The 108,874-nt window shown below is 31.6% G+C and overlaps 7 protein-coding genes and 1 pseudogene across 10 annotated transcripts; 3 read left to right on the top strand and 5 right to left on the bottom strand.

The window, feature by feature from the left end:
• Positions 1-16,117: 16,117 nt before the first annotated feature.
• LOC111274274 (uncharacterized) lies at positions 16,118-26,143 on the bottom strand. Its single transcript, XM_089755724.1, has 6 exons — positions 25,929-26,143; positions 25,678-25,754; positions 25,511-25,547; positions 16,800-16,967; positions 16,437-16,558; positions 16,118-16,330 (listed from the first exon to the last, which is right to left on the bottom strand). The coding sequence occupies exons 1-6, from the start codon at positions 26,083-26,085 to the stop codon at positions 16,118-16,120; spliced, it is 774 nt and encodes a 257-aa protein (XP_089611850.1). The 5' UTR covers positions 26,086-26,143.
• A 10,025-nt stretch (positions 26,144-36,168) lies between these two features.
• LOC111284154 (L-ascorbate oxidase homolog) lies at positions 36,169-43,413 on the bottom strand (annotated as a pseudogene). The gene is made up of 9 exons (XR_016334021.1): positions 43,249-43,413; positions 42,773-42,928; positions 42,481-42,590; positions 40,971-41,242; positions 40,756-40,858; positions 40,301-40,637; positions 39,828-40,182; positions 39,671-39,749; positions 36,169-39,555 (listed from the first exon to the last, which is right to left on the bottom strand). The product of XR_016334021.1 is annotated as an L-ascorbate oxidase homolog (transcript).
• A 4,358-nt stretch (positions 43,414-47,771) lies between these two features.
• LOC149511350 (zinc finger BED domain-containing protein RICESLEEPER 2-like) lies at positions 47,772-49,388 on the top strand. Its single transcript, XM_089755157.1, has 2 exons — positions 47,772-48,401; positions 48,513-49,388. Exons 1-2 carry the CDS (start codon positions 47,772-47,774, stop codon positions 49,386-49,388), a joined length of 1,506 nt encoding a protein of 501 aa, XP_089611283.1.
• Positions 49,389-51,700: 2,312 nt separating this feature from the next.
• LOC111275206 (glucan endo-1,3-beta-glucosidase 1-like) lies at positions 51,701-56,051 on the bottom strand. The gene is made up of 5 exons (XM_089755593.1): positions 55,731-56,051; positions 55,432-55,657; positions 54,010-55,320; positions 52,335-52,362; positions 51,701-52,175 (listed from the first exon to the last, which is right to left on the bottom strand). Exons 2-5 carry the CDS (start codon positions 55,499-55,501, stop codon positions 52,016-52,018), a joined length of 1,569 nt encoding a protein of 522 aa, XP_089611719.1. The 5' UTR covers positions 55,502-55,657; positions 55,731-56,051; the 3' UTR covers positions 51,701-52,015.
• A 17,614-nt stretch (positions 56,052-73,665) lies between these two features.
• Positions 73,666-75,886, bottom strand: LOC111275205 (5'-adenylylsulfate reductase 2, chloroplastic-like). Its single transcript, XM_022860386.2, has 5 exons — positions 75,712-75,886; positions 75,476-75,619; positions 75,257-75,383; positions 74,246-75,059; positions 73,666-74,157 (listed from the first exon to the last, which is right to left on the bottom strand). Exons 1-5 carry the CDS (start codon positions 75,797-75,799, stop codon positions 73,927-73,929), a joined length of 1,404 nt encoding a protein of 467 aa, XP_022716121.1. The 5' UTR covers positions 75,800-75,886; the 3' UTR covers positions 73,666-73,926.
• Positions 75,887-78,391: 2,505 nt separating this feature from the next.
• On the top strand, positions 78,392-81,611 carry LOC111275204 (lactoylglutathione lyase GLX1-like). Its single transcript, XM_022860384.2, has 9 exons — positions 78,392-78,434; positions 78,712-78,848; positions 78,949-79,073; positions 79,377-79,441; positions 79,519-79,731; positions 80,012-80,059; positions 80,169-80,276; positions 80,398-80,550; positions 81,312-81,611. The coding sequence occupies exons 2-9, from the start codon at positions 78,733-78,735 to the stop codon at positions 81,351-81,353; spliced, it is 870 nt and encodes a 289-aa protein (XP_022716119.1). The 5' UTR covers positions 78,392-78,434; positions 78,712-78,732; the 3' UTR covers positions 81,354-81,611.
• Positions 81,612-91,847: 10,236 nt separating this feature from the next.
• Positions 91,848-97,669, bottom strand: LOC111275203 (arogenate dehydratase/prephenate dehydratase 1, chloroplastic). 3 transcript variants are annotated; one of them, XM_089755381.1, is made up of 12 exons: positions 97,434-97,665; positions 96,627-96,894; positions 95,243-95,310; positions 95,073-95,165; positions 94,790-94,990; positions 94,481-94,561; positions 94,275-94,370; positions 93,726-93,803; positions 93,553-93,642; positions 93,389-93,456; positions 93,008-93,089; positions 91,848-92,353 (listed from the first exon to the last, which is right to left on the bottom strand). In XM_089755381.1, exons 1-12 carry the CDS (start codon positions 97,542-97,544, stop codon positions 92,297-92,299), a joined length of 1,293 nt encoding a protein of 430 aa, XP_089611507.1. In that variant the 5' UTR covers positions 97,545-97,665; the 3' UTR covers positions 91,848-92,296. The 3 variants fall into 3 exon arrangements, with proteins under 3 accessions (XP_089611507.1, XP_022716118.1, XP_089611508.1); XM_089755382.1 differs by having other exon boundaries at positions 92,273-92,391; positions 97,434-97,669; XM_022860383.2 differs by lacking the exon at positions 97,434-97,665 and having other exon boundaries at positions 96,627-97,290.
• Positions 97,670-103,729: 6,060 nt separating this feature from the next.
• LOC111275200 (uncharacterized) lies at positions 103,730-106,345 on the top strand. Its single transcript, XM_022860380.2, has 2 exons — positions 103,730-105,142; positions 105,755-106,345. The coding sequence occupies exons 1-2, from the start codon at positions 103,730-103,732 to the stop codon at positions 106,130-106,132; spliced, it is 1,791 nt and encodes a 596-aa protein (XP_022716115.1). The 3' UTR covers positions 106,133-106,345.
• Positions 106,346-108,874: the final 2,529 nt, after the last annotated feature.

Genomic DNA, 108,874 nt, shown 5'->3' with positions numbered 1-108,874 from the left:
TATCAATAAAATGAATTTATCATTATCCTTGTCTTATCTGATTGTATTGCTCTTGATTATTATAGTGTTGATCGATAATATAATCTGAAGATTACTATTTACAGGATTTGGCCATCTATTTGTTTGCAAAAATTTACTAAGATAAAAACAAAGGAATTGGCTAAGTCGTTCAAGTAAACTATTCAGTTATTACTTAGCATAATAATCTAGCCAAGTTCAAACCTTTTTCAAATATGTTGATATTGTAGATGCTAGTGTTTAGCAAAGAATAAGTTAATAGAGCGGACATTGAGTAGTGAGATTAAATTTCAAGGACTCGTGCAACTTAAACCAAAATGTATGATCAATATGGTAGAATTCGCATGTAGTGAGTCAAGTTATTTCATAAAATATAACAAAGTAATGTAAATTAGTACTGTGAACTAAGCTTTTCTTCATTAGGAAGATAGAATTTTAGATTTAATAGTGAAGCCTATTGGCTAACCTTAAATATTGCAAGAAGAATAAATAAGTAAAGGTGAGTATTGCCTTAGAATACTTAGATGTGATAATGAAAATAAATAACTTGTTAAAAATAACAAGGTGTACATTATTGTGAAACAGTTGATTTGCTATTTGAATTTTAGCGTGTCGGCCTTAGTTTAGCTAAATTAGTGTGATGTTGATTATGGTGAAATAGAAGGATGATGCATAGGGTGTAATAGAAATGCTATCGGGAAAGCCTTAATGTAATAAGTAGAGATGCCAGAGGCATATTGGGTGTGATGGCATAGAGCTTTAACGCAAGAGATGAACGTGCTAAGGGCACATTAGGCATGTTGACACAGAGCTTTAACATAAAAGATGAAGGTGCCAGGGATATGTTAAGCATATTGATGTGGGCCTTAATGTAATAAAAGATAAATGTGCCAAGGGCAAATTGGACGTGTCGGTAGGAAATAAGATTTATGTTAACCTATATGTCTTAACGCAATAAAAAAGGTGCTAAGGGTAGTTGAAAGTGTTGGTGCGAGATCTTAACACAAGAAATGAAGGTGGCAAAAGCACGTTGGGCATGTCTATAGGAAGTGGGATCTATGTTAGCTTATATGCAATAAGAGAGGTGCCAAGGGCACGTTAGGCTTGTCGGTAGGAAGTGGGATCTATATTAACCCATATACCTTAACGTAACAAAAAATGACGCACAAGGTACGTTGAGCATGTTGATAAAAAGTGAGGACTGTGTTAACTTATATGCCTTAGTGCAACAGAAAAATGGAGCGCGGGGGGCGTTGTAAGCTATAATTTTGAGAAAAGCAATAGCATGCCATCCATCTTCGTTAAGATATTTTCTTATAGAAAATTATTATAATGCCTACTTAATTAATTAATTAATAGTTGATATGTATCCAAATTTACTATAATAATCTCATCTTCCATAATTAGCCAAAGTTACTATAATGCTATCCTATCATAATTACGAAAATAACCCTCATAACATAATTGATCAAAATTACTATAATGCCTTTCCAACCATAATTACGAAAATGCTTTTCTATCTTAATTGGCTTAATTACTATATATCCCTCTTACCATAATTACGAGAATACTATTCGTACCATAATTGGTCGAAATTACTATAATACTCTTATTAAATTATATATTAAATTTTAACAAGATATAAAATTAACTACATATGAAATTACTTAAATACCTTTGCCATTACTTCATGAAAATTTAACATGTGACATTTTATGAAAATTATTATAATACTCTTATTAAATTACATTTTAAATTAATTACATAAGACTTAATTACATATTAAATTACTATAGATAATAAATATATTTTTTATAAAAAATAAATATATTAAAAATAAAATTTGAAAAAAATTTATTAGCCCTAATATCAAGGGGCAAAAAGCTATTGTTATTAATAAAACTAACCATTGGCTAAGAAAAAAAAAGTAAGTAGTAACACTTAAAAAAATGAAAGGTTAAAATTAAACAAACAATAAGTTGGAAACAATATTGATTTTCAATATAAATATTGCAAATTGATGTAGATAATAAAATGAAGTGCGAAAGTGATGAGTGGTATCTTTGTGGGGATATCATCGATTATGTTCATGTTTGGTGGCCTAATTGACTAATTATTGAAAACTAAAATAAAAAACTTAACAAAAGAAGTGATGCATGTAATGTTATATTTATCACATATTAGTAAACTAACAAAGTCATTATATATCGGATTATATTAATTAATATTGATTAATGGGTAATTACTCTAGTACCTTGTTGTAATATACCCAAATAGTAGTATGATTATTATTAAGTCTGATCTCGATTCAATTTTGTATTTAGACCCATAATGAGATAGGTCAATTTTGACCAAAATGTTAGAGGAGATCCTACTCTCATTTTTATATATATGAAGCAAACCTATTGAGTTTCATAACTTTCGTTTTAAGATCGAAAAGCTTATAAGGTCAACACCATTCTGTGGACTGTAGATTAAATGGGATTGAGCTTTTACTCATATTTAGGTCAGTTTTAGTTTCTATTAAGTTGTATTAGTAACCTCGTGAGTTTTTAGGTTGAATCCAATAGTTGACATTAGAGCCATACTCATTGTGAAGGTCACTAACCACTTCTATTTAATGTGATACCACCATTAAAGCTTCAAATGAAGCTTTTAATTTTTTGAGCTTTTAGATTCATGCTATTTTTGGCATTTTTGGGCTTCAAATTCTTGTTTTATTGTTGTGGACTTTGAAAGTGGTTGAAATTTGGTTCTTTTGGTATAAAATCATGCGAAAATGGCAAGTTTTGAATGAATCAGGTCAGGTTGGGTAAAAAAAAAAACAAGATAGTTAGGCAAAAGAATAAGCTATACGCACTCGACAGTATGCGTGAATTGTTGTCATACAACGCCTACTCGCTTGTTTAGTGCATGCCACATGCTATAAAAGCCTTTATGGCATGCGTGGTACACATGCCAGATGCACCTCAATGAGCATGTGACTTCCAAAAAAAAAAAAAAAGTCGAGAGAAATGAGAAAAGGAAGTATGACGAAAATTGTATTTTGTCCCCTATTGTTTTTAGGCCATTCTAATTTAGGCCAATTTCATTTTTCTTTTTTCCATGTTAGGTCCTATTTTCCTTTTTTTAGATAATTTTTTTCTAGGCAATTCAAGATTAGGTTATTTGGCAAAAATTAAGGGATTTTTCGTTATTGTTGGACCAATTTAATTTTTCCCACTATGTTGGGCTATTTTTCCCTTTCAGGCTATTTTCTTTTGGGCCATTTAGAATTAGACCATTTAGTGAAAATTAAAGAGTTTTTTTTTTTATTACTGTTTGGCTATTTTGTTTAGGCCAAATTTAATAATTAAATTTTGGTGGGCCATTAATTTAATTAATTTGGGCTATTTTGTTAATTAATTTGGACCAAATAAACTTGTTAGATTTTTTACCATATTAAATTAAATTGAGGTCGATTTAATTTTAATTCTATTCAGGTCTAGGCCATTCTGTTGGAAATAAAATTTTAATTAAAATTTTGGTTATTTTGTTTTAAATAAATTTTGTTAAAATTAAATATTATGCCTAATTTGATTGATTTTGGCCATTTTGTTAATTATTTTTGTAAAATATTTTGAGTCCAAAATTAATGGCTCTATTCTATAATTTCAACCTAATGATAAAAGAATTATTTGGGTATTCTAATTAGCTTAATTTCAATAATTAAAATTTACCTATTTTGTTAATAATTCATTTAATTTTGTAAAAGCCCATTTAATTAATAAAATTACCTTATTATTTGAATATTTATAGTAAATCATATTACTTAGTTTTGTCAAACTTAATTTTCAATATATGCTTTAGTTATTGCATATTTTTGTTATAGTTAAATTTGGTCTGACAATTTTGGTGAATATTTTTAAATTACACAAATCACTAATCACATTGATTAGAGCTTGCCTATCGTGAGAGTGACCATGAAGATTTTTTAGATTATTCTGGTAATTTATTTTGAACAATAATAAGGCAAATCGCTTGTGACAGTTGTAACATCTACTGAGGTCTTTTAAGGTAGTAAGACTTTCCCTATTGGATTGATTATTACCTTAACGGATGCTCGAGAAAGAAAGGATTTTAGTTAGGGTATAATGTGATTTAGCTACCTTATAATAGTAAGTCATTCTAGGGTTATATCCAATCAGTTTTGTACTATCCTTTATTGTATATTTCAAAAAAAATTTTGAATTTTGGAATTTAATAGAATAACCATTCTAGCATGATTTTGTTTACATGTATAATATTATTTTGGGTTATTTTATAAAACCTCTAATCTCGGTTTCATCTCTACAATTATCATTTAATAGAATATTTCATATGAACGATATGAATCACTATTTACGATTTTGGGTGTAATAAATTCAAATAGCCTAAAGAGTTGATCATCTTCAATGCCCATTTAGGTGATAAGCCTACATTATTGAGCTCAATTAAAGACAAAAGAATAGTGTGCTTCATAAAGACACTCTAATTAGAATTGTCTGATGCCATATAGGTATATACCATCAAAAAGCATATCATATAAAGTGTTCTATATACGGATAATTAAGGATGCTATTAGAGTCAATTTGAAAAGTTCCATATGGTTAAGATATTAAACCACATATTTTCATTCGCCACTAATATATTGGATAAAGTGTATGGTTTCCATGAAAACATTTCAAAAATGACCAATGTTGAAATACAAAACCAGCTTCTAATGTAATAGATTTATGGATAGCTTCCTTCTAGGGGTGACAATGTGGAATCTGCCCATAAAGTACAAAAAAAAGCATATATGATTTAAATATCGTGAGTGTTGTAACCATCTAAAAAGAAAAGATATCATAAGCTTACAATTTCATTTTATCCTCTAGATGATATGAGTTAGCATTACTGCTAAACAAAATATTATTAAGAAAGGTTCCATTAAAGGTCATTTAAGAAAAATAATTATATAAACCCTACTTCCCATTTTAGTTTCACGAACGCCTCTAAATCATGAAATCAAAAGATTTTGGAATGTGTGCCACTTTTGGTATAAATCAAGTACACGTGAGCAATTTATGAAGTTTTCTAGATTAAAAAAATGAAATAAGGCATTTTGTTAGCCTTTTTATTTGGAAGCAAGGTATTTTGTTAGCCTTTTTTGTTTGAATCCAATTTAGATACTATGTCTTTTGGTTTTTTGTGGTTAGATACCAATACTAGTATTGTTAAGCTAAATCAAATAATTCACAAGCAATCGAAAATGAAAACAAGTGAGGATATTTACGAATACAGGCAATCCTATTTGGTTGTGCAGTTTGTAAATGATGTGGTCATTGGTTTTAATCTTGGTAGAAAAAATAAAAAGTCTACCATGTTGTGGCATAAAGGTTAGGGACATTCTGAATTTGGGACACAAGTAGATTGCATTAAGAGAAATGTCACTACTAATATACAATTGTAATTAGCAGATGTAGAGAAGTTTAGGAACTGACTTGTAAATTGATCTATACCAATAATTATGAATCACTTTCATTTACTATTTTCAATGGATACAAGTTCATTTTCATCTTTATTAAAGACCATTTGGGTTTCAATCATATGAAGTGACAACTTTGTCCATGTAGAAGCTTTAAAGTTTTTTAAAATCCATTGTTAAAGTTTTCAAAAATACAAAATTATGGTAATGAGGTCAGACATAGTTTTTGAATATTGTTGTTAATATGATGAAACTAGGTAGAATCCTAAACTATTTAATCTGGTCTTTTGGAGGATTTTGGTGTTGATTCTTAATATATTATGCTTGGAATATCGAAAGGGAATAAAGTTACAGTAAAAGGCAACAGCCCAATTCTAAACTTGGTGTGGTATATGTGTGGTATTCCACATTTTTTTATTTCATATAGAATAAAGCCTTTAATACTGTAACATTTAGTTTAAATCAAGTCCAAGAAAAAAAGTTCTTAAGATTATTGTAAATTGTGGTCAAACAAGAAGCCGATTTCTAAGCCACTTTTAAAGCTTGGGGTTAAGATTCAAATCTATGGGCACAAAATCATAATTAAGAAAACTTGATTAGAAAGCTATCAGCAATATTATGTTAGTTGTTGCACTAGCTTCAGAGATTCTAGACTTGTCACTTATTGTGAAATACTAGAATCATCAAGTTTGACTATGTAATCTATCTAGAATATAGCTTAAAATAATGGAGTACTAGCTTTTGAACTCTAAAAAGGTCATTCTAATGGAAATGTGTTGTTATTATACCAGTCCTATGTGTAATTTAGTTATTGATGAAAAATGCCACAAGGCGATTGAAACAATAATAGATCTTAATAATCTCATTTTTGAACTTGTATCGAAACTTATAGAGGAATAGTATAGTGTTTATATGTCATTTGATTCTATTACGTTTTATGAAGCTTTTGACGATCCTAACTTTTTGAGTTGGATATTTGCCAAGTAGTATGAGATTGCATCTTTGTTGTATAATTATATGTGAGATCATAGTGTATGACCACATCATTGTAGTCCAATTCATTAATGATGGATTTATAAGGTCGAAAAGGTACTTCATATGCTGGATAGAAACCTTTAAAGCCAATTCGATGATTTAAAGCTTTAAATAGACAGGAGGAGTTGGGTGTAAGGAATCATTATATTCTATTTTTACAATTGATTCTTTTGTAAGCTTTACAGCATTTGTGGCTCATTCAGTTAGGAGCTACATCAGTTAGATGTTAAGATTAGATATCTAAACTGAGGTAATTGAAGGTTTTGTGGTTTTCTGTAACATAACATTCAGTTTATAAACTTAAGAAATCCATTTGTGGACTCAAAAGGCATCTAATTTGTGATATCTGAAGTTGATGAGATTGTCACTTCAAGAAAAATATTTAGTGATCAATGTATATGTCTAGAGGTTAGTGAGAGCAGTGTATTTTGGGTGCTCTATATTTTGATAGTGTAAAATCAACAGCCATAGACATTGACCTATTGTTTGAAACATTACATGTTGTTATGTTATTTTAGGTGAAAAATCTAAGTAAAGCTTCCATTTTAGTTTAAGGATTGAGATTTTTCATGATAACTATAAAAGTATATTCGATTTGTCTCAAAAACCTGAACCTAGTATGTGTTTGTTTAATAGATTTGATGTGCACTATTGTTTTCCTAGTAAGGCACCTATTGAGAAAAAAGTGACGTATTGTTAAATCTCAAAGTCCTTATGTTGTTAAATGAAAGAGCTCATGTCGAATATCAAAACACCTTAATTGTGGGCAGCTTGATATTGTGCTCAATTATGCACACATTCTGATGTTGCGTATGTTGTATGTGTATTTCAAAGACATTTGAGTAATTTTGTACATAGACATCGGTAATCCAATATTTTGATATAGTCAGATAATTAATCTTGATTTTGTATGCTATCGGGAGTCAATTTAGGTAGTTTGGCTAAATGAGCTATTTCTGGGAAAATGTGAAATGAACATTTATAGCATCCTTGATTATGACGGAGAAGCATATGGCATCTGGTAGAGCTATATGTTTGATTGTTGACTGTAGAATCTTATCTTAAGGTTGGATTCTGGCTTTCCATTCTGAAGGCACTGGAGATGTTTTATGGTAAATTTACAATAGTGGCTTTCTCTCAAATATTAGGAGTTCCTCACACTCTATATATATATATATATATCATCATTCAATATATTAGAAATAAACTAATGGAATCCATTATTGGTGTAAATAGTAGAGCACATAATCTATAGAGCTAATTCTGGTGTAACCACTAGCTAATTTTGGCTACTAAAGTGTCTTAACGATTAGACATTTATTCAAAGCTTGTAGAGCTTTTTGCTATATTGAGTTAGAGGGAGCTTTGTGTAATTGAAATTAGTTGCAACTATGATAGATAGATTTTTGTTTGCCATACGTATACTTCGTTTATACGCATTCTATTGAGTGTGGTATTCTATTGAATGAGACATTCAGGTTTTGTCTTATGTGCTTTTTAAAAGCAACTCATCATTCAATTTAGATGCAAATGACCTAATGAAAATGGATATTTATTATGTTTTCATATTATTTCCATTTCACACATCATACTACTACTTTTAAAGCCTTTATGAGTTTATGTCTATGTATTCTATTAGTACAGTACATTCTAGTGACTCATAAATGCTTGTTGTTGTTCTGTTGTTGTGCCATTAAAATATTCAAAAGTATACGTACATGTGTCCTTTTAAAATAGTGCATTTTGAAGCTTATGAATACCTTCAGGTTGCAGAAAGGATGCAAGTCCACACATTGGTACATTATTGGTACAATGTATTCTGGGACTTATAGATGGTTATTTGTTGTATAATGGTTTAGGTATATACTTATATTGACATTTTTTGTTTATGGCCATTTTGTTGATTTAGAATTAGGTTTAATGACTAGTGTTGTTAAAGTTGGAAATTGTTGTATTTATTTTATATCGGTGGATGAACAATCATTATATACTGGATTATATTAATTAATATCAATTAATGATTAATTATTGAAATATCATGTTATAATATACCCAAATAGTAGTATGAATATTGTTAAATATGATCCTTATTTAATTCTGTATTTGAATCCATAATAGGATGAAACAATTTTTATTAACATAATAACGAAGGTCCTTGCTCTTACCTCTATACATGAGATTAGCCCATTGAATTTCATATCTTTCGTTTTAAAAGGCAGAGAACAACTCTCTCTTTTTGTACTTTGTAGGCCTCCAATCGAATCCCGAAGGCAGGGATTGGAAAGTTTGTGAGATCGGCATCCTTTCGTGGACCATGGAACAAAAGGGATTGAACTCTCACCCACATTTAATTTAGTTTTAATTTTTGTTAAGTTGTGTCGATGACCCTGCGAGCTTCTGAACTGAATCCAACATGCTAGCTAACATGTGTCCTCTTTTGTTTGAGAAATATTACGTTGTACTCAAATTTCTATCCCGAAATTAAATTAAATGCTTGTGAGAGAGATTGGGTAAGAAAAAAAAAAAAAAACTCTAATTCCATGTTTTTACTCGTAATACTTTCTCACGCCCTCTCTTTTTAACTTGACCATGCGCGGATAGAAGGGTTTAATCTAGTCTAGAACCGTCACATCCGGAAGCTCGACTTGTTGTATTAATGTTTTGCCGCAAATATTGAGGATAGTAGTCAACCCGATCGACCTCACCTGCACTTTCCTTATCTTTATTTTTATTGAGCCGTTGAATTGGGTGCTCTTACTACTAACTATTATCCTTTGTCTTTAATTTTTTGCACCATGCATTTAAAAGTTAGATTCATGAGAAAGACAGACAAACCTGTGGTGCAGGGGGAGCTAAAGAAAGATTCCCACTTGTTTCACTGCTAAAAATAGGCTTTGCCTTGCGCATGACTTGAATTGGTCATGCATGTGATCATCCGAGTAAAATCAATGCCGCCAATAATTATTATAAAGCTGAAATCAATAACCATATATATATATATATAAATTTTAAAAATATTAAAAGTGGTTAACGTAAATATTTTTATAAAATTTTAAATTAATAAATTTATTTTTAAATATATAATTTTTATTAATTTATTTAAATTTAATTGAAATCAACAAGATTAAAATACAATTTATGTGAAATTAAACTATTTTAAAATTTAAATTTCTAAAATTTAAATTTTAAAAATATTAAAAGTGGTTCACCAAAATATTCTTAATAAATTGTTTATAAATTTTAATTTAAATGAATTTTTTTTATTATTAGACTTATTTTTTATAATGACAATAAAAATAAAAATAATTGATTAAAAATAAAATTTTAATTTAAAAAATGTAAAAAATTATTGATTAAAGTGTAATAGTAAATTTTTTTTTATAAAATTTAATTTAAATGAATTTTTTTATTATTAGACTATATATATATATATATATATATATATATTGCAATTTACATCCTCTGTTCATGACTAACTATGGTGAAATGTTGCTTTGTAATGTATTTATCTAGATTTTGAGTTTGAAATGTTACAATACCTACTCTAAAAATTCCTTCAGCGCATACTATTACCATACTAGCTACCAAAAAAAAAAAAAGGCATATCAAATTTCCTTGAATATTGGACATTTTCAACCTTGCATATATAATTCATGTCATACATAGGGGATTTTCATCTACCTCAGCTAACATCCATGTGATTTCCTTAAGACGTTGCGTTGATCAATTTTAATAATATTGTTGAACAATTTCTATAACAGATCAAACTTATGAGTGATGGAGCCGTTGATCATTTCCCCTCCATTTTTGTTTTTTGTTTTTCCTTTCTTAATTCTGTGGCGACCAATTTTCCCTCTATTTAGAATCATAAAAATTAAGATATACAATTGGTGATGATCTAAAGAAGTATTGAATTAGAATACTTGTAGACATTAAATGGTTATTATAGTAAATAAAAGCATACTTGTATTTATTAAAATAGTTTAATAAGTATTTTGATGATAGTAATATAATTAAATTAATTAATAAAATTTATGTTCTCAGTATTCAGAATATATGCATGCATAAAATTAATTAATTACTAAAACTTATGTTCTCATTGTTATATTTAATGTGTGTTACGTAAAGTTACCAAGTGAGTGATAATGATCAATAATAAAAAGAAAAGATTACTATTTATTTAGTACATTTTTATTAAATTTAGGCTTGCAAATTACAATTACATAGAAGGGGCAAGTACTGCTTCTGCAATATCAAGAGAAGATTAGCAAATGAATAGTACGAAGTTACTTCGATCTTAAGCAACAGCATCGTCGGAGACACAGATTTTGAACTCATGGTATTCCACTTCCACCTCCAAATCCTCCACCATATCCTTGGCCATATCCACCACCATGTGAGCCGCCCCCGCCACCACCTCCGCCTTCACCTCCACCGCCACCAAACCCTCCGTTTCCTCCAGACCCAAACCCAGATCCACCCCCAAAACCATATCCAGCACCCCCATTGCCTCCCCCACCCCCACCACCACCTCCGCCTCCACCTCCACCACCACCACCACCACCAAACCCTTCGTTTCCTCCAAACCCAAACCCAGATCCACTCCCAAAACCATATCCAGCACCCCCATTGCCACCCCCACCCCCACCTCCACCACCACCACCACCACCACCTCCTCCACCACCTAAGCCCCCACCAGCACCAGTCCAACCTAGTCCACCACCATAAAAAGGGAAAGAAGGGAAGAATGCTTTCTTCTCACCAAGTGCATGTACTTCCTTTTCACTCACTATTAGCTTCCTAGCATCGGTACAGGCACAAACAAGAAAACCAACAAGCACTAAAATGGAAACCCTGGCACTCATCTTTTACACTAGAATATTTGCTATAAATATTTCATAATGTGTGATGAGAAATGGGACTCAGAATGAGAGAAGATTTATATAGGCGTCTGAGAAGTAAAAATGAGGTGATAAATTGGCAGTGAGTATGCTGAAAAGGTTACATCCTATCATCTATAATCCGTACTCAGGCATGCAGTTAATGGAGCCAGCCGCCTCTAGTGAAATGAGACCCCTTAAGTGACCACTTCATGGGAAATGACTTAACTAAGTTTTGATTTTGGTCATTTGATCATTGATCGGATAATTGAATTTGTTAGCGTCGAACTTTGATTTGAGTTGAGAGTAAGGATTCTGAAATCATTCAAAAGAAAGAAAATGATTAATAGTAAAGGTAAATAGTATTTTTTATGTTTGTATTTTAATATTTAAGTGAAAAGTCAGAATAAAAAAATCGAAAAGAGATAAAAATGGAAAAGCAAAGAAAATAACTAGATGGATAAATAATAGCTAGATGGTTAAGAAACGGTTAAGAGGAAAGGTATATGATGTTTTTTATGTTTAAACTCTAATACTCAAATCAAAGGTCAAAACAAGAAAAGTCGAAAAGAGATGAAGATAGGAAAGTGAATGAAATAATTATATGGATAGTTAATATTTAGATAGTTCTATTTATAGTATCATAATGTATAGATTTATAAATTTATAATTTGATTTGATTTTAGGAGTCTATTAATTTTTTTGTTAAGGTGTGATTGGTCATTTAAGTAAATTTATTTTTTTTAAAGAGAAATGTCAAGCTTAATTTAGGTATCTTTAAAAAATAAATTTTGTATTTACAAAATCAAAACTAGATTTGAGAGTACGGTTAAATGTGAGGAATGTTATAATACCCTCATAATGTCATTAAATGATGGTACAAATTTAATTTCATATTATTCAAGACTTAAAATATTTTTAAATTTTTACCAAGTAAATTTAATTATTGAAAATTAATCTTAAAATTACTCTAATCATTTGGTAGTGATTTAAGATAATTTTCTCACCTCAATAGTATTAATAAAAACTCGTGTTCCATTTTAAAAAGACTCTATTGTCGGATTTATTAACATATTTTGTAAAAAATTATTTTTTAAAAGTAAATAATAAAATCCTTCAATCATTTGGTAAGATTTTATATCAATGCATATCTTCCAATCATTTGATGAGATTTTTATTTGAAAACCTTGAAATTTTCTTTTGAAAAAAAAGTTATTAAATCATCTAATAATTTGATAAGATTTAATAAAAATTTGAATCTTTCAATCATTTGGTTGGATTGAAATATTATTTTTTGAAAATTCATTATGAAATTCTCCAATTGTTTGATAGAATTTATAATTCAAGATTTAAATCCTCCAATCATTTAGTAAAAATCATGAATTTATTATAAAAATTTATTTTAAATATGCATAAAAGAAGAAAGAGAAACAACTAACTAACATAAATAAATATACAAATAAAAAAGAAAAAAATAGAAATTACATTGTCTTCTTCTTTATTTTTTTTACAAAACAGCCTGTGACTTTGTTGGCATCCCTCGCCTGTGGTGATTGTCTTTCTTTATTGTTTAAATGAAAATTAAACAGAAACCTAAAACATATATACCTAAACTCTAAAAAATTTTGCTATAAAAATTTTTTGTTGAATGATTCCCTTTTGTGTTTCATCTCAACTCATTGCCCCAATACATAACTTCTACGAGAAAATTCTAATTATCTAAACCTAAAACACCAGAGAAAACTAAAAAAAAAAAACTCTTAATTTTTTTTGCTTTTCTTTTTTTGGACTATTTCTCGCTTGATTTTTTTTTATTGATTATTCATTGTATCTAATTGATCCTAATGGAGTCTTTTTATATGCTTCTAATCCAAATCACAATATGATAAGGTTTTCTTGGTTTCAATCTCTTAATCAAAGTCAAATTTAGATTTTTAATCCAAGTTTACCTCAAATCAATACATTCCCTTTTTCAATTAGAACATTAGACTTCAAACCGAATCAAACTTTTCCCTTTTTTTTTAAATCATAAATCAATTAATTAATAAAATAAATAATCCTAAACTAAACAAAATACTAAAATGCTAAAATTAAATTAAAAAATATCTTGGACTAAATAAAATGTCTACATATAGGCGAAAGGTAAAAGGTTTATGAGGTAAAATAATGATGTAGTCGAGTTTATGTGACATTGTATATGTCAGGTTGACCTAAAAATTGAAAATGCCCCTGGTTGTCTACTGACAGTCCTTAATGGAAGAGAAGACCAATTTGCCCAAAAATAAAAAATACCCCTAACATTCTGTCCTTTCATCGAACAGTTTGAATATCAAACTAATAGGTGCTTGATTTAGTCCTTTAGGCACATGTGTTTGTTAGTTTGACCTTGAGTTTTTTAGTCTGGATTTTGAAAATTTATGCTTTGAAAGTGACCTCGCGTTGTCGAGGTTGAATGCTCTTAAAGTTAATGTTAAGACAGGTGTGAGAGGTGTATGATCGATTGTAGGGTGTTAAGTATGGCCTTGGCTATTCTGGAGTGTACCAACTTGATGTGTGATCAAAGTTATCAAGTTTGATCTTGAGCATGGGTTTCAAATTATATGTTTAACTAGTTCATTTTAAGGTTGCCAAGGTGAGTGACTTTGTGCTGAAACGGTCCAAGATTAGGCTAAACAAGCTTATGAGTAACTACTAACATGGCTTATGTGTTTGACGTGGTGCGTACCGACGTGAGACTTATGTTTTTTCTTAGTGTTGGAGTTTGACTTTCAGGCCTAATACAAGGTTGACCTGGCGATTGGTTTGTTTGGCAAGTCCAACTTAGGTTTTGTGACTGATCTAACCGATTTGAATAGGTGAAATGATTTATTTACCTCATTACTATTTGAAAATCACATTTAATAAGAGGAGAGATATTTGAGCAGTAAAACTCAAAGCTAGGAAGGCAAAAAATCATCCTCGATAACCATTCGGACACATGGCATAATTTGGAACGTTCATTTAATCTCAATGTTGGCTATATAAAAGGCCTCTTAAGGTTTTCATTTTTTACGTTGTTGTCTTTTTGCTTTAGAACCAACATGCTTTTACCAAATTTAAAAATCTTACTTTTTTTCAATTGATCTTATTTTCTTGTTTTTTACTTCGATATGTTTCTTTTTATTTCTTTCTTTATAATGTGTTTTAGTGCAAGTTCTAGGGACTTGGGAAGTTACAAAGTAGTTCCAAATGTAAAGAAGAATGATAAAAAAGTAAAAAAAATAATCAAATGTATAGATAATACCTAAATGACTATTTATAGGCAAAATATAAAAAATTTATGGGATTAAATAATGATATAATCGAGTTAATATAATATTATAATTATTAGGTTACCTAACATATCACATCAATCCAAAAATAATAAATTTTCCTAACTATCTAGTCACAATCCCTTAAAAAAGTAAAAATCTAATTAACCCTTAAAACTAAAAAATAACCTTAATAGAATCTAAAATTAGAATCAAACAATTTGCCCTTTTCTTACTTTAACGATGAAGAAGTTCCTTCATCCAACTTTCTTTTAGCAGTCTTATCAATATGATTGGCCTCCCTTCGAGGTTCTAACAGTTGTTTCCAGGATGATTATTTTCTACTCCGGCAACTCAATAGTAATTGCTTGAAGTGGGCTTGGCCTAAAAAAAATTAATTAATTAATGATGAAAGTTAAGTTGTCCTGTTTCAGTAACAACAGCCTGGCCCGTAACATTAAATCAGCAGCCCCATCCCCATCATCCTCCTCTTTCTCCTTTGTATCAAAATTTTCGGTGGTAAAACTAAAACTCCTCCATTGAATTATATTAGTTGGTGGTTCTAAAGAATTGAGGACGAGAATAAAAGTCTAGGCATGATATGAGTCTAGGCATGATATAGTATTAAATGAAAAAAAAAAAACCAAAATTTGGTATACCCTCGACAGTGGATTGCGTTCTCTTTGCATCATCATCAGTGGCAAATCCTTTCAAGTTTCAACAATCGACACATTTGGTTTTATTGCAGTCGTTTCGATCAGAAATTATTACTCTCTAGATATAGAAATTTCTCTCCATTTCTGATGACTTTATTTTTCTTGATAGGAGAGGAAATAATTGTAATTAGAACTTAAAATTTGTTTTCAAATGCCACCTCTTTATTGGCTTAAATGAAGTTCGCTTAAAATGGCCTTCATTTTTAATCATCTGTTTGTAATTAATGATCCAAAACGATAACAAGGTTAAATATTTTATGTGCATAGACGAGACGAGACGAAAGGTCCTTTTTCTTTTAGGTGAATGTGTTTTGCGAATGCTTGTCCGTCAAATTTTCTATTGAATCAATGATGAATGGAAAATTGAATCAATGACCCAAATGTTGAAATTACGTACAGACAACAAAAAGGTTCCCGCTTAAGAACAGCGGTCCCCCTCCCTCGTTTTGTAGTGTCGCCAAGCCACAGGGCAACTGGCACACGTGAATCAAGCCTGGATAATCACCCTATGCAATGACCCTTTGGTGACCGTTCGTCATAATTGGAGATCGACGTAGCAATAATGTTAAGGGTTGTCTTGTGGGGTTGGTTAGCATACGTCGCCTCTTTAGAAATCTACCCAATATACCAGTGTAAAAAAGAAAAGCTTTTTGGTATTCCATACTGGTTATGTACTTTATGCGCATAATTTTAAGCAAGAGTGAGTTCTAGAGAGACATCATTTACACCTAGGATCTCAGCTTGGCTCAGCCCTAACATTGGCTGGGAAACTTTTGAATTCAGCGATAGGCAAATTGAACAATCAGATATTCTCTCAGTTGCCTGATGATCAGCTATGTCAATCAATCTTTGATGGTTGCACTTCCAACCTACACCACCATTTAGCCCTTGTTCATTGCTTTCCTGTAAGATCAACATGAAGGCATAACAAAACTCTAATTAGATCAATTTGCATTATAAAGAAATTAAGTTTTTGGTGTCTTATAAACAGAGAAAGAGCGATCATTACTGGGGTAATGCAACTTTTGAGTAGATCCTTGAAGATGATATATGAGTTTGATCTCTGCTGGTCAGATCCTTTATTTGTGATTTCTACGTATGACAACTTGTTACTCACTTTGTTTCCATTCCTGCAGATATTGGGTAGGAAGGAATAACAAAACTTATTTTTTATACAAGAAAGGAAATACTCTCGTTTTTCTCAGTTATATGCTTGGCTTCTATCTAAGAACTACGTTTAGCTCTTATTGTTATTATTATACTACTCTACATATTATAATTTTATGAATTTATTAATTTCACATTAATTGATATTCTAACACAATTAATAATACTGTAGAACGAGCAAATATTATAGCAACACTGGATATGTACCGGTGTGCATGAAGGATGGTATTTGAAGCCATCCCTTGGATTCCGAAGCCTAGATTTTGGAAGGAATTACGATTAAGGGGTCCCATATACTTAAGCTGATGATTTTGTTGGCAGTTGATCATCGGATCCGATACCCTTGCATTTCTCTTTGCTGCAATGGCTGCTTCTGTATACAGAACCAAACATATGTGCATGGCATCGAGCATTAGTAAGGATTTAACCTTAATTTCAAACTATTAGTTTTTGACAAGTGCATGACGTACGTATAATTTTTGTCTCTAAAAATTATAATTTAATAAATATTTTTTAGATATTTGATAATAAAGATAAATACTAATAATTTAATTTTGATTTTAGTATAATATAAATTAAATTTGATAATTTTTTATATAACTTTGATTTGGATAGCATTTGATATGTTTCGATAGCCTTTGTTAAGAGTTTGAAAATTTTTATAAAAATTTTGGTAACCTTCGTTATTAGTTTAGTAACTTATAATATAATTTTTATAATTATTAATACAATTTTGATAATATTTGATAAAATTTTGGTAATTTCTTGATGTAATTTAGTAACTTTTCATATAATTTTGATAATTTATGATATAATTTTTGTAATCATTAATAAAATTTATGTTATCATATATTTAATAATAAATTCCCACGACAAAGGGTGGCTCCTATTCTAATATAAAATAATTTTCTTTTTATATAATAAGATTATTAATGCTTCATTCAAATTTAAAATTTTTTTATTAATTTTTTATTGAATAAGTTTGTGGTACATCCTAACCTCTCAAGATGAAAGTTCAAACTTCATTTCTCATAATAACCAAGATTCAATCCTTGACAACTTAAAGTATAAAAAAATTGTCAATGATTGATAATTAATTTATTATTGATTTACTATCATGTTATCAGGGATTTATTATTAATTTATTAATGATTTATTATTAAATTATTAATAATTTACTATTAAATTATTATTGATTTACTATTAATTTATAAATAATTTGGTATAAAGTTATTAATTATAAGCTAATTTACTACAAATTTATCACTAATTTACAAGTAAATTATCACTAATTTATAAATAATTATTAGTGATTTATTGATAAGTTATTAATAATTTATTATTAAATTATCAATTATTTACTATTATGTTATTATGAATTTACTACTATATTATTATTTATTTACTACAAAATTATCACAAATTTATTACTAAATTATTTATGATTCACTACTAATTTATATTAACTTATCTATGATTTATTGTTAAGTTTTCACTGATTAACTATTAACTTATCAATTTACTATTAAATTATCAATCATTTACTATTATGTTATTATGAATTTACTACTATATTATTATTTATTTACCACTTAATTTTTTATTATTTACTACAAAATTATCACAAAATTATTACTAAATTATTCATGATTCACTACTAATTTATATTAACTTATCTATGATTTATTGTTAAGTTTACACTGGCTAACTATTAACTTATCAATGATTTATTGTTAAGTTACTTTTAAGTTTTAATGATTAACTCCTAAATTATCATTGATTTATTACTAAGTTATTTGTGATTTACTATTAAGTTTATCAATTAATTACTATTAAACTAAAATTGATTTACTATAAAGTTATCACTAATTTACTATTAAGTTGTTATTGATTTATTACCAAGTATCAACGATTAACTACTAAGCTATCACTTATTTTTTTATTAAACTATGCTTGATTTACTAATATATTGTTTTGTATTTACAACTATAAAATATGAATTTTAAAATGTCCATTAACAATATACGAGATAATTTTATTGTTATATAATAAAATTATTACTTTATTAATTTTTTATTAAATAGGTTAATGATAGGCTTTATCCTAATCCTCAAGATTAAAGTTCCACCTTCGTTTTTAGGAGAAACCAAGGTTCAATTCTTGGTAACTTCAAGTATAAAAAATTATCAATAATTGACAATTAAGTTATCATTGATTTACTATTATATTATGTGATAAAACTACTATGTTATCAATAATTTACTACTAATTTATGAATGATTGACCATTAAATTATGAATGATTTACCATTGTTGATAATTTATTACTAAGTTATTGATGATTTTTTCTAAAATTATAACTGATTTACTACTAATTTATTGATGATATACCAGAAATTTATTAATGATTAACTAATTTTTTACTAAATTATTAATAAGTTATAATTAAGTTATTATTAATTTACTACTATACTATTAGTGATTTACTATTAAATTATCAATTTACTACTAAGTTATCAATAATTAATTTGCTATTAAATTATCCATGACTCATTGTCAAATTATCAGTAATTTATATTAAATTATCTATGATTTACTATTAAGCTATCATTGATTAATTATTAAGTTATCAATAATTTACTACTAAATTATAATGATTTACTTTTAAGTTTTCAATAATTAAAAACTAAATTATCAATTATTTATTACTAAGTTAACATTAATTTACCCTTAAGTTATTTATGATTTACTACTATATCAATTAATTACTATTAAATCAAAACTGATTTACTATTAAATTATCACTAATTTACTATTAAGTTATTATTGATTTATTACTAAATTATCAATAATTAACTATTAAGTTAACACTTATTTTTTTAATAAATTGTCCTTAATTTACTACTTTATTTTTATGCATCTACAACTATATCATAATTGATTTACTATTAAGTTATTATATTAATTCTATGTTGTTTTACTGAATAAGTATGAATTATGATATTTATTTCAAATAAAATATTTAAGCTTTTTCTCTACACCAATATAGCAATAACTTATCAGTAAATGAATAACTATAAATTCATTTATCTAAATTAACATTTTTGTAATTGAATTCCAAAATTCTCAAAAGAAGATATATCATTTAATCTATGCAAGACTTGGGCATAAGAATTTTCTTCTAGAATTATCATTATTATTTCTGTAACTTTTGCACTTAAATTTTTATTATGTTATGTTTTTATTTTATTTTGAAATTTATTATCGATATCATAAAAATATAACTAAAAATAATATGATTAATTAATTCAAACTTGAAATAATTCAAAATTTAAATTGAATATACATAAAATTTTATTCATTTTAAATTTTAATTTAATTAAAAATTAATATAATACACATAATTCTAAAAATAAACTAACTTAACTTAGTTTCAATTTATTTTAAAAAGTAAACAACTTAGTTGTTATTTAAAATCTGAAATAATTAAACATAACCAAAATTTGAATTAAAATATTAACACAATTAGAATATAATTTTTTTTTCATTTTTTGTGATAATTTAATAATATTTCTAAACTAAAATTAATTATAAGTAATTAAGTATACCTATTTGTTCTTTAGATGTAGGATGATTTGAATCTAACTTTTTTTTAAAAAAAAAAGCATGCACCATTGATTGAGTCAAACTTGCTAAGGTGCATAAGTACTAAATAATTTAGTATTTTATGAATAGAAGTAAATAATAAAACTTAACTCTACATACTTGATTGCTGACCTTAACTCTAAAACCATACTAGAAATTATGAAAAGTTAAAATTCAAAATAATTAAAATACTAAATAAAAAATTAAATAAAGATTTATCAAATCAATTTGGCTAATGAATGCTAATAAATAACTTTTAAGTTTAGCTAATTTATAATTTATGATAATATTTTTTTATTCAATGCAATTGTGATAATTAATTTAATGAATTTTAATACTTTGGAACAAATATTACATAATATGGTAACTTTAAAAATTTTGATATAACAGTGAATTTTTTCAATTGATATAATGGAGAAATAAATGAGCATGCAACGTTTCTCCTAATAAAAGAGTATCATATTAATTCTAAAAAATTTAAAATCAATATATTTGTATATTATTCATTTAAATATCATATAGCATTAACCTTATTTGTCATATGGAGAAAATAAAATTATGCACAACCAATTAATCTTTCTTCTTATTTTTACTTAGGATAATTTTTCATCGGTGTTTCCATCAATTAAATGTTATTATAAATTCCACCAATTGAAAGCTTAATTTTTCTTTTATTTGAAAATTTTCTTATACATAAATTTTATTATATAAAATTTTAAAATACATAATTTTAAACATTAAAATTAAAAAAATAATTTCATAACTTTGTTACTTGTCATGTTTTTTTAAAGGAAATTCCAATTCTTAGAATAATAAGCTCATCATATAACACCTATATAATTTATAATAATTTCATATTTAGTATTAATAACATAAATTTTCATGGCATAAACACATTCAAAGATAATTTTAATGAATTTAGTCACACTTTAAATGAATTCACCAAAAACAATTAATCTTACTCCACTTGATAATTCTCTACTTAGAATAACTCACGTTAGTACGTTTAACTACCTGGATAATAAAAAAAGCGAGTAGTTTAATACAATTGAGAAAGATTAAATCATCTTGATATAAAAATTAATCAAGGTAAAAAATTCTTATAATAATTTGGTCTTGAGCTAAGAGTAGCCTACCACCTCTTAAATCATTTAATTCTACATATTGTAAGTCTAATTGAAGTGTTCAATAAATCACATAGGGCTAATTATTTGTGAAGAGTTTGCAATTGATTTACATTTGATTTTATATTTGTTTTTATTCGTGGGAATAATAATTATAAATTTCAAAAGAAAAATATAAAAAAATTAATTATAGAGGTTAGATTAAACTATAAGAATGATAACTATTAAATAATTATTTTAAGAGATTAAAAGAATTTAATTATGTTATCAATGATCGAATAATTAACTCGTAAAACATACAAATAGTAAAATTATTAACATACGTATATAGTTAGCTAATCAATTAAAAAAATTGAAAAGCAAAAATATAAAAAATATATATATATTCTCAAATGACTTAATTATGATTATCTTTATGAATTTATTTATTAATATAAATATAAACTAGACTGTGCAACTACTTTCACAACAATAAAGAAACAAACTTCATGTAATTGTTTTATTGCTATATACACTTGCAAGTTTTGATATCATTCTATTTGTATTTTTATGTGATTTGAAAATTATATTTTGCATCATAAGATGAGTCTAATTAAAAAGAAAAACCATTTAAGTTAAATTTTATTTTAATTTTGATGCAAGATCTTTATCAAACCTAGCTCCAAAAGATATGAATTAAAACATATTATTAGAAAATCCATTGTATTTTCAAAATTCAATAACTTTTTCAGTTTGAGATGTAACATATATATATATATATAATTGTTCTGGAACAGAAGTGATAGCTAACTTGATTGGTTTGACAATAAAATGAAAGAGGCTCGTATTGGAATTTTTTCCGCCATAGTAGTTACAACAGTGAATATTTTTCGACCGATATAATGGAAAAAACAAATAAGTATACAATGTTTATCATAACAAATAAGTTTCATATTAATCCTAAAGAAATTCAAAATAATATATTTATATATTTTTTATTAAAATATCATAAAACATTAATCTTATTTTTCATATAAAAAAGATAAAATTATGCATAACCAGTCAATCTTTCATTTTTTTTGGCTTAAGATTATCCTCCATTACTGCTTTATCGATTGAATGTAATTGTATGTCCTACTAATTAAATGCTTAATTTTTTTTGTTATTTGAAAGAACCATTGCAAATAATTTTTTATTACATATAAATATTAAAAATATAATTTTAAAAATTAAAATAAATAAAATAAATTCCTAACCTTGGTATGTTGTCATATTTTCATTTTAAGGAAATTCTAATCCTCAAAATGACAAACTTGTTGTGTAACTCTTATATAATTTACAATAATTTTTTTTAAAGTATTGACAATATAAATTTTCATAAATGAATATAATTTTGGTATAAGCACATTTAAAATATTGTTCAAATAAATTTTATCTCACCTTCAAAGAATTCACCTAGAATAATTAATCTTTCTTCACTTGCTAATTCTTTGCTTAAAATAATTTAAACTAGGTCATTTAGCTACTTGGATGACAAAAAAAGCAAACAATTTAATACAATTGAGAAAGATTCAATAATTTTGAGATAAAAATTAATTATATATACGCATATTAACATAAAAGTTTAGAGAAAATTAAATCACTAGAGTTTCACTAATAAATAATTTTGATGGTAATTTGGCAGGACTTAAACCTGAACTACTAGTATATAACCCTTTAAATTATTTAATTTTACAGATAAAAAATTCAATTGAAGTTGTTCAAAGTATTTAATGAAATTTGTGCTAAAAGAAACAATAATGAATTCACATTCGATATCATTACAATATTTGTACGTTTAATAGATTAAAAGTCAACATTATTAAAAAATGATATATATGATATTATTAAAATTGAAAGGATTGAAAATTTAAAAATGAATGGAAGATGAAAAGGAAAATATACAGCTGAGAAGTCGCAAACTGTATCACAAGTTAGCATCCTACAGAATGTAGGAGGTGTTAGCGTTTCTTGTTTATATAAATATAAGTACTTGTTTAATTCTAAAATAGATAATTTTTTATAATAATTCTTAATCGTGAAAATCATATTTTGTATTCAATAGGAGTCTAATGTAATAAAAGAGGTTTAATGATAAAAAAATTATTTAAATTAAAATTCATATATATATATATATTAAGAATATTGTAGTCAATCATTTTTAATATTTTTTATTTGAAATTAAAAATTTCATTAAGGGTACTTTTGTTGATTATTTTTAATATTTTTGGAGTTTATACTTTTATATATAGAGATAGATAGATAAATGATATACTAATTATAATATACATTAAAAAGAAAAGGATTAAATATAAAAATGTTCATATATTATATATTTTTTGTGAGTTTGATATTTAAAAAAATAAAATTTTCAATTTGATACTCTAACTTTTATTCTGTCATTCATTTGGTACATGAAACTAATGTTGTTAGTCAACTTATTGATATAATATGAAAATCTAATAAAATATTGACACATATTAAAAAATTTGATCAATGACACATCATTAATTACCTTATCAGCATTAAACATTTTTTAAAAAATTCACAAAAATTCAAAAAAATTTCTAAAATAATTTTAAAATTTTTTCAAAAAATCTGAAATATTTTTTAAAAAATTATAAAAATTAAAAACTGAAATTTTTAAAAATTTTTAAAAAATTTTGAAAATTAAAAAATTTTAAAAAATCTCAAAATTTTACTAAAAATTTCAAAAAATTTTGAAAAATTCATAAAAATGAAAAGTTTAATAAAATTAAATTTTCTTAAAATTAAAAAAAAAAAGATTCACTAGAAGTTAAAAAATTGAAAATATAAAAATATAAATTCTTTTGAAAGAATCTAAAATTTTTTTAAAAATAGCGAAAACATTTTTGTTAAAATTATGAAAATTTTTCTTTTTTTTATCTGACAATTTTAATTTTTAAATTTTTATGAATTTTTTAGTTTTTTTTATTTTTCCAAAATTTTTTATATTTTTATAATTTTTATTGAATATTTCAAATATTTTAAAATTTTATAAAATTTTGAAAGTTTATAAGAATTCTTTTTATAAATTTTCAGTTTTTTTTAATAAAAAATTAGATTTTTTTAATGTTCAAAACTTTTCAAAAAATTTTAGATTTTTTATTTTTTGAATTTTTTTGGTGAGAAATTTTTATTTTTATTAAAATTTTGAGATTTTTTTGAAAATTTTAAGTTTTCATTTTTTTTTTTTAATTTTTTAGAATTTTGAAAAAAATTTTTAATGTTGATTTTACAATTAATAATGTGACGTTAACTAGATTTTTTTCAACATACATCAATATTTTATTAAATGTTTATGTCATTTAACAAAAGTGAATAATGAAATAAAAGTTCAAGTATTAAACTGACAAAAAATTATGATATCGAGATTATATTTATATTTAACCCAAAAGAAAGTTCTACAACGTTACAAACGAGATATTGGCAACTGGAGTTAGAAGATTTATTACATGAGATAATCCTCAAGGCGTTGTGGTAATATTGTTACATTATATAGACTAAGAATTTCTTCATATATATAGTGATGCACAATCAAATGTAATAATATAATTTTTTAGTTAAAGTTTTATGATATTATTATCTTGACTTGTTTAAAAAAAAATTTTGGTATTTAAAATTATCAAAATTTAAATTTTAATTATTATCAATAGATCGACAACATAATTTAAAATTATTAATTCATTGCTGGTACTTAATTAAAACATATGACTTTTTTATTTCATAATCATGAGCACCCATTTCCTCGTGCTAGCCATTAAGATTGTACTCCAAAATAAGACAACCTTTTCGTTTCCTTTTGTTTTGTTCTAAATCTGTTTCAGGCTTGTTAAATCAACAATTAGCTTAAATTAAAGGCTAAGCATAGATGCAGTATAAATTTTCCAGTTCTTTGATTTTCCGGTAAGGCATTGCTCACTGAAGATATGAAGTGTGATTTAAATCAATGGCAACAGGAATTTTTATTCAGTCAATTCCCACTTAAAATTTATTTCGGTTGGAAAACAAAATCAATTTTACACCAGGAAGATCCTTATATATACATATATGTCATGAATTTTGGAGATTAATAAGAGCATGCATTAATAACAGATTGTCATGTATACCTTGTATCACCTGCTCATGCTTAGTGCTTCTGTACATCTGTCCATAAAAGGTTTTTGAAACACTCACCAGTCACCAAAGATTAGAAGGTCACCATTGGAAAATACTAATTAACAAAGAGAATTTCTCAACAAATATAATGTTTTTGCAGTAGTTTGATATATCATACCTGAAGATGACTCTTTACATGAGAGATTGTAAGTCCCTTCACATCCATTATCTGCAAAACCATCTTCGGGGTAGCTCCTATATGTTTATAGTTCAAAACCATAATATTACTAAACTTTGCTATATGATCAAATTAACATGTCATGATCATGATTTTAATCTTAAAGAAAAACAGTTTAATGAATGAAAATGAAAAGGGATATGACTTGAAAGGGTTGATTGAGGTGATCTAAATATTGGAAGATGGCTTACTGTCTTCTCCACCTAAGTGCTCAACTGCATGCACAAAACATTGGTGAAGATCAGGAGTCCATCTTAGCCGAGGCATTTTTGATCTGACATAAGGCCTTGGCCGTTTCAAGCTTATTTCAGGTAGATTCCCATCCATTCGTTGCCTTGTAACTCTCATACTTGATGACGACTGTGAATAAATTAAATACTCCTTCCACTGTTGTCGAGAGAAGAAGAAGAAGATGGAGACCCCTTAAGGCAACTAACTATCTCCATCAACTCTACTTATTTGCATAGACTGGAGAGACTAAATAAGAGAAAAAAAGGTGGTCTTCGGTGAAACAAAAGGAGAATAAATACTAGTAAGAGTCACTCTGTTGCATAGAATTTGTCTTCTTCTGCAGCTTTTCTCACACTCTTTAAGATCAGTTTTGTCTATTGAAGGCTCCATTAGAAAAAGGAAAAATTAGACACGGAATTCCAGACTCAGATTGAAAGTTGAATGGGTGAAAAACTAAAACCCAAACCCAAAGGTTAAAAGGTTAAAAGGTTAAAACATTTCTACCGGAGATGATAATATCATGGTTTCAAGACATTCTTTGAGCGATGCATCCCCTGACATTCATTCCTTCTTTTTCTTTCTTTTTTCAGCTGAATAAAACAATTGCAACTGCTGACTTGAGTTATAGCCAAATTAAGCCTCAGTTCATTAATTATTATAGGAGAGTATGATTCTTAGAAGCAATTAATCTTTGTTCCAAGTAAAACTTTTATAAAGAAATTTTACCAATCTCAAATTTTGTTAACTATTTCATTATTATAGGAATATCTACAAAATTTAACAGTTAAGAGTTGCAAAGAAAATTAACCAAGCTAAAAACGTTATAACAAAAGAAATAAAAAAAAAAAAAAGGTTCACTACAAAACAAACAAAGACCTGAACATTGAAAAAGCGCCCGAAGTGAAGCATGGCATGACCTAATCATTTGCACTTCCTACAAGAAACATGTTTAATCAAAACCTCCCCCGGCCATTCCTCAAAACAAGATAGTTCCCTTTATTCCAGCCATCGTCACTTTATTTTTCTTCCCTTCAAGACCAAATCATAGACGGTTTCATATATAATAACATACCATTTTTACACTAATAATATCATATACACTCATTTGCCTATTGATGTTTGAATCACTGGGTATGTTATTAAAATTAGTGTTTTGGAAATTATGAATCGAAAAAAATTTACATACGTAATATTTTTTTAATCAAATAAGTAATAAAGTAGATAAGAATTTAAAAAATATATTATGTACACTCATTTCATATATTTATATTTGTTTCATGCATTTATTTTTTATTTTAAAATATAAATAAAATTATTAAAATTTTTATAAATTATAATAAAATTTATATATTACGTGAGTACATGAAACAAATGTATATATGACTTTTTTTTTCTTTTCACACTAATCCAATGTAGCCGATCGGCATAACACGTGTTGCCACATAAGCATTCATTGCTGACAGGGGGTTGGAGAGGATACAAATTAAATGAGACGGTTTCAAAATGGAGAATATTCCCCAGGATGGATTTGCCAGAAGCATGGACAAGTGTGGGGCGATGTCGTAAGCTTAAATAATGGTACAATTAAGGAGACTCCATCCATTTTAAAGCAGATTTTCGCTTTGCTTTATTTTACTTTTGATAAGCAAAGTTTCTTCGTTATCCGATTAGACCATAAAGAATACAACAGAGCTGCAACAGTAGCAACATAAGGAATTTAACCATCAACTAACTATGCAAACATAAAGAGTCCCTCAAACCCAGGCAATATGAAATCCCTGTTAGTCAATACTCCTAGCGAGCCAATAGGGCTTGTTGGTGTCAAACTACGATTTGAGTATATTTTTGTAAATACAAAAGAAAAAAATAGTTAAAGGCAAAAGTAATGGATGTTTTTTGCATTTACATTTTGATGTGCAAGTTAATAAGGATCAGATAAAAAAAAAAGTAAAAAAATATTAAGGAAAAAAAGATATAAGTTAGATAAACCTGACTTCATGATGCTTGAATTTCTATATTTATAGATAAGTTAAAAAGGATAAAAAAGGATAAGTAGTATAAGATCAAGCTAAAGTAGCATTGAATATGTCAAATCAACCTGACATGTCAGGTCCACATAAATGACCAAAATACTTTTAGTTGCTTGTTAAAGACTGAAGGAAGGAAAAAAACTACTATGCCTTTTTAACCATTATATGCTCCTAACACTCTATCCCTCCATCAAGCGCTCTCAGTATCAGATCGCCAAATTTGTTACTAACGTCGCCGGTGTGGGGCAAATGGTTACATATTTTGTCGGAGGTCGATGTTGCAAGGGGGTTGGCTCTGAACGATGACAAGTTTTGAATCGCAATCCGACCTAGCGATTATCTGATCTCGCGCATGTATTTCGAGATAAGTGTATAATCGATTTAAAAGTTACTGAGGGGATAATTATCTGGGGTGATCTGAGATTATAACTAGAGTTCGTATGGTCAAGGTAAGACTGGTGTTTTCTTTCAAAAATTTGGACATGAGTTTTTACTTTGAACCTTGAAAGTAAACCGAGCTCTCGATTTACTCTTGACAATTGTCCAATTTGACTGATTTAATCTAGGGTTCTTCTAGTTAGGTCGATCTGACAACATTAAATAAAAAGAGAGAGTTTAAATAAGGAGATATAAAGCAAGAAGATAAAAAATATCTACTTGTCTAATGTTCTAACATGTGGTAGAGATCATGCCATCCCTTTAGGTTGAAGCACATCTATATAAAAGGGCTGATAAGGCTTCAATTTTCCATCTTTTAATTTTTTTACTCTTAATTTAACTTAAAATTTTCGATCTCCATATCTTTCTTACCTTCAAAGTTTTTTCTACGCCTATTTCAATATGTATTTCTAACCATGTCTTCTAGTATGAGATCTGGAGGGGATGAAAGCTATAGGGTAAAGCCAAGGGAAGGTTAATAAGAGAAGTAGGATGATAACCTGATCCCCCTTGTTATTAGAGGCCACAACCTTATGAAGATAGCCTATTAGTTCAATTCAATGTCTAAGGAAGGGCAGTGATGCAATGAAAAGAATGATTGGACAAGAAGCGAATAAGTTTTGAGCACTGAAGAGCTGTGTGCTCAGATCAACTTCAAACTTTAAAATCCACATATTTTTTCTTTCTCTCAAGTCAATCCATTTTTTATGGCTAACCTTCTTTCCTTTTTAGTTATTCTCTCTTTTAGGGTTCAATATCATTCACTTTTTGCCACTTCTACTCCCCTTCAATCAATTTTTTCTTACTTTTCGTCCTCTTCTGAAGAGTCTTCACCTCGTCTTTCTTTATCTGAAATCAAGCTGCTTTTATCCACCGCTCATTCTCGAGATTTATCTCTCATTTCAAAGTTAGATTCTTTTGACGAGAAAAGTTTCGATGAGGAATAAGAGGAAAAGAATACCTTAATAAAAAAAAGTGACAAGGGAAAGACTTGTAAAGTAGGACAAACTTGCCAAAGTCTCTGAATATACTTCTTGTGACCTCGACATGATCCTTAAAGACATGATGAGTGAGCTAAAGGGCAAAGTAAATCTCAAAGACTGTCCTAACATGTGCTCAGCTCTTCACATTCAAGCTTTGGGTACCACTTTCTTTTTTCCTAAAAAAGAGTATAGTATAATAATATCAAACTCTTCAAGCTGAGTCACTGATAGACTAAAGCTGTATCGACTCTATGTATAATAGAATTAGTTTGTGGCCAATCTGAGGTTTTCACTTCATCCTTTATTCATTTCAATTTTTAATTCTTACAATTTAACCATCACTCAGCTTACCTTTAATTATGTTTAGTACATGTCTCTTTTATCATTCTTTGTCAACATTTAAATATTTTTCTTTCTCTCCGTTTATTCAAAGAATTTTTTTTCTTAAAAGGCATTTTAATGATAGCAAGTGGTTCTATATCATAGCTTGATCGAATAAAAAATCTCATTGATTACTCGAGCTCGATAAAAAATTGAAAGCTACTCTTTCTATGCCTTGAAAAATAAAAGACCAATAAAAATGATGAGCCTGAGGTTGAAGCTTGGTAAATAAGTACACCCGATTCTTTTTTGGATGCATTGGTGGCCTTTTCCATTCTTGATCTATAAAATTAGGATAAAATTTTAGATTTTATATGTAGAGGAGAACTCGTTAGCGACGCTTACAAGCTAACTTCCCCTGAAGTAATAAATAATACAAACTATTGGGGTAATTTTGAAGTTATCTCATCGAGTTTTATTTTGAGTTGACTTTTCATCTAACTATTAATTTGATTTTGCAGATATGGCTAAAGCCAGGAAAGCTTCAACATCACCCTATATCAACACTTTTCAAAGCCCAAGAGGGAAAAAAAATCCAACTCAAGGCCCATCACGTGGCAAAGACAAGGTAGTCAGCACAGTTATACCCCACGTTCCTCTAGGTCAAAAATCAAAGGTTAAGGCAAGTCAAGACCTGTTCTCCACGTCAATGATAATGCAAACCTTTTTAGCTAAACGATCATGGGTAAAAGTGTTATCCACTCATCCTGAAAACCCCGAAGCTAGGTTGCTAAAACCTAGCTTGGAAAAAATAACCATGGGGTTAGAGTTTGCTCCAACAGATGACCCTGTCTCTAACCTTGATGTTGCTAAGAAGTTCTATAAAGTCATAATTTATCTTCTTAGTGAGTATCTTCTTACCTCAGCTTGATTTCTTTTTACTATTTTTGTTTTTATTTTTTTAAGTATAAGGCCTTTCCTTGCAATATAAAAAAAGTTCTCACTTTAGCCCGTGAAAAACAATAACCGAGCCTTTCATTACACTTATTTTGCAATAAGACATATACTGACGGTTAATAAAGATACCATTGCCTTTGCTAAAGAGCATAAAAAAAGCTTAAAAGCATTGGGCAACTTAGATCGAGCCTTACTACATTCCATAAGAATAAGGCAAAGCTGAAGAGTAAAGTAAACAACCTGGTAGCGAAGTTAGAAGCCATTTCAATGGATATGCCCTCAGCCAAATCGATGAAAAAATAAGCTGAGCTAAAACTAAATGATGCTCAAATTGCAAGGCTAAAATATGAGATAAAGGCTCAAGACAAAAGGGAAAAGAAGCTACAAATCAAGGCTATAAAAGAGTATAAAGCCTTCGATAGATGTCTCCAGGTGATGGAGCTCTTCAGAAAAAATGTTTTTGCTATCTTCCAACTAGCCAAAGAAGAGATGCGATTCAAATTTTCATCTCTCAACCTTGACCTCTCTGATATTGATATCAATAATATTAGATCAAAGCTTGTTATGAATCAACTAAAAAGAAAAAAAAAAAAGGTAAAGATCAGGCCTTAGAGGAAGAGCTAAAAGCTGTCATGAAGAAAAAAAAAAGTGAAATTCGTTGAAGTTAACGTCATTCTTTCCATTGCTGTTGATGAGAACACTCCTCTTACTGCTGTTACCACTGATGAATGAATTTAATTATTTTGGTTTTTTATTTTGTAAACTTTTTTACTTTGAAGTTACGATTTTGTGAAGATCTCTCATACTCCAACTAATGTACTTGTTATGTTGGAATAGAATAGAATTTTTTTAAAAAATTTCAACTCGATTTTACTGTTGTTTCTTTCTTATTTGCATTAGTTCAAGAACATTTTACCGATCCAAAGACAAATAATTAGACTACAAACTTGCATAGTTATTTTAGATCAAATTAACGTAACTACAAATTTTAGGTCAGATTTTTTCAAATGACTTTAAATCATTTATACACAAACTTAGTGAAGATAATTCAATTCATATATTCGTGCACAAAAATACATAAAATGTGAGCTCGATTAAAATTGATCTAGTGGTATTCTATATCTTCAGGATAAAATAATATAAGTGCGAGCTCGATTTGCTCTGATCTATTAATAATCGAGTTGATTTGTATCTCACATACTTGGGGTGACAATGCCATTCACAAAATAGCACAAGTGTGAGCTCAATTTGTACCAAGTTATTGATAATAGACCTTTAGGTTGTCTGTATTTCACGTCTTCGGGGATGACATCCCCATTTAGATTTTGTAATTTATAGGTTGCATAGTAAAGATCTCTTTAACAATATACGGTCATTCCCACGTTAACTTACCATTTTGATCATCTACCCCTGAAGCTTTAACTTTTTTAAATATCAAGTCATTCTTTCTGATGTGCTTATGCCAAATCTTTTTCATTCTTTGACGAGGTCAAGGTTGGCTCTAAATGCTTCTTCATTTTTTTTTCGATGCCAGTTTAACTCTTACGTTTGGTAAGCCAATCTCAACCGATATACTACCTTTGTTTCAAAAGCCAAATGAAATGGGGTTTCACCAGTAAGAACCTTCGTGGTTGTCCTTAGGGTCCATAAAACTCCTAAAAATTCATCAATCTATTTCCCTTTTAATGTGTCGAGCCTCTTTTTCAAAGCTTCTAGTATTGTTTCATTTGCAGCTTCGATCTACCCGTTAAACTGAGGTGGGCAATTGACATGAATCTGAGGTCGATGTAAAGATTTAAACATCATTTCCTGAACCTTAGATTATCAAATTGTTTGCCATTATCTGTTATTATGGACTGAAATAGCCTGAATCTACATACTATTTTTCTACATAAACTTCTTAACTTGCACTTTTATGGTAGTGGCTAGGCCTTCGACTTTTAATCATTTTATGAAGTCATCTACCGCCATTAAGACAAATCTTCTTACTTATGGTTGGGGTGAATGGGTCGACGACATCTATTCTCCATTACATGAAAGGTCACGGACTGATGATAAGAGTGAGCTCAGTTAAAAAAAGATATTACACATAGGGAAACCTTTGACATTTGTTACATTTTTTCACCAATTCGATCATATCTCTCCTGATGATAGGGCAATAATAACCCTGTCTTAGCACTTTATAGGCCAATGGTTGAAATCTGAAGGGATTTTCACATATTATTTTTGTTGAATTTCTCATAATACGTACTCTACCTCTTTTTTATCTATACATTTTAGGTAAAATAGGCTAAAAGATCTCCTGTACAATTTTTCCTCAATCATCATATATCAAAATGCCTCTCTTGTCAGTGTGTTAGCCTAGACTCTTTCATCAGGTAATATTTTTATGGTTATGTACGTTTTAATTAGTGTTATCTAAGTTTTTTTCTCTGTAATCTATCCCATAAGCTTATCTTCGGTGCTTTTATGCACTAGTTCCTGTACTAAAACTTGGTCTAAGCTTTTGATCTTGATGCCAACTTGGACAGAAAGTCTATTATTGAATTTTTTGATCTCAATATCTTTTTCACCTCGATTTTCTTAAAGTCAGCTATTAAGACTAGTGTTTTATCGAGGTACTTTCAAATTTCATTTTCCCAAGCTTCGAACTTCTCATTTATCTGATCGACCATCAATTGGGAGTTATTATAAGTAGTTATGTATTGAACATTCAGCTCAATTATCAACCTTAAGCTAGTTATCAGAGTCTCATATTTCGTTTCATTGTTGGATGTCCTAAACTTAAATTTCAAGACATATGGGTATTGTGGCCTTTCCAGATTGATTATAATAAAGTCATTTCTTCCACTCTAGCTTGTAGCAAATCCATCGACAAATAGCTTCTAATCATATTTATCCGGGGTTTTCTCTTTTTTTTTTAACTGTCCATTCGATTGTGTTGAAGTGCGTTCTACTATGAAGTTAGCCAGCACTTATGATTTTAATGTCGATTTAGGCAAAAGATGTAAATCAAATTCACTGAGCTTCACTACCTATTTGATTAACCTTATTGATATTTCAGGCTTTTGTAAGACTTACCTTAATGGTTGATCGATCAAGACATGGATCGTATGGGCCTGAAAGTATAACCTAAGTTTTTTAGTCGAAATGACCATGACATAGGCTAGTTTCTCTATACTACTATAGTTAACTTCAAGCCCTATCAATACTTTGTTTACAAAATAGATCGATAATTTTTTTTCTATTTTTTTTGAACTAAAACCAAGCTGACAGCTTGATCTGTGCTGATCAAATATAAGTGTAATGTTTCGCTAGTCTTTAATTTAAAAGGGATAGGTGAAGAGGATAAGAACTCTTTAAGTTTGTCAAAAGCTTTTTGACATTGTTTAATCCACCTAAAGTCAGAGACATTATTGAAAATCTTGAAGAACGATAAACATCATTTTGCTGATCTGAACATGAATTGGCTAAACGTGACTATTTTGCCTGTTAGCCTTTGCACCTCTTTTATTGGGGTCAATGCCTTTATTTCTTAAATCGCCTAAACCTTATCGAGATTCAACTTTATCCCCCTTTGATTAATCATGTAACCGAGGAACTTGCCCAAAGTAACCCTAAAAGTACATTTACTCAAGTTAAGCCTCGTATTATACTTTTTCAAAATACTAAAGGTTTCTTTGAAGTCTTCCAAATGCTCGATCAAACTTTGCTCTTAATTATCATGTCATCTACATATACCTCTATATTACGATCGATCATATCTTTGAATATTTTATTGACCAATCTTTGATAAGTCGCCTTATATTTTTTAGTTTGAAAGGCATAACCTTATAACAATAAAAGTTTTTCTCAGTAATAAAGGTTGTCTTATCCTTATCTTCTTTCAATATTTTAATATGATTGTAGTCAGAATAAGCATCCATGAAGCTGAAAAAGCCATGCTCAGTACTATCATCTATCAACCGATCTATGTTAGGAAAAAAAAAAATCTTTCAAACAAGCTTGTATTCAGGTTGGTAAAGTCTACATATATTGTTCATTTTTTGTTATGCTTTTTAACCATGACCACATTGACTATCAATTCAGGATAGTAAACCTTTTGAATAGAGTTAACTTGTAATAATTTGTCGACCTCTTCCTCAATGGCTTGTTATTTTTCAAGGGCAAAAGGTTTTTTCTTTTACTAAACTAGTTTAACCTTGGGATTAATATGTAGCTTGTGAACCGTTACTTTGGTAACAATCTCGAGCATATCAAATGGTATCCAAACAAATAGGTCAGCATTATCTTTTATAAGTTGAATCAATTAATCCTTATGCTGAAGCTTAGTTTCGATCTGCATGTTTTTTTTAGTAATGTTATTTTAAAACGAAATTATCATAAAGCCCGCAACCTACTTGAGTCAATTTGTATTTGAGTCCGATCGTTGATTGATTATCTCTTTTTGTTCCATTAAGTTGGGATCATTTTCTGCTAAAACAAGTCCCGATGTGATGATTAGTATATTGAACAACTTGTTGACCGTATTAGTATGAGTGAAATATATTTTCATATAATGTTGTATTTTGATTGATGTATTAGCTCAATCCTAAGTAACATTAATTTTTAACACTAACTTAAAAGCTTGATCGTTTTTACTATTGCCTTAGAAAATTCAAAAAATAAAACAAAATTAAACTTTTTGTGAAGCTTAAAAGCGTGTTTTTCTTAGATTGGTCTTACATTATGTGCTCTCGTTGTCAATTTTTTGCTCTTTGTCAGCTTTCTGTGTAGATTCCTCTTTGTCTTCCACATCGGTATTGGTCAAGCTACCTGTTTACTTTTCGTCCTACCTTTCATCATTGTAACATAACATTATCGTGCTGTGGACTGATCTCTTTGAACTTTAACCCTTGTAAGTGTTAGGAATTTCACTTTCAAGTGAAAAACTAAGCCTATGAGCTGCATAACAGACTAGTTAGGTCGACCTAATATGATGTTGTAAGCAGATAAAATTTTTATTACCATGAACTCCACAACCGAGGTTATCGTCTTTGGCTCTATTCCCAGGGAAATCGAAAGCTTGATGGTTTCTCTTACTGGCACTTATTCATTTTCAAACCTCATTAATGTTATAGTTATTGACTTTAACTGATCTTCACCAATTTTTTGAAATAACCAAAGTACATAATGTCAGTTAAACTCCCATTGTCAAATAGGATTCGTTTGACTACATAGTTGTAAACCAAGGTTGTGATCACTATAACATCATCATATGGATGTTGGATTCCCTCTAAATTTTTTGAGTAAAACGAGATCGACTCGTCTTTCTAGTTTTTTTCTTTCTTAACCGAGGTGCCTATTACCATTACCAAGCCTGGGTTGAATTTTCTTTTTATCGAAGTAAAGTTACCTCCTATGATTATGTTAATCACCCCAATGATTGGCTTGGTATTTTCAACTCGACCCTCTTCCTAATTTAACTTTTTCTCTTGGGCATCTCTTTTTCCCTGATCTGATCTTCTCTCTCTGACCCGAGTAGGTACTTTGTGGTCATGTCTATAGTCTTTTTTAAACTGGCTTTGTCTTCTCTATTCGATAATTTTTTTCAACTAATCTCACCTAATCAGAGCTTCAAACTCATTTTTCAAGTCAACACAATCTTCTGTATTATGGTTGATGTCCCAGTAAAAGACGTATCTTTTAGTTAGATTTCATTCTATATTCTATCTCAGTGACTTAAGCTATCTGAAGTCGAAATCTCTTTCGATTTACATCAAAATGCTCTCTCATGAGGTATTCAATGTAATGTAACTTATTTCTCTACTGAAACCTCTAACCTTGTGTTATCTCCTTCTTAAGAGAGGATCATCAAATTTTTTACCTTTTTTATGATCAAAGAAGAGGGATGAGCCTTTTTCATATCGATTTGTTTTCATTGTAGCTTCAGCATTGATATATTTTTTTACTATTAGCTAGATGTCAACCAGAGTTTTAAGTAATTCCAACGACAATGTCAACTTTAAGTGGTACTCTTTATCATTGATTCCACTAATCAATACGACAACAATGATCGTTTATTCTAGGTCTTTGACTTATAGAGCTTTCGTGTTAAAACAAGTGAAAGCTTTTTAAAATTTCATTTCACCTTTGATAAATTGACATCAAGCTTAAGGTTATTTTATTAGCTCTTTGGCTACTCATGAATCGGGATAAGAATGAATAGCTGAGCTTTTTAAAAGTAGTGATCAACCTCAACTCCACACTGCTATACCAAAACCTAACTACGTCTTTCAAAGTAATGGTCAGACCCTTGCACATTAAAGTCTCGTCTGTCCCTTATATCATCATGTTAGTTCTATAAACTTTCAAATGTTCAAAAGAGTAAAAAGTACCATCATATGTCTCTAAAATTGGTATTTTAAATCCCTCGAGAGACATCTCTGTCAATCTTTTTAGTAAAAGGTGAAATCTCCAAGAACTTGAGGTCATCCTTAAATGCTACTGATTTTATTTTTAGTTCTTTCTCATTGGCTTACATCTGAACTTCTAAATCTCTATTCGATTGAAATTCATAGTCTATTTGTTTTGACTTTTAGGTCGTGACATGAGTAGAATTGTAGCTGAGGTAGTACGAGGTTGGATTGGTATACTCTTCTTTTCTGAAGGCCGAAGAAGCTTTATCCTCTTCATAGCTCGATTGTCCAACAATAATTTCTCGACCCGATGTGACTAAGTTTGGCACTTTTGAGGCTTATTGTGGGGTTATAGTTTGGAGCATTTGTTTGAAGGTTTGTATATGCTCGGTCAGAGCTTGAAATTGCTCTACGGGTGACCCCATCTATGGGTGAGCTAGACGAATAGAATGTTGACTTTAATGGGTTTTTGTTCTAGCCGGGACGACTATCTCTCATTCCTTTTAGGTTCTTTCTGGGTGACATTATTTTGTGCTCGACTTTTATGAAAAATGCTAACCCCTACCTGACGCTCCAAATGGTAGTGCCTAGCTCCAACCTAAAGTTATTCATGTAAATGTAAAAGGGAGGAATGGTTAAAGGCAAAAACATGAGGTGTTCCTTATGTTTGTACTCCAACACACAAAACAGTAAGAAACAGGTCAAAAAGAAAATGAGAAATTAAAAGAGAAAGATATGAGTGAGATAAACCTAACTTCATGGTGCTTGACTCTCCATATTTATAGGTAAGTTAAGAAAGACAAAAAAATGACAATTAGGACAAAACCACGCTGGGATGGCACTGGAGATGTCAAACTAACCTAATATGTTAGGTCGGTATAAATGTCCAAAATACTATTGGTTGTTTGCGGAAGACTGAAGGAGAAAAAACTATTATACCATTTTAATCATTATATACCCCTAACAAGGCCATACCTACTTTGGACCTAATTAATAAAAATGAAGCCTATTGATTGTAACTTGAACAATTAAATCTTGAGAGATCAATTAAATTGTTTTCAAAGACTTATTTATGCTCAACACTCATGTTCTCTTAAAAAGTAATGAAATGGACTGGGAAATCTGAAAGTTGAAAACAAAACAATTTTTTTTTGGCTTCCTGCAATTGCAAGGTTCCATGTCAATAATATATTAATCAAATACTCATCTTATTATCAAAGAAATAAGAAAATCTTTCTAGAAACACAAGAGAAAAAGAATTGACTTAAAAGCTCAAGTTGAGCTCTAACAAATAACAATATTTCCTATAATTAACTATCTAATTTTGTTCATAAATATCCTAAGCTTGCACCCTATCACCCTTTCATGGCATTATTTTAGTTTGCTAATTTAGAGAAGCTTTATATGACTGTTGAAAAGATAAACCACACTTGAAGCCTATTGAAGTACACTAGAGAGCCTATATATACATGTTGGATATTATTTGAACTCAAAAGCTTAAGCTATTAGATTTTTAGGTCCTTCATGCATATCTAAGACATCTCATTTAAATTTTTTAATGATGTGAAATTTTTTATTCACATATGAACCATATCCCAACAATTTTCCCTGTTCATTTGTGAATTTTGATCAAAAACCACTTCAACTCCTCCGTACGAATAAGTCCTATCAACATTTCCTTTAAGCCAAGTAACCTCATATTTTTAGTGCACTTCTGGATCAGGACACAACATTCAACCTGGATGCTTGAATTGTCTTAACGTTCTCTCAAGCTTACACTTTAGGTTAACTTAACACATAATCCACTTAGGTGTTCTATTTTTGCATATTATCATATATTTGCTGCATCCAAATTGAACATTTAATACCAATGTTCGAATACATGGAGTTAATGAACGCGACCAACCTTCAATCTGCCAACAATCTCTTTTAATACCGATATTCGAGTATATGGAGGTGATGGATGCGACCAACCTTCAATCTGCCAATAATCTCCAACCCTTCAATAACACCATTGGAACTCGAACCCGTGATTTTTCGAACTCGTGACTTTTTTGCTCTAATACCACTTGTTGGGAAGATTAATCATACTTAAAGCCCATTAGAGCACACTAAAAGGCTCATACATACATGTGGAACATCACTTAAGTCCAAAAGTTTAAGTTATTAGGCTCTTGAGTCCTTCATGCATATATAGAACATCTCATTCAGCTTTTTTAATGATGTAAAATTATTTACTCACATGTGAATCATATCCCAACAATGACGACCTTTGGCCCGATCCTGAAGAAGAGCATTCATTGGGATTGGCAATTCATCTCTCCATGAATTTGAAAGGGAGTAAACCCTGAGATAAAACTGCTGGCCTAAATATTGTCTGGCCCAGTTCTCAAACCTTATATTCCACATACGTACAATTTTCAGAGCCATGTAAATCGCGGTCCATGAGCTGGAATACACCTGCATTCACTCAAATGCATCAACAAATAGAGACCTAGAGATGGTGCACCTATAATCTCTACAATTGATCAGATTTCGAACACACAAATGGAAGACAACCATCTATATTGCATACCTGAGTAGTGCAGCAAGCCACTGTGTCTCTCAAATTGTAGCTTGCTCTACTAGCAGGCGTCCACTGGCCTCCATCCATCCTAGTCATCCAGCATTTTAATACATTTAGCCATTACATAGAAAAATTGAACCTAGAGCGTTAGCATTAAAAACCTTACCCTACAACAAAGAAGGAATAACCATCATTATGCCATGACTGCACAGTGTCCTCCCAGTTTTGAAATACAATCTCAACATATTCTCGGAAGTTGGCTGCATTGACAGAGGTCTGAAAGTAGGCATTATTTCCTGAAGGGGGCTAGGAGGAATGCTTCCAAGATTGAAGACTCCGGGAATTTTGAAGTAATCTGCTAGTTTTAATGAGTATCTACTGGAACATATGAAACACCATTGACAGCATACCTCTGCTTTCCATAAATATAAGGAGCAGAGTTTGCAAGCATGATAGTTTGGCTTGGAGTGATCAGTCCGTAGTGGTAGGAACCTTGAAGTCCAGTAGCTGTCAGGTTCCAACTGGTAGAAGAAAAACTATCAGGTTTCAACTGGTACAAGAAAAACTATCAGCTTGATAGCCACTTTTAAATGGTTTTAGATTATTCGCTTCTGAAAAGAATATAATAAGATAAAGTACCGTATGGATCTCGCCTGCATGACTGATGGTGCAATTTGAATTGTGGGAGCCCCAGGAACCAGGCCAGAAACTCCCTTTTCTGAATGTAGCGAAGAATGGCAATCGTTGTGAGCAGATTATGAGTGAAGCGTGAAGAGGCAACAACATAATAATCCTGCGGCACCTGATCAGCAGTGACCAAGAAAGAACATGACTACCCCAAATGGAGATCAAAAGAAGTGTTGGTGTTCTGGAGTGTATGAGATCCTTCTACTTCCATGAGTTTCATACACTCCAGTGTAAATATAAAAGCTAAGGGTAAGAGAGAATGGCCTCAACATAGAGGGATACATCCTGCCTAATAAAAAACTGAATAAAATAGTATTATGAACTAACTGATCAGATTTATGAAACAACAAATGATAGATTCAAGTAAATTTCAATGGGACGGGACAAGGAAGTTGGTTATTGTTCACCTGGATCAACCGTGAATGTGTTCCAATTCCACCCTCTGCCATTAATGAGAAGTCCATCAGGGAAGGGAAGGTTACAACCACTGTCCAAGAGACGTCTCAGTACCTTAAGAAACAAAGAGGGATTAGTCAGTATTCAGAGGAAAGAAATAAGAAAAGGCGCTGAAACAATAAGGCTCCACTATCTTACAAATGTTATGCACAAACAGAATTCTTACATAGTGATTTCTCTTATACCAGTCCCCAGCCAGTACAATGAAATCCCCTGCAGGAGTGGGAAAAGGTACTGGAATCTTAGGGCGGCTCCATATTCTGATGCCACTATATCCTCCAGCAGCCTTGTGGAATAAAAGTGATGGGAAGTAGAAAAAGCTACCAATCTGATCTTTCACTTGGAGAACGTAAGTGAAGCTTTTCCCTGGTCGAAATGGACAGTTTGTGCCAAATACTCCATCCTGCCATGAGTTCCCCCTTTGCTGCACTCCATTCCCGCAGAAGGGAAAACAGGAGATGACTGTCAAATTTCACATCAATTGCAGCATCCAAAAGCTGTTTCTGTTTATCTCATGGACATAAAAGAGAAAATGTTCTCTCTAGATTATATTAGCTGATGTTGAGAGCATCATATTATGTTCCAGCAGGCCAAATTGGCAGAAACTGGATGATTGGATTAGTCACTATCACTAATTTAACATAATTATGGAAATTAAAAATAACACATCTGGAATGATCTTATAATAAGAAAAGTTGGCAAGCTTTATTAAAGAAAGTAGCATAATTCAGAGCTTTCATCAGAACTAGGCCTAAGCCCGTGGTCTTATGCTTTCCTAAACATACTCAAGGGCACATCTTTTTTATTATTTTGATAGGCAAGGCAACCACCTGCATTAAAATATTTTACTGTAATCAGTTCGGCCATAACTAGGCAGACATTGTTAATTAATTACATTCATTCTCTAATACATTATTAAACATGAAGATCCACCAGATGTGAGATGTAGCAGGTGGCAGAAAAGTTTTTTTTTTTTTTTACTATACTCAGCCAGCTTCACAAACTGGATTATCATAATAATGGTAGTATTAGTTCCATTGAATCCTTAGAGAGCTTTTAGAAAAGTGAGATTTAATCATTTAACCATGCACGGACCATAATGTCAGAGTCTTTTTTAAGAGATTGTCCACGAAATGTGAACCAACAAAAACCAAAATGACAAAGTAGCTGAAAAAATGACCATGCCTTTTTGCCTCCACTCTCTTTAGTTCTATATATGCACTTCCATGCAAAAGGATCAAGGATAAGGCATAGGGATATCCTCACATACCAAATTACAAAAGTAACCAAATATTTCATTTTCATCAAATTCGGTCTTAGTTTATGTCGACATTAGTACTTGAAAAGCAATGGAAAATTTTCAACTGTTCAAGCATTTAACCACAGATCTAAAAATCTCAAAACTTTCCCACTATACTCTAGTTATATATGTGACACCCCAATTTCCCATCAGGATATTTTGAGAATCTGTTATCATATATAAGTTAAGATTTAATCTCAAACTTATAAGGTACCTTGTGGGACAAAACTATGAGTTTAAAACCGTGAGTTTACCTTGTTTCTTCCCTTCTTTTTTACCCTGTTCTTTCTAACCAACCAAGCGGAAGGTTAAGTAAATGTCGAACTAAAAAGTAAAAATAAACAAAAAGACAGAAAGGAATGTTAGCATAATTACCAAGAGATGAGGAATGGTTCATTTAAGTAAGTTATAAACACCGATGATCAGGTTATCATTAGTAACTGCATCGATCTGAGGCCCTGGAAACAGCCCGTTTATTAAGATTCCCTGCAACACATTTTGCCACATTCCAACCTATTACTCAAACAAAACAAATCAACTCTTCCCAAGCAAGTTGCTTTGAGAAACCAAAAATAACCAAACCCATATAAACAACATAAAAAAAAAAAAAGAAGAAAGTATACATATTCCTTCGAACAAAAAACAGAAAACAAGAAAGAAACAACTACCTGTTGCTTAAAGCCAAGAGGGTATATATCACCGTACGTGACTTTCCAAGTGATATACCGATACGGGTTTTCCCCATTGACGCCAAAAAGCAAAATGCAACCTGCGAAACAACAAAAAAGAAGCTTGCTATCTTCCAATTTCTCGTCTTTCTTTTCCTACTTAGAATACAAAAACCACTCAAAAACAGGAAAAAGAATGCTTGTTTTGCAAATGTTACAAAAAGTAAGTTCTAGAAAGTGTAATTCTTGAAGGCACCATTATTGTATCTTTTGTCTAAATCTATCTTTCCCTGTTTTTTTGGGCTTTTTATTTTGAGTATGGAGGCAAAAGCAGAGCTTTGTTTTGTTTTGTATGCAAGTGAAAGAACAGAGATTTTAGATGATTACATATTAGCTGTCAGTGGGTTCCAATTAAATGCGGTTGAATCTAGTGAAAACAGGAGGTTATGGTCCCAGATTAAACGTGGACTATTTACCATCACGTGGGTCCAGTTCATGTTGTGGGACCAGTGGTAGTCGCTCGATATTTGACGGTTTGTGATTTGGTTTAGATTTGCCCTTAAACGCCGATCAAACTTGGATGGAAACGAGTCAAGCTTGTGATATATTGTCAACAAAGACTCCCAAGCCACAAGACTCATGTCAATCTCGAATTATGATATTGATGGGTGGGATAGGACAATTTTTCATTTTTGTATTTTTATATTATATATATTTATATTTATATTTATATTCAACAAAATATTTTAAATTTATTTTTATCTTTATTTTTATGAATATTCAATAAATTTGGATAATCTTTATAACTTAAAAAAAATAAAAAACTAAAAATTTTTTAATTTTTAATTTTTATCTTATATATTTAAGTAATCTTTTATAAATATAAATTAATAATATATTTCTTAATAAAATATATTGATTTTAATTAACCTAAAATAATAAATTATATTTTTAATAAAAATTTATATACTAAATATATATAAATATATATATGTAAGGTACGTAGTAAGTATTATATTATCTATCTCCATCTACATATTTAATAAAAATTTAAAATTATATCAATTCTCATCTTTATCTTTATAATATAACAATCATTTTCATTCTCATTTGAGTAAAAAATTAAATTTTTATTGAATATGAATAAAATTAACATTTCAAAATCGTATGATAATGAATTGTATAAATTTAATATTATTATTTAACATTATCATGTCAATATAGTTTATGAAAATTAAAAGTATGATCTTGTATGGTATATAATTTTCAGTCTTTATGAATGTGTGGTGTCTAGTTCTGCATCATTTTTCGTTTGTATCGAATCACATATAATTTATTAATAATTTTTTATATTTTTTAAAAATTTTTTATTGTTTTTCAATTATTTTAAAAAGATTAATATACAAAATAAATAAGACACATAATTCATATAGTTTGACAAAACATCTATATTTATCAGTAAAATTAAAAAATTCATCAAAATAATATGTAAAAATTAACAAATACTAATATTACATCTCTAAATTTTAAAAAATAGATATCACATTATTATTTTATTTCTCATCTTCATCATACCATGATTCATGTATATTATGTATTTTATCTTATTCTAGGTTTTTCATAATCAATTTTTAAATAGTATACATTTTGTAGTTTTTTTTTTAAATTATAATTTTATCTATTAATAATTTAAATATTTTATAAGTAAATTGGTTGATACAATTTAATTTTTATAAAATGTTAATATAAAATATTAAAAAGATAAAAAAAAAAGGTTTATTATATGATAAAAGTAACATAAAATATAATTAAAAACCACCAAATTAAATTTATTTATAACATTTATCAATACAACATAATACATTAGTGGTTATGTGCCCTGCCACCCCATGTGCCCTTGATGGGTTGTGCTATATTAGTTCAATGAGCCCAAAATCTCTAATCTAACATTACACAAATATGCGAGTAATGCTTGAGATAAGTTATGATTATAGCAATAAATTATTCCAAATATGGATCATACCGTACTAAATTGTACCATATATGAACAACCCACTCTATTTGACACCTCTAAGTCAACCCCAATCAAGTTTAGCTTGAAATCACCTAATTTCATGTGCTCGAAGTTACTAACAACGGCTTCTGATCCATCTTTCGTTTACCACGGAAATAGCACGATTAAAAAAACTATGGCCAATGGAAAAAGAAAGAATCATGATTAGAAAAAGACTTTTAATGGGGCAAAGGAGATATCAGATGATAATTAGATTCTAGGCCTTTTCCTTTTTAGCAAAAGATAAAAAAGTTGATTAGATTCTATATTTTAGACATTTCTAACAAGAATAAGTGGAATGACTTACCGACCATAAAGAACTTTCATTTTTTTTTTTAATAAATTTAACAAAAATTAGATAGTATTAGATATCAGAAAATAGAATTATTTTTGTTTTTATTTTTTAAAAAAATAAAAAAAATGAGTAAAAATATATTTGATAATTGAAAACAAAGATAATTTTTAAAAAATAAAAATGAAAATAGATTGAAATATGAAAACAAAAAAAAATTTTAATTATGAAAATAAGTGATATAAATTACTTTTTATTTATTTTTTACTAATTATCACATTTAATGTTATTAATTAATATATATTATATTTATAATTAATTATCATTAATTAGGGGTGAGCATATATCGGTTCTAACCGATTTAACCGATCGAAATTATGAAATATGGTCATTTCGGTTCGGTTTAATCGGTTTTCGGTTGTAATCGATTTTAAGATCGGTTAAATTAGTTAAATCGGTCGGTTATCGGTTTTTAAAATTGATAACCGAATTAACCGATCTTATAATAACTAAGGGTAAATATGTAAATTCTTTTTAAAAAAACCTAAATTTAACTTATCTTTTTTATAACTCATCCAGTCCACCCAGCCGTTTCCCCTTTCTGCTCTTTGTTCTTCCTCTGTTGCAGCTTACTGTGTTCTTCCCTTTGCAGTTTGCTCTCTTTCAATCTCCTGCATCTTTGCCTCCCTCTTACTCTCTTGCTTGGCTACTTGCCTCATAATCTCTTGCTCCCTCTAATTTGCTACACAAGATCCACAGTTGTAGAGATCAATCTGCCCAAGACGCCATCGTAAGTTCTTAAATCTTAATAACCTTTATTTTTTCTTTTAGCGTGATGTTTAGAGCTGTATTTTTCCTGTATGTTTTAAGCTAAAGCATAACCCAAACAGCCAAACCTCAGCCCCAAGGTGTGCTCACGGTAATTTTTTTTTGCTGGTATTTTTCAGTAGCTTTTGTTGTTTACTTGTTTAGAGTGATTCGATAGATGGACACTATCTCTAACCTGGAAGGAATAGGTCTAGAACTTTTAGTGGCTTGTTTACTCCTCCAGTTGATTGACTAGGTTTTGGAACAAAAGGATCAAAAGTCAAAACCTTCTATGCCCCACGTTGGATTTACAGTATCTGTAGCAAGCTGTGAAAATACTCCTTTTAGTCGAGGAAAGCACTTTAACTTATAAAAATGAAGGGAGCAAGATTTTTAATAACAGTTTCTGCCAGTTTCGACTTGCTTTGCTAAATTACCAAAAGAAAGCAACAACTATTCAGACTAAGACGATGTGGACAGTGGACTCAAGAAAAAATAAAAGAAAATGCTATTTTCTAGCATGGAGGCCGACTGGGGAAACCAATTAATGTGTGGTGAAGCGCACCTTTCTCAGATTGATGAATTTTATCTGTTGATTTAGTTAAGTCTATTCCCCAAGCAGAATTCAAGCTCTGCAATTATAAGGATACTGTAAATACAGCTAGAGACCAGGCAACAAATGCTACTCAATCAGCTCAAGAGTCTGCTCAGCAACAGCAAAGACAGCAGCAGACTACTAGTTTTCTGCAGCAGACTGCTGGTTTCCTACGTCTACTGGTTTCCTGCAGCAGATTACTGGTTTGCTGCAGCAGACTGCTGGTTTCCTGTAGCAGATTATTGGTTTCCTGTAGCAGACTGCTAGTTTCCTATAGCAGATTGCTGATTTCTTGCGTCTGCTGGTTTTCTGCAGCAGATTACTGGTTTCCTGCAGCAGACTGCTGGTTTCCTACAGCAGACTACTGGTTTCCTTCAGCAGGTTTTTTCTTTATCTGTCATTCCCTTTCATCAATTCTTTTGCTTTTCAATAATAATAATACCTCATTTTAGGGTACATTAAATAGACAATTGATAAAGTTTACGTTATTTTGAGCTTTGGTTAGGAAACTAATGAAATAGGAATTTGTACTGTTGCAGACTGGAGAGCAAATGAAAGGCATGGCTCAAGGTGCTGTGGAAAGTGTGAAGAACACACTTGGAATGAATGAGAAGAAATGAAATCAAAGGATTGATGAGATCATTTGGTTATGAAATGAGATGCAGCTTTAATAAATGCAGATTTTGTTGCTTTTTTTTGGTAATTTAAGGATGACTGATGGTATGACAACATGGTAATGATGTGGACTAAGACGATTCAAGAATGGTCCCATAACTCACAAGCGAAAGACAGAAATAGTTTAAGTGATTTACACCTTGAAGTAGAGTGTGTAAATACTGGATGTATACATAGAGAAATAAATTTAAAACACAACTATTTGGGAATAAAGAATTTAAAGAAATCTATTGTCAGAGATCTAGCACTTTTAAGTTTTAACTTTCTTACTAGATCTAGCAACTAATTAATCTAAATTATGCTAGATACTTAAATTAAAAGTTAAAATAAATTAGCCTAAACTATGCTAGACACTTACATTGTTTGTTGATAAAATAAGCAACTAATATATAGTTTGATTAACAAACTATTTCATTATTTGAATATCCAATGTGTTCAATAATTGTGTGAATATTACTTTATTATTTTTTTATTATTTGAATATAATTTTATTTTTATTTATTATTTTAATATAATTTAATTATTTATTTTTTATTGTTTGGATATAATTTGATCACTTGCTTTTTTTTTTTTGAAGATGTCAAATGAAGTGAATGATATGATTTTGGATTCTACAACTAATCAAACACAATTGGCCTCTCAACTTCCTGCATATGATGAGGTAACAAAAAGTGCAACTGCAAATTCCAAAGTGATGAGACGAGCATCTAAGCCATGGTCAGAGGTATGGGACCACTTTACTAAATTTGTTAATGAGGAAGGTAATCGTAAAGCTAGATGTAATTATTGTGACAAAGAATTTTTTGCTGATCCTAAAAAGAATGGAACCATCGCTTTAAAGAATCACATGAATTCTTGTAAAAAGGTTCCTCGTGTTAGTGGGGATGATGGTACTCAAACAGAATTGGTGTTGCCGTCAGGAATAGTGGAATATTTAGGCACTTGGAAATTTAATCAAGATGCTGTTAGAAAAACTGTAGCTAAAATGATCATTCTGAATGAGTTGCCATTTAGATTTGTGGAGTCAGAAGGATTTAGGCATTGCATGTCAGTTGCATGTCTTAGATTTCGTGTACCATCACGATGGACAGTTACTAGGGATTGCTATCAGCTTTATATTGATGAAAAGACTCATTTGAAGCAATTCATGAAATCCTCTTTTACAAGAGTATCTCTTACCACTGATACATGGACCTCATTACAAAAGGTTAATTATATGTGTCTTACGGCTCACTTCATAGACAAAGATTGAAAACTAAACAAAAAGATATTAAATTTTTGTCCTATTTCTAGTCACAAAGGTGAAGCTATTGGTAAGGCGGTTGAAAAATATTTGCGTGATTGGGGGATTGATAAGATTTTTACTGTTACAGTTGATAATGCTAGTTCTAATGATGTTGCAATTGCATATTTGAGGAAAAAATTTAACAATGCTGGAACTAGTATTTTGGGAGGCAAATATCTTCATTTGAGATGCATTGCACATATTGTTAATCTTATTGTTTGTGATGGATTGAAGGAAATGAATGAAACAATTGCTCGTGTTAGAGGGGCAATAAGATATATGAGACAATCACCTTCTAGGTTAGCTAAGTTTAAAGAGTGTATTGTGAATGAACATATTCAAAGTAAAAGTTTATTGTGTTTGGATGTTAGCACTAGATGGAATTCTACTTATTTGATGTTGGATGCAACTCAAAAGTTTGAAAGGGCATTTGATGCATTTGATGATGTTGATCCTTATTATAGAAGTGAGCTTTTGATGGGAGATGGGGTACCCGATCAAAATGATTGGGCAATTGTTAGGAAGTTTTACCTTTTCTTGCAACAATTTTATGATCTCACCGTGAAAGTTTCAGGTAGTTCTTATGTCACATCTAATACTTTTCTTGATGATATATGTGATGTTTATTCCACTTTGCGAGAATGGCAATTAAATCCTGATGTTGAGTTGAATGCAATGGCAAAGAGAATGAAGGATAAATATGATAAGTATTGGGAAAATATAGAGAAAATGAATATGTTGGTTTATATTGCTTCTCTTCTTGATCCTTCAAAAAAGTTTCCTTTTGTTGAATATTGCTTCATGAAAATGTATTCTTCTGATGAAGCTTCATTGATGATTAAAAAAGTACAACAAGCAATAGAAGACTTATTTAATGAATACAAAAGAATGTTAGAACCTCAGTCTTAGCAAGTTGGTGAAAGTAGTCAAGTGAGCCAAATGTCACAGCCCACCGATGATGAAAGTGGAAATGGAACGACAAAAAAAAAGGAAAGCTTTAAGTCCAAGTACAAGAGGTATAGGATTGAACATGGCAAAGATGAACATAAATCAGAATTGGCTAAATATTTGAGTGAAGAGCCTGATGATGATGATAGGGATGACTTTGATGTTTTAATTTAGTGAAAACTTAATAGCCATAGGTTTCCTATCCTTTCCCATCTAGCTCGTGATGTGTTAGCAATTCCTATATCCACAGTTGCTTCTGAATCTGCTTTTAGCACTGGTGGTCGTGTGCTTGATGCATATAGGAGCTCTTTAACTCTTAAAATTATGCAAGCCTTTATTTGTGCTCAAGATTGATTACGTAGATCTTCTAATCTTGATTCATTTCAACCTGAATATGATTTGATACAGCTTGACAAAATGGATTTAGGTAATATTTTATTTATACTATCATTTATTTTTTAAGGATTATTATTTTTTATTTTTTTATTTGTTTAAAGCTTACTTTTGTTATTTTTTGTTTATATATTTTTAGATTTGTCAAAAATTGCCTTAGATCAGTAATTGATTAAAACAAAGGTGCATGGACCTTTTGAGGTAATTTCATTATTAATTTCTATGAATATTTACATTTAAAAAATATTTATTGTATTCATTGACAACTAATTAAGGTTTTAATCTCTTTAACATTTTAGGAAAAAATGAAGGATGTGCACCAAAGTTATGGGGTTCATGTATGAAGAATGCTGTTAGAACTTGGAATGTCTTTTAATTAGCTTGTTTTATGTTTTTTATGAATTTTTATATCTATTTGTCAACTGGGAGTGTTCTTGTCTTGCTTTGTGTTTTGTATGAGTTGTTAACTCAATTTGTCAACTTAAAATGTCTTTTATGTTTTGCACCAAAGTTATGAGATGCATATTTGCTTGATTTGCTTTTTAAAGTTGGCTTGTTGATCCTTGAAAACTTGTTTATGTGTTGAAATGACAATTATTATGTATTGATGGCTTTGTTGGTTATTTGATATATGTTAAAGTAATACATTTTAAAACTTATTATTTAATTTATTTTGATTAAATAAGTTTAAATGAGTATTTATTTGTCTTTTTTCTTGTAAAATATTGTAGAAATTATTAAATTCTTTAGTGATTTAGTTTGAATGGTATGTTAATTTGAGTTTTATTATATTAAATTTGTAGTTAAATAATTATTCAAAATAAGAGAAAAAATGATGAAAAATTCGGTTATTTAATCGAATTAACCGAATCAAACCGATTTTTGATCGGTTCGGTTAAATCGGTTAGTTAAAATTTTGTTGGTCGGTTCGGTTACTGATAAAATAAAATCGATTAATTCGATTATTGATTTTTTCAGACCGAATTAACCAAATTAACCGATTGCACACCCTTGTCATTAATAATAATATTTTAATATTTTATTTATTTTCTTATTTTTATATTTTTAAAAAATAATTTTTATTTTCATTTATCAAATATATTTTAAAAAAACAAGAAATAAAAAAGTATTTTCTGAAAAATAAAAATATAAAATATTTTCTTAAATCAAAGAGCCTTAGGTTTTTTATGTTTTTCTTGGTCTAGAGTTCAATAAGTGGAGTGGGTTTTTTATGTTTTTCTTGGTCTAGAGTTCAATAAGTGGAGTGGGCCAGGGGGTTAAGGGGAATACCATTTCAAAAGTTAAAAAGCTTGTCTAGTTCCCACTTTTGCCGCGTTTGGGAGTTCCAGTTTGGTTTGGTATTATATCCAGCGGCTATCTGGCCGGGCCGGAAAAAAGCTACTCACGAACTTTAATCGTGGATGGTCTCCTGTTGGAGATCCCAGTTTAATCTAATGCACCCTTTGGAGAGAAGTTATAAGATGAGTTGAGTACCGGTTAATTTTAGCCAATCAGCTGCTTTTTCATGGTGGTAAAGACTAAAGAAAAACCCTTTTCTTCTTTCTCAACAGTGAGAAGCACAAATGCATCATACTGATAGGCCTGATCCAAGGACGGGGCACAAAAGAGTATAAAGTTGTTTTCTTTGTGTGAAAAAGCTCCTAAATCATGGAGTATAAAGTATTACCATAGCGCTTTACCCTTTGTTTAAATTGACATTATGGGAATCTTGGGGTAAGCAAATCCCCGCAGGAGCAACTCCGATCGAGTTGAGAACCCTGGATGAGTTATTGGAGGCATTCTTTATAGCAACCCAAGGATTAAACTCACTTTCACCCACACAAACTGTTCAGAAATACTAAGAAATGAATACAAGTATGTTAGATTCACCCAAAAATCTCCTTTTTATTTCAACAAGGGATGGTAACAAAAAGTGCTTAAAATTGATCCCATGTCTCCTCAATGATTGCATACTGCAGAATAATCACACTTTCTGCTAAGCTTAACAATATCATTGTGTTGATTACATATATGTATATATCAACTCTCAAATAAATATCATCATCATGCTCAATCAAGACTCTGCCCGGACTCATCGGATCATTCCTTTTACCTTTAGCACAAAAGATCATCGATGAATTCAATGCAAAATAATGATACATTCTTTTTAAAAGAGACATATTTTTTTACTTTCGTCATCGAGTGGTCACAAAAGGAATGATTAACAAAATACAGAATGCTATAGTAGTTGCACTTATTTGGTTGTTGTGGAAAGTGTTGAATTTTAACCTTTCAGCTGCACCACTTGCTTCTGTCGAGTTTACAGCCGTTCTTGTCTTATTGTTTACCTTTTTACTGCAAACAGAAATTAAAAAATCTTTGTTAAGAACACTAAGCAACTTGTTTTAACTACATAATGCTTTAACAGTTTTTAAAATCTAGAAAGAAGAGATATTAAGAACAAAATGTTAAACAGCAACAATTATAAATGAGAACTAGAGTGTTATGTCTCACCTTCCAGGAAATACACAGCTCCCGTGACCTGCAAATATTCCCCACAAATTTTTTAAAGAGAAAACATGTCAGATATATATAAATAAATATATATATATAGTAGAGTACAATCAGAGCTAAGAAAAATGGAGGCAAAAAAAAAAGGGAATGAAAGACAAAAAACAAGCTGACAGACTCCATTTGGACTAGTACAACCTTCATAAGATACAACTGACAATGCAATAAAAGAAGATGATTGCTAGCATATATGCACTAAGAAAGTCATTTTCTAAGGCAATCTAAGCATGGAGATGGGCCGATGGCATAGTGAGGTAATGTTGTGCAGTGGGGGACGGGGGCTCACTACAGAAGCAGGTTCCAAACTGAAATCATTGTTCCATCCTTGAATAAGAAAATGTTATTCCACGCCCTTTTCCACCTTCCAATCACAAAAGACCCCCATGTGACTCTGTCAGGTAGAAACTATGCACCATTCTTTTTTAGAAGTGACCTTTTCCCCAATGAGCAACCCTTCATTTGTAACTTGGAAGTGCGACTATTCCCACAGCTTTACTTTCTGATAGCACGGCTTTACACTTTAAAACCTAACTATTTGTGCTTAAGCAACTTATTAGCTGTAAAGAAGAGTAAGTTGATAAATTAAACACCATTCTCCTATCAAGTTAGCCTAGGGGGTCCTTTGAACTTTGATATTAAAGGCGCTAAATCAGCAGTATAATGCTAGTGTCACAGACCTAAGGAGGAATCCTAAATCCTACATCAGACATAAAAGGAGAGTCATTGGAATATAAAAGGGTTCACACCCCCTTCCCTTTGTGAGGTGCCTTTTATAAGACAAAATCACGAGGCCAAGGAAGCCAAAGCGGACAATACTTCACAAGGATATGAACCATGGCAAAAAAGCTGATCTGGGATGCCGAATGAGTGTATGCCCGGGTCTTGGAGCCGCACGAGCCTGGAGCTTAAGTCTCGACACATGAAAAGTGGTATCAGAGCTAGCCTTAAACTATTCGACCCACGCCAAGTGCCTCGAGGGAGGTAAGCAAGATGGCCAGCCTCCGTAACGAAGGCGTCACGAGATTGGGTGGGAGAGAACATCACGGACCTAAGAAAAAATCTTGAATGCCACATCGAATATAAAAAGAAGGTAACTGGGGTATAAAAAGATTCACACCGCCTTTCCATTGTGAGACACCTTTTGTAAGACAAAACCGTGCCAAGGGGGTCAGAGTAGACAATAACTCACAAGGATATGAACCGTGACAGAAAGTGACAGAAAGACTAATCTGGGACGCCGAATGAGTGCATGCCCAAGTCTTGGAGCCGCATAAGCCTGGAGCTTAAGTCTCGACTCATGACACTAGAACTTGGCACTTGATTGACTAATTCATTGTTCTAGCCTATGGTAAATGCACAATTGTTTTGGACTAAAATGCCTAACTCTTGTGCTAAGGAACTCGATTGTTACAAAGAAAAACTCACAAACAAGACTAACACTGAGTGTCAAATATCCTCATATCCATTTTTTTCATCAAAATGGTACGAGCACAAGTTAGAGCTAAGCACTTGGATAATTAATCACTTATTATGGCTACAAGAACAAATTCAACTCCATAGGACAATATAAAACTAAAAACCTATGTTCTTTTTAAGGAATAGTTGTGGTAACACTTACTTGGGTCAGTGGTAGTTATCATAGCCACACCCTTAAAGTCACAAGACCCAGAAGCTTTCCCTTCCTTCTGATAATAGCTATCAAAGGCATAAGAAGCATGATTTTTCACGTTATTAGGCTGGTAGCAGTTCTCCCCTGGTTGAATCTCACTGCAATTCGCCTTCCCAGGACCACAAGCCCAGTCCAAAGCTGCCTGCAATGTCTTTGAGTCAACCCCATCCACTGCAATACAATAGGTCTGATTGGTTGTATCATTTGCCAAAAAGGTCCCAATTCCTGATACATGAAGCAAATACACTGGCGTCGAATTTGAATAAAACAATCCCCAATTCGCCTCAGACACTGGGGGTGACCTCAAGTCCTCATTGAACAGCTCATATAAATATACACTGGAAGTGATTTCTGGATGCAAGGGGGTTCCACTACGGTCAAAAACATGCTTAATAAGATTTGAATTATAGGTATCTGCATTATCTATAGTAGCATAAGGCTCTTTTGAGTCCCCCTTCGAAGGCCATCCACTTTCAGTAACAAGCACCACAACATCAGTAACATTTAAATTCTTCATAGAAACATATGCAGCATCAATCATAGCATCCAGCACATTCGTGTAATGCAACAAAGTATTAGGATCAACCATTTCTTTAGACGGTGTCAATGGCTTAAACAAGGAATTATCCAGGGGAACCACACCTTTATTCTCCATAAACACATAATATGGATAAAGATTCATCATTAAAGGAGACCCAGTTCTTGACAAAAACTGAAGCAAAGGTACCATAACCGAAGTCAAGCTTTGGTTAAAGAAAGCCTGAGAAGGAGGAAAGGTATCAAGAATAATAGAAGCAGCATGTGGAGTTGAAACCTTGATTTGAGTATGCAAATTTGCAGCCACTAAAGCACTGTAAAGTGACTGAATTGCAGGAAGCAGCAAAGGAGCTGAAGATGGTACGGTAGTTAAAACCTCATCTCCAACAGCAATATCGGTGATGAGCGTTTCAGGGTAGTAAGCGACGACGTTTCGACCGACCCAAGAAGCAGCCGTGGAGTTGGATGACCCTATTGCCAAAAGCTGGTTATTGGGTACACTGATAATGACCCGGATCTTCGTCTTTGCCAATGCTTTGAGCATATCTGGATTTGCATCATAAAGTCGAATGTGTGAGATTTTTTGCACTTGCAAGAATGAAACCAAGTCCGTTGCTGATAGCAGATTTGAGACATCCGTTCCTATATTAACACCCACAAACGGTTCTTTATCTTGTTGCTGATTTTGCTGCTTGATTTGTTGGACTAAAGATGACGACTTCGCTGGAAAATTTTGTAAAAGAAAAACACAAATATAAAAATTGAGTCCTTAATCCTTATTGGGTTCTTCGTATTTTAGTGAGCTACTGACTACTAGGGTTTTTCAGACATTACCTGTTGAAGGAACCGTAAAGTAGAAGAAAATTATGATGATAAGGAAAGTAGTAAATTTAGAGTTTGCCATTGAAGAGGAGCTTCAGCTTTATTTCTGCCTCCTCTGCTTCAGTCTCTGCTAGAAATCCTAACATTATCTTTGCCAGTTTTCCTTTCAATTGGTGGTCACTGGATTTATTTTCTTGTGGGATTTGTATTGGTTGTGCTTAGGATTGACTTGAGAGATCTACAGCAAGAAGAAAGAAAGCTACTAAAACATATCAAAAGCTCAACAAATTTAGGGTCTTTGGGGGGTTTACCTGGTTTTCTTAGCTTCTACAAGTAGGTATTTTTATGGTACCATAATTCAATTTCTTGCCACACATTGATTTACCACAATACCCCGACAAGTGAAATTGGATTTTTTACATGTTCCGGGATTTCTGCCCACACGGCCAAAACACTTTCTAATTCCAACCGGATGATTGTGATCATGATTTGGATGTGCTCGGCAATCATGTGATAATTTGAAGCCTGGGGGTTCTTGGTAGGATCTGCTGGGTGGGGCGGGCAACATTGTAAATTAGGGTCTGGTGAGTGAGATGGTTCTTGATTGTACAGGCTGGCATTTCCAGAGAGACGTTGCGTCACCTCGTCCTTAGCCGCTTTCAATCGTCCACGCTTCCTATTTTGCATATTTCCCTAGGGTGGAGCCCTGGGCAGTTAGCATTTAACCAGGCCAATTTTAAGTTCACTTTTCAAAATTTAAAATCACGTGCTGATTAGGACTCACTCACCTGACATCATCTCGACAAGTTTGGCTCCTATTGACCGAATCGAAAAGACTAGACACAGTTACACTTTCAAGTTCTACAGATCTATCTCGATTTCAGATTTTCTTTCATTTTTAGATTTTTGTTTGCAAATGATTCACTTTTTACCAGGCTTAACCTTCTATGAAAATGAAGTGAAATTTATGAATAATTTTTTAGCCCTAGAATTCCTTTCCTGATATCTAAGGATCAATAGTTTTAATTGGTTTGAAAGTAGTACTAGTCGAGTTTGAATCTAACACGAACTTCCTTGTAATGCATGACAGTTTAAAGTGCCATTGCATAATTGGGTGGAAAGAAAATTCCAAAAATATGGGGCAAGAACAAGGCAAGTGTGCGACAGAAATGGAGGACACAGCCAAATATAAAACCAAAAAACACAGCATCTGCGCTTAGGTTCCATAGTAAGCAGTGAGTCACGAGCATAAACAGAACACCTGCATCACATCACATGTGGGTCACCATTGTCCAAAATGGTGTTCTTTTTTTTTCCTTGTTTGGGTTAGGCTTTTATGCTTTAGTTATTACAGTACGTAAGTAAAGCCTGTCAGATGTCTTGATTTTGAATTATTAAGATGCAGAATGCTGGTTTGGAGGGTCCATATCCAGCAATTCATTCCTTACAGAAGATTGTAACAAGGTAGGTGTCTAATGAGAATGGAACGCAAAATGCTGTTGAGCTACCAATCTTGGTTCTTGCCTGCCTTTTCCAAGGAATAATGATGAACCAAGATGCATGCCAAATTCGGTTTAACTAATTAATGGAATTTTTTTACGTTGAAACAGCAATATAAGTTGGGGATAAAAATAAAAATTAAAAATCGATTTAAAATTATAGTATTTGAATTAGTTTTGATCAATTTTTTTATTGGATTCAAATTAAATTTAAATATTAAATGTATATATTAGATTTAGATTAAATTTTAAAATGAGAGATAAAAAATTTTAAAAAAAATCAATCACAATGTATTATATATTTTTATTATTTTTTATATTTTTAAAATTTTTATGAAATAAAATTAATAATTTTATATCAAAATTTATTTAAATATATTAAAATAATATATAAAAATAAAAAAATTTAAATTTAAAAATTAATAAATTAAATTGAACTAAATCAATAAATTCAATTTAATTAAATCGTATAAAAGATCGATTTAAATTCAAATTATATTTTAAAAATTCATAATATTATGATATTCGTAACATTAAAAAAATAAATCAAATCTCATCTTATCGTTATTACAAGAACAAATGTTGTAATCAATTAGGAAAAAGCAGAGATGCTTTTTTTTGGTTTTTTGGTAAGAAGCGACGGAATTAAGATAGATTAAGAACCAGAACGGTACACAGTCTGCCTTACCATATCTGCAAGCAGCAGGGCTTCAACAAATTCCGGGAGTTCCCGAAAGATAACAAAATGAGGTTCATTACAGACCAGATTATGAGGATTCCTACTACCCAAATAAGAGTCATTACAGACCAAGCTAGAAAGATTTCCACTGCCAAAACATGCCACGGCATCGGCGCATCTATTGCCTTCCCTGAAGACATGCTTAATAGTCTGCTGATGGAACTCCCCCCCCCCCCCCCCTAGCAGTTTCCTACGGTCATAAACCAATGGTTGAAGAATTAGGTTAGAAACACAGTTATTTTTAATTAGAGAAATAACAGCCACAGAATCAGTTTCAATTTCCAGGTTAGAGATGTTGAGTTGTTTTGCAAGATTAAACAATCTCTTAACGCCCAAAACTCCACGACAGAATTGGTGTCAGTACCAATAAACCTAGCCGACCCTGCAACCCATCACCCTTCATGATTTCTTGTCACAGTTCCAGCTCCAGCTTTGTCAGGATTACCTATGGCTGATCCATCAGTGTTGAGTTTAAATCAACCCTGTGCTGGTTGATATCATCTGACAGGGATGAAAAACTCTCGGTAAGGCCTTTTCATTTCTTGATTCATTGTAAAATATTCGCCAGTTTTTTCACAGCCCTTTGACTAACATTCAGTCGGCTTCCGTCCTTGAAAGTTCGTTGGTTTCGTTCAAGCCACATCTCCCAAATAATATGCACAAACAGCAAGCCCCAAGGAATATTGTGTTGGTCCAAGCAAAGCTTAGATAGAGTATTCTTCATTATCCAATCCTTAAACCCCATATTAATGGGGCTATTGATGAAACACTTCTAATCTTCCCAATTCTGGTTAGCCCATGGACATTCTCTAAACATGTGTTGCAAGTCTTCAGTATCATGATTGCAGAATGTGCATCTGTTTTTCAGGTTCAGTCCTCTCCGATTAAGAAATTCCCTGGTGGGGAGAATCTCATGCATGCATATCCGAATGAAGAATTGAAGCTTAGGGAGGACTTTCAGCTTTCAAATCCAGTCCCACCAAGGATCTTCATTACCAATGGTAGATCCTTTTATTAAGTCATAAGCCGATCGAGTGGTGAAATAGCCATCATTCATCGCACTCCAACACAGACTGTCGCTACCATGTCCAAACATCTAGCTTGGCACTACTCTGATTTGTTCCATAGTGCATGATGGGACCTGGAAGGAAATTGCAAGGTCTTTTTGGAGGCAAAGTGCACACAACACTTCTCTAACGTTGAAGTTGTTTTTTTCTCTTGTCAAAGGCCCCTTAATAGCAGCTCTAATAATATTCTTGCATAACCATCTGTCATTCTAGAAGCTTGTATTGGACCCATCTCGGATGAACTATCCTAGTGCTTTTTCAAGGACAGAACCCACCCATTTCATGCCTTTCCAAGTTAGCCAACAATTAGTTCTTTATCCGGTAGCCTCCCCCCCCTTACCTCGCGTCTAAGGTTATGGTTAGTATTAGGAGAGAAAAACACCCTCGACTTTCCAAATTTATTTTTTGTCTTGATTTGGAGCAAAAGCCAGAGAGGACCTTCCTCGTCGTCTCAACAATATTCCTATCATCCCTTCCAAACAGTATGATGTCATCTGCAAATATCACGTGCGAGAAACATGGCCCCCTTCTAGAAGTTTTGCAGTGCATCCACCATTTCTCCTCACAAGCTTCAAGGATTTGGAGGCTAAGGAATTCCACTAACAGGATGAATAGATACGGTGAATTGGGATTTGTTAGGAATAAAAGATCTCAATCTAATCACACCAACAGAAACCAAATCAAACAATCAAATAATCACACAAGATACAATAATTTAATGTGATTCGGTCCAATTAACTTATATCCACAGATGAGAAATAAGATCCACTAGTTATAAAAAATTACAAATATACAAATCAAATCATCAACCTCACTCAACAATCAATACTCATAAGATACTCTCAATCTCCTTTAGTCCTATAGAGTATTCTCAACCCAAACAAACACATACCCATGTACACCATTTTAACACAATCAAACATATACCCATATGCACCCATACATCATACTTATGTGGACCTTCTCATTCTCCTCTAGTTCACTCCCAAACATTCAAACACACACCCCCATAAAACGTAAATCCCTAGTACTCCTATGGGGTGTCTATTCCACAAAATCTTACAACTTTCTTACATCTTTTTCTCATGCATCTTTTTCTCATGCCTAACCCTATAGAGACTTCACTTATTTATAACCATACAAACTTGCCTATTAAGAATTCATTTCTTCTTAGAATTATTTTCCTGCAAGTCAAACTTGCATATTAAGAATCATCTTTCTCTTAGAATTTTTTTTTTACAAGTCTTATTGTTCATCAAGTAATATTTGGCCAATCTAAAAAAAATCTCTAACAAATCTCAAACAGATCTCCTATGGGATTTGAGTCATTATTCCTAACAATCTTTACCTCTACTCAAATTTCATCAATCATCTATCTTCATACTAGACATGCCTGGCTCTATTTGTAATGAAAGTCTCACAATCATCTTCTCTTGTGTGTCTTTACGCTTTACGCAAATCAATCCTCAATCCTCAAAGCATGAACTCGAACTCTTTTCTTGAATCGAGCTTCTCTGAACTTGTCTTTTCCCACGTCTCGAACCATGCTCTTTTCACGTCTCGAACCTTCGACTCTGATACCATTTGTTGAGGATCACCATAGCTTTGATATCACTTGTTAGGAATAAAATACCCCAATCTAATCACACCAGCGAAAGCCAAATCAAATAATTAGACAATCACACAAGAGATAATAATTTAACGTGGTTCGGTCCAATTAACTTACATCCACGAATGAGAAACAAGATCCACTAGTTGTAGAGAATTATAAACATATAAATCAAATCATCAACCTCACTCAACAATCAATACTCATAAGACACTCTCAATCTCTTCTAATCCTATAGAGTATTCTCAATCTAAATAAACACATACTTATGTGCACCATTTCAACACAATCAAATATATACCTATATACATCCATACATCATACATATATGGATCCTCTCAGTCCCTTCTAGTCCACTCTCAAACATTCAAACACACACCCTCATAGAATGTAAATCTTTAGTACTCCTATGGGGTGTCTATCCCATAAAATCTTACAATTCTCTTATATCTTTTTCTCATGTCTAACCCTATAGAGACTTCACTTATTAATAACCATACAAACTTGTCTATTAAGAATTCATTTCTTTTTAGAATTCTTTTCCTACAAGTCAAACTTGCCTATTAAAAATCTTTTTTCTCTTAAAATTCTTTTTTTACAAGTCTTTTTGTTCATCAAGTAATATTTGGCCAATCTAAAAAAAATCTCTAACAAATCTCAAACAGATCTTTTATGAGATTTGAGTAATTATTCCTAACAGATCCCTTTGCTGTAAACCCCTTGAAGGCTGAAAACTCTCTAACATTCCCTTATTTAAAAGTGTAGTGATTGGAGATGAGGATTAGCAACTCAAGATGAGTGCAATCCAAGATGGAAAAAAATTATAAAACATGAAAACTTTCCTTATAAAATTCCATTCAAGCCTATCATAGGCTTTTTCTAAGAAGAATTTGATTGCCATAAAGCCTTTCTTAGCCTTTTGATACTTGAATGAATGGATCATCTCTTGAATAATAATGCAATTATCACAAGCCTTTCCACTTGGCACAAAGCTCGCCTAGAAGAGTGAAATGATCCTATTGAGCATGGGCCTTAGTCTTAGCACCATAATTTTTGTCACCACTTTGTAGGCCACAATACAAAGGCTTATGGGTCTTAATTGCTCGATATGTGTAGGGCTAGCTATTTTTGGGATTAAGGAAATAAGAGTCTCATTTAGCTCTTTTGGCATAGTAGCAATCTCAAAAATTTTCTTAACTGTCCTGCAAAGTTTTCCTTTCACCAAGTTCTAACATCTCTAGTAAAAAAAAGGATTAAGGCCATTCAGGCCAGGGGTTTTAAAAAGTTTAAAGGACTAGACTGTCTTTTGGATCTCTATGTTAGAGATAGCTTCTATGAGCATTGATTGGTATTGCCTTAAAAGTCGAGCGATTTTCTTTAGGCCTCATTTGTCACGTCTCGATATATGAAGCCTAATTCATAACACCACCTTATTATTTTGAAGTAAAACTTCAAAATAATATGAAGTATAATCCATAATCATTGAAAAATTTTTAAATAAAATAAGGTTCTCAATAAGTAAAATAACTAAATAGCAAGTCTCCAAAGGTTCAAAGTTGAGTATTACAACTAAAAAAAATAATATTTCATAAAATTTTATTCTTTAGGTAGTCTTCTAGCTTCTCATAAGACTAATCATACTTATCATTCATATCACCTGTAAAAAAAAAAAAGGAATGAGCAAACCACAGTTCAGTAAGTATATGCTCACATACCTTATCAGATCAAACATTATTTTCATACATATGACATAGATCATTCCAAAAATATTCATTAACTCATAATGTCAAAATAATTCAAAAATCAACATTCTATCAATCATTCGTAGATCATAAATCAATTTCAAACATGTCACCAAATCATGGATCAATTTATAAAAATCATTCATCACAAATCATCATTATCATTAATTTATCATTAATTACGATCACTATTATAATCTGTGACATTGGTCGTATCGATAATTTCATCCTCATGATCATTGTTAACTATTATAACCCGCTAACCAAGACCTTATGCTAACTACTATAACTCGTTAGTAGAGCCGTATGATCATATCTATGCTAACTACTATTACCCATTAGCCAGGACTGTAAAACTAGTTCTAATGTCGATGATCCCATTTCTTAGGGATATAAAAATATAGCTATCATAAAATCGTTCTTTAAACATAAATCATTTTTTTATTTCATTCATAAGTATGATCCATCATTTACATAGTAAAAACATAAAATATCTTATGCTTGATCCTATTTTCATATATAAAAAATAAAGAAATAAAACATTTACTTATTTAGAAACATACATATATACACAGATTTGAAAACAAGTAAAGTGTGTGAGATTCTATTTACCTCATTTCGATTTCACCACCTAGTTTTTCTTCTCAAATAATTAATGATCTATTCAAGATAATTTCAACATAACAATAATTAATCAACCTATTTAATATCACTTATACCAAAACAATTAAGTTAAATAAGAATTAACTCAAGTAACTAATTCCGGTAGCCTATGTTATTTTCACTAAAATGACCATATCTTAATATATCTAACTTGAAATTAAAATATTTTTATTATGTTAAAAACTAGACTCGATAAACTTTCTAACCATACAGGCTCATCTCATGATTCCTTGTGGATTAATTATAAAAATTTTTGCAATCCACATCAAAAGCTACTACTAGATAGCCTGTATATCTTCTAATAAAAATTACATATTTATTCATAGGAAACTCCAAATTCAATTTCATTTGTTTCATTTGAGAGTATACTCAATAAGCTTTCCAAACGTAATCTAAAAATCCTTGCATAAAAATTAAGATGAATTTTGAGATTCCCCTGTACTATTGTTACTAGGTAGCCTGTACATTCTTAAGTAAACATTAAACTACTCTTCATAGAAAATTTGGAATTGACTTCCATTTATTTCATTGAAAAATAAATTCAGCAAGCTTTCCAATGATATATAATAATCATAGTAGTATTTAATCTTTTAATACAAAATATAACCTTAATCCATCACTGTAAATACTAGGATTCATATCAAGGTTCATTCCAAACAAAAATTTTACTTTCTATTCCCATTAAAATTTTTTTTTTATTTTTACAGTAATAAAATCATATTACCAACTTTCTCAACACTAAATTAGATCCTAATTAAAGTCTAAATTATTTGCCTAAACTAATCTTGAAGAGGGATAATGAAAACCCTTAAATTTTAAGATTTTTTGATTACTAATTACACCTCCAAACTTAACAATCAACACTCCAAAATTGAAAAAAATTATTTACTCACCTCTGATAGATAATTCTCTTTATAGATTTTATTATTAAACTTCACTTGGAATCCTTCGATTTATCTTTTTTGTATAAGAAACAAAAGAGAAATAAGTTTGTATTTTTCTTTTAATTAGTCGTCGATCGAAAACTATAAAATAAGTTAACCCTATTAAAAAAAATTAGATTATTTATCAATAGGTCTTCTGTATTTTTTATTATTTATTAAAGAGTCCCTCCACTTATAAAAATACCTAAAAAATAGTATTTTTTTACGAGTATTACATCTTTCATGTCTCCACCTTCCATGCACTTAGTAGGTTGCATATAATTTTTTGAAATGCTTCAACATGATTTACCTTAGCTTGCTTGGCTCAGACGCAAATTTTCTTTCGAGTCTTTAAGGTTCAAAATCTTATTAAAGCACTTACAGGCAATGGTAGAGACATGGAAAAGTCTTGTATTTCGCTCACCATTAGTGAGCCAACTAATCCGAGATTTCAAAACCCAAATATCTTCTTTGACTTAGAGAATTTGCTTGTATTCTTTGACTAATGTTTTTTACAAATCAAGGAGGAACAGCTTAGGCTTAGTTTCAAGCACCTTTTCAAGACCTCTAAGCTATGCAATAAGTCTTTTCTTCCTTGTAAACACATTTTTAAAGTGTTTAACATTCCACTCTTTTATGTCTTTCCCTAAGGCTTCCACCGTGGATACCAACGATGAACTTTCTTGTTCCCAACTTCGTTGAACATGGGTCATGAAATTAGATGATCAAGCCACATATTCTGAAGTTGATATGGTTGGGGGCCATATTGGAATCTTTTTTCCTTTAGTGTAATTAGGATCGGGTAATGATTTGAGTGAGTTCTAGCCAATTGTTTAACATAGACTTAAGGAAAAGCTAAAAGCCATACAGGGTTTGCTATTGTCACTCCCCAAGATCGAAACATAAAAAGATCATATTACCTTAAAATAAAATCTTAAAATAATATGAAGCTTTATTTCTTAATCATTTTAAAATTCTTCAATAAACTAATCTATTCAAGAAAATCTATAACTTTAATTCAACTAATAAGAAATCTTCATATTCTCAAATGCAAACTAAAAATACTAGACTGCTTTATAAAAGCTCACTAGCCAATAATGTCTCCAATATCAGAGTAATCTTTTCAATCCGATTTTTTAGTTTCTCACATAACTAAGCAAACTTATCACTTATCCATTTGTAAAAAAAAAGTAAATGTAGAACGAACAAACCATAACTTAATAAGTATAGGATCACACACTTTATCAAATCAAGTATTGTTTTCATGCATATTGTATAGATCATTCAAAACATTCGTTAAATTATAATGTTAAAACATTTCAAAAATTATTATTCTATCAAACATTTCTTAAATTCATAAATCAATGTTAAAACATGTCAATTCATAATTCATTGCAAAATATGTTATCATTCAAATATTGTAATCAAACCAAATCATGGATCAATCATTAAAAATTATTGTAAATCATTTTCATATACAAATCATGGATCAATATTTAAAATATCATAAATCATTAGTTTATCATTAGTTGCGATCACTGTTATAATTTGTGACATTGGTCGTATCAATAATTTCATTATCATGATCATTGTTAACCATTATAGTTGCTAGTCAAGGCCTAATGTTAACTACTATAACCCATTAGCAGGGCCGTATGATCATGGTTATACTGACTACTATAACCTACTAGTCAGGACCGTAGAATTAGTTTTTTTATTGATAATCTCATTTCTCAAGGAGATAAAAACATAGCTATCATAAAATTATTTCTTAAACATAAATTATTTTCTCATTTCATTTATAAGCATGATTCATCATTTACATACAAAAACATAAAATAATTATATGCTTGGTCTTATTTTCATATATCGAAAATAATGAAAAAAATATTTACTCATTTAAAAATATATATACAATGGTTCAAAAATAAGTAAAGTATATGAGATTCTACTTATCTCATTTTGATTTCACTAGTTAGTTTTTTCCCCAAAATACTTAACGGCCTGCTCAAGATAATTTCAACATAAAAAAAATTAATCAACTCATTTTGATACTAATTATACCAAAAATAATTCAGTTAAACAAAGGTTAATTCAACTAATTAATACTAAGTATCTGAGCTCCTTTCATTAAAATAACCATATCTTAAGATATTAAACTTGGAATTAAGATCTTTTTATTCATTAGAAACTAGGTTCAATAAGCTTTCTAACCATATATGATTCATGTTGTGAATCTTTGTAGATTAATTATAATAATATTTTCAATCCACGTTATATGTTGCTGTCAGAAAGAATGCATACTTTCTAATAAAAATAACACATTTATTCGTAGGAAACTCTAATTCAATTTCGCTTATTTTGTTGGAAAGTAGACTCCATAAGCTTTTCAAACATATATGGCTTAATCTATAATTTCTTGTATAAAAATTAAGAGGAATTTCGTAATTTCTCCTTGATGCTACTAGGCAGCCTGCACATCATTAAGTAAAAACTAAGCTACTCTTCATAGAAAACTCATAATTAACTTTCGTTTATTTCATTGGAAAGCAAATTCAACAACGGTTTATAATAATCATGGAAATATTTTATCCCTTAATACAATATATTATCTTAATCCACCACTACAAACACCAGGATTAATACGAAACAAAATTTTTCCTTCCTAAACCTATCAAATTTCTATTTCTTATTTTTACAGCAATAAAACCACATTACTAAACTTTCTCAACACTTTATTAGACATTGATTAAAGTCTAAATGATTTGCCTAAACCAATCTTGAAAAGAGATAATTGATTTCCTAAAATTTTATGGTTTCTCGATTACAAATTAAACCTTAAGATTTAACAATCACTATTATTTATTCAAATTGAAGAAAATTATTTACTCACCTTTTAATGGCAACTCTCTTTATAGATTTTGTTCTTGTCTTTCACTTGAAATCCTTCTTACTTGTTTGTTTAGTATAAGAAAAAAAGGAGAAATAAGTCTTTATTTTTTTCAACCCTATTAAAAGTTAAGTTATTTATTGATAAGTCATTTGCCCTTCTAACTTTTTATTAAAAACTCTCTTTACTTATAAAATACTTAAAATATTCTTTTTTTTTATGGGTATTACAACTAGGGCCAAGTTAATTCATTCTTGAATTAATCTAGAAATCTTTCTATTGTTAAACCAAGTGAATCGTGGTCCAACAAACCTAAGGTTAAACAATTGATAAAAGTTAAGATAGTCATGGAAAGCCCTAGCCTTAGAGATTGATAGAGGTGCCCCTCCTCTCTTATCTTCATCCCTAATAACTTTGTTAAAATCACCTATCACTAGCTATGTGTAGTTATGATGGGTAGCAATAGTTTTTAGATTTTCTCGTAACAGTTTTCGCTCTTTAAACCTAGAACTTACATAAACAATAGAAAGTAACCAAGTAAGGTTTATGGATCTTACCTGTACAGTGGCATAGATCTCTTGTTTCGTAGAGCATATATCACTCACCTCTATAAGATCAAAACCCCACAGCAGCCAAATACCTCCTTTGTACGCAATGGTAACGATATCTTTCCATACATCAAATAGGAGCCTATCGATGATCCTTCAAACATCTTTTTTTGAAATGTGTGTTTCAATAATAACCATAATTTTTGGGCCATGCATCCTCACCAATTCTTTAGCCATGCGGACGAAGTTAAGGTGCCGTGCGCCCCTATGGTGTCGTGAGCCAAATCATGTGAAAAATCATCTTATGACAGAAAAAAAATACATGGTAGATTATATGCAAAATTCGAGGAGAAGGTGGATTTAAATGGGATGACAATTTGAAGATGATAATGTGTGATAAAAATACAAATGATGAAGTAGTGACAATAATATTTTAGTTTTCTTCTTTTAATATTTTTCTATTACAATAGATTAGCTATCTTATTATGTTATGATTTAAAACAGGCACATTCAAAGTTTGAATAATTTTTGAACAAGAAACTTGATATATATGATAACATGGCTTTAGTTGTTGGCAAAGATATAACAACATGAAGTTTTGCTAAATCATTTATTGATATTGATTTAAAATATGCTAATAAGCTTTATTCGATGCCTGTAGACTTTAATACTAAAATTAATGAGGAGGCTAGAGAAAAAGTATCTTCATCAATTAAAACTTCATAACCAAGATCTCATCGTAAAAGGAAAAGTGTTCAAGAAAATGTGGAAGATGAAAAACTTAACAATATGGTAGAGCAACTTGTTGAAATTGCTAATGCCATAAAAAAAATTCTCTGAGGATCAAGTTAACAATACAGATCTTTATGAGCAAGTGATGTTAATGGAGGGATTTGATGAAGAATCCCTTACTATTGCCTTTGATTATCTAGTGGGGCATAAGAAACAAGCTAAAGCATTTATGGTTAAAAGTAACAATCTTAGAAGTCTTTAACTTTAAAAGTTTGTGATGGGTTAAAGATGGAACCTCATATGTTGGTTGATTGTTTTTATGTGATTGGTAGAATGGAAATCACTCGCATGTGTAGGCTAATTATGGTTATGGTAGGTTTATTATGTGTAAAAACAATATTATTATTAACCTAAAAACTTTTGTAAGACTATCTTTTGTGTAAAAATAATATATAAGCTATTTTATTATATTCAAAGTTTGTAAGATCTTATTATAATTATTTAATTGTGTTGTGTTTTTTAATTTATTAATTGTTATTTTTATATTTATGGCATTTATTATTATTATTATTATAAATAAGTGTAAAAAATTTATTTAAATAGTTATATGAAAAATACTAATTTGATGGAAATGCAAATTTTTTGAAAAATATCAATGTTTCCAAGAAATAAGTTCATTTTCCAATAATTATTTTTAGAAAGCTATTTTTAGTGAAACAAACGAAGTCTAAATTATCATTCATTTACTATTAATTTATCACTAATTTATCCATAATTTACTATTAAGTTATACTAATTATTTTTAAGTTTTTAATGATTAATTACTAAGTTACCAATTATCTACTATTATTTTATTATTGGTTTGCATGTATTTAAAAAGAAAGCAACCACAATGTAGATTAGATGATATAATTTGTAAGATAAAGTAAGAAAAAATTTAAATGTAGATGACTTGAAAAGTAATGCATAAATGCTCTTAATTTGCTATCAATAGTTTAACACATAATAATAAGTTAAATCATAATATTTTATACTATTGAAAGTATCAAAACTAAAATAAATAAATATATACAATATATTTTAAGTCGATATTTTAAAGATATTCTTCAATTTTTTTAACTCATGGTAAAATACTAAATAACTTTTATTAATGATTTGATTGAGTAGTTGATGTATTTATGCATTTTTATTCCTGTTACTAAAATACAATTACATATAAAATATTGAAATTTGAAGTATTCTGCCAATAATGAAAGTAATAAGCTTTGCTTTATATTTTTATATTTAAGTATATATTTTTTGGGACAAATTTTATTAATATGATAAAAGTAATGAGAAAATATTTATTAAATAGAATTAATAAAAAAATAAGTAGATAAATTTTTTTAAAAAGATTAAGTTTACAATAATTACATTCGTATTCTCTTTCAAAAATTTCTTTTGTTAAATGAAAAGATAGTATATTTCTAATTGTTACTTCATTCCCGTTACCATATTCAAAATTACTTTCTTAATATTTTGATGCCTACCAACTTTTTCCTTTGAAAAAAGTAAAGAATATTTCAAAAGTCATAACAACCTAAATAGTGTTTAACTTTATATTGTTTTCTTAAATAATTATGAAATACAATATCTCATTCAAATAAAATATTTGACTTGTTTCTCTCACCCCATATAACAACAATTTGGTAAGTAAAAGAACCATTATAAACTCATTTATCTAAATTAACATTTCTACAATACGAATTTTAAAATCCTTAAAAAAAAGATATATCATTTAATCTCTACAAGATTTGTGCATAAGGATTTTTCTTCTAAAATTATCATAAGCACCCTATAACTTTTGCACTTAAATTTTCATTATGTTATGTTCTCGTTTTATTTTAAAATTTATTAGCATGTCATAAAAGTATAATTAAAAATAATATGGATTAATCAACTTAAATTTGAAACAAGTCAAAATTCAAATTGAATATGTATAAAATTTTTACTCATTTTAAATTTTAATTTAATTAAAAATTAATATAATACTCTTAATTATAAAAATGAACTAGCATGACTTGATTTCAATTGATTTTAAAAAGTTAACATTTTAATAGTTATTTAAAACTTGAATTGATTGAATATAATCAAATTTTGAATTGAAATAGTAACCGAATTGGAATCCAAAATTTCTTATTCATCTTCCATAACAATTTAAAACTTCTTTAATCTTAAATGCTCATTTTTGTTACCTTTGTGGTTGAATTAGTTAATTAATTTTTAAGAATATTTCTAAAGTGAAATTATAATTATAAGTAATTGAGTATATTATTATTTTTTATTTGGATTTAAAGATTTGAATCCAGTTTTTTAAACAAAGTATGCATAAATTATTAAATCAAATTTACCCGGTGCAGAAGTAAATAATTGAATATAGTATGAATAAAAATAGATGATAAATTATGACTCAACATAATGGATTGTTAATCATAAGTTTAAAACTCTACTCGAAATTATGAGAAATCAAAATGCAAAATGATTGAATGCTAAATACACAATTCAATAAAAATTTATCAAATAAATTTTGTTAATAAATGCCCTTCAATCACTTTTAAATTTAGTTAAATTATCATTTATAATAATATTTTTATATTAAATGTAGTAGTGGTAATTAATTTAATGAATTTCAATACTTTTGAACTAATATTACTTAATATGATAACCTTAAAAAATTTGATATAACGATGAATAATCTTCAATTGACATAATGGAGGAAAAGAAGGTGTATACAATCCTAAAAAATTTGAAATTAATACATTTATATATTTTTCATTCAAACATTCTATTGCACTAATATTGTTTGCTTATGGAAAAGATAAATCTATGTATAACTAATAAATATTTCATCTCTTTTTTTTTTCTTATATAATCTTCCATCAGTGCTTTCATTATTTGTTTGTAATTATGTGTTCTACCAATTGAAAATTTAATTTTTTAGTTTGAAAATTTTTATTATACATAAGTTTTTATTATATAAAAAATATTACAAGACAATTTTTAAAATTAAAATAACATGAGACAAAATTTTGATCTTGCTACTTGTCATGTTTTCTTCTTAAGAAAATTCCAATTCTTATAATAACAAACTTGTTATATATAATTTATATAATTTATAATGATTTCATTTTTAACGTTAACAACCAAAAATTTCTTGAATGAATGTAAATCTAGCTTAAATAGATTCAAAAGATGATGTAAATGAATTTTGTCACATCTTGAAAAAATTCACTAAAAACAATTAATTTTACTTCATTTGATAATTCTCTACTTACAATAGATCACATTAGTTTGTTCAACCATCTAGAAAACCTAAAAAATCCAACAATTTATTACAAATGAGAAAGACTAAATCATCTTTAGATAGAAATTACTCAAGATGTACAATTCTTACGACAATTTGGTCTTAAACTACTAGTACTTCACCGCCTACTAAATTATTTAATTCTACATTAAGAAGTCTAATTGAAGTGTTCAAGGTGTTTAATAAATCACATAGTATTAATTGTTGGTGGAAGGTGTGCAATTTATTTGCATTAATTTTTATATTAATTTTTAGTAATTGGAATAACAATTATAAACTTCTAAAAGAAAAAAGTATAAAAAAATTAATTATAAAAGTCAGGCTAAACTATAATAATAATATATATTAAAGAATTATTTTAAAAGATTAAAACAATTTAATTATGTTATCAATGATCAACTCATAAACATACAAATAATAAACTCATTAACATACATATATCGTTAGCAAATCAATTAAAACAAAAAAATTAAATTTATTTTTTGTTTTTTTGTTACATTTATATGGGTCTATGTACTACAGACCGAAGCTCCATGGCATGATATTTGATCAATGAAAAGAAATGAGATAGAAAGAAAGGGATCTATCTACTCATTTTAGGTTAGCTTTACTATTTCAAATATTTTTTTTATTGATTTGGTTAGTTGAATATGATGAATTTTTTTGAATTTGTTCAAGTTTTAATGGGATTATGGCTCCGAGAAAAGAGGGTTTGGAATGGTAAAAACATAATGGAGTTAACTATTTTTACTTTTGTTCGAATCTATCATGAATGTGAAATTGGAAAATATGAAAAAATTTCCGTTTTATGCTTTAAAATTTTGATGCAGTATCAATTTTAAAATCTTCTTATAAATTTTCCTCAATAACTTCTTATAATAAGAAATTTTCTCTTTATAATGTTACACTTGCATTGCAGAGGAAATCAATGTGTAAGCTTTAACTATTATTATATCATTTAATCTAGAGTAATATGTTGTGGTTTCATAGTGTATACATCTTTTCCTTTTCAAACAATAGATGTTTTTAAAGCATCTCAGATCAAAGTTTGAAAGATTGTTGGCAATCTGGATGGCATCTCGTAAGAGAGGATCCTGTCATCAATCACAAGTTTAGCATCTCATCAAATCATCTACAAGATACATGTTTCTTAGATTTATGTAAACTTAAATAGGTGTTAAAGTATATACGCAAAATTACATACAATGAATTCTAATATATTTGTTAAGTATAAAAGTAAAATTATGTGTTTTAAGTTGTAGAAAAAAACACTTTTTTCAATTTTTTACTCTTCAAAAATATTATTTACTTTTTATATCTTATCGCTCATTTTGCTTATTATTTTTGTAGGAAAAAAGTAATTAGGAAAAGCAATTACCAAGCAATCTTCAAAGGATACAACATAGTATAGAGATATAGGTAAGATTTTTACATTTCCTGAGCTGGATATTTGATGAATTTTTTGTCTATATATTAGTTATAGTTATAACATGTTAATTGATATAAAATTTTAAAAAATTATGTCTTCATAATTCATTTGACATTAAATACCAGCCCACAATGCATGGATTCCATTCTCCATACTAGTGAATATTTAGCTGGTTGTTGAACCAATTGCAAAGTTTTGGACATTGGGCTTGGCAAAGGTTTGGGGGCCTCAAACAACATCTAACTTTGCAAACAAATCTGCATTTTGTTTTTCCAAGTGGAAATAGTATCAGATTTTCTCATTCTTGATGTTAAGTTACTGGCAAGGTTTTGCTCATTTGCTTTAATCCGTTCAATGTCCAAACTGCCAATCGTTAACATATTTAGCTATAACAGAGATTTCAGCAAATCATTCTCAGAGAATAACCCACAACGCTGCAGGGACGTCCTTCGATTTGGTGCGTGCATTCGTGCCTGCCTACCTGCCTGGTGGGTTCGTCTACAAGGCAAGAGAACGCCCGTCCATTATCATTCGTGAGAAACAAAGTTATTGCTTATTATCCCCTCTTATTAATCTAGCATACTAAATCTAAATTAAAGCTACAAATTTTGTTACCTTAAACCTCTTCTTTTCCATTAAGAGGCTAACAGAACTTGACTGAATCCCTTGGGGCTGAGTTCAATTGCTGAATTCGTTCACCACAGGGCTTAAAGAGGCTAATTCTTGTAGCATATGGGCGAGAGACGAGAATCCTGGTAACTTGCTCTGCTGGTTCCTAAATAAAATTCGAAAGTGCCGGTGGACATTTATGCTTTTTCGTCATGAGAGACTATGAAGTCTAAGGTTTTTTTGTTTTTTTTTTTTTCCTTCGCCCGACACTTTAAGGCATCCAGGAAATTTCCTTCCTCTCGAGACAAATATAAAAAACAGTTATCTCCACTTCTCAATGATTAAGGCTTCCTTAACCAAGCATAATGATCTTAAATCACTGGTTATAAAATTAGATCAAGTTGGTGATCTTGAAATCAAAGACTACCTGGGTAAAGTTCTGGCAAAAAATCATTTAACAATGACAGTACTCTTCAATTCATTACATGGATGACTAAAGCCCAAAAGATCCCTCTAAATAAAACTTTGAAGGATTAAGGAATAGTATGTACAATATACCAAAAACATGGCAAAATATGGGTTCATAATCTCTCCAACAAGAAGGATTGGAAAGGAGGAGTCCATCTAATCTTCATGAGTTTGATTACTGAAAACGAGCAGGAACCACCACTCAATAGTAGATTTGCTAAGTCGACAAATTATGTTTGATTCCCATCATCGAAGGGCATTAATAAAGGCCATCAATGAATCAACATCCCTCTTCTCAGAGGCATACTTTACTGGATTAGACGAGTGTTTGGGGAAGAAAAGTATAGTGGGGAAGCTTCCCAACTGCAACTCTCTCTTTGCATATTCCTTTTGTTCACCATCAGCTCTGAATTTTGCTACTTTCACTCCAGAACCTGCCAGCTTCTCAGCCAATTCAACATAAGATTCTTCCATTGCCTGCTCAAAATTCACACACTCATCCATCAGATTAAAGCCAAAAAGCAATTTTAAAATTAAATTCCGCATAGTTTGTAACAGGGTTTACCTGGCAAAATCGGCACCATGGGGCATAAAGCACAACAAGCCATGGCTCTTTCCGGTTCTCCAATCTTGCCAAATTCTCAATTCCTGTCCTGCTCAATGTGACCAAGCTCTGGCTATTTAAAATGTCATTTTGAGAGGCAGTACCATTGGCATGGGCAGCCCCATTTCCATTGCCATTAAGTTGGGCTGCAGTGTCTTGTTTCAAATTTCCTTTATGTAAACCACACTCCTTGGCCTTGGCATCCTCCCACCACCACCTTCCTTCCCTCTCATGTTGTCCTGGTAGAACTGGCCTTGTGCAAGGCTCACAACCAATAGACACGTATCCTTGGGAATGCAAAGAATTGACAGGCACATTCATTGCCCGAAGGAAATTCCAAATGTCTTTACCATCAACGTTGGCAACTGGGTTCCACTTCACCAAGCTACCAATCCCACCATCCAATCCTTCAAAAACAGGATCCACTTGAACAACAGGAATCTCCGACCTAGTTCCTGGAGACTGATCTTTCCTCTGACCAGTAATCCAAGCACGCAACCCCTTGAGTGCTCTCCTCAAAGGTCTCACTTTCCTAACACGGCAGCATTCTTGGTGCCCATCCTCGTAAAAAGAAAACAACCCTTTATTCCTCACCAATGCCTGAACTTCAACAGCATCCGGAAACATGTACTCGATGCGAATTCCATAATGTTTCTCAACCTCATCAAAGAATCGATAAGTTTCTGGGTTCAGCCTTCCAGTATCGAGGCTGAACACCCTAAATGGCCTACCAGTCAATTTCGCATACTCAATCAAAGCAACATCCTCCGCACCACTGTACAAATTAAAAACAAAAAATTCCCATTACCAATTAACACTCAAATTTACCATAACAGAAAATGGATTTAATAATTTTAAAAGCAACAGATCCTTCAGATAGTGAGAATATTCGATGAGATACTTTGGCATATAAATCATTAACATTATAATTAATAATACTTAAAGCTAAACAAATTTTGAGCTAAAAGTTACCTGAAAGCGATGGCGATGTCGTTTCCGAATTTCTCTAGAGCCTTATCCATAATTTCAAGTGGAGAAGCGATGTGAAGTTCTTTAGCCAACTGCTCGTAATCCTCCAACTCTATATTTTCCGACACTTCTGTTAATCCAGCAAATAATTAAGTCTTTTTTAATCATCATTAAATTAAAACTAAAATAAAAAAAGAATAAAAATGATTTTTGAAGTTTCACCTGGAGCAACGACGGTTGCAGACAGAGAAACGATGGAATCATTCCGTTTTGAATCCCCATTTACGGGCTTAACCCCGCAACGTTTTTGAGACAGATTCACCGTTGCATGACGATCTGCTAACCGAAATGAACCAATTTGTGGAACTGAAAACCCCAAATATAACCATCAATAAACATAATTAACCAAAAAAAAAAATTTTAAACAAAAGAGAAGAAAATAACAAAATTAAAAGTACCATTGAGGTTAGAGGAAGCACTTGAACGAGAAAAGCTGGAACCAGATATTGCAGATAAAGATGTAATCTTTGTTACAGCAAACGCCATTTAATATAAAAATGTAATATTTGTTTCAAGAAACGAAAAAAGAAGCTATCTTCAGTTTTCCTCTGGGTTTGAGTTTTATCTGTGTTTAGTGCCCGTAAGAGAGAGTTAAATGGTTAAATAATGGCGTGAAAAAGTAGGGCTACCAGGTTCATTGAACCTAGACGCGATTTCGAAAACCGAAATTTTGCTTGCGTGGCTGATTTTGGTTGGAAGGAGATTAATCCAGTCGCTCATTGCTTCCGTCATGTGGCCAGCACGAGAGAGACGTGTTCGGTAGAGAGATGGTTTTTCAATTTGAGCTTGGAGGCTGAAGAAACGGCCACCTTAATTTCCTTGATTCTTCCTCACTGTTTTTTCTGGTCATTTTTTAAAATTATTTTTAATCCTCCATAAAAATACTAGTAATTATTTTGAGAGATTAAGGTGTGGTTTAAATTATGCAAATTTATGTGACCTCAGATTTACAGAATCATTTGGTTCAATCAGGGTGGCCCACGCTATAAATAAAGGTCCAGTTTTTTTCCTCAATAACACCCTTTTCCTCATTTTTAAATGGTGCGAAAATTATATCATTTCATTTTCTCTCGATTTTTTATAAAATAATAAAAATAAATAAATAAATGTGGTGAAATTATTTGATGGGAATGGGAACGGAATATGGTAATGTGGTGAAATTATGAGACTTCAATTTTAATCCTTTCCAAGAAAAAAAATCTGTGACTGGAACTGTTTGTCGCAATCTGTAAATATTAACCACAATTATGTGGAAATTGGGGAGGGAGTAGTGAGGACCATCGCCTGGTGGCTGGAGACGCACTGAAAGGACACTCTGTGGCGACAAAGGCCGTCAGAATGCTTTGTGGTTGGTGGTCCATTTCATAAAAATCTTTCCAATAATTTCCCCTACATAAGCTTACAGTATACAGTACATATGTTTTTCTTTGTATTCCAATTTATACTCAAGATAATATAAGATTTAATTTATATCGTTATATAATTAGTGCTGCAAAACGAACAAGCATTAATTTAACCAGGCGGGTAAGGTGCTTGAAGCTGTAGACAAAGCGGGCAGATCCTCCCTCCCCCTGCACTCACATGTTGATGTTGACGTTTAATTGACCATGGGCTATGTGAGGATGGGGTTGGTTTGCTACAAATGCTACGATAAAGCGCAAAAAGTTTCGGCGAAAAACGGTGCGTCGGCGAGGATGTTATTGTTTGGCGTTGCATTATTGTGAGATACTGATGAGATTGAGAGCAAAATATAACTAATCCTAGAAACATCCATTTACTTCTACAGTATATTCCTTGTCGCAATTGATATGAATTTTTTATATATAAAAAAATCATAATTTGAAGATAAAAAAAAGATTACTGATATTAAAATTTAAAATCATTTGAATGTTGATAGTTGCCTCTAGTTTTAGGTGAAGAAAATAACCTGTCAATAACAAGTTTTGTTTGAGTGTAACATGCATAAGGAAAATTGAGGCCTCTTGTTTACAATCAACAAATTAATGTAAAGGAGTAGAAGATTGATTTGAATTAATTCTTCCCACACTCTGCTGGAGATTATGGAGTTGGTGTAAAACAAGGCAATCTATATGGAAGTTGATGTGACAAGTTCATTTGCAGCAATATTGATTCTCAGCCTAACAAATCCAGTAAAAACGCAAATATTCTAGGATTGCAAATGCATAAAACTTATCACAAGCATATTTCATTGCAAAATTGTAGAGTGAAACAACTCTATGGTCAGGACTCTTGTTGCTTCTTTTTTTTTTTCATTTGGACACGGTCCTGTTGCTTTATTTGCTGCCAAAGAAAACAAAATACCTCATTACACACACATCAAAGAGAAAAAAAGAAAAAGAGATGAAAATGCAACATATATATTTCTTTACATAACAATTTTTTCTTTGGGTTACATCTTTATAAAACCAATTTGAAGTTGCAACTAGAATCTGGAAGAAACCCATTCTAGGTTTTGCTGATTTCGACATCATATTGAAAGTAGGCCCTGAAACAAAGAAATCCCAAAAGGCCTGCCCATCTGCCCAAAGACTGCAAATGAAAAGTTACAGATTTCATTTCTCCAAGGCCGAAAGTGGCCACTACTTTTTATCAGCAATTGACCTTCCATCTTTAGCTTTTTCCTAAAACTTTTAGATACGTAAAATGGAAGCTGATGTCTGCTTCCATTGATATCTTCAAGCCTTAAATTGGTTTTTTATTTTGGCCAGAAAGCCTTAAACTGGTTTACTATTATTTTATTTTTTTTTAATAACGTGGAAAAAATCGAATATTGCCACGTTTCTGTTTTAGTATCCATAAGAGGGTTTTGACGTCTAGACAAAGTCCCATAAAAGGTCATCGGCCTAATAAATCCTGTTGTTTCCTAATCATTTCGTCTAAAACAAGGGCTACTGTTCCTTACAAGTTCAGAAGGACACATCTGTTTGGTTAGTTGGTTGCAACTACTAGGGGACGCGTTTGTCGGTTATCGGATCACTTTGTAACTGACAGGTCACGTTAGCGAGAAATCATGATGTCAAGGATTATAAATTTACCCCAAAGCTGACAGGACTCTCTGAGGCGTTTCATCACTCACTCTCTCTCTCCCTAGTAATTGCTGGTACGCTCTTTGATCCAAATTAGGGTTTCCTTTCTCATGTTTAGCGCTTATCTCCAGTAAGCTGATTTGAATTGTTCTTTGTTGTGATCCATATTTATCATAAATTTTCAGTCTTTAGTTTGATCTTCACATAAAATTGAAAAATTAAATGAAAAAGGTGATTTTATTGATGAATTAGGTGACAAAGAAAAAGGTCAAGAAAAATGGGAAAAATATGAAACTTTTGTTTTAAAGTTGTGGTTTTTATTCACTTGGTTGGCTTTATGAATGGTTACAGAGCAATAGGATTTGTTGAAAAATGGCTGAAGGTTCAGCTGCAGTTCCCAGTGCTGAGTTGTTGGAATGGCCAAAGAAAGATAAGCGTCGGTTCCTTCATGCCGTCTACCGTGTTGGTGATCTTGATCGTACCATCAAGTAAGTACGCTTTTCTAGAACTAGGATGTTAATTCTTTTACTTTGCTTTTTGTTTTGACGCTTCGATGTTCTTATTTTTTTGTTACAAATGTGTATTCAGGTTTTACACTGATTGTTTTGGAATGAAACTGTTGAGGAAAAGAGACATTCCTGAGGAGAAATACTCCAATGCCTTTCTTGGGTTTGGCCCAGAGGAGTCGCATTTCGTTGTGGAGTTAACATACAGTACGTTTGTGCTATATTTATCCCTCTATATGGAAATATTTTGTGCAAATGGGTTTTTTTATGCCTGTAATGCTTGAAGCTTGGAGAGTTTTGTTTCCTGATCAGGCAGTTAGCCTGAGGATTCCTTTTAATCAAAATGCTGTAGATCTGATACATCTATTGCGGCATAGTTCACTTTAGTTAATCTAAAGTGGGTACTTTTGGGGTACTGAAGGAATTTACTGATAATGACAGAGGGCTTCTCAAATTTTTTAGTTCTCTTGAACTTCTTTGGTCTCTAAGAACTGTTATTTTTTGTTACAGATTATGGAGTAACTTCATATGATATTGGAACTGGTTTTGGGCATTTTGCAATTGCAACTCCTGATGTAAGTTCCGTACTTTTGGAATAATCGAGCAATCGATTCATTGCAAATGATGATATTTATTCCACCTTGTACTTTAGGTCTACAAAATGGTTGAGGACATCCGTGCAAAGGGTGGCAATATTACTAGAGAGCCTGGTCCAGTCAAAGGTGGATCCACTGTCATTGCTTTTGTGAAGGATCCTGATGGTTATGTTTTTGAGCTCATCCAAAGAGCTTCTACTCCTGAACCACTCTGTCAAGTAATGCTTCGTGTTGGGAATTTAGATCGCTCTGTCAAATTCTACGAAAAGGTAGTGCAATATAAAATTACCTTTCGCTTGAACCTTTTTTTTCTCTAGTTAATCTAAAATTTCAATTTCAAAGCAAATTCATTGTGCTTTGCGTGCATGAATCACTTAAATAAAAGTTTGACTGATTGGATGATAGTCATAAATAGGCTTTGGACCTAATGTTTGCTTGCTGTCATTGCTCTCAAGGGATTCTTTTCTTGACTTTGTTGATTAAAAGGTGCTAGAAAATTTTTTGATGAGTTAGTAATTTCCTTGCTTTTCTTTGTTTATTTCTTTGCAGGCCCTGGGCATGAAGCTAGTGAAGAAGGTTGATAGGCCTGAATACAAGGTAAATTCTGTCCTACTTGGATTATTTTATTTAGTTTACTTAGCAGGGATATGAAACCTGTGGAAGAAGCCTAATAAATTTTCTCATTTTTGTTACATGCTCTTGACAGTACTCCATAGCCATGATGGGGTATGCTGAAGAACATGAGACTACTGTTCTTGAGTTGACTTACAATTATGGAGTGATTGAATATACCAAGGGAAATGCATATGCACAGGTCAGTTTAAGACTCTTTCTATTAGCTAACCTTGCAACAAAAGTCTATGCGATGTTTTCTTAATTTCTTCTTTAGAAATGGTTCCATTGCCCTTTTTTGGTGACTATTGTCCCCATTCCAGGTTGCTATCAGCACTGATGATGTATACAAGAGTGGTGAAGTTGTAGAGCATGTTATACAAGAGCTTGGCGGAAAGGTTACTCGAAAACCAGGGCCAATTCCTGGAATCAACACTAAAATTACCTCTTTCTTAGATCCTGATGGCTGGAAAACGGTAAGTTTTAGTAGTACTGGAAACTTTACCATCTCTATCATTTGCTAGAGCATTTGTAAGGAATAATCATTAGAATTCAGAATGTTCTTACTAGTTTGTAGTTGTTTCAATAAAGTAACAACTGCTCCTAGGCCATTTTTTGTGTGCTGTTGAAATTGCATAGTAGAACTAGGTGGTAAGATTGGCAACTATTGGGTTGTTCGTATATCCTTTAGCTTGCCCTGGACGTTTAAAACTGGTAGATAACCAAATAATGAAAGATTAAAAGATCATTTGAAATACATTACATAGGTTTTTTGTCTGTAGAATAACTAGAAAGTGTGAAAAGAATCCAGAACTTGTGTATGAACCAAGATTAGAATTTGAACATTCTATTTCTATGACATCTATAATTTTAATTGTTTTGTGGTAGGAGAAAGACCAAGAAAAATGAAATGCACCATACAATTATTACTCACTATTTGAACTCACCACAATTCGCTTATTTATTTATTTTTTTTTTTACGCAACACGACTCATCTGTTACTTCTTGAACTTTTTTAGTATTAGAGTAAACTTCTTAGGATGATATGAAACTACAAATCAAGCATCTATTTGTGGTTGTTTAGGACAACTACAAATCAAGCATGATGTCATTGCACGTCCCTTATTCAGTCAAACCAGATTAAATTATAGCATAATATAAACTTACGAGTAGTTCATGTCAATAGAATCCTTTTATGCTGACAGGCTCATGATATGGTTATGCTTTGTGTCTACAGGTCCTGGTTGACAATGAAGACTTTTTGAGGGAACTCCAGTAGGCAGTAGGCAGAGTAATAACATCAACATGGCAAAAAAGGCTCTGGATGCATTAAGCATAGTCCTGTTACTATATGAATACGCGAGCAATATGCCTGTTTAAATATGGTTGTTATGCGACTTGAACCATTTTCAACTCTTTATTGTTGTGGATTCTAGTATGTTTCATAACTATCAGAAAGTTATGGTTATTGTTGGAGCCGAGTTATGACCTAAGGGTATTCTTGTAAATGCAAAAGAGAATGGTGGTTAAAGATAAAGGTAGGGGTTGTTCTTTGTTTGCACTTCGATGTGTAAGTTAATAAAGATTAGGTTGGTAAAAAAATAAGAAAGAAAGAGAAGTGAGTGGGATGAATTTGCTTTCATAGTGCTCAATTTTTTATATTTATAAGTATGCTGAAGGGATCATAAGGGGGGACAATTAAAATAAAGCTGAGCTGATGTGGCACTGACTTTGTCAAGTTGGTACAAATGATAAAAATATCCCTGATTGTCTATTGAAGGTTTTGAAAGAGAAAAAAAATCACTATACCTTTTTTATTATCAAATGCTTCAATATTCTGTCCTTTAGTTAGATAGTCTGAATATGAGATCGTCAAATTTATTATCGATGTCTTTGGTGTAGGATAGATTGGTTGAATTAACATATTGACAGTTTGGTTCATCGAAGGTTGACATTGAAAGGGGAGGTCGGTTTTGGACGATGATTAGCTTTGGGCCATGATTTGACATGGTTATTTGATCTTGTGCATGTTTTGGATTAAATGCATAATCGATTTAAAGGTTGTTGAGGGGATAATTATTTGGGGTGATTTAAGATTAGTGTAGGAGTTTGTCTGGCTATGGCAAGACTTGTATTTTTTTTTTTTCAAAATTTGGATTTGGGCATTTATTTTGGACCTTATAGGTGAACTAGGCTTTTAGTTTACCTTTAACAGTTGTCTGGTTTAGATGGTCTGACTTGGGGTTCATTTAGTTAGGTCGATCTGATAGCATTAAATGAGGAGAAAAGTGATTTGAGCAAAAAAATTGAAAGCGAAAAGGAGAAAAGTTGTTTTTTTGCCCGTGTTTCGACATGTGATGCGAAACGTGTCATCCATTTGGTTTGTGGTGTGTCTATATAAATGGTTGGTAGGGTTTTAATTTTTCACATTTTGCTTTCTTTGTTCTCAATTCGATCTAAAATTTTTTATCTAAATAGTGTTTTAGCTTTAAAAGTTTTTTTTATACCCATTTCGGTACGTATTGCTAATCATATCTTTTAATATGAGTTTTAGAAAGGTTGAGTTATAAGGTAGAGCTAAGAGGAAGTTAATAAAGGTAATAGGATAATGACCTGATCCCTCATATTATTCAAGGTTGTAACTATGCAAAGACGGTTTATTGATTCAACTTGATATCTGAAAAAGAGCAACAACTTAATGAAAAGAATGTTTGGGCAAGAGGTAAGCTAGTTTTAAGTACGAAAAAATTATATGCTCAAATCAACTTCAAATTTCAACATCCACATATTTTTCTTATCTCTCAAGTTGGTCCATCTTTTATGGTTGACTTTGCTTTCTTTTCGATCGTTCTCCCTTCTGGAGTTTGTTCTCTTTCATTTCCTGTAACTTTTACTTTTCCTTAATTAGTTTTTTTAAACATCTCGTCTTTTCTACCTTGTTTTTCTTTTTTGGGGATCGAGTTGCTTTCATCCATTATTTTTTTTCGAGATTTCACCCAAAAGTCAAATTTTTTTAACAATGAAGGTTTCGAGGAGGAACAAAACAGAGGGAACACCTCGAAAAGTGACGACGAAGAGGAGTTTTGTGGTGCAGGATGAACTCGTCAAGGTTTCTGTATATATTTTGTGTGACCTCAATGTGATCTCCAAAGACGTGATGAGCAAGCTAAAAGGCAAGATAAATCCAGAAGATTGTTTTATCATGTGCTCGACACATCACGTTTGTGTTTTGGGTATCACTTTTTTTTTTCTAGAGAAGGATATAGTATAATAACACTGAACTTCTCAGATTAGGTCATTGATAAATTAAATCGCATCGATTTTACGTATATTGGGATTTGTTCATGGTTGGTCTGAGATTTTCATTTCATCTTTTACTCATTTTAATTTTTAATTATTATAATTTGATCATCATTTAGCTCACTTCAAATTCTATTCAATACATAGTTGTTTTTATTATTCTTCATCAATAACTAAATATTCTTCTTTTTTTCCCTCTATTCAGGGAGTTCTCTTTTAAAAAATATCCCAATGATAGCAGGTGGTTTTATATCATAGCTCGGTCAAATAAAAGATTTTTCGTCGATTGCATAAGCTTAATAAAGAAATGAAAATTGCTTTTTATAGGCCTTGAGAAGCAAAAGACAAATAAAGATGGTGAGCTTGAGGTTAACATTTGGGAAATAAAGAGTACATCTAACTCTTTTATGGATGGATCGATGACTTTTTTTATCTTCGATCTATTAGATCGGGATAAGATTTTAGATTTTACACGTAAGGGAGCTCATCATCGATGCTTATCAGTTGACCTCTACAGAAGTAATAAACAAGATTAAATATTATGGTAGGTTTGAGGTAACTTTGAAGGATTTTGCTTTAAGTTAATTTTTATATAACGGTTAGCTCGATTTTGTAAAAATGGTCAATAGTAACAGCTTAAACTTTTTGTTGTACCAATATGTCTTAAGGTTCAATAGGGGCCAAAAGATGATCCAGCTTGCGATCCCGTCCTGTGAATGAGACAATGTGGTTAGCACTTCTATGCCTCATTTTTTCTTATATTGAAAGTTGAAAGCTAGGATAGGTCAAGACCTATCTTTCACATCGGCACCGACACCACCCTTTCCAGCCAAAAGATTATGGGTAAAAACCTTTTTTTCTACTCCTAAAAGCCCTAAAGCTAGGGTGCTAAGCTTAACTCAGAGAGAACATCCACAAGGTTAGAGTATGCTCCAATGGATAATCTCATTTCCAACCTCGACATAGCCAAGGGGTTTGGCAAGGTCATAGTTCCTCCTTTTGGTGACCATTTCCTGACCTCAACTTGATTTTTTGTTATTGTTTTTATTTTTTTTAAGATCTTTTCGTGTAATTCAAAAAAAGTTTCGACCTCAACTTGTAAAAAACAACAGCCAAGCCTTCCACCATATTTATTTTGTCATGGAGCATATACTAAAGGTTGAAAAGGATATAACTGCCCTTGTCGAAGAGCACAAGAAAAGCTCAAAGGCATTGGATAACATCAGGTTTAACTTCAGTGTATCCCAAGAAAAAGGTCAAGCTGAGAAAAAGGTGAACGAGCTGACAGCGATGCTGAAGGTCATCTCGGTTAACAAGGCCTCTACTGGATCTATGAAGGAATAAGTCGAGATGAAGTTGAATGATGCTCAGGCCAAAATAGCAAGGCTAAGGTCCGAGCTAAAAGCTTGGGACAAAAGGAATGAAGAGCTGAAGGTGAAGGCTATGAAAGAGTACAAGGCTTTCGATGACTATCTCCAAATGAAGGTAGAGTTTTCAGGAAAAAACATACTTGGTGCCTTTCAACTGGCCAAAGATGAGGTATAATTCAAATTCTCCTCTCTCAACCTTGACCTATCTGATATTGACATCAACAATATCAAATCAAGGGCTCGTTCAAATTAGCTCGAAAAAGATGAAGATAAAGATGAGGCCACCCTAGGGACCAAGGAGAAAGTTGTAGAGGTCGTCGAAGGTGAGGTCGTCATTCTTGCTTTTGCTGATAAGAATGTTCTTCCTACAACTATTGTTGATGAATAAATTCTATAATTTTTTATTTTTGACTTTGTAAATTTTTTTATGACCTCTCATATTTTAACCGATATATTGTTACAATTAAATAACAAGAAAAAAATTTTCAAGTTTCAGCTTGGATTTATTGTCATTTCTTTCTTATTTGCATAAGTATGAGAACAATTAACCGATCTAAAGGTGGATAATTAGATTGAAAACTTACATAATTACTTAGATCAGATAAACATAATTACAAATTTTAGATTGAATTTTTTCAAATCACTTAAACGCAAGCTTACCAAAGATAATTTAATTCACGTGTTCATGTACAAAATAATAAAAGTGTAAGCTTAGTTTGAATCGATCTACTGGTAATAGACTTTATTTGCATTTCACATTCTTGGGATGGTAGTGCCATTCACAAAATAATGCAAGTGTGAGCTCAGTTTATATCGAGATACTGATAATAAATTTTTAAGTTGTTTGCGTTTCACATTTTTGGGATGATGTCATCATTTAGATCCTATAATTTGTAAGTCACATCATAAATGACTTTTTTAACAATATATGATCCTTTTCATGTCAGGATCAATTTGTCACCTCAATTATCTATTCTTAAAGCTTTAACTTTTTTAAGTATCAAGTCGTCCTTCTTGATATGTTTACATTAGACTCTCTTATTATAATAGGTGGCTATCTTTTGCATGTATGCTACAATTCGTGTTAGAGTTGTTTTTTTATTCTTTGAGAGGTCAAAATTGGCCTTAAATGCTTTTTCATTTTTTTTCAACGTTAATTTAACTTTTAAGCTCAGCAAGTCAATCTCAACCGACATTACAATCTCTGTTTCAAATGCTAAGTGAAAAGAGGTTTTACCAATAGGCACCTTTATGGTTGTCTTTAAGGCCTAAAAAACTTTCGGTAGCTCGTTGGCCTAAATCCTTTTTGCCACATTAAGCTTATTTTTCAAAGCTTCTAATATTGTCTTATTTGCAGCTTCAGTTTGCCTGTTGGACTGAAGATGGGCAACTGATGTGAACCTGAGGTCAATGTAAAGATTTAAGCACCATTCCCTGAACCTTGAATTTTTTTAATTGTTTGTTATTGTCCATTATTATAGAACGAGGTAATCTGAATTTGCAGACTATGTTTTTTTACATGAATTTTTTGACTTGTGCTTTCGTGGTGGTGGTTAGGGCTTCAGCTTTCAACCATTTTGTGAAATAATCTACTGCCACTAAAATGAATTCTTTTGACCCATTATTAGAGTGAATGGTTTGAGGACATCCATTTTTCATTGCATGAATGGCCATAGATTGATGATAGGAATAAGCTCAGTTGAGGGGAGATGTTACATATAGGTAAATCTCTGACACTTATTACATCTCTTTATCAGATTGATTGCATCTCTCTTGATAGTGGGCCTGTAATAGCCTTATTTCAACACTTATATGAGCCAAAGGCTGAGGTCCAAGGTGATTTCCACATATTTTTTGTGGATTTCTCATTAGACATACTTTACCTCTTTTTCAACAATATATTTTAAGTAAAGTAGGCTAAAAAATCTTTTATATAATTTTTCTTCGATCATTACGCACCGAGGGCCTTTCTCATTAATGCCTTAGCCTAAACTCTTTCGTTGGGTAACATTCCCGTGGTCGGGTATGCTTTAATTGGCATTATCCAAATTTTTTTCTCTATTACTTGTCTCATGAACTTGTCCTTGGTGTTTTTATACGTTAGTTTTTCTACTATAACTCAGTCCAGACTTTTCATTGTTGCTCTTAAAGTCAACTTAGATAAGGAGTCTATTATTGAATTTTTTAACCTCGGTATCTCTTTTACCTCGACTTTCTTGAAGCCAGCTACCATGGTTAGTGCTTTGTCAAGATACTTTTGAATTTCCGCTTTTTGAGCTTCGAACTCTCTATTTATCTGATCAACCACCAGTTGAGAGTCGTTATAAGCGGTTATGTGTTGAACATTCAGCTCAATTGCCAACCTTAAGTCGACTATCAACGCCTCATATTTTGCTTCATTGCTAGATGCCTAAAACTTGAATCTCAAAGCATATGGATACTGTAGTCTTTTCAGGCTAATAAGAATAAAGTGACTCGTCCACCTTGGCTTTTAGCTGATTCATCGACATAAAGCTTCCAATCATCCTTATCTAGGGTTTTCTCTTTTTTTTCAAACTATTTTTTTGGTTGTACCGAGATATATTTTAAAATTAAGTCTGTCAGTACCTATGATTTTTATGCCAATTTAGGTGAACTGTATAGGTCAAATTCGTTAAGCTCTACTACCTATTTGATTAGCCTTTATATTACAGTTGATCTGATCTTTAAACACCTTCTTCACCAATCTTTGGTATGTCACTCTTGCATTCTTTAATCCGAAAGGTATAGCCTTGTAACAATAAAGGCTTTTTTCAGTAATAAAGTTCATTTTATCCCAGTATTCTTTTAACATTTTGATATGATTATAACCGAAATAGGCATCCATAAAGCTAGGAGGTCATGCTTGGCACTATCATCTACTAGTTGATCTATGCTAGGGAGGGAAAAGTTGTTTTTTGGGCAAGTTTTATTCAAGTTAGTAAAGTTTGCACACATTCTTAATTTTTTTTGTTGTGCTTTTTGACCATGACCATGTTGACTATCCACTCAGGGTAATAGACCTCCCTGATAAAGTCAGCTCGTAATAATTTATTAACTTTTTTTAATGACTATTGTTTTTCAAGGTAAAAGTTCTTTTCTTTTGTCGAACTGGTTTTACCTCGGGATTAGTGTGTGGTTTGTGGACCATCATTTCAATATCAATTTTAGACATATCAAATGGCGTCTAAGCAAACGGATTGGTATTATCTTTTATGAGTTCAATTAGTTGGTTTTTATGTTAGAGCTTGGCTTCAATCTATATGTATTATTGATAAATGTTGTTTTAGAACGAGATTGCATGAGATCTTTAGTTGGTTTGGATTGATTTGCATTCGAGTTTGATTTTTGATCAAATATCTTTTTTGTTCAATTAGGTCAAGATCATTTCTTGCGAAAATAGATCCCAACATAATGATTAGTATATTGAAAAAACTTGTTAAACATATTAGTAAAAGTGAAGTACATTCTTTATTTAATGTTGTATTTTGATTGGCATTTTAGCTTAGTCCAAGTAACATCAAATTGTTCGCACCGACTTAAGAGCTTAGTCGTTTCTAATGTTGTTTTAAAAAATTCAAGAAATGAAACAAAATTAAACTTTTTCAAAGCTTAAGAGCTCAAAGCAGCTTAAGAGCGTGCTTCTCCCAGTTGGTCTTACATTTGTGTTTTTGTTAATGATTTCCTGCTTCTTGTCAATTTTTTATGTTGGCTCTTCTTTGCTTTTGACCTTGGTATCGACTGAGTTGCTTGTTTTCTTCCTAGTCGTATCTTTTATTATTGTGACGTAACATTATCGTGCCGTGGACTAGTCTTCTTGAACTTCTTCAACCCTTTTAGGTGTTGAAAATTTCACTTTCAAATAAAGAGCTAAGCTTATAAGCCATATAACAAATTGGTTAGGTCAACTTAATATTATGTTATAGGTAAATGGGACATCCACTACCATGAATTCTATGATTATGGAAATTGTCTTTGGTTCAATCTCTCAGGAGATCAAAAGCTTGATAGTTCTTCTTATGGGCACCTGCTCATTCCCAAACCCCACTAATGTGGTGGTGATTGGTTTTGACTAATCTTCGTCGATCCTTATTTTTTTAAACAACTATAGTACATGACGTCAATCAAACTTTCATTATCAAATATGATTTTTTTTACCACATAGTTATATGCCAGGGCTGTGATCATTATGGCATTGTCGTGTGGATGTTGGATTTCTTTTAGATCTTTCGAGCTAAATGAGATCGGGTCATCTCTTCAGTCTTTTTTTTTTGGCCAATGTGCCTATTGTCATTACCATGCCTGGGTTAAACTTCCTTTTCATCAAGGTGGAATTACCTCATGTGATCACATTAATTACCCCAATAATTGGTCTATTATTGTTAGCTTAGCCTTCTTTTTAATTTGACTTTTCTTCTTGAGCATCTCTTTTTCCTGCTTTGTTCTTCCCTCTTGCCCTGGGTGAGCACTCTGTGGTCTTGTCTGTAGTCAATTCTAAGTTGGTCTTGTCTTCTCTGTCCCATAAATCTCTTCAACTGACATTGTCTTATCAGAGCTTCAATCTCATTTTTTAGGTTGACATAATCTTCGATATTATAGCCTATGTTTCTGTGAAAAGCATATTTCTTTTGTCGGATCTCTTCTTGTATTTTGTCTCAATGGCTTAGGCCATTTGAAGTTGAGATTTCTTTCAATTTGCATCTAAATCCTTTCATGGAAGGTATCTAATGTAGCTTCTTTCTCCACTAGGGCTTCTAGCCCTATGTCGTCTCTTTCTTGGGGGAATCATAAAAATCTTTACCTTTTTTATGATTGAGGAATAAGGATGAGTTTCTCTCACCTTGACCATCAAAGAGGGAAAATGAACTTCTTTCACCTCAATTAGTTTTCATTATAGCTTCAGCATTAATACATTTCTCTACTATTAACAGGACATTGGCCAGAGTTTTGGTCAGTTCTAGTGATAATGTCAGCTTTATCGTTGAGTTCACTTGTCAGTGTGGTAACAATGGTTGTCTATTCCAAGTCTTTAACTTGTAAAGCTTGGTGTTAAAATGTGTGACATAACTTTTCAAAGTTTCATTCTGCCCTTGGTGAATTGACATTAAGCTTAGGGTCATTGCTCTTTTGGCTACTCATAAATCTGGACAAGAAATAATGGTTGAGCTTATTGAATGTAATGATTGACCTCAGCTCCAAGTTGCTGTGCCAAGATCGAGCTATGCCTTTTAACATAGTGGTTAGACCTTTGCACATTGGAGCCTTGTCTGCCTCCTGCATCATTATGTTGGTTTTATAAAAGTTTCAAATGATTAAAAGAGTCAGAAGTACTATTATATGTTTCCAAGGTTGGCATATAAATCCTTTGAGAAGCATGGCTCTATCAATTTCTTTGGTAAAGGGTGAGATCTCTAGGAACTTGAGCTCATCCTCAAATACCACTACCTTCATTTTTAGCTCTTTTTTCATGGCTTATATCCGATCTTCCAATTTTCTATTCGATTGAAATTCATGGCCTGTTTGTTTAGATTTTTAGTTGTGGCATGTGTTAAATTGTGGCTGAGACGGTGATGAGTTGGGTTTGTATGTTTTTTTTCTCTAGAGGCTGAGGAGGCCTTCACTTTTTCATAGCTCGGTTGTCCGATAGTAGCTTTTCAGCCAAGTGTGATTAAGTTTGACACTTTTGAAACTTGTGTTGGGGTTATAGTTTGCAACATCTGCTTGAGAGTTTGTATTTATTCTGTCAGGGCTTGAAATTGTTCCATGGTCAGTCCCGCCTATGGTTGAGCTGTGCGGACAGAATGTTGGCTAATGTGAGTTTCGATTTCAGCCAAGTTAGCTGCCTCTCTTTCCTCTAAGGTTCTTTTTCTTGGTAGCATTGTTTTGTGCTCGGCTAATATGAGATCTCCTACATGGCGTGCCAAATGTTAGTGTCGAACTCTGACCTAAAAGTATTCTTGTGAATACAGAAGAGAATGATGGTTAGAGGCAAAGGCATAAAGTGTTCCCTACATTTGCATTTCGACGCGCAAGTTAATAAAAATCAAGTCAGCAAAAAAGTAGAAAAAAGAGAGAGAAGTGAATGGGATCAACTTGCCTTCATGTTGCTTGAGTTTTTATATTTATAAGTAAGCTGAGAAAGACCATAAGAGAACAATTAAGATAGGACTAAGTTGAGGTGGCATTGACCATGTCAAGCGATCTAATATATCAAGTCGGCATAAATGATAAAAATATTGTTGATTTTTTGCTAAAGGATTTAAGAGGAAAAAAAATCACTATGCCCCTAACAGTTATAGATATTAATTTTTGATTTAAGATAGTCGGATTGATGTTCACGATATATAACCTTGTTTAAGGTGAGGTCCATTCATTAAAGGTGGACTTGGACTCTCATGCCTCGATAACCATCTTTACGAGGGATTTAGCGTGTATTTCATTGCAAAAATAATGGAGGTTTAGAAGTGATGTTGGCGTTAAATTAATACTAAGGTAGCCTCCAAAGGGTAAAATATAAAAGTTCCCATGAACCAATGGGCACCTCAGAATTCATCTCAAGCATCTGCATCTCTCATTGGCTACAGTTAAGATAAAGCGTGAAAAACAGTCGTTGGAAAGCTAAACTGTCATTGGAAAAATAAAAGTATATCTATTCAAGTTTAATCAACTGGACAGACTGTAGCTCACTCGGAGAAGATCAGATCAGGGAAACTCGAGAGTGAAGAAAATTGAATAAACTTATAAACTCAAGAAGGCAAGTTCCCAGTCTTCCACTCACAAATTCAAAGGAAAAATAAATAAGAAATTTAAGATATTTTCCTTCATCCTTTCCAAATATCTAAATGGATTAAAAAATGTATAATTGGTATTTATCCATTTTTATGTCTCTCCAAATTTCTTTTTCTCACCATATTCTATATTGTGAAAAACTTATGATACTTGTAAGAAACGTCGCAACCAATCTTGATTAAGCAAATGATGGAATTGCCCATAGAACCCTCGTTTAAAGTTTCCAACAATAATCTGTAGACATCTCGGTTGCTGAACGTTAATTGTGCTTTGTGCCCTACAATATTGCTTGCAGGTTCTAAAATTCTAAATTCCTCCACATAATAATAATAACGGTAAGGGACATGAAGAAAGAGCCACAGCTAAATGCTAGCAAAGAAATAACTTAAAAAAAAAAAAAAAGAATAAAACGCCAACTGTTTCATGAAAATGAGGGAACGCCTTCAAGAGGGATATACCCTGTCATTGTGATTTTGGACTCTCTCATCATCGAAATATCACAAAATAGAACATCATTCCTTTAAGATGATGAAAAAGTTATGCTGCTAAAAAGAAAAGAAGAGTAGATCATGTTGAAGAAGCCTTCTAACCAATGAGTAAGCTTCCGACATTTTCCAGGAAACTCTCCATCTTCACTGGATCATGGCAAGACTTGCATGTACACAATGAATTGTCTCCATCTTGCTGGTTTGACTGAGTCAAATAATATATATGACAAAATGTACTCCATTTGGGGGTTATCCATCTATAGAGCTTTATCCATCGGATAGCAACCGAGGACGCGGAGAAATTTAGCATATTCCTGCCAAAGATAACATCTCATCTTCAGATTCAATCTGTCTGGGTGAATTAAGGGAAAAGAGAAGGGCAAGGTAAGTCACGCTAGATTGTGGTTTTCATCCTAAAGGATGAAAATACAAAAAAAGAAGTGTAGGTTCATGGTCAACTAAGGAACTGCTGCATGGACAAGCAAACGTAATTTTCCACGTAAGTCCACTATGAGGCAAGGAATTATACGTTGGAAGCTAGTTAAGCAAGCATCACGCACCAACTAGATTTGTATATGCTAAGAACAAAAGGTGGAGAATCTTTAAAACCACGTGGTGGAATACACGGTGGACATGCAGTTATGACGTGCAAGTAATGTTAGAGACATGCCGACTAGAACAAGTTTAATCAAGCTGATATCAAGCTCTAATAAAATGAGAAAACACAGATTGAGCCAAACGAGACAATGTACTTAGCTAACAGATAAAGATGTGAAAGGTTAGTGGCATCACTTAGAAAATTCCGCATGTACTGACTATACTGACTATTGACCCACACAAATCTTGGTACAAAAAAAAGGATTCCAATGGCTTCTGGAATTTCAGTCCAAAAAAGAGGACATTTGGTAGGAAAAAAAATATGATCATTACAAGTTTGAGAAGTCATTAAAGAGTTTGAGAGGACTGACCTGTAAATGTCCCAATGCATTTTGGGCGCGCGTTTCTGCCATAGAAGCTTCAAAATCAATGTAGAAAAGATAGTCAAAGTACCTGGCACCAGACATCAATCAGATTAATTGCATTAATTTAACTATTTATTTGTTATGATAATCTCTGTCCAAAGCAGAGTTTTGTGCTTTCATTTTCAAGGTGCTGCTGTCAATTTCTTTTTCTTTTAACCTTCACATACCACCAACTTCAACTCTCACTTGTTTAACCACTCATATTTATTAGGCATACCTTGAAAAGTATTGCATCAATAAGATCTACTGTCCATCAATATATATATTAATTCTGGAATTACCAAGATCCAATTTCTAGTAGTATATCTCAATAGATATGACACTTACTTTGCACTCCCTTTGTTAGAATCATCGACTACTCTTAGAGGACGCCCTTTTTGTGGTCGACTCTCTATCTGAAATTTGCTCCAAAAGGCGAGATAACAATCAGAATCAATCAGAATCTTTTGACCTTATGATATGCCAAAGACTGAACACTTTGTTATAATTACCTTTGACAAATTAATACCCCTTAGAGAAAACACAGCCAAAGCTTTGACTAGCACTCCGGGACCGTCTTCTAAAGAAAAAACAATGCTTGTCTGGAAAGTGGAAATATTATCAACAAAAAGGAAATATTATTTCATCAAATAAAATACAAGTGACTGAATTCAAGGAGTTATACCTTATAAAGCCTGTCAGTTCCTGGAATTATGGGATCTCTAGCGAGTATCAAAAACCTGGTAATATTGTCATCATCGTCCTGATGCATGAGATGAATTAAGACAAATCAAATTGGTTTTGTCAGATACCAGGATTAGAGGCAATAAAAAAACTTTCCATATAAAAACCAAAATAGAACAGGCAATGCTATTTTACACAAGTCTTGAACATAGTAAGAGTTTATGAATATTGACTGCACAAGCTTTGATCTGGCTATATTAATCCTTATAGATAACTCAAATCTGTCTGAAACAATGTGATTTAGAAGAAAATATAAACTCTTGAGTCTGAGAAAGAAATCAGAGTAGCCCAAGTGAAGACCAGAGTGCTTGTTCAAAACAAAAGTTGGATACTATTAATCCAACTTCCCACCACCCAGAATGGTGATAATAACTGCACGGAGTGCTAAGCCTATGATACGAAAATCAATTAATTCTTAAGAAACCAGGATTTCTCTTCTTCTAGGAATCTATATGGCACCAGTGAGGCATAAGAAAACTGAAGGTTTGACCTGGATTTTTTCTTCAAGAATGTCAAGCCCATATAGTGCTGCTGCTCGAGCACTTGCTATAGCGCCCATATCCCTTTTGCCACTTGAAGCAACCATCTGTTCCAGCAACTTAGCATGTAGAGCATCAGGAAAAACAAAGAACAAGAAACGACCAAAATATGACTTATGAGGAAATTGAATTAGCACAAGAAGATCTCCAAAAGTACCTGAGCAGCACCAGCAGAATCATCAGCATTAACTCTAATAATGCCCAATTGGGTAAGTCTCATCTCACATTGAGCAAGTGCCTGAAAATGAGGATATTGTCAGGAACACTAACATTACAAGAATCTGAACCCCCAACTTCAACACAAAGGTTAACTGCCCTTCAAATCTGCCAGATCTTGAAGTTTGCATATTTGACAGAGCCAATTCTTAAGTGATGTAATATATTTTAGTACTATGTCCCAAAACATCAGGTAACTTCCAGAACAAACAAGAAACTAAAGCAATATGGAAGTATGAACATGATTAACCTGGGGATGGCTTAAAACACGCTTCACTTCCTGCTTCCTAACACCAGGCAATGCCAAGAGGCAGTGATTAACAACCAACTGCACCTCCCTTACTATGTGTAACCTATGCCGGAGGAGTAAGTCATAATTACGGTGGACGCTACCACCTACAGAATTCTCAATTGGGAGAACTGCTTTATCCACCAACCAAAGTTCAACCGCCTGTTAAAAGAATGTAATAGTATAATGGAGACATTTGTTGCATGCAGTAACAAAATAACAATAAAGAACTCATCATTCGAACCTTGAATGTTGCTTCAAATTGGTCACATGGCACAGTCTCACAATTAGGGTATGCTTTAAGGGCAGCATCCTCACTATATGCACCTGGGATTCCCTAAAATAAGTAACAGCTAATATAAGTATAGCAAGAAATAGATGGATGTTTAGTCGAAGAATGAATAAGTTTCAGACCTGAAAAGCAACCCGCATGTTTGAACCAGCATCAGGAAATGGAGATAGATCAGTTTTAGACAGGGGTTCTACAGAACAGTTATATATTCAATCTTAGAAATTGAATCAACCAAAACCAAGTAGGGTCCAAGTTATAGAAAGATAATATACAACACCCTATAAAACAAAAATACAAGAAAATGGCAATAAATTTATAGTGCATGCTGACAATCAATCAAATTTTTTTCTTGCTTAATAGCAATCTTATGTATAGCTTGAATATCTAAACCAAATCTCCACAACTCAAGAAAATAAGTAAATTCACATAGGTACATAATCCAACCCAATTAAAATACATATTATAATCTGAGAATATAATATCTAAGAAAGCAAGGTATTCATTGTCTACAACTATGAATTAATCCCTTCTACATGTAAGATGAAGAAGTTATATTCCTTTATCCGTACACATGCAGAAGGTGTTCGTTTGGGAGTAGTTCAAACCTAGAACATCAAAATTCATCCACGTGAGAGTGCCACACATCTCGAAAGTTCCAAAAAAGAAGATTCCTAATCATACCTATACGTGTCGTCAAAAGGTATTGCTCATAAATATAAGAGATACCTCATTCATCATAAAATCTTACTTGGAGCTTCAAAAGAACATAATTAAGATCATAAGCATCAAAAGCCACTAAAAAGGTCAATCTTAATTGCCAGGCATTGAATCATATTTCTAGGACTTATTTTCCTCTAAACCAATAGTTCCATGGGATCTAATACTACAAAACACTGCTTCCCAGCTGGGAACAATAGCAACCATCGTCTATCTTTTCACATCTACATATCCTTAAAGCACGTTCAAACAACTACAACAACAAAACAACTTATTAAGCCTTATATCCCATAACTCTAGGGTCAGCTACATTCAAACAACTGACATTGAATATAATTAGCCCCACAAATAGCATTCTGCATATCAAATAAAACATCATTCAACCTAGAGCATGTTCCAATTATCAGTCATTACTGATTACCAGGGTTGCAGATAAAAGCATCTGTTTTTAGGGAATAAAAACATTCAAAGTAGAACCTGGCATAAAAATTACCAACAAATAGCTATAAACATTAGAACAGCTAACTGGAGTAATCTACATTACCCTCCAACATATTTCTGGATCCGTTTCAACCTCAATCAAATATTTGCATCAAAATTGAAAAAAAAAATTAGAAAGAAAATTCTTTTCCTCCATAATTCAATTAATGCTAATTTACAGAACAGAGTATAACTACCATCACACCAAAAAGTTCCTAGAGCAACAACCCAATAAAATTACTAGGAAGAAGATTTTAAACAGATTAAAGCCAAACAATAGTTCAAAAAACTATAACCGAGTTAACTTACTAGGAAGAAGATTCAAGTCCTTGTGAAACGCACTGGAGACATTGTCCTGAGCTTGATCAATCTTCCCAGTCCGAGATGTCTTGACCCCGGGAGTGTTAGGCTTCTCATCTTCAACAGGATTGATAGCTCTCTGTGCCGAAGCACAAAAAGCATAGCATTCCCATTTGGAAGGCCTCAAATCCAACACAATCCCACCTCGGCTAGACCCCAAATCCGGTGTCCCAAGATGAGAGTGAGGCGTTTGAGAACAAACCCAGATTGGAGCACACTTCAAAGCCATCAAAACAAAAACAAAAAAGGAAGCAATTTGAAACCGATTAACACACAATGTCAATGTCCTACTATGTTTTTCCAAAAGAAAAAAGTTAAGGCCAAAGCTTCAATCTTTCAGTGAAACATAGTCATGAAAAAGAAACAAGTTTGGTGGTGTTGGTGAAGAGTTTTGGGTGATACGCAGTACACAACGTGGAACGAGAATGCTGGTTAAAAGTTACTGGGCCCCACAAGACAAAAAACACTAAAAAAGAAACGAAACTTTTCCACTGCGTTTTTAAAGGTACGCTGGAGTGAGAAATCAAACAATTGTCCAAGTAAATTCAAAGAACCGGGTAGAGGGAAGGGAAGAAGTGGTAGGTGGAACAGAAAGTTGGCTGCACGTTTGCTTAGATTCGAGAGTGTTTGACGCCAAACAAAGAAAGAAAAGAAGGCTAATGCCAACCAATCCAATGATACCATTTCCATTTGTGCTTTGAATGGGAAACTTTGTTTCTTTCCTGTCTTGTTTAACAAGTGAAGTGAAGGACTTACTGGACCTGGCCTACATCCTGGAACAGCTACCTCCACCAAACTCTGCATATATACACAAATACAATGGGTGTAATCAGCTACCGGTTTTGGAAACTTGGAAATGTACCCCATTGCCTTCCAAACTTTACAGTAACGCCTGAGCTGGCTTCAACCATAGCTTAAATATTTTATTGCTAGTAAATTTGAAAAAAAAAATTTCTTAGGCTAGGCATGTAATTTCTTTGAAAATTTTTAAGGGGCACTATTAAAGTAATTTTTAAGTTTTTAAATAATTATATTTCCTAATTTTAATAATGATCTTAGTAACCTGATCATTTTCTTGAAAAATCTTAAGTAATTTTCTTAAAAAATTTTTGGGTGATGTATCATTTAAGGTTGCATATTCTTTCCTGATTTCCTTCACACATTAACTGAGTATTGATGGAAATAATTAGGAGTTAGGACCACATTCTTTTACTGTTGTAAAGTGGACTAAAGGAGTCTCCTTTTTTGTTGTTGTTACCCAATCAAGAACAAAAATTATAATCTAATATTACTATATAGTTGTTGGACATGAACATGATAACTAACTCGAATTATTCTCTATGATGCTTTAAAGATGAAATCTTCACAGTAAACAATCTCATGTGATATAAAATTTCACCAGTTCATTTTAACTATGCATTTCTACTGGATATCATGCCAATTGGGGACATGACAAAGTTCCCATTATTTCCATTTGGTGTACATGGATTGGCAATTGACATGGTCAAGCTTTTTTTTGGAGGTCAGCATCAGTACAGTTACTGAGACTTTGTCAATCAACATTAACTATAAGGAGTGGGGTCCTTTTATGGCCTTTCAATAAAAGGGCAGTAATTTACAATCTGATATTTCAGGCATGAGAATTAGTGATAATGCCAGGGAAACAATGGAAATAGGAAGTGTTCCCATTTCGTCATGAATGGAACTGGCTACTTTCCTTGAAAATGAATGGAACCGGAGGATTTATAGAACTGGGGAAGTTGGTGGGATGATGCACTGCAGAAAATCACCATTTAACTAACCCTCTCTTAATTTCTTAACCTCATTCGCAGGATACGAAAATATAATGAACAAGTATTGCCTTGTATTTTTTGTAAATGACTAAAAGCGCATCTTCATTTATGAAGCAAAAAATTAGGTGATGACTAGACTATCGTATTTCCAACTTGTTCCAAAGTTCGGGATTTCTTTAGTCTTCTTTTTTGTCACCCGAAGTTTCTGATATTCATAATTCAATTATGGAGGTATAGATATACCAAGATGTTTAAGGTGGAAAGAGAAGGGAAAACAAAGACTTTGAGGCATGAGGTGGGGACTTTCACTTTCCTTTTTCTAAAATAAATGACAGTGGTAGATAGTTAATGATTACAAGCACGATGAAATTAGTGAGAAGTACAAGCTTGCTTCCCATCCCAGTATATCAAAGATGAGCCGACATCCATCCTCTTTCCAGTTACATACATTGCATCAAGGGAAAGATAGAGAAAGGGAAATTAACGCAGTGTTTAGTTTGAAAAAACAGAATCATTTTCTGTTTTTATTTTCTTGGAAAATGAAAAACGTCACTGATCACTTTGTCATTTCTTTCCTTTTTCTGATAGATGCCTGCATTTTCTACGCTTAAGGGCCCAGCTGTTTATAATTTAACCAAGCTAGGAACACTTACGTAGTTTTACATGACTATTAGTTGTTTAGTTGATTGACAGATAAGGAAAAGATCTTTGGCCATGTCCTTGAATTGTACCAAAAATAGTTGTTGAGTTAGCTATGATCCTTTCTTTTTTTGTTAAAGATGAGGGTGTTTAATCAACTACTACTATTTGCAATATATTTTCCCCTGATAATTGTACATTATATAAGAATAATTGGTGAGGTTGAACCCTTGCATTTTCAGCTTTGATCAATTTGTCTAGAACTTGAGGTTGAAGTGATTACTCAATCAAAGCAAGTTAATATTTATGGACCCGAGCACTACAATATGATTTTTGTTTTGGATTATCTCTTCGATTTTCTTGGGCCTAGGCCTATTTTTGATGACTGCATCTGCGACCAGGTTAGTAGGCCTAGAGATTTAATATGAACAGATATACATTCTTCAATCTCCAGTGCTGTACACAAAATTAAAATTCAATTCCAATAAAACATGATTTATCAAATTATGTGACAAAACTTAAGAGTTTTATGAGTGACTGGTAAATTCTTTAGTTACACAACATCCTTGCTCAATTCAAACTTGTTTCGTTTCCTATTAAAGGAAAGAAATCATATAAGAATCAGACAAAATTTATTTATTAATATCGTCGAAGATGAAAAGAAATTGATAGAATTTTTAAAAGAAAAAATAATAAAGAATGGTGATAGAATATATATTTGTATGGGCCCTTGGAGCAGCTTTCATGCAAGGGTAGTAAATTCAGCAGGTTTCAGCGATTCACAAGCGAGAAAATCTTGTTCCAATGGGGAAGTAAGTCATCGGAATTGGAGGGCTTTTCCTAGCTTTGCTTTCCTTTGATTTGGCTTCACAACCAGCTTTAACTTTGGTTGATTTTGGACTGTCCTGTCCCTCGGACGCTACCTTATTAGATCCAGAAAAGCAACTGACGAAGCTATTTAAGAGAGCCATGGAAATTTGGGTTATAGCTTGAAGAAAATTCTGCGGATTGAATCTTTCTTTTGTAAGAGTAGTAGTAGGTTGGACATAGACTTTCATGGTGGTCTCTTATATATAGGGACGCTGTTGGCTTGTCGACTTATGACGAGGAAGGAGAGAGTAGAATATATTTTTCTTGCATATTTCGTGGAAGAGTCCAAAGAGGAGGAAAGGATGCATGATCCTGGACGATCAGGTTGCTTTCAGTTTGTTTTTGGTGCCTTCACGGAAAGAGCTGGCTCTGTTTCAGCGTGGACAACAAGCAAATGTTGAAGTTGAAATTCAACAGAGAATATATTTGTTGAGTTTCATGCCTTGTTAGTTAAGTAATGCATAGATTTGGAACTCTTCCTCTTCATTTTTTAGCATAAAAAAAAAAGCATTACACGAAACACGCTTCGATATTACTCATCCATATTTTTTTATATATTTGCTTTAAATAAAATACTAAATAGTCATAAGCTTTGAACTTTGATTTTGTGTTTTTGTTGGCTATTGTGATATGTGATAGAATATTAAATTTATAACTTAATAATTAAAATTTAATATTTATGATTGTAAATGGGTTATGTCATAAATAGTTTTTAAATTATATTAAAATATTTAATGTAATATTTAAATTTAAAATATTTTTAATATAATATTTTAATTATGAATTTATTAATTAATATGATATTTTAAAAGTTATTTATTCATCATATATCATCATTTTAAGTTAATTACATTAAAGACGAGTATCATATTAATTATTAAATTTTAAAAATTTAGATATCATATTAAATATTTTATTATAATTTAAAAATAATTCATTATATAAATTTCTTTCAATATTATAAAATAATATTTAAAAAAAAGTGTCTCTATTTAGGCCCAAAATGAAGAAAAAGGAAAGAAAGCCTTATACCATGAAATCATTTATCACACCTTGATTCCAATGCTTTTAATACATGAGTATTCATTTTTAATTCTTCTTTTGCCACTACACTTGTTCCAATTGAGCAGATGTAATGGCCTTCTTGATATGGAAAACAAATCTAGGAAAAAGGAAAATGCCTGCATGCTGATATTAATTCATTCACCAAATTAAATTACTTTGTCCAATTAAAAGAATATTAATGAGCTTAGAAAATTCATATGGAATGCTAGAAATAAGAGAAAGTAACTACTCTTTTATGAATATGCACATGAGAATGCCTTAAATTTGATGAAAAAAAATTCCATCAACATCCAATTTTTTTTTTTTTTTTTTGTTTCTTCTGCTCTAACTTATACCAAATGAGAAAGGTTAAAATGGAAATGAAATGAGATGCGAGGGGAAAAAAATCCGTAAATAAGAGAAAGCGACTTGTCATTATGAAATGCCCTTAAATTGGACCAAAAAAAAAAGAAAAAAAAATGAAGATATTGTGACCTACCTCTCCTGAAAAAGGAACATTCCATGCTAAAGGGTTCATCGACATTGTCGTGTCCCTTTTCAGATTAAAAAGGTTAAAAACTTGAAATAAAATTTGACGTAAAATCATAGGTTTGAGATTGTAGCAAGTAAACTAAATATATATATATATATATATATAGTGAAAATGGAAATCGAAACATCAGCATTATTGATGATAAGAATCCAAAAAGAGAAGACAAAAGATACAGAGAGGCAAAACAGTTTTGGATTAGGGGATGGTCATAAGTGCTCGTAACTCCAGTTTAATTTAATTAATAGATCAAATTAATTTAATTTGATTAATTAATTGATTATCAGATTAATTTTAATTAATTTTTAAAAATAATTTTAAAATTTTTTTATTTTTAATTAATTCGATTTAAAAATTAAATTAATCAAAATATTATAAAACTTATACCTAAAATAAAAAATATATGAAATTGTCCACTTCATTTATTTTAAGTTATTAAAATTTTTAAATATTTTAATAGTTTTATTAGAAGAATATATTTAATTTGTTTCATGTATAAAAAAATAAAAATTTAAAATATAATTTAATTTAATATATTTTATTATTTGATTAATAAAAAATTAATTAAATTAATTTCAATAAATTAATTTTTAAATTTAAAAAATTTAATTCAATTAATAAAAATAAAAAAAATTTAATTTTAAATAATTTAATTTAAAATTAATCATACCAATTGAATGAACACGCTGAAATGGCGTAGCGAGTGAAATCTGTTGCCAGAGACATAGTTCCTCGTTCATGGTTGCACTGGGTCACGACAAAAGCCTCTCCTTGGACTCTCTTTCTTTCTTTTTAACATTCTGTTTCCTCTTTCTTAAGCCCCCACTAATCATTCCGTTTCAGATTGCACTCATTTATTACTTTTGGGGGTCAAATTCTCACTTCAAATACTTCCACTGCTCGCTCGTGTTCCATTTCTAGTTCTAGTACAACCAAACCAATAATTTCGCACCAAATCACCCAATAGGGATTCCGATCGTCCGATATGTATTCCAATAGTAAGGTTCAGTCCGGATAGATTTCATTGCATTCAATTCAATTTTAATTCATTTATATTATTTTTTAAAAACAAAAATATCTTTTATTTTTAAATATATATAAATAACATTAAAAGCCAAATAATCTTTAAAATTTAAAAATGAGAAAAAACCTAAACCGATTCAAATCAATAAATTCAATTCAAATTAACTCAAATGTTTAAATTACTCGGTTCAAGTGAAATTTAGGTTATGACAAATCAAAATACTTCACACTAACAAACCTTTGTACTTTTATTTTTACAAATTGAAATAAAACTAAACCGTTATCTATTATAATCGTCCTTGGTTTTAGCATTTGATCAAACGCTTTCTCTTCGTCTTTCCCCTTCAATAATATATAAGTGGTAAATCAAAGTAAAGAAAATGCCTTCCTTAGCTTTTAATACTTACGATTTCTCATGTGTGTGAAAATGAGATAATAACCCTTAAAAAAACCTTAAAAAATGGCCTAAAAAGATCAAGAAGATTTTAAAGCCATAATTATCCAAATGATTGAGATGATGGAATATTTGTTCCAAACTTTTTTTTTAAGCATTCAAAATATGAAAATACTGAGCTAAATTAAAAGATCGTGTTGAATTCCAGAAAATGCTTACATTAAAAGACTTGAAAAAGGCTGTCTATGACCGTGATCTCATTAATTGTGGCTCAAAAGAATAGAAGACAACCGTTAGATTGGTGGTGATTGATGAAAAGAGCAAGATCCAACTAAAAGGAGCAAGATCATGGAAATCATCATTGGGACCGTCCAGTCTAACCCCGTGATATCGTGCACTGCAGCTATACAAAAACATGAATTTAAATTAAAGAAAAAAAGAAAAGTGGAAAAGACAAAACAAAGAACCGACGGTGAAGCGAGAGGTGTTTTGCCTGTTTGGTCTTTAGACTGGACCTGTCTTAAGCATCAACAAAAGCAGTGCCAGATTGCGTGTGTCTCGTCCCTCTCTGCACGCTGCCCAATAAAATTTTTTTTAACTCAAAGACGATATTACCCCATCACCTATGCTATTGCCTTGACATTTTCACTTTCTCCATCCAAAAAAAAAAAAAGTTGAAAAAGGATCGCTAAAATTCACCAAATCAAGTAGTAGTAGTGAAAGAGAATAGAAACGAAAAATGTCCAGATCATCGTCGGCGTCTACGACGACGCCATTTCAAGCTATCAAACCGGAGGATTACAAACACAGCCCTGTTCACTACGCTGTCGTTTTGGGTGATCATACGACTTTGACTCGACTGGTTTCCACTGTACCAAAGCTAGCTGATCCTGCTCAGATTCACTCCGAGTGCGACTCACTGACTCAAGAGCGCCTAGCCGACCAAATCTCCGCTGTTCTCGACCACCGTGACGTCCCATTTCGTGAAACTCCTCTCCACCTCGCGGTCCGCCTAAACGACGCCGTAGCCGCCAGAACACTCGCTGCTGCTGGTGCTGACGTGTCGCTCCAGAACGCTGCAGGCTGGAATCCTCTCCAGGAAGCACTGTGTCGCCGAAGCTCCGACATTGCGTTGGTTCTCCTAAAATTACACCACCGCTCCGCCTGGTGCAAGTGGCGCCGCCGTTTACCTCGCGTAATTGCCGTCCTCCGCCGAATGCGGGACTTTTACATGGAAATCTCCTTCCACTTCGAAAGCTCTGTAATCCCATTCGTCGGAAAAATCGCACCTTCCGATACCTACAAGATCTGGAAACGCGACGGTAACCTTCGAGCTGATACTTCATTAGCAGGCTTCGACGGCTTAAAAATCCAACGCGCTGATCAAAGCTTTCTCTTTCTCGGAGACGGCGATCACCTCCACAACATTCCTTGTGGCTCATTGCTAGTCCTCAACCGCGACGAACGCAAAATCTTCGACGCATTCGAAAATGCTGGAGCTCCGATGAGTGAATCCGACATTGCAGGTTTTTGTTCCCAAACGAGTGTGTACAGACCGGGAATGGACGTAACCAGAGCGGAACTTGTAGGAAGAACTAACTGGAGACGCCAAGAGAAAACAGAGAGCGTCGGTGAATGGAAAGCTAAAGTTTATGAAGTACATAACGTGATTTTCAGCTTTAGGTCACGAAAAGTTGCCAGTTCTGAAAATGACGTCGCGGGAAGTGAACAAGTGCTACCTTTAGAGCTTGACGAAGACGATGACGGTTTTTTGGTTTGTGAAAATCCGAATTTTGCCATGCCTGATAGGAGAAGGCACAGTAGCTTTGTGAGAGAAGAGAGAGAGTGGATTTCCGTTGGGAGGAAAAGTGTGGATGTTTTTCCTTCTTCAGCTGCGGCGGCGGCTGCTGCCGTGCCTCCTAGAAGATCGACCACTTTTGCGACGGCGACAACAGTGCTGCCACCTCCGCAAACTAAGGAGAAAGAGTACGTGCGAAGTTTACGGCCGTCTGTTTGGTTAACGGAACAGTTCCCATTAAAGACAGAAGAGTTGTTACCGTTACTTGATATTTTGGCTAATAAAGTGAAAGCTGTAAGAAGGATGCGAGAATTGCTGACTACAAAATTCCCACCGGGCACATTTCCGGTCAAGGTAAGAAGGCGAAGTATTAATTTTGTTTTTTTTTTTTTAAAGTGGGGTCCACGTGGATGTCTGTTTCCTTGGGAGAGTGTCTCTTTGGAGTCTTTTGATGCTTAGGCAAGCAAGCAAGGGATGACAAAGGGAAAGGATGTGCGTTGAAGTTCTGTGCTTTGCTTTGTTTTGCTTTTTTCTCTGATTAGTGGGGAAGCTTTTTTTTTTTCATTTTTGTGGGGGAAACTCTGTCTTTGGTCGGATTCACTGACTTGGACTTCACCCAGCGTTATATTTGAGCAGCGGTGATCCCCCTACGGAACCCACATCATCCGAGGTTTCTTTTTCTCATCAGACAAGGCATTGCCTTGTGGCCCATGATTCTTTTGTTTGTCGTCGCCATGATCCGTCCAAGTCATCTGGACAAACCATTGATGACAACGTGGCAGGATCATGGATGTCCAAGGAATCATGTGGGACCATTGTTTCACCGCTAAACTGTCCTTTCCCATTTGAACTGTAATGGGAGGAGATTTTTTTTTCACTTTTTTGACTTGGTGATTTTCAGACAAGGTGGGTTTTAATTGTTTTTGATTGGCTAAAAGTATTGATTTATTTGTTTGGTGGGGGCAGGTTGCAATTCCAGTCGTCCCAACTGTGAGGGTGGTGATAACCTTCACAAAATTTGTTGAACTCCAATCAACAGAACAGTTCTACACTCCGATGTCAAGTCCTAGATTTTTTTCTTATGGAGGAGGAAGAGGCCAAACAGAGGAGGACCAGAATTCATCATTACCATCATCGTCTTCATCGTGGTCGTCCACGGCATGGTTGAGGCGAAGCAATAGTCAATCGGTCTCTGCTAGCAAGCAGCAGCAGCTGCTGCGTAGCTCTTCTTCAACGGCACAACAAACGGATCCTTTTGCTATTCCTACTGGATATACTTGGACCAGTGTTGATGACAAGTCCAGCAAAATGAAGAAATCTAAGTCCACCAGGAAATCAAAGTGAAATTTTCAAAGACAGATTGGTTAAAGGAACTGTACGCTATGTCAAAATTTGATTGGGATTGCAACATGCAATTTATAACGTAGATATACAATCCCTTTTGAATCATTGAAGTTTTGACTGAAAGGGAATATGGGTTGATTAAACATATTGCACACAATTTTGTTTAATTGTAGTAATTCTTACTTCTGATCTACCATATGTTTGTGTTTTTCAACTTTTTCGTGTATGACCAATAGGTGTTCTTTGTAGCATTCAATGAAAAATGGGTAGGAAGACGTCATTGCTAATTTGAAGGATGAAACTATATCAGGGAACATTATTAGAACATCCATAAAGTTCTAGAGAATGGGAAAAGAGACGGTGTCCAATGGGAACATTTCGCTTATAATTTTCTTTTAATAATGTTACAATTATTCAATTATATTAAAAAAATTATGAAAGGTCTATTAGTTATAAGTGTAAATGTCATATAAAATTTTGATAGTTCTCATAATTCTAAATTATGATTAGTTAATTGTATTATAATCATTGCAAGTAATATGTATCTGTCTAAATGCTATCTCTCATTTCTTCCTTTTTAAGTTTTTATTTTATTCTTTACATTTATTTTTTATTTGGTTTTTAATTTAATTTTTTTATTAAATAATTTTGTAAAAAAAAAACAAGTAGAAATGATAAAATAATTCATATTTAATTGATTTTGATTTGTATTGATCCAATATAAGTGTGATTTTTTTTTAAAATTGAGATCAAATCAAGAGTTTTTTTTTTTGAAATAAGATCAAGTTGGAAATGGATTTAAGTTATTTCATCTTGTTTCAGGTGTCCGCATGGCACCTCTCTTTTTTTCTTTTTTTTTTGTTTTTATTTTTTATTTTTACTTTAGGTAAAAAAAAGTAAATAGATGTAAGGATAACAAAACAATTTATATCCAATAAATTTCGATTCATTACAATCCAATCAATGCAATTTATTTTTAAATAAGGATTAAGTTAAGTTTTATCTTTTTTAATAATTTAGATCAAGTCAATATTAGGTTTGGGATGCTTTGCTCGATTCTCATTAGATATATAAAAAAATTCAATTAGTTATTTAATTTATATTTATATATATTTATTATATTAATAAGGATATTTAATATTTTAATTTAATAAAAACTACATTTATATATAATTAAATTATAATTTATATTAAAAATTAAATACACTTAAATTTGTTTATATGTTTTCTTCCATTAAAACTTGATATAGAAATTTTATTTCTCATTTTCAAAACATAATTAAAAAAAAAGTTTCATAAAGTCTAATTCTAGTGATAATAATAATGGATATAAGTACATCAACATATAATGTATAATCTTGTAAGTAACCTAAAGCATACTTCAAAATTATTTCACAAGCAATTTAAGGTTTTTTTTTTTTAATGATAAATAAAGAAATTAGATTTTAATGTTCATATAGAATAAAACCATATAGCAAATTTCCTTTGAACTGGAAAAGCACAATTTTAAGGGAACATAAAATATAACATCAAACTAGATATTAGTTTAATAAATCCCTTCCTCTTATTGAGTCAGGTCCAAACCTTTTTTCTTTTCAATTTACCTTTAACAAAGAAGTATATTATAGTACCATTAGTTTGGTAAACAGAGACTGCTTAAATTTTAGAATGCACGTCGAGCATGAATAAAGAGGCCTCACTCACCACTCAACAATAACCATTTCTAAAGTTTTAAGTTGTATATAGATATAGGCATGAAGTACTGATTACAAAACATTTAACTTGTGATGTCCCCAATTTCACATTAGAAAAATATGTGGATATAGTATGATATATATAGGAGAGAGATCTAAACCTAAACCTAAACCTAAACCTATAAAGCATCTTTAATGGGATAAAATCATGAGATTTTTAGGTCAAAGTAGACAATACCTAATAAGTTAGGTGTAGGTCTCTATAAATGGTATCAGAGTGGTTATCAGTTGACAAGAACTAAGTATTACATCGTGAGAGTTACTAAGTGCTACATGTTGGGGCTATAGGAGTCACTAAATGCTACACAGTGGGGAGTTACCTCTAGAATCCTAAAGTTTGATCTAATCTTGATCATGTGATTGGACTCAACTTGATAAAGATGTCAAACTTTAAAGGTGGAGAGATTGTGACGCCCCTAATCTCTCATTGAAAGAATGCATGGATATGGTATGATATATATGTAAAAATTTAAATCCAAATCTGTGAGGCACCGTTTGTAGGATAAAATTGTGAAACATTCAAGTCAAAATCAATAATACCTCGTAAGTTAGGTGTGGGTCTCTACATAGCCACATATAAAAACATGTAATGCTATCACTGAAACATGCTTAGGGTATATAGTATAAATAACTGGCCTTAACTATACAAAATATGCACTCTACCATCATACTATTTTGAAGTAACCCTCATTATATTAGTGCTAGTGACTGTTGGCAACATGTTGTGATAGAAAACCATGAGCAAACTAAACTTTACCCTAAAAAAAAAAACTCGTTGCTCAATGGTATTCACACCTTAGTTATTTCACCAAGGAAAAAAGTCTTTAGCAATAACGCATTTCTTCCCACCAAGTACCGAAAGAACATTCTTTTAGGTTTATTGTTTTTCTTGGATAAATGAATGTTAAAAATTTGCCATAAATCTCTTATTTTCACGTTAGAAGTTGAGAAAGCTATAAAAATTAAGAAATTTTCTTGATTGTTATAA

Source organism: Durio zibethinus, chromosome 26, assembly GCF_047325235.1.
Source record: "Durio zibethinus cultivar Kanyao isolate XHJ-2024 chromosome 26, ASM4732523v1, whole genome shotgun sequence".
In the NCBI taxonomy this organism is placed as follows: Eukaryota; Viridiplantae; Streptophyta; class Magnoliopsida; order Malvales; family Malvaceae; genus Durio; species Durio zibethinus.
The sequence above is the reverse complement of the archived record's forward strand: the minus strand, read 5'-3'. Positions and strand labels throughout refer to the sequence as shown.

Excerpts from the sequence above, each read along its gene's own strand:
- LOC111275203 (XM_089755381.1), bottom strand. The coding sequence starts at position 97,544 with ATGGGGTACATTTCCAAGTTTCCAAAACCGGTAGCTGATTACACCCAT. Across the intron at positions 95,166-95,242 it reads ACATGCGGGTTGCTTTTCAG|GGAATCCCAGGTGCATATAG; the intron begins GTCTGAAACTTA and ends TACTTATTTTAG. Across the intron at positions 94,562-94,789 it reads GTGTTTTAAGCCATCCCCAG|GCACTTGCTCAATGTGAGAT; the intron begins GTTAATCATGTT and ends CCTCATTTTCAG.
- LOC111275206 (XM_089755593.1), bottom strand. The coding sequence starts at position 55,501 with ATGGCAAACTCTAAATTTACTACTTTCCTTATCATCATAATTTTCTTC. Across the intron at positions 55,321-55,431 it reads CTTTACGGTTCCTTCAACAG|CGAAGTCGTCATCTTTAGTC; the intron begins GTAATGTCTGAA and ends AAAATTTTCCAG. Across the intron at positions 52,176-52,334 it reads AGCTGTGTATTTCCTGGAAG|TAAAAAGGTAAACAATAAGA; the intron begins GTGAGACATAAC and ends TTCTGTTTGCAG.
- LOC111275204 (XM_022860384.2), top strand. The coding sequence starts at position 78,733 with ATGGCTGAAGGTTCAGCTGCAGTTCCCAGTGCTGAGTTGTTGGAATGG. Across the intron at positions 78,849-78,948 it reads GATCTTGATCGTACCATCAA|GTTTTACACTGATTGTTTTG; the intron begins GTAAGTACGCTT and ends ATGTGTATTCAG. Across the intron at positions 79,074-79,376 it reads CGTTGTGGAGTTAACATACA|ATTATGGAGTAACTTCATAT; the intron begins GTACGTTTGTGC and ends TTTTTGTTACAG.
- LOC149511350 (XM_089755157.1), top strand. The coding sequence starts at position 47,772 with ATGTCAAATGAAGTGAATGATATGATTTTGGATTCTACAACTAATCAA. Across the intron at positions 48,402-48,512 it reads CATGGACCTCATTACAAAAG|GCGGTTGAAAAATATTTGCG; the intron begins GTTAATTATATG and ends GCTATTGGTAAG.
- LOC111274274 (XM_089755724.1), bottom strand. The coding sequence starts at position 26,085 with ATGAGAGTTACAAGGCAACGAATGGATGGGAATCTACCTGAAATAAGC. Across the intron at positions 25,548-25,677 it reads ATGTAAAGAGTCATCTTCAG|ATGTACAGAAGCACTAAGCA; the intron begins GTATGATATATC and ends TTTTATGGACAG. Across the intron at positions 16,331-16,436 it reads TCAAAAGTTGCATTACCCCA|GAAAGCAATGAACAAGGGCT; the intron begins GTAATGATCGCT and ends TTGATCTTACAG.
- LOC111275200 (XM_022860380.2), top strand. The coding sequence starts at position 103,730 with ATGTCCAGATCATCGTCGGCGTCTACGACGACGCCATTTCAAGCTATC. Across the intron at positions 105,143-105,754 it reads CGGGCACATTTCCGGTCAAG|GTTGCAATTCCAGTCGTCCC; the intron begins GTAAGAAGGCGA and ends TGGTGGGGGCAG.
- LOC111275205 (XM_022860386.2), bottom strand. The coding sequence starts at position 75,799 with ATGGCGTTTGCTGTAACAAAGATTACATCTTTATCTGCAATATCTGGT. Across the intron at positions 75,620-75,711 it reads TGCTTCCTCTAACCTCAATG|TTCCACAAATTGGTTCATTT; the intron begins GTACTTTTAATT and ends TGGGGTTTTCAG. Across the intron at positions 75,060-75,256 it reads GACATCGCCATCGCTTTCAG|TGGTGCGGAGGATGTTGCTT; the intron begins GTAACTTTTAGC and ends TAATTTGTACAG.